Genomic DNA, 127,184 nt, shown 5'->3' with positions numbered 1-127,184 from the left:
AGCTCAAGCCTAGTTACCACATGTCAGGCTCAGTTTATTTTTAAACCAAGATGTAGAGGTGCTAGGTCGTCGGTGTAAATACTGCTGGACGAGGAGAACGCATCTACATTCATAGTGTAAACTGAATTTCAGCAGTGAACCTTCTCAAAAAGCCTAGCCTTATGTCATTGATGGTATTCTTTACTTCATTTTGCTATTAAATTTTTTTTTAAAGATTGACCTTAAAGATTCCTGAAATCTTTTCAGGTCCCTGACTTGCTCCTTCCATGCAGCAGCTACACTAGGCTGGCCACTCCTCTAGCATGTTTTCTGTTCCCTCCCTCCAGGCTGAAAAGTGGGTCTTTTCAGCCAAGAAATTAACATCCAGAGGATTATAAAACAATTAGAATTTTGTCTAAGTTTTTTTAATATCCTTTTGAGCAGCAATTTACATAACCTTATAACTTATTAATTTGAAGGGTATAATTCAATGGTTTTTATTGCAGTTATATAGTTGTACAATCATTATCCTAATCTGATTTTTGAGCATTTCCATCACCTCAGAAAGAGACCACATGTCCACTTGCATCACTTGCCATTCCTGGCTAACCTAAGGTCACTACTCAGCTACTTCCTGCTTCAGTATACTGGCCTCGTCCAGACAATTCTTGTAATTAGTACCTTACAATATGTTTCCTTTGTGTCTTTCTTCTTTCACATAGCTCACTTCTGAATTTATTCACATTGTAGCATGGATCCGTACTTCATTCCTTTTTATTGATGATTGCTGTTCCATGGAGACGTGTAATACTTTATTTATCTATTTACTAGTCAATGGGCATTTGGGTTGCTTCTGCTTTTTGAAACATTCCCATACACAATCTTTGTGTGGACATGTCTCCTGGGAGTAGAACTGCTGGGTTGCCCGATAAGTCCATGCTCATCATTCTTACTGGCTGCTTCTGAGGGTCCCAGCTTCTCCTGTTGGGTAATTGCTGTTCTATTGAGTATGAAATAGTGTTGCATTGTGGTTTTGATTTGCTTTTTCCTAATGATGGTGAAACCTTTTCATGTGCTTATTTGACCATTCATACAACTTCTTTGGTGGAATGTCTACTCAGATTTTTTGTCCCATTTTGAAATTAGCATTTTTTTTTTTTTTTTTTTTTTGTCACTTGTTGAGTGGTAAGTGTCTTCTATCAATTCTGGCTGCAAGTTCTTTACTGGATATGTGATTTGCAGGTGTTTTTTTCCCCTGAAGTAATTACTTGTCTTTTTATTTTCTTAATGGGTTCCTTTTTGAAGCACAGAAATTTTTAATTTTTTTAAAGTTCCATTTACCAATTTGTTCTTTTTTTGGGGGGGGGTGGGAAACAGGTGCAGGAACTTACAGCAATCCATCGCCCTGGTTTCTTTTATTTTTTTATTTATTTTTTATATTGTTGGTCGTTCAAAACATTACATAGTTCTTAATATATCATATTTCACAGTTTGATTCAAGTGGGTTATGAACTCCCAATTTTACCCCGTATACACATTGCTGTATCACATCAGTTACCCTTCCATTGATTTACCAATTTGTTCTTTATTGCTTGTACTCTTGATGTCATATCTAAGAAATCATTGCCTTATCTAAGGTCACAAAGACACCTTTATTTTCTCTAAGAGTTTTATAGTTTTAGCTCTTAATAAAGCCTATTGTCTATTTTTAGTTAATTCATCCTTTGGCATGTGGGTCTTTGCATAACCCAGCGTCATTTGTTGAAGACTGTTCTTTCTCCATTGAATTGATTTTACATCTTGTTGGAAATCAGTTCACCATAGATGTAAAATGTACATCTGGACTCTCAATTCTGTTCTATTGATCTGTATGTCTATCTTAGGTAGATGTCTCCCAGTCTTGATTACTGTAGCTTTGGAGCTAGTTTTTAAAATGGAAACTGTGAGTCCTGAAACTTCTTTCTTCTTTATTCAAAACAATTTTGACTATTCTGAGTTATTTGCATTTTCATATAAATTTTAGGATTAATGTGTCAATTTCTGCAAAGCAAGCAAAAAACCCAGCTGGGATTTTGATAGGAATTCTATCAAACCTATGATACTATTTGAGGAGTACTGTTATCTTAATTTTAAGTCTTCTAATCCACAAACAGCATCTCTCTCCATTTATTTAGGTACTTAATTTCTTTTAGCAATGCTTTGTAATTTTCAGTGTACAACTCTCAAACTTATGTTCATTCCTAAGTGTTGTATTCTTTTTCATGTTATTGTGAATGAAAATATTTCTTAATTTTACATTAAGATGTTTGTTGTTAGTATGTATACGTACAGTTGATTTCTAATACTGATCTTTGACCCTGTGGCTCTGCTGAACTCACTAAGTAGTCCTGCCAGGTGTCCTGTGGACTCCGGAGCATCCTCTGCATCTGAAGTTGTGGTGCTCATAAATAAGGGCAGTCTCACTTCTTCCTTTCACAAGAGGCTTCTCTTTTCAACTCTGCTTGGCGATGCTGGCTGACCTTCCCGTGCACCATGGAGTGACAGTGGTGAGAATGGACATTCTTGTCCTGCTTTTCATCTTAAGTAGAAATTAGTCACTAGGATTTTCACTGATACCCTTCTGCATTTGAGGAAATTTCCTTCTCTTTCTGGTTCATTGAGAACTTTTGTAATGGTCAGATGTTAGACTTTGCCAAATGTTCTTTCTTCATGTATGGAGATTGTCATGTAGATTTGTCCTCAGTTTGGTTGATAAAGTGTATTGACTGATTTGTGGCTTAAGCCCTAGTCGATCCCTGCATGAGCTCCCTCTGTGTGCTGTGCCTGGGTTCGCAGGGTTTGTTGAGGACTTGGCTTCAGTGCTGCAGGAAGAAGGCCTGGCTCTGCAGTTTTCATTTCTTGCGATGCCCTGTCTGGCTCTCATGTTAATGTTGGCTTCTGACAGTGAACTGGGAAGTTTCCTCCTCTTTTTCACGAAGAGATGGTGGGAGATTGATATTGCTCACCAAACTTCTTTACGTATTTGGTAGAATTTGCTAGTGAAACCAGCTGGACATAGATTTCCCTGGGCTGGGGGAGATTTTAAGCTATTAATTCACTCTGTGTACTTCTTAAAGGTCTCTACTTCCTTTCATTGGTATCAGTAATTTCAGTCTTTCTAGGAATATATCCATTTTAGCCAAGTTACCTGATGATTGCCAGTTGTTTGTAGTATCTCCAGTAACATTTTTAATTTCTATAAAGCCAGTAGTGGTGTCTACTTGTAGTTCTGAGTTTAGTAATTTGTTGCTTCTCTCCTTGGCTAAATAAAGGTTTGTTGATCTTTCTAAAGATTTGACTTCTGGTGTCAGTAGTATTCTCAGTCTATTTTTCTGGATTCCATATCTGTTTCTTGTACTGATATTTATGTTTCCCTTCCTTCTGCATGCTTTGGGTTTAGTTTACTGTAGCTTTAGAGCAAGTTTTCAAAATGGGAAGTGTGAGTCCTTAAACTTTGTTTGAGGGTTTTGGCCAGAGTTTGCCAGCCTTTGAACTAGAGCATTAAAGAAAATTAGAAAATAGTATTTCTTTCCTAGCCTAGTGGAGCTTACATAAAAGACCACTGTCATTCAGAAGCAGACCCCTCTGCAAGCCCATGCATAAAGCTGCATTTGTACACTGGAGTAGGAGGTGATGCCAGAGGTGAGGCAGCTACAACAAGATTGTCCTCTCTGTGGGCTCATACCGGCCGCCGAAGGTGGCCCTAAAGTGGGACTTAGACTTGTATAGGGACTCCTGGTGGAAATGAGATTGTTTCCAGGGATGCAACAGCATTAAGGTCTGGAGTTCCTTTGTATTTATAGACTCTGTTTAGGTTTTAAATGCCGGTGCAGAAGTCCGAAACAGGACCAGGAAGCGTTTCAGCTTGACATTTGAGTGCATTTCTGCATATGGGAGTGTGCACCTGTCCTTTCAGGCCTGACCTTGTTTTCTTGTTTAGAGGAGGATCAGTGTACCAAATGGATCCGTTTATTTGTTTACTGACAGTGTGTCGAAGCAGGTGACTCTTCTCAATGTGAGTGTCCAAAGTCACCATCTGGCTGATCCCTCAGTATTCTGGTTTAAACTGCCACGATGTGCTGCTTGGAGTGTTTGCCACTTCGTCCCTCCATGGAGCCTCCTAGCCTTGCCCTGAAGAGGTCCTCTGTCCGTGCGCGTGTAGTCTGTCACTTTGCCAAGCTGTGAGTCACCTCTGGGCCAGCACTGTCCATGCTCAGGGCGCAGTGCTTTTCATGTGTCATTAGGCAATGTGTTCTCAGCCCATTAGAACCACTGCTGTTTCAGAGGGACTTACTGCAACACGTGTGCAACTCAGTGGCCTAATGCCACCTCCCATTTTCACCCGTCCCTACAGGGAGCTGTGTCATACAACGCCAGGAGGCACTGTTGACACACTCTATTTGTTCTTTAGTCATTGTCTTCCTCCGCAGCTCTTTTGCATTTTAGAATTGTTGAGAAATGTTTTTATTTTGAGCTGAAATCAACCTCCTGGCGTTGCTGACGCAGTTTGTGTGCCCAGCTGCTGCTACAGGGTTCCTTTCACTCCAGATCCTTCTTCTCTGCCTCCTCAGTTCCCAATTCCCAGGCTCCCTGCGGTTTGTCATTCTCCTTTCAGAGTCCGAGCTGGCCGCTGTGTGGGCCTTGGGAGCAGGCAGCCTTGCACCCCTGGCTGGCGGGAGACACCAGTGCTGATGCAGCCAGGCAGACCCTGAACGCCCCACCTCTGCCCTTCTCAGCCTCGTGGTTTGGAGGGGAGAAGTGAAGGAAGTTGGGGATGTAATGGAGAGAGTGACTGCACGTGTACTTAGCCAGGACCAGCGGGAAAGAGCAGCGGGGCTGAGGGAGTGGGGAACCTGCAGCAGGCGCAGCATGGCCTGGGAGACAAGGGCGGGGCAGGCCCCCCCCCACTCTCCCTGAATACCACGGAAAGGTCTGCCTCATTCCAAATGGACTCTTATGTTTACTTTATTTAGTCCCTGGGCCTTCTAGCTGTGTACACCACATACTTCATTACCTTTATCTTTGTTTAGCCTATTAGTAAAAAATGTGAAAAGATGGTAGAGAGATTGTAGGCGCCCAGGTTGATATTACCACCCATTTATCAGCTCTTAGCCTTACATTAAAAAGCTGCCACCCACTGGGTCCACACAGCCCCTGAGGACTATTCACTAGTCGGATAACATTTGAGAGTTCCGACAGCATCACTCGCTCTTAGGGCATCTTTGCTATCTCCTAGCATCACTGCTTTCCTTCATGTACTGAAAAGTCCTCCATTTCAGAATTTTATTCCAGAATGCTGCTGCAAAACAGTCTTTTTCTGGGGCAAGGGACCAGGGATTGAACCCTGTGGTGTTCAACCACCGAGCCATGTCCCCATCCCTTTTAAAATTATTTAGAGACAGGGTCTTGCTACATTTCCCAGGGCCTTGCCAAGTTGCTGATGGTGGCTTTGAACTCAGGATCCTCCTGCCTCAGCCTCTGGAACCACTGGGATTACAGGCATGCAGCTTGTTTTGCACCAAACTGCAAAACAGTCTTTTAAATTCTTTCATCTTCCTTCTTTAAATTGTCTCCCTCAGAATCAGATTGCCTCAAAAATCATCCCTATGGTGGTTCATGGCAATCACATGAAATCTGGGTACTGTTGGTACAAAGACATGAGAATTCACTATTCAACAGAGCAGTCATTTGAACCTGAACTGGGTGTATCAGGATCTCCCAGTTTCTAGTTTCCTCCTCATAGGCAAAGCACACAGAATAGGAGCCACTTGACCCTGTGAAACCCAGCTGTGGTGGGAGGTGCCCAGCCAGGGTGTTTTGGTTTCAGGTGTAGAGCAGGAGCCCATTCTCTGCTGCCCTGTTCTCACCAGGCAGAGCACTGCACAGTGTTATGGCCTTATTTTGTATGCACTTTAAAAGTCTGAGATACCCTGGACTATTTCATCCACTTTCCCTCTGTCTGAGATGCCTATGATGTCTTTTCTGAATTTCTAGGGTGTTAGCAGGGATATGGCTAAAACCAGCACTTTAGAAAGTAAGAAGGGAAAGTAACATTTATATAGTTTAATTCATTTTAGAAAGCTAAAGGAGCGATCACACAGTGCTCTCCCTCTGCGCTCATACCACTCACCTCCTTACAGACAAGAACATAGATGCCAGAAACTTTGAAAACTCCTAACTCCTGTGACATAAAACAAGACTATACCTCTGCGTGAAAAACACGATAACAGTCACATGAGTCTTACCCAGTGAAAAACTTTGCTAACACAGTCAGAGAGACATTTCTAGATACCAAAAAGATCCAAGTAGGTGCTTAATAAGTGCCTTTTAATAAATCCACAGCCTTGATATTAAACTGAGACAAGGCTGTAGGGTGAGGAGTACCTGGTCTGTCCCTGTTCACCTTTACTGGAGAATGGCTGGGCTTTTCACTGGCAATTGCACCTACCAAGTGTGGACTTAATACAGTCCTACTTATGGGAGGCTTTTTCCTGGCTTTAGGAAAGGGAGTCCAGAGACAATTGAAATTCGATTGTTCAGGCCTTTGTGAGGCTCTGATGGAGGGATAGGGCCCATCCCTGCCCCCACAGAGGTGAAATCCTACAGCTTTTGGCTATAGGATAGTTTAAAATAGTAGTTGACTATCATGAATATATACTGTGCCAGTTGGTGACAAATGCTATGAATTTCCTGGATTCAGTGAGATAGTGACACCTTTACTCTCCTCTTTGGTGGTATGTTGAGTGCTTTGATGCCATTGTGACAGATCAAGACTCTGAAACCCCCAAATGCTTGGAAATTTGCTTGAAATCTGGAAACACTCAAGCTCACACCTGAAATGCAGGGGCTTGAGGTGGTAAGGGTGTGAATTAGGGCCAGCGTGGCCACACTGTGACATGAGGTGTTGGCGCCCCTCACCTTCCTCACAGGTTTGGATCTGGGGTAAGAGGCACTAGGGCCTGACCCTCCTGTCAGACATGGACAGTAAGGGTGGGATTCATTCGTCCTGACCAGAGAAGGAAAAAGGAGGTTTTCATTTAAACCTCTGAAGGTATTTTTAGGAAGTGACCTCCTGAGTGGCAGTAGACTTCTGACTCATCCTTACAGACACCATATCTTTGTATAGATGTGGAAGGATCCAGAAAGAGGGAGTATAGGCAGCTGGTCTGAATCCACTTTGGTGACTGACTGGCAGAGGCAAAGAAGGATCCAGAGTCTGAAACGTCAGATGCTGATCTGGTGAATGCACCTGTGAAACAAATCGGGGTCACACTGCCCACTTGAAGAGCCAGCTCACCCTACCCCAAGCCGCACCTGCTGGGCGGTCCTGTGTTGCCCCTCCAGGAGCATCACCAGGCTCCGTGGTCCTGATTTGCAGCGTCTGTCGTCAGCTGATCCCTCACTGCAGCTATGACCGGGCCTGAGTTGTTGGAAAGGGAGGCGATGTCAGCCAGTCACGAAGCGTGTTGCATTCATGCCAGCTTCACGCTGTCCTCTGTAAGCCACACTTCAGGACAGCTTCAACTGAGGCCTTGCAGACAGTGCTGCTGATGGAGGCTGAACACGTTCCTAACGGGACACCACAAGTGACCTCTCACGAAGTAAGTGCAGAGTCCCTTTGGCCAGGGCTTCCCGGGGAGCACTGGGGAGAATGCAGCAGCCTCACGGCTTACTACAGACCCAAGCAGGCAGAAGCCATCAGTCACAGGCAGGCTGTGGTGGCACCAAGCACTCCTCCAGCCAGTCCACGGTCCCTTGGGACACCTGCTGACCAACCAGCTGACCAGCACATTGCTCCCTCCATTCATCTCAGCGCACATGTGGGAGGTTTACACAGCAGGAGCGTGCTGGACTCCCTCCAGCCTTGAGCAGGAGCCGGGGGCCTCAGGCTGCAGAGGTCTCACTGGTCGCTGCTTCTGCTTGTGATGGGGCACCTGTGGGTTTTGGGGTAGGGTGGGGGTGTGTTTGGGGGACACAGGTCACAAACTTCATGAATGGAAGGACGGCACATTTTCAGCATCCCCTGGTAAGTCCTGCAGGTTTTTGAGCAGTGGTGATTTGGACGCAGCCTCCCCCACCCTTCAGGTGCCTCTCTGTGCCTGGCAGTGACCCAGGAGGTAGGCGCCACTCCCGCTGTACAAATGGCAGGTGGGCTGTGAGAGGCAGGGAGGCTGGCTGGAGGCTTGCAGTGACCCCAGCAAGGCAAGTCACTGCGAGCTATAACTGGAATATCATGGGCACTGCAAAGGGTCCCTCTGACTGCCTCACTCTGGTCCTCCATGGAGGACCTAAAATCCAGGGGCAGGCCTGCCAGGGCACTCAGACAGGAGTGCACACACCTGAGCGCCTCACGGGTCCCACCCACCTAGGGGGAGCATCCCCGGGGGCTTGCCTGCGGGTCCTTGTGCAGGGGAGCTGCTGTGCTGGGCGCACACAGGGAATCAGCAAGCGTGGGTCTCCCCCAAGTAGGTGGGGATGAGCTCCTTTCTTCATCTGTGCAAGTCACTTGCGTGAATATTCACCAGGCTCCGATATTGTCTCGTAGGCAGAAAGCGCTCTAGACCTCACTTGTAACTCAGCTCCTCTAGGTCAGTGGAAAGTGCTTAGTGACTCCATGAGCAAATATCTCAAGTGTGACTCTGAATAGGCTGAGCCTTTGGTGGGATGTTTGGCCAGCTCTGGTGTGGACCAGTTCATCTCTTCTGCAACCACAGCAAAACAGTGGGTCCTTTACGTGGGAAATACGTCTGTTTCATTCATGCTTCTAAGTGCCTGTCAATTCAATCGCCACTGGCATCTCAGCGTAAAAGGACGTACATGTTTCTGTTGTTCCCCTTCTGAAATGTCACTGCTTCATGTTCCCCTGGCATGTCTGTCCTCTGTTGTCTGATTGGTCTGCAGAAGTCCTCCCCATTGGCCAGCACTCCCAGACCACTCAGTTTGCTGAAGAGCAGAACCTTTTAGTGGTGTAAATTGGTATCCAGTTGGGAGCCAAGATGGAAGACAGAAGCCCAGAATGTTCTGGTCCATGGGAGCTGGTCTGTGGAGCACCAGGCTCTTTGGATGCTAGGAAGGGGTAAGGCATATCTTCGTAATGACCCTGCTCTTTCTTGCTAACAGTGAGGCCATTTCCCGATCACTAAAGAATGCGCAGGCTTTGTTGTTTTTTCATGTTCGATTTCTTTTTTGTGGGGAGCCAGGGGGTACTGGGGACTGGGGATTGAACTCAGGGGCACTCTGCCACTGAGCCACATCCTCATTCCTATTTTGCATTTTATTTAAAGGCAGGGTCTCACTGAGTTGCTTAGCGCCTCCCTGTTGCTGAGGCTGGGTCTGAACTCGCGATTCTCCCTCTGGAACCACTGGGATCACAGGCGAGCCCAGCTCATGTTCAGTTTCAGCTTTTTCTAGGATTGGGCAGCTCCTTAACATTCCACAGTGGACTCCATTCCAGCAAGACCGAAAACCAGAGCTGCCTTCTGGAGGGCCTTTGCTGTTTAGGGATGTGCTCTGCTAGTCCCCACATCCTGCCGTCTCTGTCCTCAGAGAGGCGCTCTGTCACTGTTGGCATAGCCACCTCAGTGATCTGTGTGCCTGCAGGTGCCGCCTCACCCCAAGCTTCCTGGCAGCCCCCTGCTGTGAGCATGACCCCTGCCAGGGCAGAGGCAGAAGTGGGGCAGAGCAGTCAGTGTAAACACACACCACAGGTGACCCAGACAAACACTTTAATTTTTTTTTTTTTTTGGAGGCATACTTTCGTCATCTTACCTAAAGCACTTTTCACTGTCTCTGGCAATCAAAGGTTACAGAAGACTCAGCTCAGCACCAGAGGATGACAGGGGGACTCATCCCTCTGTCCCCAGCCCTGCTCCCCCCTGCAGCCTCCAAGACCCTTTGCATTGTCACAGAGGCAGGCCCACACGCAACTGCACAGCCACTCACTCCCTCCCTGTCTCTCAAAACCACACACACACACACACACACACACACACACACGTGCGCGCGCGCTAGAGAGTGAAAAGAAAACCAAACCCACTAAATCACACGGGGAAAAACGATTTAAGAGCATCATCTTCCCCCTCTGCCTCCGAGACCGAGCTCCATGTCTGGGGAGGCCTTGATGTGTGCTCGTGCCGGCAGGGGCTCACCCAGCCTCCATCATCATGTCCCACCAAGAAGGCTGTGCAGAGGCCACCAGTTCCCCAAGGTTCCCTTTGGAGGTGACACATCCCTGAGTTAGTCACTCTGCTTCTGTTTATTGTCGATGTTGCCATAGGCAGAGCCCTTGTCGATTTCTGTCACACCAATCATCCATCGAACTCCCATGGAAGCTGCAGAGACAGGGCAGGAGCAGAGATTAGCAGGAGGACAGACTGCAGGGAAGTTTGCCTGGCGAGAACCTGGGGGAGACAGGTGGGTGCAAATCCCAAGCATCAGTGAGAGCTGGCAGATTTGAGGTGCCTTTTCATGACCCCAGCTTTAGAGTCAATCTAAAATGTCAGTCTACGTGACATTGAAAGGAACCGAGTAAGGCTGCTCGGTTGGGTTTTCATTCTTGTGTACTGGAAGTAAACAGCTGTTTGTGGGGCCCACAGAATTCTCAGCTTTCCATGCTGATCCCCATGGCAAAGAGGGTTCTTTTGCCAGTGCAGGGTAGGAGCTTATGGGACCTCAGCAAAGGAGCCTGGAAAATGCAGGGCTCCAACATCTGAAGCACCCAAGTTCAGCATGCCTGGGGCAAGTATTGGAGCGGTGAGTGAAGTCCCTGCCCTGGCTGAGAGCCTTCACACCTGTGGGTGTGAACCGTAACAACCTCTGCAGGACCCAGGCCTGAGCCCAGTTAGTCACCAGGAGGCTGGAAAACAGGGCTGCTGCTCAGAAGTGGCCTGTTCCCTCTGGAGAGGGCAGACTTCCATAGGTCTTTGGTACTAGGACCACACCTCGGTCACCTTGATGTGCCCCCCATCACAGGGCCAGGCAAACACTATGTGTGATCATCATTCATGAACCAACAGGGGAGTGGCACCAAGCTCTGTAGACTTCCTCAGTCATGGATGGGGCAGAGGCCACAGCCCTCCTGGGGTGGGACACGTATCCCATAGGTCATTTAGAAGTGAGGAGACTTCTGCTTGAGGCCACCTCTCGAGAAGCTGAGGCTCGAACCTTGGCCTGGTCCTAGAACTCACATAGAATTACTCAATGCTACTGTAAAGTAGAAGAGGGGAGCACAACACGGCCTCTGCTCAGAGGCCTGTGAGGAGGAGAGGAGCAACACTGTGCCACGCAGGGCGTGGCCTGTGGACTGGCAGCCGCTCTGCAATGTGCAGCCTCACAGGCCCCTCAGCCTGGCTCCATCCTCCCACTGCCAGGTGCTGTCACTCCAGCAGAGCAGCACCACTGCCTCCACTTGGAAGCCTCTTGCTCTCCACTTACCCATGCAGAAGACGAGGATGAAGGTGGCCAGTGTCACAGAAGAGCCACTGCTGACCATGCTGACCAGGAACTGGAAAAAAGGGTAAAGCAGCAGCGAGGCCCAGAACAGCCAGTTGAGCAGGGCCCAGGGCCGCCGCGGGGGGACCCGGGGGGTCTCTGGGAAGACACCTGTCCTGTAGTACTCCTCCTGAAAAGCATCCTGGGGACAGAGGAAGGGACCCTCTGATACAGCACTGGACTTGGCTGAACTGGCCTGCCCAGACCCACCCAGGACGCACTCCACACTGACATTCTGGCCTCTCCACACAGGATCTGCAGACTCCACATGCAGTCCACCAGCACCAGCACCCTGTCTGTGCCCTGCAGCTTCCCAGGGGCTGGGACTTCAAGACCACACAGATGACAGAGGGCCTTGAAGCCTGTAGGTGCCACTCACAGGAGGTGATGGAGCACAGGCGGACTTCTTCCGCGAGAGCAAATTAGGAAAATATTAGATGGCCCCTTCTCAGTATGTCTTGGGAAGAAAGAAATAGTGGAAGCTAAGGTCTTGCTCAGAGGAAGGAAGGACAAGTCAGGAGCCCAGCAGCTGATCACAGATGGCAAGGAGGAGGGGCTCCTGCAGGTCTGAACCCAGCCATGGCAAAGCCACCCTCAGGGACTACATCCTGCTCATGCTGGTGATGTTCTGGATTAGGCAGGCAACAAAACTGTTGACCCAGAAGCACTTTAGACTGCATCCATTGCCAAAGATAACTGTAGCATCTTGCAGGAATATTCTGCCCCAGGGCCACAGCCAGGAAACAGCAAGGGCTGTGGGGCCTACTTGGTCTTGGCCACTACACCCATAGACAGCTTTCTTCTCTCTGTGAAGCCCTTAAAGACATTTCACTTGTTCCCCTCACCTTCTCCTGGTAGAGCTTGTGGAGCCAGGCCGAGCACTTGTCCTCGTCTTCGGGGATGTCTTCCATTGGAATCCGCCTGCAAGGGCAGAGAGCAGCCAGTGGTGGGGAGGCCACAGCATACCCGGTGCCAGCAGCACTTTCAGCATAACAATGCCTGCTCTCGGGCTTTCATTTAGGTGGCCTACACAGTGTGGAAGCAAAGAGGAGGACTTCCATGGAAGCCAAAGTGTAGTCATGGTCCAAGCAGGATGGAGCCAGGACCTGATTTGATGACACAAAGATGGTGAGACGCGGGGACACCTGCCCTTTTCTCTTTTCCCTCCTGCCTAACAGAAAGGCTCCCCGAATCTGACACTTGCCTTAGTCTCCAACACGTACAGAATCCACATTTAGGAGATAATACGCCAGCCATTTTTTCAGCCAAGTAACGACTTCATGGCAACGGCAGATACCTCCCATCAAGTGATCTGACCTGGTAGCACCAAGGCAGGCCCCTGCCAGAGTGTCACTACATGAAAGGACCTGGATGGGAGAAACCAGGGCATCTGCCCCTCTGGGCTCAGGGATCCCTGTGTCACTTTGCACCCCAGTGTTTACTCACAGGTTCAAGGGTGGCCCTCGGGCCATTGCTAGCAGGGGCATGAGGATCATTCTGCAGACAGCCCATCAGAAACAAGGGGAGATGCCACTTTGCTCTGACTCCTGTTCCATGTCTGTCTGTCCCTTTCTCTCTCTTGCTTGCTCGCTTTCTCTTCTGAGGCTGCTGGCTCTGGTGACTGCAAGGACTGTGAATTTACACTTGCTTTTGTCCTTGAGAAAGGACAAAAGGCTCGTTTCACTTCTCACTGCTCAGGAATATCTTAGGAAGAAGAGACACTTCAGAAATTCTTTGCCAAGGTGTAGCTGTTCAGAGAATGGATGCTGGGATTTCACCTCATCAGAGATGACGGGAGCCACCACTGTTAGAATAAGGGCTTCCTTCTCGGGCAGAATTCTACAGAGGTAAGCTTTTAACATAATTAAGACTTACCCTGCAAGTTTCTCTGGAAACTTTCCTGTCTTCTCTTCCCCTTTCCTGTCCCTACATCTCTTTCCATGCATATACCATTTCTTTCTTTGCTCTTCTGATCTGCCCTCGTTTGCAGATCAGATCTTTCAGTGTGGTTCATGAGGAGGTTAGAGATGCTGCCTGCCAACTATTTCTTTGCTTGCACCAAGGAGCTCGGATGGTTCTGCTCTTTTCAGTAATGTCCTTGGCACTGTTGCCCTGGATGTTTTCATGCTTCACACTGAGGTGCAGTGTACCTCAGAGCAAGGCCTCAGCCATCCCAACTGGGTCACTACAAGGAGAGAGGTGAATTGAGTAGCAAAAGGAATCTTCCTGGGGGCTGGGGAGATAACTCAGTGGTAGAGTGCCTGCCTTGTATGCAGAGGCTCTGGGTTCGAGTCCCCAGTACATTATAAAATCTCCTGGGAGGCCATGAGTGAACTTGACAACGAGACGGGAGCCAGTTTTGGGGTGTGTGCTCTGATTGCCACATGCTCTGAAGAGTTGCAGTGACCTGAGAAAACGTGGAGCTCCTGCCAAGTGTTGAATGAACTTAAGAGAGAAAAGCGCATTTTGTCCCTGAAGAAGACCCCCTTAGGGAGGGTGGGGATCCCCAGCCTTCTCTGGCAGCAGCTGAGTAAAAGACAGTGGCCACCCCACCATTTGGAAGGTCTCAGAATGCTGCTCTCTACTGCCTCTAAGGATCTGGGCTCGATTGCAGGCAGGGAGTGGCTTTGGACTTCAGCAGTCAGCCCACCAGCAGTCTCCTCGGGAATGTTCAGACATCACGTTGAGCCTAGTGAGTATGGCCAGCCACTGGCGTTTCCTTGAGCCGTGCTGTAGCTGGGCATCAGTAGAGTCTTGAATGGGAAAATACGTACCACTTGCATGTGTCTCTGCTGGTGGGCATTTCAGGGGCTCTTGGTCAGACTTTGGAGGAGATGACCCACAGCACAGGAAACCAGGCCAACCCCACCAGAGTCAGATTGGACTTAATGAGTAAGTCACTGACCTAAGGCCAATCACCCTTGCGTTTTACCATCTGCAGCTTCTCTAAATTCTTCCTGCTCATCTTGGTGACATTCTGGAGATTAGACAGTAAGCCCATTGTGTTAGTCAATGGACAGGTGAAGAGGATTGGCCTAGGGAGGGTTTTCCCTAGTCATGACTAACTGGAGAGTAACCCACGTGAGGTCTTGCAGGAGTGTTCTGCACCTCTACATCTCCTTACCAACACTAGGTGCTGTCACTCGTGTGTATTTGCACAGGGCAGATCCATCTTCCAAGAAAAGGGTCAATAAAACAATTGCTTTACACTCAATATCTAAATGATTGATTATGAAATATGGTCTGCCCTTTCACCAGCCAGGGCTCTGGGATGAAAATGAGTTGGTATAAGAGGTTCAAGAAGTAGCTGGGAGAGAAAGAGGCTTCCCCAGGTTAGATTGTTCCAAATAGTAGAAAGTCACTCGAGTTCATAACATAAATATAGACTATAAATGAGTTTAGGGTAAAACAGACTGAATGCAAGATGATAACCAGATGTCCCTAGAAGAAGGTCTCTCGGTCATTTGTGACTTATTTACTTAGCAACGAGCTTTCTCTTTTCTGAAAAGGAAAGAGGCAGCTTACCTGACATAGCAATCGGCATGATATTTCTTTCCATTTAGGACTCCCAGCAGTGTTGGGTTTTCATTATTTCTGAAATTGAGTGTACAGTCATATACAGCTGGAACTATAAAAATAAGACAAACACAGAGCAGTATATAGCAGGTGGACCCGTTTCTGTTTTGCAGACACACATTCGAAGACATAACATCGCTAACTGGTTGTCTACGAATGGCACAATCAGATTTCCTTGTGCTTTTTCTATGTTGTTCAAATGTTCTACACCAAACATGTAATCAGAAAACCCCCTTATAGTATAGTAATAGAAAACAGAGTAATTGCTGAGGTCAGATCAATTTTAAAATTGCAGCAATACTACAATATTAGATCTAGATGTGTGATAACAATGATTGGCATCTTTCTAATATGCATGACCTGTTGTGCTCACAAATGCCCATATTTACACAAATAGGGACAGAAGACAAGTTAATGGGAAGCATATTAAACATCTAAGCATGTCTGTTTCCTGGGAGCATTTTTTCCCCTGGAACAACAATGAGACAGCCACAAACCTGCCATAAGATACTGACTGGAAGCCCTTCAGGAATTGAATCAGAGTCAGTTGCAACATGGCCAAGAAATTATGCATGATGTTAATGGTCCACTCAGTGGTGAGTGACCCTGTCAGCACATTGGACTTAATGTGAAAAGTTGTGGTTGTAGTCCCCAGACTGCCCCTGCTCAGAAAGCTCTGGTTCTCAGGATGGAAGATGGTGAGAACGAACCAGTAAGTGATAGAAATGCCTGGTGGAAACATGGACTCTTGTGGTGTGTAGGACAGGCATGGACAGTGGAAGGAACAGGGATTTGTGTCAGACTGGACATGAATCCCAGGGCCACCTTTCTCAGTGGGGTGGTGTTTGCTTGGACAGGTGTCTCAGCCCTCCAAGCCTAGTTCTGGAGTATGTAGTCCTTCTGATGCCTTTGTCACTGTGGCTCAAATGACAATCAGGTACTGGCTGCAGGTCCAGCACCTTGTGCTCACCACATTATGAGCCTGGCCCTTCATTGAGAACTCTACATGTACCATTGCTATCAAGAAAAGGAATAGAAAATACTAGGAAGCTTCAAAAGTTCTTCATCTAGTTGGGAAAGTGGGGAACCCAGATTTGAAAATGATAAAATCACTATCATATTTTCTCTACCTGTTGCCTGACCCCCCTGCAGGTGCTGCAGGCCCACCATCTTTGGCAGGGGGAGAGGGTCCCTCCTGCTGGCCTGCAAGAGTGCCTGGGAGCAGGGCCCCCAAAGTGAACCGCACCACAGAAAACAGCTGGTCCAGCCAGGCACTGAATCACCTGCAATCCCAACATCTCATGAGGGTGAGGCAAGAGGACCGTGAGTTCAAAGCCAAGTTCAGCAACTTAGCAAGTCCCTAAGCAACTTAGCAGGACCCTGGTTCTAAATAAAATATAAAAAAGGGCTGGAGATGTGGCTCCGTGGTTAAGCGCCCCTGGGTTCAATCCTTGGCACCAAAAAAAGAAAACAGCTTGTCCTCCATATCCTCAGCATCCAGCTAAATCCTGAGGCTGGCCTATGCAACAGTTCAGGGTCTCTTGCTCTTTGTCTCACGAGGAGGAGAGGAGAGATGAGGACAAGGCCCCGGGAAACCAGCAACACAAGGCCTGAAGCCATGACGTGGCTCTGGTGACAAAGGGCCCAGCCTTGCCCTCCTCTCTCCACAGGATGCACCCCAGCCTTTCCTGGGTATACCTGGCATGTGACACCCAAGGAAGGTCTGCCCAGCCAACGGAGCTGCCCCCGAGACCCAAAGCTGTGTGGTGGCCCATCCGACGAGAGGGCAGTGAGGCCCAGGGACCAGGGATTCGGGAGCCGGGAAGCCACATGAGTTATCAGGGAAGAGTGTTTTAAACTTCAAAGACGACTAGAGGTCAGAAACCTATTGTTGGTTTCCTTGTTTCTTCTACCTAACAATAATTCAAGGCTCGGAACTCGCAGGTCAGCTGCCAGACACAGGTGGTTCATCATCTGCAGGCAGCTGATGCCAACAGATCGTCAGGAAATACCCCAAACCAACAGGGCTCACTTGGGTCTGTGGCCAGGGGCCCCTGCAGGATCCAGCACATTCCACACAGTCACACGGCAGTTCCACTGCTGAGCAGCAGAGGGCAGTGTTTGCTGGGATGCACTAAGGAGAGGTGCCCAGCAGGTTCTGAATCCCTCAGAGACCCTAATTTAGCAGTCACTCCTGCTGCCAGCCACATGCCGGCTCCAAGGCATCACCAGGGAACAGCACTGCAGATCACAGGCTGTGGGCACCCTGTGCTGGCAGGAGTGGTGGTGCTGCAGAGGCCGCCTCCTTACCTACATCCCTCAAGCACCTCACGGTGATGGCGAAGCCCTTGGTGCGTGGCAGCAGGTGGTGTTTGAGGCTGGGCAGCCCCTTGGCTTGGGCCACCTGCATGCTGATCTGGTGTTTCTTCTCTGTGAACCGTGTGCCCTCGCAGTGGATCAGGAACTGGAAGGTAGAGGGGGGACTGTCACACAGGACCCTATGGGTCCACAGTGTTCCAAGGTCACACACAATCCCAGATCACACGAGGTTGTCAAGTCACACGTCCTGAGATCATACACAACCCTGCAGTCACACCGCCTTGTGGTCACACACCACCCCAGGTCGCATGCAATTCTGTGTTCACCCATGGATCCGAAGTGACACAGAGTTGTGGCCACAAAAGGACCCGCAGGGATTGGCAAGACATGCTGCTCCCACGTACAAGATACTTCTCGGGGTAATCCCGGAGGTGCAACAGGCTCCTGGCGACTGTCTCGCGATCTTGCTCCCACTTGCGTGTGCAGAAGATCATTTCCGTGAAGTACCACATCCAGCCAATGATTGGGACGTAAGACAGCTCTTTCTTGGCCAGGACCTTGGAGTTCTGAAACAGGAAGCAGCACAGGGTGTCCATAAAAGAGAAGACTGGGCGGGGGGGGGGGGGATCACCCCTTATGGCTCTTGGAGGTGTTAGTGGGAAAGGAGAGGTGTTCACCCGGGAAGCCGCACGCGTTCCAGAACACCCTGTGGCCAAAGCTGGTGGCCCTGGAGCCCTTCCCACTGTGTCAACGGGAGGTCAAGGCCACTCACTGTTGGGGGGGCAGGGAGGGAGGCTGGGTGCGTGCTGCAGGCCAGGCAAGCCAGAGTCGTTATAGACGAGGAAGTGGAGCCCAGAGGGGTTCTTGGGCACAGGCCCTTGGTGGAGCAGAGTCCATCAGACCAGCAGGTGCTCTGGCACTCTGCCAGCTGCTTTTTCTCATCTCTGAAGCCATGAACGGTGCTGAGTGCCCGCCACAGACCTTCCTGAGGTGGTGCAGGGTGCGGCAGCCTGGCCCACCATTAGGTTGGCATCCCAGCCACCGAGCCCCAAGGGCTACCGGGGGTGGCCCCAACTAGCTGTGCCCAGAACCCACAGGCCCTCTCCAGGCTGGGGAGCACCAGGGTTTCCATGGGTACCAGGGAGGGGACACAGAACAACTGGTCAGGATGCTCCTCCCTCAAGCTGGGGAGGTCCCATGTCCCAGGGGAGTCAGGCTGAGCTGCTCCTGACAGCTGCCTGGTTGAGCCCTAAACCTGAGCCACCCAGGGCCAATGCGAAGACGCCCCCACACGGTCCTTCCCCGCTCCCACTTTCTACCTTGTTTAAAAAGCAAACTTCGCCCTCCCTGTGGGGAAGAGGAGCACGGACACATTTTGATGTGCTTTTCATTTTGGACATGGAAATTCCCTCAAAGAGAATCGAGCCATGCATCCTGAAGCTGGCTGGCCCCAGCCGACTCGGAGGTGAGTGCCGGCAGTGTGGACACTCTCCAGAGGGAGCGACGGCTGCCCTTTGCCCACCCAAGGCCACACACTTTGTGTGAGTTCTATGTGATTCTAAACCCACGGGAATGTCCCGCCCTTTACAAACCAAGGCTCAGAGACGTGAAGTGACTTGCTTAGCACCACACGTCATGTGGCGAACAGCTGGGGAGGCCGAGTGTGTTGGCCAGTCTCCCTCTGAGGCTGACGTCAATGGGGCACAGGAGCAGACATGTGGGCCACCTTCTCAGGAGCCGTGCCCTCCTCCTTTTGCACCCAGACTCCTTTCTGTTCTAAGGACCCTTGGCACAGGGTCTGAGTGACAGGAGCCCGCTCCACCTGTGTGGCTTTGGTCAAGAAACAACTTTTCTGAGCTCCGGGCTTCTCACCTATGCCATAAGGAAATGGATACTAATCAATTTCACAGGGTTCCCACAAAGGTCGAGTAGCCTGTTACCTGTAATTATAATGCACCAATAAAAATGTGGGGGGAAGGGCTGGACAGCATATGGAAACCCAGAGAAGCAGAGTCGGGGATTTCCACAAGTAGTGAAGAGTGTGGCCCTTATCATTGTCCCAGGCCTAGCACAGAGCCAGGGTCTCTTCATTCAGCCCATTTTCTAAACCCAACATTAGCCTAACAATGATAAATAAATCATATTTATCCCAGCATTAACCAATGGGCTCTGTGCTAACAGACTTATGTGACTTAACTAATTTATTACTAACAGACTAGAAGTTATGGTCCCCAGAAACAAATTATAAACATCAGGACGCTCTCAGGCCCATCAGGGTTTCTGTGTGTGGGTGGCAACAGCCTTAAGGAATTTCCAAGAAAACATACACTGACTCCAGATTGAGCTTGAAGGTAGACCTGACAGGCTCTTCTGCTGAGTTAGTTATGTACAGACCCATCCAGATGCAGCATGTCTTGAAAATCTGAATTTCTTAGGTAGTACAGGGTACTCCACAACCTATGGGGCTGAAGTATCCTGCCCTGCCATTTTCTACTGGTATAGGGTCACCATCGTCATCATACATGCTACAGCTAAAAGTTTAAAAAACTCGTGTGTGTATATGAGAGGGTATGTGGGGTGGTGAGGGGTGCAGCTCTCCTTCTCATCCCATGAGGCAGCCAAAGTCAGGACCACTACCACCCAGGGACACAGCCATCCCATGAGCCCAGAAGGCAGTACCTTGGCCAAGGGGCCACCAGTACAGAGACCCGCGGTAGTGGAAAGATCCACTCTGCCTCTCACGGATCCAGTGCCTTCCAGGCCTGAGATTGGATGGCTCCCACCTCACTTCTGCCGTGAAAAATGATCCTAACGTGTCCCTTCTCGTTACCCTTACTTCAGCTTACTCTGTGAGTGCTAGTCAAGGTCTCCCCCAGCACGGCAGCCTGCCATGTGCTAGCATGAAAACCCTCAGTGCCTGTGCTGGATGTTAAGCTTCTTGAAAAGCAGTCAGCACCTTGCCCGGCCACATTCCTGTGATGCCCCACAACCTCTGACCCTCCGTGGGGACCTGCAGAGAGCCTGGTCAGGGGTGAAGACCACTCAGAGAGAGGAAGGCATCGTTAGATAAATCTTTCAAACACAGGACCGTTCCCACAGGTTTATCAGTTTGGCCACCAGTTAGTCATTTGTTTAACCCGGGGTCATTTATTTCTACTACATATATAAACTGAGGCCTCGTAAGTAGAAATTCAAAACCCAGTGAGACTTTTGTAAAAAATAAAAATAAGCTAGTTGGAATGTTCACACTTCAACACTTGGATGTTTTTCTTGACCATGAACTGGAGAAAGCAAACTGAAGTTTGGTGGAGCCCAGGCGAGAGTCTAGTGGGCAAGGAAGAGCAAAGCGGGCAGTTTCTGTTCTGTCTCTTCCACTGACTGCAAGGAAGTTGTTGAGGGAGCCTCTCTTCAGCAAGGCTCATGCCTGCAGAGGACTCGCTGTGGCCAGGACTGTCGTGAAGTCTCAGTCCCTACCAGAGTCATGCACAGGAAAGAGAGCGGAGCTCAAGATGATGCACCGAGAGAGAGAGAGAGAGAGAGAGAGAGAGAGAGAGAGAGAGAGAGAGAGAGAGAGAGAGAGAGTGTGAGTGCGTGTACACGCATACCGAAAGGTGAGAGACTCCATTTGTGCAAACTCAACTGGGGCCCAGTCTTGCTTACGCTCATTCCTTTCTCTGCTTTCTACATTCTTGATGCCTGGAGGAAAATGCCGTGGACTGTACTCTACCAGAGAATTCTCCATAGAGTCAATAAACAAAATGAACTGTGTTCCACAATTAGTCACAGCCCTGGGGGAAATGCGCAAACCACACCTGAAACACAAAATGCTCTCTAAGAATTCATTTCTCGTAGACTAGAAATAAGTACGTGTGGTCCGCCAAAGCCCAGCCCACCGCCTACAGCTCTCGGGCTTCAGACAAACATCTTCACCTGCAGCCCCCAGTCGACATCCCTCCCCTTGCCAAGCCCAGGTGGTGTGTTCACAGCTGGGCAGGTGTGCAGGTGTGCCTGGGGACAGGAGCAGCCTTTGGGGGCCAGTCAGGGAGCGCAGTCCAGCAGGACATTTATCACCACTGACTCTGCTCCAAGGGGTCATGGTGATCAGGACAGAATGGGAGAGAGGAGGCCCCTGCACCTGGCTCTGGACTGTCCTTCCTGAGCACAGGTCCTCATGCCCCCACTCAGTTTGTATTCCAAACAGCTGGCCCAGGGCCTTCCTGGGGTGGCTCTAGGCCTGAGCAGCTAGGAAGACAAGAAGGCATAAAAGGGCAGGAGGCACAACAGGACTCCCAGGGGCAGGTCGTGAGGGCAGTTTGCCCTTTGCGCAGTGCCATCTAAGCAGTAGGCATTCGCCCCACATCGCAGGCGTGTGGGTGGCAGGCGACAGGGCCCTGAGCCAGCACGGGGGGCAGGGCAGACAGTACTGTGAGCACCATCCCAGAGTAGACCATGTGACTGGCACAGTGCATTGTGCCCCAGGGGACCAGGCCACCCGGCCAGCACTGCCGCCAGCCTCCTTTACAACTGGACAGCTCGTTAAGACATTGCCAGAGAATTCCATTCAATGAAAGAGGAGCCTGGCCACGTCTACCGTGGGCAGCCAGAGTAGGCTGGTGTGCCCGGGACCACTCATCAGCTCACGAGCAGGGGCTCTCCTGAGCTGCCACTCTTCTCCTGGCTAGTGACTCACCTGGTCACCTTATTGTCACTATCAGGTTCCTTGTCCGTGCCACACCTGGTCCAGGAGGTGAACCGTGAGGGCAGAAGCAGCAGCCTGCCCACTCCCTCGGTCCCCACGGGGCCTGCCTGGTGCTGCAGACAGGGTGGATGAATCCCAGCCCAGATGTTCCATAAGAACGGGGTTTCATCCGCACAGGGATCTCGCACAGAACATCTGGGTAAATCCCAGGTAGCAAAAAGCTCTGTCCTAAACTTTATCTTGCTTTTCAAAAATAGGGAAATGGCCACAAAGGGACCAGTGGCGTCCCTCCCTGGGCACCTTTGCTGTCTCCCATGAGCTGGTAGACACGAGGCGTTAGACTAGTGCTAACACAGTGACTGTCCCAGACAGCACTGCCCACATGCCAGCCTCCCCTTCCCACCCCTCCTGTGTCCTGCCTTTGCCACAGTGGGCCCAGCTCCTCCCCGGGACTCCGACAGCACCAAGGTTAACACCCACAGCCTCCCGGGGCACTCTTGGGGTGCTCCATGGCATTGCCCTGTAGGGAACAGGTTGAGTACCAGCCTGGCCACCTGCATCCTGCCGCCCCAGGTGAGAATGTCCTGTTGCCCTCAGAACACCTGGCCTCGCAGGACAGCCATGCACACTGTCCCTTCACCTCCCTTCATACAGCACGGGTCCTTGGAGACACTTTATCTTTCAACCCACAGCACCCAGCACAGCGTCTTCAAGGGCTCACACCCACAGTACACAATTCCTTGGACACATACTGTGAAAATATGTGGCTTGCTGCCATCACTAAGAATCTTATTTAAAGGGGCTAGGGTTGTGGCTCAGTGGAAGAGTGCTCACCTGGCATGCATAGGGCCCTGGGTTCGATCCTCAGCACCACATAAAAAAAATAAAATAAAGATATTGTGTCCACCCAAAACTAAAAAATAAATTTAAAAACAAGAAAATTAATTTTAAAACAAAGAATCTTATTTAAAAGGCAGGACCCAGCTTTGTGAGGGACTTGGATGTCCCTTCTACTCAGGAATAGTAATTCTGCACTCCTCTATCTTTTTTACACAAAGAAATTACAACAAAGTTTCAATCTGATTTTGGACTGAACTGCCTCATTCACCCTGGATCCTAGTTACTAAGCAGAATGGAGGTCTGAGATGTGGGGCCAAGTCATTCTCTTCCCAGGGAAGAAGGAGCCAGTGGGCATCTGAGATCCCATGACAAGGCTTTGGGGACCTGGCCAGAACAGGAGCCGAGTCTCTGGGTCAGGCTGGTGGACCCCTGGCCATACTAGTGGGGCCTTAGGATGTTTTCAAAGGTTGGAGGCTTCTGTTCAGGAGAATTCCATTACTCTCCCCTCAGAACAAACCTAATAACCCCTTGCTCAAGAGTTCTGCAGATTTCATTTTAGTTGGATTTAAACTCATTTCCTCACGGACCGTTCCACAGGTGAGGATGAAAAATGCCTGGCGAGGAAAATGCTTTCCTCCTTTTCTAAAAAGCCATCTGCTCAGGCCCCAGAGGGGTCTCTCAGCTCAGGCTCCAGAGGGGTCTCTCAGCTCAGAACCCAGAGGCATTTCCAGAACGATCTTCACAGCTCAGCTCCAAAGGGCTCTCCACAGCTCAAGTTATCAACAAGAGACTGATGAATGAAGGGTTCGTCTTAAAGGTCACCGAAGACAAAAGACTCTGCACACCCATACCAGATGCTGGCCTGTCCAAGGGAGGAGGATTCTGGGAAGAGGCCAGGCCTCTCCTCCAGCACTGCGGGTGGTACCGGGCCACAGCTCCTCTGCCAGGTGGCAAAGCTGCTTTTTAGTACATTTGGAGGAGGGCTCCTGGCACCTTCCACCAGCTCCCCACGAGGTCCCTGGTCCCCATCCTCTCTGCTGGCCTCCGCATCCTCTCTGCCTCCCCCCGCCCCAGGGCCTACTCTCCACCAACACTTGGCCACAGCACATGCCGTTCCTCTGGTGTTTAGAGAAACTGGGATCCACTTCCTCTCGCTCTCCTCCCAATTCTGAAGAAACTCAGGGGCTCTTTAGTGAGAAGCCATGAAACCTGAGCCCCCATGAGCATCCAGTGAGGTAGAGGGTCCTGGGCTTTGAGACCCGCCCCCTCACCTCCAGGTGCGTCTCCCCAAACCCTCTACCTCCTAAATCCAGTCACCTACATCTGGCGACCCTCCACCCCTTTACCCACCCACATTAGCTATGTGGTTTAATAGTGTTTGAGGAGACCCTCCGCTTAAGGAGCGGAGAGTGAGGAAGAGGAGCCCCTGGCACAGGCGGGTGGGCGGGTCCTGCACGGAGGAGGGAGAGCCTCCAGATCTTAGAGAAAGTGCCAACCAGGGTTGAGAGGGAGTCTGCTCTGGGAGTCTGCCGCCCTCTCTGGGCCAGAGTCCCTTCCCAGCCCAGGCCTCCTCTGCCCTGGGTCCCTCTCTGCCCCTGGGTCCCCTCCCCTCTCCTGGATCCCTCCCCTCTCCTGGGTCCCCTCCCCTCTCCTGGGCCCCTCTCTGCCCCTGGGTCCCCTCCCCTCTCCTAGGTCCCTCTCTGCCCCTGGGTCCCCTCCCCTCTCCTGGGTCCCCTCCCCTCTCCTGGATCCCTCCCTGGCCTGGGTCCCCTCCATGGGCCACCTCCCCACATGCACCGTGGGGTTCAACTTGCACTCACTGTGCTGGCCGGGGGCCCTAAGCCATCTGTTTCCTGAGCTCTTAGCTCCCATGGCTCCATGTCCCACCTGGTGAAGGCTTTTTTTTTAAAATATTTTATTTAATTTTTTTTTGAGAGAGAGAGAATTTAATATTTATTTATTTTTTAGTTTTTGGCGACACAACATCTTTGTTGGTATGTGGTGCTGAGGATCGAACCCGGGCCACACGCATGCCAGGCGAGCGCGCTACCGCTTGAGCCACATCCCCAGCCCCTGGTGAGGACTTGATGACTCCCAGCCCTCGGACTGAGCCCTGGTGCACCCCAAGCTAGGGTGGTGCTAGGAGCCTGGTCTGCCTGGTCCCCCGCTGCTGGCCTGTTGTTTAACATCTCTGAAGCAGGTCTCAGGCCCTGGGGCCCGGCTTTCCCTCTACACCTCCTGGGGAGGAGCAGGACTCTGGACGTGGCTCACTAGCTGCTGCCCTTGGGCAAGGTTGGGGCTCTGGGAGTTCATTTATGGAGTGGGACTGATGATGTGCAAGGTTGGCCACGGCACAGATGAAGGGCATGGAGCGCACAAGGAGCCCAGGAGGCCTTCTGCTCTGGCCCAGGCACCCCTGCCGCAGACTGCAGGCGTCTTTACGGTTCTGAGCAGGAATGCCACCAAAGCCACTGGAAAGCCTGGGGTACCACTGCCTGGACGACCTGTGAGCACTGGCGCCAGGGGGTGTTGCACATCAGGAAGCAGGTTCTGAGAGCCATCCCCTTGTGCCCCCTCCCGAACACAGGAAGGGTCCATCTCCGACCAGGTCAGGGACTATGACATGTTCAGGGTGCGCTTGCCTCAGAGAGAATGCAAATCACAGAAAGGTAACCAAGACCCCAGGCCAGGAGCTCTGAGGCAGAAGAGGGTGGGGCAGTGGCTCCCCTTAGCCATGATCCACTTTCTACAGCCTCAGTTACCCAGAGCAACGGTGGAAAGTTCCAGAAATAAACAACTCAGCAATTTCAGATAACTCTTGTTAGAGTATATTATTATAATTATTCAGTTTTATAGTAGCAATTGTTAATTTCTTACTGTGAATAATTTATAAATTAAAGTCTATCCTAGGTTTGTATTTGTAAGAAAAACTGTACACACCGGTGTTCAGAAGAATCTGAACAAAGTAGGGCAACCTCAAAATGGCTTGGAACTTATCCCCCAAAGATAAAGGGAGAAACTGTGCCAGAATTGTTGCTTTTGTTTTGAAAACACACACACACACACACACACACACACACACACACCAAAGAGGCACTGGAGAGTAAATAGGAAAATGAAAGACAAGCTCTCAGCAGGAGGCTCCCTCCCCTTCCCAGAGAACCCAGCCCCACAAACTCCTCCAGTCCCCGTCCTCCGGGGTCTCCATGGGCTGCCAAGAACAAGGGTGACATGCACAGTCCCCGCTGTCTGCAGGGCATGGTTCCCAGGTGCAAAGCCCTGGCCTCCAGGCCGAGGGGCGCAGAGCCCTTCCAGCCCAGGCCCACGGACAGACGCTGCGCTTCCCACTGCGACTCTCCAGTGCCGCTGGAGATTCAGGGATGTGACACCGGCTTAACCATGACCCACCTTCGTGCATTAAAGATGACAAAGTTCAATGGGGGAGACCCAGTTCCAAATGTATGTGAGCTGCATGCAAGAAGAAATCAAACCAAATCGAGAAAAACAGAATTTAATAATATTTTGGAATTGTGCCATTCAAACTTGCTCACTTGGGAGCTCAACGTTCTTAAGCCTGCGATGATGGAAATTCAGAGATGAATTCCATGAGCCACACAGGCAGGCAGGCAGGGTAATTAAGAATGTGGACGGGAGTCAAACTAGACAAGTTCAAATCCAAATCCAATTACAGCTGTGTGACCCTGAGCAGAATATTTAAGCTCTAACTTAAAAAGGGAGGGTGGCACATGTCACCCACTGGCATATCACCTACTCTGCTTCTATAAAGATGGAATGAACTATTAAATGCCTGGCCTACAGCAATGATGAGGATCCCCCCTTATTGCTCATAAGATGTTAATCCTGATCCCAGCAAGAATGAAAAGCAGCTTTTAAAGAACATTTCATCCGGCAAAAACTCTACGGATTCTTTGGCAAACCCTGGAGGAGAGCAAAGAGGCAGGTTATGCTAGTTACGTTAGAGAAACGCACGAGCAGGCAGCCGCGCCCCGCTTACCCCTAAGATCCCGAAGCGCTCCGCCAGGCTCCAGCCGCAGAGGAAGTCGATTTCAAATTTGTGGTTGAGGACGACGATGGCGTTCTCCGTGCCATACTTGGAGAAGGCCCTCGGGTCCGTGTAGATGGTGCACTCTGTGCCCGACCACCACTCCAGCAACATCACCAGCTCTGGAACAAACCACAGTGACAGGACACTTATTTGCCATCCTGTGATCTCTGGTGGGTCCCTCTGGCCAGGGCACTGCCCTCCCCACTGGGAAAGGAAGAACTTTTAGGCGTCAAGTCCCGGATCCTCTCAGCCTAGACCCAGTCCTTAGGAGGGTTTAGAAGGAAGCATGAGGGACCTCCAGCTCCAGGGAACAGGGGAAGCTCTGGGACAGCCAGCGACGTCCGCCCTTACACGCCTTGGGAGAAAATAAAATAAATGACACAGACTGAAGCCACAGCATCAACAGCAAAGGCAGCGTGAGCCGATGCAGGAATTCTGAACCTCCTGGAAAATGACCAAGGAGCACACTTACAGACTCTACCAAAGGACAACAAGTGACCATGTTTCCTCTGCTATGGCGATGTCTGTGGGCACCCGGGATAAGAGGGGGATGTGGACTCAGAAGCAGCTCCAGCCCCGGAAGGCAGGGGTGAATCCCGGTTGTCATCCTCAAGGCTTTGATAAAGCTGATAATGTGCCTTTAATGGAGACTGTGAAAATGTAAGACTTCCTCTTCCAGGTGATAATGACCAGTTTGAGCATACTCTTTAACATGCCTCTAAGTGATGAGTTTCCAAACTGGTAGCCTCAAGGAAAGCCCCTGTGGTGCATGTTGTCCAGAAACACTTCAATGTGCATGGTCACACAGTCCCCCAAATTGTTTTTTTATCACCCATTTGGCAGAGGGCTCCCTCACCACCCCCCCCCCCCATGCACACAAAGGCAAGTGGTGGGACCTGGGCTGCCCTTTCTCCTGGAGGCTGGCCTCTCCCAGGTCTCACAGTCTAGAGGCCAAGGAGGGGCACGGTGGGACTGTGGTCAAGCTAACTTCACAGTGCCACAGTGTCCTAGTCCCAGGAGTGGCAGTCACGTGGCGGGCACACAGAGCACTACAGACAGGAAGCTCCCAAGTCACCATGATCCGTATCCTTAGAAACCAGAGAGAATGCTCACTTCCTTTTGTAGAAGCGGAGGGTAGGCGGCTGCCTCTTTCCAGGAGCAGAGAGCATGCCCTGCTCTGTCCAGCTGTCCCTCTGGCAGCGGCCTCAGTGGATCCCCACGGGGCAAGCCAGGGAATAGTCACGTACAGACCGGCAGGGCCGCCAGCCAGGATCCCACTGTCCCCGCGGCAGGGAAGAGGCTCTGGTGCTGCAGAGATTTCTGAGAACCAGGAGGGGCAGGACCCATCCGCTCCCTGATCAGCACATGGGAATCAGTGGACAGAGCAGAGACGCTGGTGCCACTCACACCTTATGAGTGCCATGGGGCTCACAGGACAATCCTCCTGCCTAAGCCAGCATGCAAGCCCACCAACTGCATGTTCCCCAGGACCCTCCCAGCCCAGCACTTAGGATTACAGCACGAGACCATCTCCCCCATTACGACCACAGGCTCCACAAGGCAAGAACTTTACTGTTGGGTTCTTCCTGACCCGAGTGGAACCCCAGTGCCCACCAAGCACCTAGCACGTGGTATTTTCTACCAGCACCATGTGGTTGCCTAGCACGTGTGAGCACCATGAGAGGGCTGGAGGACCCAGGTCCCCGGATCAGACTCTGCTGCCCTGGGGATCCCTGCCTAGGGACGACAGCTCAGCAACCACAAAGCAGCATGGCAAGGGGACAGAGACGCGCCTGTCAGGGATGGCTGCAGGCTGTCGGCTCAGGGAGTTGGCTTCAAACCTGCCACTGAGGCTCCAAACCTGCAGTGCCACTCACCAGGCATGAGGCTTTGGCTGAACAGGGGTGGCAAATGCTTTTAGAGACGCTGAGTATGAAACGTGACCCTGTGTGCAGGGTGCCCAGAGCATAGTAGGTGATCAATAAACAGCCAGCTTTTCAAGCCATCCTGTGCAGGGTCATTTTATCATCCACAGGTTGTGGGACCACTGAAGGGCGGGGGTGGGATGGAGACAGACAAGACCCAGAGAGAGTACTGCAGATGCTGTCGGACCAGCGTGGTGGTTTATGACTCTGCTGTAAAGACAACAAGAAGCCCCCGGAATATTCTGAAACAGACACACACCCAATTTCTATTTTGAAGCAACAATGTGACGGAACGGGGGACAGACTGGAATTGGGAAGGCAGAAGCAAGCAAGCCAGTGAGGAGGAGATCAGGTGACCCTGCGAGGGGCCAGTGGCCGGTGGGCTCCAGTGAAAGACCCAGTGGACACTCACCTGCACAGGCCACTGACCCCGCAACAGGACGCAGGCCTCACTGCTGGGAGAGTGTCATTTCCCTCCTTCTTTTACCAAGAGGTTTCCATTGTTTTTTCTCTTCACAAGAAATGTAATTATATGTTCCCGTCGGAAGAGACTCCAGACAGCCCCGCTGTCAGCGGAGGAACACGTGAACCTCCTCTTGGAGCTTGGAATGAGGCCACTAGGTGCGCCAGAGTCGCAGCTCCCATTCCCTTTCTTGTCTGTTTCTGGGTTGGGCGCCACAGGGCTGCCTGGGAAGTCCAGGTGGCAGAGGGAAGGACGCAGCTCTGCTCTGTCCCCAGGGGGTGGGGATGAGGCATTAGGAGGACCCTGGTGAGGACAGAGTGGGTGGAGATAGCCAAGCAGGAGGAACTGGAGCAGGTGGCAGGGAAGAGAGACCCACAGGGTGTGCACTGGCCTGGGGGAGTGTGGGGGCAGGTGTGCGGTGCTGGCTGTGGCCCCAGGCCCCCCAGGTCCCTGTGTGGAAGGCACAGACCAGAGAGAAATCCTCCACGCTTTCCCAGCCTGTTCCTCTGGCTGCAGAGAGCAAGGCTGGTCCTCCCACTGCCCCAGCCCCTCCTTCCCTGCCGCCTTCTCACTGGGCCCCTGTCTGGAGGGTGGCCGTCACCTGAGCCCTGGGACCTCCTCCAGGGCCATCTCTGCACTCTCCTTGGCCTTCACACCAAGAGCCAGATGGGGTGAGAGGACTGTTTGCAGCTGGAGAGTCTCCCGGTTTGGCCTCGGTGACCCAGGGCTGCCAAGCAACAGGGTTTAGCAGCACAGTCACGCCCCTGGCTTCGCAGCTGGACTCCTGAAGGCCCGGGTGTAACAGGGACAGGTGTACTGTTCACACTTGCTCAGCTCCTAGGACACGTGCTCTGCGTGTGCATGAGGCCAGCAGAGTAAGAACCAACAAGGGTCCAAGGGTGGCACCAGTGACCTGGGAGAGCCACGGTCTTCCATTTGTCATCTGTAAAACGGGGTGTTGAGGCCTGTGGGGAGCCAGCACCTCATGGCAGAGGCATGTGGCTGGGAAAAACTGCTCACTTCATGTCCAGGAAGCCAACAGGAGGGAGAGTAGGGGCCAGCGTCCCATGGTCCCCTTGGAGGACACTCTCCGTGGCCTCTGGCCCTCCCACAGGCCCAACCTATCAAAGGTTCCAGCGCCACCCAACAGCCCCTCCCTGGAGAGCGCGCGCGCTTTTCCACGTGCCCCTGGGGACATCCCAACTGTGGCCCTGGGTTGCAGTCAGTCAAGGTCTGTTCTTGGCACAGACATCCAGGTGTGCAGGACAGAGGGGTTAGGGTCAGGCGAGATAAACCACTGGGCTTGGTGTTCAGACTCTCCAGCATCATCAAGACCCAGGTTTTGAATCCTTTAAAAATATAATATTAAAAAGGCTAATGATTCGATTCCCACTGTAATAACATACTACTTAAGTGCTGGTCGTGGGCTGTACAAAGTGACAAATGTCTTACGAATATCCCTCTGGGATGAAGCAGGCAGAGTATACTCCACAGGTGAGAAGACCAGGGGAGGACGCAGCTGCAGTACCCGGGCACAAGGCCAGCAGACCTGCAGCCCACACTCAGCCCAGGCCGGTTCCACTCTAACCCCCACTCTCCACCACCATCCAGACTGCAAATCAGGAGGGGGAACTGCGAACAGTTATGGTCGGGTCCTGCGACACTCAGCTGTGTTGAAGCTGACAGTGAACCTGTGTATTGAGTGTTTCCATTTAGTGATTTTTCATGTTTAGAGATTCTTCTGGTGCATTGAAAACCCCTCTAAGTTCTTTTTTTTTTTTTCTTCTTGCTCCTTATGGGCACCACCGGGCCCAGGACCGTGTGGGCGCTGGCTGAGGCTGGTCGTGTGCAGAGCTCCTGGGTGTGGGCGACTCACACTGTATTCAGGAGGCAGGCGGCTCTGAACAGCTTCGGGGACATCTCAGAATTGATGCAAATTCCTTGAGGACCACTGGGCCTGGGGGTGGGTTTATTTTGATTTTTTGATTGAGGTTATAGCCACTCAAGGTTCTAGTTTTTTGGAGGAAGAATCTCCTCTTGGACCGTGGGCAGGCGCTGGGCTGGGATGTCCGCTGCACATGGCGGGAACCGCTGATGCTCCCGGGGCCTGGCTCGTATCTAGGCTCAAAAGCACTTTTGGAGCCCTGACCCCTCTGACTCTGTGGTCCCCTAGACTCACCTGGATGTCCTCATTTTTATGTAGACCTTGAAAACCTATTTTATCCTGGATTTTTAAGTGCTCACAGACACAGGTTGGGCAAAATACCGTCGGCTGCCATGCCATTGGAAATGGACCTCAGTTCCCAACTGTAAAACAGGCTCACTGCTGTGGTCCTGGCTGTGACCTCCCACACGCAGCTGGCTGGGAGCATCTGAAACAAGGCCAGTCCGAATGGAGACACGCCAGAGCATGAAACACCCCTGGGAAGACTCAGCACGAAGAGAAAGCAGAAGACCTCAGTAATGGTTTTTGAATGGCTATAACGCAATTAAAAATACTTTTGATAGAATGTGTTCCTAAGACACATTGTTAGAATTAATCACACCTATTTATTTGCATTTCTTTAATGTGTCTACCCAGAAAGTTAGAAATCGTGTATGTTGTTCTCCGTAGGTTTTGGCAGACAGCACTGACCTAGCAGAGTAGCAGAATCTTGGCAATGTCACAGTGACACCTGATAAGCCATTCCTGCCTCCCCTGTCACACGTTCCCCAAGGTGGCTGCTATGCCTCGTGTGCATGTGTGTGTGCATGTGTGTGTGTGTGTGTGTGTGTGCGCATGTGTGTGTGTGCATGTGTGTGTGGGGTATGTGTGGGTGTGTGAGTGTGGCACTGGGTGTGGGTGTGTGAGTGCAGGTGTGTGTGCATGTGTGTGTGTGTGGGTGAGTGTGTGTATGTGTGTGTGGGTGGGTGTGGGTGTGAGTGTGGGTGTGTGTGAGTGCAGGTGTGTGAGTGCATGTGTGTGTGGGTATGTGTGGGTGGGTGTGGGTGTGAGTGTGGGTGGGTGTGGGTGTGTGCACGAGCAGGCATATGCTCCCTCTGCCAGGCTGTTGCTGGGAGTGGACGCTGACCCTCTCCTCTGGTCAGGAGACTTGGGGCTGGTTCCAGTCGCAGCTCCACACACAGTTGAGAAGCTCGTGGATGCGACAGTCTTTTAGAGAGAGCCACTGTCCCCCTCGGCAGGGGTGTGTCCCTGCACCCTCGCTGACTTGCCCCAGCTGAGGGGGAGTGACCCACAGAGGGGTCAAGGTGGGAGGTTAGATGGGCACTCTGGGCTGGGCTCGGCACTTCGCGAGAGTGGATCCTGCTCCCTGGGACCTGCTCTCCTTGACCTTGCAGAGCTGCCCGGGGCCTGGGCCTGGATGGGCAGATCTCTAAACCCTAAAACACGGGGTTTATCAGTAAGCCTGTTTATTTCTTCAGCACTCACCAAGGCCTTCAAGTGAGCCTCCTACAGCGTAAAGGGAACATTTTTGCCACCATCTTTCTTAATTTCTTTGCTTAACTTCTCAAATTGTTCAGAAAAATAACTGAGAGGGGCACTATTGATTGGGACCCTCTTGGGATCTCAACATTATCTAATGTTCTTTTCTCCAGGAGGACATGATACAATCTAATTTAACTACACCAGAAACACCATTCAGAAGTCGAAAATTTCCACTTAACCCAAGAGTAGCTGAAGGCAAGCAGTTAGCTATGATTTTCGGGGTAAGATTCCAGCCTTCCCTGTTCAATGCAAGTCTTCAGGAGGATAGAGCGGCCAACTGTCCTGGGACACCTTCTAAACCGCGTTCACCGTGCAGCAGGTCCTGCGGTGAAGGCTCAGTCACTCCAAACTTTAAAGCCATCTAGAAACAGTGACGTCACGATCATCAGAAGCAGTGGCTTGAACAACAGCCAGGCGTCTTTAAAAGCTCAGAGCGTTTCCTAGAGTGCACTTAGTGGATCTGTTGACGTGCGCGTGATGCCTGCCCTGAGAGCACACTTAGAACGCATCAAGGGTCAGAGACGCAGAGGGAACAGAGGCCCGGAGCCACTGAGGGCTCCAGCCACGCCTCGCCCCGGCCCTCTCAGCGACGCTCCAGACCAGCGGATTCCAGGAATGACCTCTAGGAAAGCTGTCCTCCTTCTCTCATTTCCAAGCATTTGCTGCGCCCCCAGGGCCCGTCAGCAGGGGCGTTACTCCCGTCTTGCCTGTCGCAGGTCAGCGGCCAGGGGCGCCAGCCTTCCTGCGCTCAGCAGCCAGGCGACAGGGTGAGAGAGCTCGCCACACTCACACCTTGCCCACATCTACTGGGAGAGCTCTCCCTGTCCTCTGCACAGTGACCCGGGCAGCGTGCGCCCACAGGGCTCCGTGACACATACAGCTGCTGCACTTGACATTCAAGAGCCTGACACGGCTTAATGTCACACCACGGAAAGGTGATCCTCGCTCCTTCCTTGTGACTCGCTCCCTAGAGTCAGTCTCTAGGAGGAAAGAAGTGCTGCAGTTGGGGCATCGGGAGGCTCAGAGCGATATCAAGAAAACCGCAGGATCGGGGTAGTTTGGGAGGCCGAGGGGCAGTCAGGAGAAGTCTGTTCTGCAAACTAAGAGAATATTTGAAAAGGAAGGAGAAGGTGATCAGTGCCAAATGACACACACAAGTGACATCAAATAAGACACCGTGACTGGGGTTGGTGTGATCAAGTGAGGGGTCAGGCTGGGGCAGGCAACCTGGGCTCCCCAGGATGAAAACTAGAGTTGGGGCCGTGTTTGATTTAGTGTGTTGAAACCGAGGAGCCAGCAGAGGACAGCGGGAGGACACAGGAGAGCTGATGTCCGGCGGTGACATGGGGACTCCGCGCTGAGCAAACACCAGAGAAGCACTCCTGGGCGCCTGGCCCCGTCCTGGGCACAGGGGGATTCTGCGTGAGCAGGAGACCAGGATTCAGTCCTCTTGGAATTGGAGGGTCTTGGAGGAGCGGGCGATGGACGGGCAGGGGGCAGGGGGTGCGGTACAGGAGCACACCTCAGGTAAGGGGGAGTGGGCAGTTTGCGGGGGGAGTAGGGAGGCCCTGGGAGCTGGTCTCTGAAAACCCACCAAGGAGGGTCTGCTGCATCCCAGGTCCGTGGGAGGTGGAGAGACTGACGGACCAGGGGGTAGAAGGGGTGAAGTCAGAGGCCACAGCTGGTCAGATCACATCTGTCCTTGTAGGCCACCCCTGTCCTGTAGACCACACCTGTCCTTATAGACCTCATCTGTCCTCACAGACCACACCTGTCCTCATAGACCACACCTGTCCTCCTAGACCACACCTGTCCTCCTAGACCACACCTGTCCTCGTAGGCCACACCTGTCCTCGTAGACCACACCTGTCCTTATAGACCTCACCTGTCCTTATAGGCCACAACTGTCCTCAGAGACCACACCTGTCCTCGTAGGCCACACCTGTCCTCCTAGACCACACCTGTCCTCGTAGGCCACACCTGTCCTTGTAGATCACACCTGTCCTTGTAGGCCACACCTGTCCTCAGAGGCCACACCTATCCTTGTAGGCCACACCTGTCCTTGTAGGCCATCCCTGTCCTTGTAGACCATACCTGTCCTTATAGGCCACACCTGTCCTTATAGGCCACACCTGTCCTCGTAGACCACACTTGTCCTGTAGTCCACACCTGTCCTTGTAGTCCACACCTGTCCTTGTAGACTGCACCTGTTCTTGTAGACCACACCTGTCTTCATAGACCACAGCTGTCCTTGTAGACCACAGCTGTCCTCATAGACAGCACCATCCTCGTAGACCACACCTGTCCTCATAGACCACACCTGTCCTTGTATACTGTCCTCATAGGCCACACCTGTCCTCGTAGACCACACCTGTCCTTGTAGATCACACCTGTCCTTGTACACTGTCCTCATAGACCACACCTGACCTCGCAGACCACACCTATCCTTATAGACCACAGCTGTCCTGTAGACCACAGTTGTCCTCATAGACAGCATCATCCTTGTAGACCACACCTGTCCTCATAGACCACGGCCAGGACTTTGGGTTTTCCTAATGGGAGGCCATGGGAGAATCAACCCTGGGATGAAAAGTGTGGTGTGTTTTGAAGATGGCGGGAGGCCGGCAGGTGGACATCTCTGCTCAGCTCCAGACTGGAAAGGGGCAACGTCTGTGCCTGGGCAGGCTCTTTAAGTGATGGACAGGGAACGAGTCGGCACTGGGGAGGGAGCTCGTGAGTGAAGGCAGGATTGTCCTGGCAGTCCAGGGACATCACCAGGCTTAGCTTCACAAGTCACTTCTAGAGAAGGTATTCACAGTCGGTCACGTGTGCAGGAAGCACATTCCCAAACTCTGCTCCATGGAACCCCACTGGTGACACTTCACTAGTGGATGCTGACAAATGGGAGGTGGGTCACTTGGAAAAGTAGGAGCTAACCCCCGTCTTCCCACCAGAGCCCTCAGGAGATGGGGGGTGCTGATGGGCAGCGGGGGTTTTCAGGAGGGATGTGGGCGGCCCCTGACCTTGAGCTGCTAGGCACACTGAAGACTGAGCCCCAGCAAACACGGTGGCTGTGCTGCCCTGGGAGGCTCCGGGTGACTTTGTTTATTAAAGTCCTATTCCACGTGATCTTGGTGAATATTTTCTGTGACAAAGAGTGGGACCTGGTCATGGTGGAGTTCACCTGCCACCTCAGCAACTTGGGAGGCTGAGGCAGGAGGATCCAAACTCCAAGCCAGCCTCGGCAACGTAGCAAGACCCTGCCCCAAGCTGAAAACAAAGAGGGCTGGGGATGTGGCTCAGTGGCCGAGTGCCCCTGGGTTCCACCTCCAGTACCTTGGGGAGAAAAACACAAAAAAGAACTAGAATATGCTTCGCTGATACGCTTATTAAAGGGGTTTATCTTTTAATTCTCATTTTAAAAGTGGAAATTAAACGACTTATATATTTTCTCCAACATATAATGAAAACCCCGGTCATACTGCTCACTTTTAACCTGGTGGGTACACATGACCTTCAAGTAACTTTTCATCCTACGGCGAATGGCGAATGGCTGACAGTGATTTTGTCCCTCAGCCCATCCCCGGGGACAGTTGGCCACATCTGCAGCATTTGGGGTTGTGCAGCTTGGGACGGGGTGGGGGGTGCTGGCGAATCCCCTGCAGGGCTTAGGACAGTCCCCGTAACCATAATCATCCTGTCCCCATGTCAGTAGCGCTGCCATTGAGAAACCTGCTTTGGGCCCTCTGCAGTGGCAAGGACAAACCAAGGTGGTAACCTGACCTGTCGACTGAAGTTAGATAAGTGACCCCTGGGGCCGGGTTTGCATCCTGACTCCGTCATCTGCCAGCTGCGGGCCGTGGGCGAGGTACCTAAGCTCCCTGGGCCTCAGTCTCCTCGTCCGCAGAGGTGGCCATGGCTTAAGGAAGCCGACCAGGCAGACAACGGGAGGCCCAGCACCTTGCTCGCACACATGGCCTCTCCCACTCTCCGTGGCAGTGGATGTGGCGGTCAACAGAAGAACTGGTCTGCTTTTCCCAAGGCTTAACAGATGGCATCGCTCACTGGGGAAAACACCCGGTTTCTCTTATCCAAGATCCCACACCGACCTCTAGAGAGCCCTCGCACCAGCGGACAGGAGACTGCTGCTAACCCTGATTTCTGTTCTGAGGTCCTAAGACCTGTTTTGGAATCCATGATGCAGTAAGGTTCGGGGCAGACTGTTGACATTCATTCTGAGCATCTTCCACTGGCCTACGTAGGACATCTGATGTTAGAGACAGGCTCAACAATGCAGGCTCCAAAAGCATTCTAGTTGTCTAATTAGAGAGAAATGATAAAAACCACTAATTGGCCTCTGAGTCTTTCTGCATAAATGACCTTCAGCCACACTGAGCCAGGAGTGGGGACGGTGACACCTGTCTGCAGCACCGCGAGCGTGTCGAGCAGGCGTGTCTGCGTCCCGTCAGCACTGTCCTGGGTATGCCCTCCCCGCCTGCGGTTCTTTCACTGTTCAAAGCCCAGGCCAAGGAGGCCGAGGTTAAGGGCACAGACCCTCCTGCACGGTCAGCGATGGCCAGTCCTACCTACGCTCTCCTTGGCCAGGCTGCAGTTACTCAGACACTGACTCGGCGCTGCGGTGCAGGGTTGGGTGGTGTGGCGACACACGCAGACACACCGGCACATACACACACACACATTGAACCTCAGGAAAGCTCGAGAATGTACCTGTCCACCGGGGCCCCTTTAGGACGGTGGCAGGCTGAGGCCACACCCACCGTCCCGGCTCAGGGAAGGTCTGGGGTGATGCCCAGCCCCCACCACCAAGGCCGACTCCTGCGTGGAGACTTTCCGCTCTGGCTCCAGGACCTCCAGCTTCCCTGAAGATGACCACAGTGACATGGGGGTGAAGATAAGGACAGGAAGAGGCGCTGGCAGTTCTCCAGGGAGCGAACTTTGTCTCAGGGTGAACTGGGCCTCAGGGAAGGAAGAAGCCAGGGCGAGGCTGACGGGAAGACAAGGACTCCACACTGGCCTTCAGCGAGGCCAAGAAGGCCATGTGAGCCTTCCAGAGCGGACGGGCGGAGAGTGCCAGAAGAGGCCGCGTGGACATGTGAGCACTCGGTCAGGATCATTAATACTCCAGATTAAGATCTGCGCTAAAGCATCTGCAAGCCAGAAAATAACGGAGTGGCTGTCCGGGTTTGGAGTTTTATCTTAAATAATAGGCCACAATCTCCAAACAACCGTGGTGAGATCTGATTATCCACAGGAAGCCCTGCACCCTGAGCCTTTCTTCCTCCTCTGCCCAGTGTCTGACAGGGGAAGCCAGGCGAGTGGGCATATGCCATAGGCCTGCTTTGAAGAGAATCACCAGTGTCTTTTCCTCTTCAATTGTCACTTCATCATTTATTATCAATTGTTACTTTATAATGTGACTTATGTGACCGTAGGTCCCTCCCTTGCCTTAGGTCAAGAATCAGGGACAAGGGCTGGGCTGTAGCACAATGGCAGAGCACCTGCCTGGTATGCTTGAGGCCCTCCCTGGGTTCCATCTCAACACTGCATGCACACGGATGCACGCGCGCGTGCGCACACACACACACACACGCACACACACACATGCACACGCACATACACCCCAATCAATCCAACAAAAACCAGTGACAAATAGGTTGTATATTTGCATCCAGATGAGGATCCAATTGTCCTTGGGGCCACTCAGGCCATTAAGTGCATCAACTGAATGGACACTCTTGAGCCCGAGGAGGTGGGCGGGTGGTGGCTGGGGGCTGCAGGGGTCGCCAGTCCTGCATCAGCGGCACCGGAAGCTCCCTGGCTCCTGCCTGTGCTTCTTTGGCTGAGGAGGTTGTCCTAAGTCGAGCAGCTGGGCCCTAGTTGTCAGCTTGGTTCCTCTGCAGTAGTGATGTCTAGTCCTTGCTGGAGAACATTAGCTGGTAGGGGAGAGGGGACAGAGGCTTTGCAAGGGAGCCTTAATTCTTCACCTAATCAGATGAGGCGAAGGTCAAGAAGCCGTTAATGAAAATGACAATTTTCCTTGGGACGGGATTAATGAGCACTATAATCCCAAGAGAGATGTTAAATTACTTGAAGAAAAGAAAATTGCAGGAACCAATTGACTTTTTTTCCCTAAGTCTTATTTTTATTCAAAGAGCTCTTCAGGTTAAAAATAGAACATGGAAATAAGAAAGTCATTTAAAAAAACGGGAGAGATGGTTTTCTGTTTCTGTTATTAGTCACTTCTGGGTTTCCAGGTTGTCATCTGAATGTCTCCCCCATGAGCTCCACCTGGGAGGTGCCAGGAGCTCTCGGGGGCACAGAGGCTCTGCCCTCTGGGGCAGGGCTTCAGAAGTGACGAGCCCTGGCCGAGCCCTGGCCGCGTCAACTCACCAGGGTGTAGAGTCCTGCGGGGGGACAGGGCCTGAGAGTCTGCGACTTTGACCACCCCAGGGCCATGTCGAGGCTGGTAAAGGGCAGAGGGGCTGGTGGAGGACTGTGCCCCCACAAGAACGGGGACCTGGTCTCCGCTCTGGAACTAGATTAGCTCTACGGGTTCTCTGACCAGTGTCCAGAGGGAAGTCTCTGCTTTGTGGACAACTAACTCGACCCTGGTTCTTTTCCTTTCTCCAGGGTTTTCACTGGGCCCGCCCAACTTCACAGAGCTCGGCCTGCCATGCCCAGTCTAAGCCACCAGAGACTCATCCCATGCTTTTCCTCCTCCAGGACGCCTCCCTGACCTGGCGCTGGGACCAGGGGACTCTGTACACACCCAGTTCACTCTCCCACAGATTGATGTGCCCCTGTCTGCACGGGCTACCTACTGCTCAGTGACAAGTACCCCAAATCGGATGGCTTAGGGTAACTATAGACAGTGGAGCCAGGAATCACGGACATGCCAGGCCTTGGGGTTCTGGCTTGGGGTCCCTGGGAGGTCAAGTCAAGAAGTCCGCTGGACTTGCCTGAGCTCAGCGAGTCGGGCTGGCTATTGGCTGTGGATCTCAATTCTTCCTCACAAGGGCCTCTCTGAAGACCACTGAGACCTTCTCATGCGTGAAGGTCGTAGTGGTTGGCTTCCCCAGGTGGAGAGTGGACAGAGGGACACAGACGGGCAAACACCAGGCAGAACCCAGTCATGCAGCATCATTGGTGCCACTTAATAGAAGTCACTAAGTCCAGCCTACCCCAAGAGTCAGGTTCTATGAATTGCAGGAAAGACGGTCAGAGACGCATTTTAAAATTATGATATCAACAGAGTATACTTTCCAAAGATGGCAGTGACAATATCACATCTCCCCTGGGCTCTTTTAGAATGTGGTCATTCCCCCCTCAAAAGTAGGCCAGAATTCCCCTCCTCTTGCCCTGGGAGGTGCCGATGGTGCTTGTTACCAGGAGAGTGGGGTAGAAGTGATGCATGACTATTAAGGTCAGATCATAAAAGGGCAGAGCTCCTCCAGCCCTCTGATCTGGAACATTCCCATCTGGAGCCCTGAACCACCAGTAGGGAATCCTACCGCCTTGAGGCTGCGATGCCAGGAGGAAGACCAGGCTACAGGGATGAGCTGCTCACCTGACAGCCCTAGGTCAGGCTCCAGCCAGGAGTTGACATCAACTCACTTCCAGACCTGTGGGTCGGCTGTCGGCCACTGTCTCCTGCCCCCAGTGTCCAGTCTTTCCACTGAGAACAAGCCTGCAGGGGTGGACTCCAGCTGTGCCCACTGGTTCCTGGTCAGATTCCAGACCCACAGAATCCACAGGCATAATGCATGGCTGTTTTTAGTCACCGAGTTTCGGGATGATTTGTTACACAGCATGTAGTAACTGGAACACACTCTGCATTATCATTGTTTAGTTATGGTCTCTCTCTCTCTCTCTCTCTCTCCTTGGATTGTTAGGCCATAAATCATCTGGGACATTAGATGTGTCTTTCTTACTCATGCTCATAACGCCAGCACCCAGTACAGTGCTGGGCATGTGATACAAGCTCAGGAACGTTTGTTAAGTGGATAATGAATGAATAGGAGTTTGTGAAATTCCGGGGGAGAATTCTCTTTGCTTGGAACTCAAGATGCCCACTGGTTGGAAGCCCGGTGTACAATGAACTTACTCCTCAGCCAGCGGGGTGCACCCATCTCCTGCCCTGGAGGGTTTGGCTGGTTGTATTTTTCCCTTGCCCTTCCTTTGACCTTCTAAATTGACACTGAAAGCATTTTATAGGTCTGTTTCCACTCCTCCGCAAGGACTTGCATGCCATTAACAAGATCAACAGTGGAAATGATCAGAAATGTGGTGGCGACCTCAAAGCCAGTAACACCTGGCTCACGGCTGATGCCAGGTCATGACAGCTGACTTGACTTCTCAATTCTGCACACATAGTCCGGAAGACGGGTTTAAAAATCCTAAGTTTCTCTCAGTTTTATTCATACAAGTTGAATGCATTTAATCTTCACATTTAAACATACACAAAGGGGTACTGTTCATGAATCATGCTATTTTTTTGTGTAAGCGTAAAGTAGAGGATGGATGTGTGGACTTCGAGGAGGTCATCCGAGTTGCTCTGGATAAAGGTTCATCAGTACATGCTCATTATGCCCTTCAGCTGGTCCTTGGCCTAATGTGTTATTATATTGTGTTTAATAATGACAAGTGCCTCCCGCTAATATCCATGGAACCAATTTCATAACAGCTCCACCTCTGAAGGCAAATCCTCCAGGCCCTGCTGAATCCTCTCACCATATTTATCCTTCAGCAGAAGGCGGTTATCTGTTCTCATTATCTCATTATCATCTCTTGATTTAACTCCCCGAAATTTTACAAATGCTAATTAAATCTTAAAAGGCAAACACAACGTCAATCAAAACTGATCTACAGTGGCTTGTCATCAGCAGCTTCAAAAAAACAATTTCCTCAAATGCAAAGCAAGTGCCCCAGTGCCAAGTGCAGGGGACACACTCTGATGTGGTGGATCACAGAGGCAGGAAGATCTGCCCCAAGTGCACCCACACTCTCAGGGAAGCCGAGCCGCCACGGGGCTTCTTTGGAATTATGAGTGAGTCGGCTCTCGGAATGATTTCCGTTTTCTTCAACAGTCACCCCCAAATAAGAAAGATCATCACATTCAAAACGAGACCCGAGGACCAGGGAGGTGGCTCAGGGATGGAGCCCTTGCCTGGCATGGGCAGAGGCCCAGGTTGGAGCCCCAGCACCACAAACAGAAAAATAAATAAATAAATATATAAACCTGCTACAGACGACTTCGTGCCACTGTTCATTAAAAAGCACCAGAGAGAGAGAGAGAGCAGGGAGGATCTCACTGCTGATAAAACAGAGGAGTCAGCCGTGTGTCAGGGAGAGTCAGATAAAGACCTGAAACTGTGCCTTTCCCTCTGGTTCATGCCCGACCCTCCTGGCTGCCCCGCCATGGACGGTGGGATGCATGTCCCACTGACCACAGGGCCCTGTGTGACTCTCACTCCAGCTTATCAGAAATCAAGCAGTGGAGCCAAGTGGCTAGAACCATCCCCCAGCAGGAGCAGAGGCAGCCACGAGGACTCCTGTGCCTGCATTTCCTGGGGCTGCATCAATGCTGGGCAACAATTCAGCAGCATCAAGAGTGACCAGGAGGGACACTTCAAGGTCAGAAACCTGAAAGAGCAACACCTCCCAGCCAAAGAGGGCAGAGGGGCCTCCAAAGCACAAGTCACGGGTGACTTAAAATGCATCTGCTGTATTTCCACCTATGGCATCGCCAACCACCACGGAAAATCAGCTAGGAAAGTGGCTAGTTTTACAGTAAGAAGCAACAGCACTTTCAAAGGAGAAAGGGTTTCATAAAATGTCCTACTGGCAGGTAACAGAAAAACAATACAAAACAAAACATCAAGTTGAAGGGAAATCGATTCTTGAGAAATGGATTAGAGGAAAAGACCATGGTAAGAGTTGAAATTGTAATAACAGCAAACGTGCGCACAGAAAACCCCTTTCCTTTTGGATCTCATTTTCAGAGTCCTGTCTTCTACAATAGGACCTTAGGGGGCTGGGCTGCCGCTCAGTGGTGACCACTCGCCTAGCGTGCGTGAGCCCCTGGGTCCATCCCCACACTGCGAAATAAACAAATCACCCAAATAAATAAACGGGCAGCAACAAGGTTCTCCTGGACTCCAGGTCCCTGCTGGGGAAGACACACTTCCTTCTGTTCCACTAAACTACGGACGTGGCATAAAAAGTGAAGCTGAGTCCCAGGCAGGCTCAGCCCGCCATGTAGTCATCGTCTTTCCAGCTTTAGTGGTACTTCCTTTTCTTTCCTTGAAGTCCTTTTGTTTTTAACAGCTCAGTGCACACTCATGAGTACGCATGTGCACACACCTCAGAGAGTGTCAACATCTAAAGATTCCATTTTTTTTCATGACATTCACATCATTGAAGACAAAATCCAATAAGGTGTCTCCCCCTCGCTCCCTTAGGTCCCTTAGATTCACTCAAAACAATAACAACAACAAACGCTTGCCATGAACTACTTGGATGGAAGAAATAACCACCATCCATCACTTAAAGTTTTAAGATTCACAGCTGCGAGAAATAAAACTTAGGAAAGAGAACTGGAAGAGGAGTATATATGTTCAAAGCAAAACAATTTGATGCTGACTGATACAAATAAGGAATCCTTCCCGAGCATCTACACGAGGCACATCAAACACTTCAATCCCGTCAGCTCATGAACTGTAGCCACTCAAGCAAAACCAGATGAAATGTGTAGCCTGCCCAACAGGAGGAACTGGGAGTCACCAGCTAGAACAATGCCCCCAGGCCCCTCCGCGGGCAGAGTGTCAAGGGGAGACCCATGCTGGGGGGGTCCCTGGAGCCCTCAGCTTGACCCCCTGGGCATCGCTGGGGAAGATGACTCACAGCCAGCGGCCCTGGGAAGTTAGCCAATGGGGGAAGTCAGGGCACCATGCGTGGGCCCGAAACCCAGTGCTGAAACCCAGTGCTGCGTGGGCTGGTGCTGCCGGGCTGTACGGTGAGACGCCATCCTCACCAAAGTGGGACGGTGGCACACAGTGGTGTCCCTCCAGGACCCTCTGGTGGACAGCTAAGCAGAAAGCCACAAGACTGTGTGAAGGCCTGCTTCCTCCTCTCCTGGGCTTGGACCAAGCTCCAATCAATTTCTCTAACAGCGTGGGAGACCGCGTGGCTCAGGCCTGGCGGAGGCTTGATCACCCCTCCCTCATGAGGAAAGTACTAGACCATCAAATATGGCAATGGGTCTGATAAAGAGGGAAGGGCTTCTGCTTCTTTTGATGCTGACCTTGCTAGTCGGTCCCACAGCCAGGGACACGGGAGACCAGCACAACAGGGGCCTCTGAAAGCTGAGGGCAGGAGGGTCCTGGAAACAGGCAGGACAGACCAGGGGCTGGGGGCCGCTTAGGCCTCCAGGTCAATCCTAATGGGCTCCGGAGGGTCAGAGGCCGAGTCGTGGGTTTTGTCACCGGAATGTAAGCTACAAATACGTCTTCATCTGTCTGCCCAGCTCCTGGCACAGAGGAGGCTTGAGCCATGTTGGTTGAATGAATGAATGAAGTCCACCAAGGCACAACACCAATGGTGGGTCAGAGGCCAGAGGCCATGGCTAGAACCATGGAGGAGGGCAGGAGGCTGGAGAAACGCAAAGGCAAGAACTGAGGGAGTCCTTCGGGCAGCTCAGCCCTGGGCTCTGCTCAGTCCTGTGGAGGAGGACCCAAAACCAGCCTGGCCAGCCTGGACCCTTCAGGTCACTGACCACATGTGCTTTCAGTGGACACAACAGGGGACAGTCACTTCTTTGGTCTCCTGTGTGCTTCCCCATGTAAGCACTGGAAACTGTCCATTGGCACCGTTTCTGGCTACCCAAGCCTCAGAGGAGCTACCGAAGACTGGTTTAATGATCAGCTGGCCTCAGCTCGGAGCATACCCCGGGGACGGCTCTGTGCCTCCAAACCAGTTCTGCCAGCTCCCAGGCGGGCCTGAGACAAAGGCAACAGGCCCGTCGGGGTCCTGAACAATCACCTGCACCACATCCAGCTCCACACCAAGTTCTTCTTTAGTGAGCGACCCACTCTGCTTTTACGTGATATTTCAAATACTGCTTTAAATCCCCCAGAGGGATATCTGGACGCTCCTGGTGTCTACGAAGCACAGTACAGTTTCAATACTCATTATTAAATGAGTCTCCACAATTGGGCAAGACATCCTAATGATCCTGTTTAATTTATGGTCCCACTCCTACATAACCCAGAGCACTGCATTTCTAATCTGTGGCTTGGTTTGTGAATGTCTTCGCAGAATTGGGTTTCCGCCCTCCGTGGGCAGGGAGCGTTCGCGCCCCAGTGGGCGTATTTGTGTTGGGTCTCCAGTTCCCCGAGGCTGTGGCTCACTCCCCGCTCTTGCTCCTGACTTTGTGGAATGCACACTCGTACCAGCAGTGTGCGGCAGGACAGTGACTTGGTGCAGCCTCAGACCCAGTGGTCACATCAAAACATCCTCCTCGTTCGGCCTGAGTGCTCCACAGGTCTATCTCTCTGGCACGTGTGACAGGCAAGACCCATGTTTAAAACTCACAGCGAGATCTCTTTGAATCTCGAACATTCTGGTCTTTATGTCCTGGCATCCAGCACGTTCCTGAAATACTGAGATCCTTCCCTGGCTCAGGACCACCCAGCACCGTGTTCTCCCCCAGCTCAGAAAGAAACGGAAAACAAACCCACGGCTCTTGTTGGGAGCCCACACTCAAACAGACCCAACCCATGGTCACCGTCCATCCTGATCTGTCCTTTCCAGGTGGCTGCACCCCTCCTTGATCCTTCATGCAGCAAGATCACCTCTCAGTCTGCACGCCAAATTGGGCAGAGCTGGCAAAAGCACGTTCATCCCTCTCCTCACCAGCAAAACTCGGCCTGCTCCCTCCTGCGGAGGGCTCCACCCTTCTCTGCCCCCAGAGCCGGAAGCTGTTGGTCCCAGATGCGCCTGCCTCCTCGACTACTGCTCCGTGTCCAGTGGAGAGAGATCAAAGAAAAACAAACAAAAACGCCATTCAACCTCGGCCAGATTCAGGAGGTGCCCAGAGTTCTCGGACTTGACAGGGCTCCTTCACAGTCCAACAAAGACCAACAGTTTGGAGACACAGATACAAGTTGGTGATGTCTCTGCTTCAAAAACAGCTCTGACCCCGCTGGGTGGTGGGGTTGGGAGTGAACAAATTCGAGGCACCCAGGCCAGCCCTTGCGGGAAGCTGTGCTCGGGGAGAGCAGAGCACCCCTGGATCTTCATTTCTCAAGCAGCTGTCAGCACCAGCAGGCCTCCTGGGTCCCGGGGGGCAGAGAAGCACGGCAGCTGCCGAGAGTCTCCCACGTTCAGGCTCAGCCTTATCAGTCCAGGGAGACGTGTGCACCGGTCCTCCCTTCCCTGCGCTCCAGGTGCAAGCTCAGACAACGTCTGGCCCCAGCACTGCTGACGTGGGAGCGATGGCCCTGGGTGATGGGTGCCCGTCCACCTGCCTCCCTGGGCGTCCGGGGCAGGGCCTCCATCCACACCTTGATTTGATCACCGCGCTCCGCTAGTGTGGCACTTGTTCTCTGCCTTTAGACTTCCTTGTCCTTGTCCCAGCTTCCTCTGGCCTGACTTAGCCATGAAAGATGAACACACAGAAAGAGGGGCATGCCAGGGAAGAGACAGTGAGCCAGGTGTGGGGACACAAGGGGTCAGGAGAAGAGGGGGTTCCACTTGGGAGGCCAGGGGTGGAGCTGGGGCCGGAAAATGCAGCCTCAGGACAGAACCAGGCTCCAATCATCTGGCTGCAGCGCCTCAGCCCAAGGCCCAGCTCGTGGTCAGAGCAGGGGCTCAGTAAGTGTCCACTGAAGACCCGGGGGCATTTCATTTTCTGCGTGTGCTTTTAAAAACACTCTTGGGTCTCACATGGAGGCTGCAGGGCGTGGAGGAGGCATCTGCTCAGAGCTTACTACAGTGTCCCAATGGCTTTCTTGGACCCGAGGGTCCATCCACACCCATGTCAGCCCAGGACAGAGGCAGGGCCTCATCCCTGCCTCCTCTCACTATGTCCTGCTCTCCTTGGAGACATGGGAATATAACTTGTTACTTCCAACTGAGAGAACTTAGCTGTTGGCATAGAAATTGATCATGAATAATCACACAGTTTGAGCATCTTAAGGATTCTGGTGGAAAGGCTGACTCGGGGGAGCAATCACCTAATCAACACATTGAGATTTCCAAGGAGAAACGCCAGATGAAGGAGGACCAGAATCCAGCCCAGCCCGTCTGCTCTGCAGCTGCCCACGGGGCGTGGCTGCCACGGTCAGCTCCCTGCCACGCGCCTCACTCCTGCAGAGCCCTGTGCTCACCACTCAGCCATTCCTTGGACAGACGTTATTCCCTCACTAGACCTTGACTGGGCTGAGGGGTGGGGTGCCTTCGTCCCCTCACCTCTTGGTACCAAGCACAGTACTCTGCTGAAGCCTGTAAAGACCACTGTCTGCCCCTCCTTGGCCTCTATAGTGCTCTGCGAAGGCTGATGTCTTGGATCTGCAGTGCCCTTTGCTTCTGATAAGACAACCATATGCCAGAGTGGACATGCACCTGCACAAGACCCTCCTCACAGTGATGGTACGCACAGTGCTGTGCTGGGAAATGGTCAACAACCAGCTCCGGGCGGCGGGGGGTGGGGGAGCTGATTAATAGCTTTGCTGATTTCCATGATGCAAATATCTCCACTTGGTTGATGTCCAGCTGTGGATGTAAAATCACCAAATGAGAAGCTGGGAAGAGATGCACAGCAACTCACTGTGATATGTAATTTCTAGAACTCAGAAACAAGAATGTAAATAACCTAAGGGCAAAGAAAATAGTAAATGTAGTCAACCACCCAGGGAATGATGGGTTTTGAGTATTATCTTTGTTTTGTTGTTGGGGTTTTTCTTGTTTTGTTTTGTTTTAATTTATTTATTAGTAGCAGGGATTGAACCAGGGGCACTTAACCACTGAGCTACATTCCCATCCTTTTATTTATTTTTTATTTTTAATTTTGAGACGGAGTTTTGTTAAGTTGCCAAGGTGGGTTCTGAACGTGGAATCCTCCTGCCTCAGCCTCCCAAGCTGCTGGGATCACAGGTGCGTGCCACCACGCCCGGCTCATCTTTGTTTTATTTCATAACCTACTTCATATTTATGCTCTCTGAGTTTAATCACCGACTTGGAAAACCCCTGACATTTTACCTGCTGGCACTGGTGAATGGCCCAAGCTGTTTCTAGCACACTCCTGGATGCGGAGATGGGCCTGTGACTCAAACTGGGCCAGGCACTGGAGCTGGGGGACCCTTGTCCTCCTTGGAACAGAAAGGAAGGAAGGGGGCAGGGCGCTGGCAGCTGCTGGCAGCCTGACTCCATGGAGAGGCCGCTGCAGAAGCTGAAAATCAGACAGTGCGTCTGCACAGGCAGCCACGTGGCACGGCGCTCGGCACGCTGCTCTCGTGGCCAGGGCCCAGGCTCACCGCCCGCCCGCACTGGCTCTGTGAGCTAGTAAGTCCCTGTCTTCGGCTGGAGCCAGCTGGGCTTTAGGCCCAAGCTGCCAGGGGCCCTAGCCAACCTTCCTTGGCCAGCCGAAGGCCAGCTGGGCACACACCCTTCCCAAAGCCTTCCCTGCCCGGCCAGCCCTGGTCACCTCTCCTGCTCCTCGGAATTCTTCAGAACTGCGCCCCTCCCAGCTCAGTCAGCAATCAGCTCCACCACCCTGTGTTTCCTTTCTCTGTGCTGAACTGGCTTTCACGGCTGACATAGAGGTACCCTTAATGCAGTCTGAGCTCATTAAATCATTATGACCTGAAAGCTCGAAAGACGATGAGCTCCTCCAGGTCTTCCAATCAGCGCCCCCTGCAGGCCAAATGAAAGTACGAGGAAGGACGCTGGGAGGCTCGAGTGGCCCAGGGACTCACACCAGACTCCAAGCGATCTTCTGTCCATTCATTCACCCACTTAGAGAGCCCTTGTCTCCTGCCAGGGCAAGCGTGCTGTCCCCTAAGCAAACATCACTGCCCTCAGAGTTCACACTGGTCAGCCAGGGTAGACACTGCAAGGGCGCCAGCTGGGAAGCCCAGGAAAGGCACGTGCATCTCTCTGGAGCTCGAGGGAAACTAAGAGACAGTGTATAAAGGCAATGCAGTGGGACCTCAGCAGAGCAAGCTACTAGGCCCATTAGTAAGATACCCCCAGACCTGGCATTGCACACCTGCAAGTCTGCCAGGGGCACCACTGTATTCTCTCAGTGTGGCAATACCTGCCTGTAATGCCACGAAAATGACCTTAAGCATCACACGCACACATTACTCTGATGCAAATTACATGAAAGGGATTCTCCACCTTCACGTGCCCACAGGAGATCCCTAATCCAGACAGGCCTCCACCTGCCCGATTATGTGTACAGTTTGAAAATGACCTTCAAACACAATGTGTGGACAGCAATATTAGCCTTCACTTTTTCTCTACTGTTGAATTTTTACGACTTACTTCTTTCCATCAGTAAATAACTGTCGGAAGCAACACACACGAGGGTCAAGTTTATAAAACACAGACGCTCAGCCTCAGTGTTGCTCGGAGCCTGCAGCCAAAGCATCATATCAGAGTCTGTCCAAAGATGCTCCTTGAGAAACGGGCAGTGGTGGACTCCCAGGACAGAGGGCAGGGCAGTAGACACTGAAATCTGGGCGTCTGGGTTACCATAGTATCTGCAGGCCTTGCCTTGAGATCACCCACCAGTCAGAGAATGCACAGAGCTCTCTCTGGTTCTGGAGATGGGTTTGGGCCTAGGGATCTGCACTTGGTGTGAGAAACCTCACCCAGCTTGTCAGAGAGCATCCCAATTTTAGAACAGAAAGTCCCAAGGCTCAGTCTAGGGTCATGGGAAGATTGATTACCTGAGCATCCCCTGGGGAAACAGGACCAGAATGGGGAGAAGGGGTGAATTGGGCTAAATGGTCTTTGCCCATGACCGTGACCATCACCAGCAAAATGGGACCACAGTGGGACCTAGCCACCTGTGTTGCCTAACCATCTGGTCAGTCCAAAACACTATTTTTCTTGCCAAAAGGTTTTAATCCTATATTTTCAACAGAACTTGTTTATGTTCGTCCCTCTGCCCATCCACTCATGCAGAAGGAAAACATTTACGGCTCCATCTGCCCATCTATCTGGCCTTCCTTTTTTCTACTCTACATACCTGAGACAAATCTGGTATTCCTTTGTTAAATGCTCAGGGCCAGCTCCTCAGGATGCCCTCAAAGACTGTTCTCGACAGAGGCAGCCCTCTCTGGCCTATGACGGTTCTCACAGATTCTTAAGGCTGGAAGAAGACTTAAAGGCTGTGGCAAGAACTCCTCCATGCTGATGGGTGGACTGAAGAAATCCCTGGGAATCCTTCTGCAAACTGGTTAGGCCCTATCTGGGCAGAATCCAGAGGAGGAAGCTGCTGTGTTCCGAGCCTCCTGCTGCATTCGGGAAGGTTCCTACACAGAGACCTTGAGCATAGCTCTCTGCAGACGCCCGAGTCCTTCTTCCTAGGGTTGTGAGAATGCTGCAGTCCTGCTCCCAGAGTGTCCTTCAAATGCAGGAGCACAGCTCTGAGACCCCCAGACCCAGCTCCCCACAGCCCTCAGGACCCACCCCACCCATCACCTCCTCTGCGCCCATTCCAGGCGGTCAGGCTGCCGGTCAGACTGCCGGTCAAGCAGGCTCTGGCTCCGCACCGTCTGTCAGTGTGATGTCCCGCTCAGGGCGGGCAGCAGCCATCGAACCTGATGTTTTCATAGCAAGCTAGAATTCATTCCCCCTGTTTTACTAACAAAGCCCAGGTCAGGCGACACGTCACCAGGTGGCTAGGTGAGCACAGAGGAAGCCAGGACGCCAGGCCCCAGGGCGGGTTAGCGGATCTCAGGGCGGCATCCTTCCTCCCAAGGGGGCCATGGGAATGCGGCGGCCAGCAGCTGCCCCCAGCCCTCCCTGAGGTGGAGAGCGTGGGGCAGGTGTGACAAACAGTGCGATGGGACACTGGGACCCCCAAGCATTTCTAGTTTCTTCTTCAAAACCAACTGGGGAGTAACATGCTGAGCAAAATAAGCCAGTCCCAAAGACCAAAGGCGGGTTGTCTTCTCTGACCCGCGGATGCTGATTCACAGTGGGGGGTGGGGCATCCAGGAAGAACCCAGGTCCTGTGGATTAGGCCAGGGAGTGAAGGGAGCCCAGGGGTCTGGGGGCAGGAAGGACAGCAGAATGAATAGGACTTTATTACCCTTATAGGACTACACGACCTGGTGATTCTATATCACGTACAACAGGAAGAGTGAGAAGTTACGTTCCATTTAGTATGATGTGCGAAGTGCACTCTACTGTCACCTGTACCTAAGTAGAACAACAAACAAACAAAATCCACCTGGGAAGCGAGACTACTGTATCTAGAATCCCTGCTCTACCTGGGCCGCAGTGGCATGGACAAGGGAAGGCTCGGGAAGTGTGAAGATGTCCCATCTGCCATCTCGGCCTGAGATAAGGTAAAATAGTGGAAAATAGCAAAAACACCTTTTGCCATTAGTCTTCCCTTTTGTTTTAATGGAATTCATTTCCCCCTTACTTCAAATTAGTGTTATTTAACTTCTATTTCCAACATATTGAGATGAAAAGGCTAACACACTCATCTTCAAATGTTTGATTGCTTGAGAAAACTAAAAATGTACAACTAGCATGCAAATCCTATATTTAAAATTTATGTTTTTTTATAACCTCAAAATGTATTTTAAAACGTTAATCCTATCCAACAAGAAACAAAGAGGAGTCCTGAGGTTTCTTTCTACACCCTGACGCTTGTCTTTCTTAGCTCCTGGGAACTCCCGCCCTGCTCTGAATCATCTGATGAAGTTATAAGACACCAAAGTCAAACTTACAGCTAATTTGAAAACTGTAACTCAAGTCACAAGTGAAACCTAATACTTCCAAAAACAAACGGGCTCCTTGACACAATTAATATATTTATAAACCATCAACAACTAAGGCAACTTGCTTAAACCACGCAACCACCCATACAATTCAGTCCAACATGGTTATTCTTAAATGTGCTGTTTCGTTAGTGGACCTGTTTGAAACCTAGAGCATTAAGTTCCCTAATTAAAATGTGAAGTCATTTATTATACTAAGGGTCTCAGATTCCTAATAGAAGAATAGATAGATAGATAGATAGATAGATAGATAGATAGATAGATAGATATGCATTGCCTACACACACACACACACACACACTTAAGATACAGAAGCAGCGTGTTACTCAAAATAAACAAGGCACGGGACAGCACAGCTGCATCACGCTGTTTAAAGACTTAAAAGCCCAGTGTCCTTTCTTATCACCCTCCTTGGATTGAGTCAGATTCCTGCTGCCAGTCACCAGGGTGTCACCCACACAGCTGTGATATTACTTGACCCACTGAGCTAATAACACACTGATGGACTCATCAGATCTCAGTCCCAATACCTCTTTCTTTCCTCTAATTAAACCAGAAAGTGTTGACAAAAAGCTAATTTTGTAATGAGCATCATGTGGAAAAGTTCCATAAGGTAAAGCCCAGTCCTAAATAATGTCCTTTCCCTGGGAAGGGGCCAGTCACACTGGATCAGGGCCACCCTGATGACTTGAGCATCCACAAGCCCCTACACCTCCACACCAGGCCACATTTGCAGGCCCTGGGCGTTGGGACCTCAGTGTCCTGGGGTGGAGACAACTGAGCCAGAGCACTAGGCACCCAGCTTTGGTGGCCTCTCCGTCCTCCCAGTTCCTTTCCACTGAGTTAGGACAAAGGCTGACTGGGATCCGATCAGGTCCCGTGCAGCCCTGGCCCTGCGGAACCACTGGCCCTGGCCTCTGCCAACCAGCTTGGAAGAAGCCTTCAGTCCACCCATCAACACACCACTCAACAGATGGATGGTTTTGGCAGAATCCCACTCATTTTATATCTGCCTTTCCTACTCGCTTCCTGTTTGGTTCTTTCATGGTGTTGGTTTTGTTTCTTGTTTTGAAGATGTAAAGACAGTTTTTAAAAATCATCCCCTAGTTATAATTCCTAAAAATAGCATGTGGATAAATGAATTTCCAGACTCTATCGAAAGATCTGGTATTAGCTGTGCCCACAGCTTTGCATGGTGCTACTTCGACTTAATATTCTACTTAGGGTATAATGTGGTTCAAGGAAAGAATGACCCAGTGGGGTATCTTTCTCTAAAAGCTTAGGCGTGACCACTTTTTTCAAAAAGCAAATTAACAATTCCTCCAGGTACGTGGTGGACGACGTTGCTCGGGCCATGACAAAAATAAATCTTGAAGTAAACTGACGTCCAAGCAGCTTGGAGTCCCCAGGGAGGGCCTCGTGGAAGCCCATCCAGCGACAGCGTGCCAATGGCTCCCTCTACACCTGGGCATCCCCCGTCCCTGTGCCCGCTCTTCTGCAGGCTTCTCGGGGCTTCTGAGGGCTCCATCATTCCCACGGCTGCCTGGTGACAGAGGGACGCTGCTGTGGTTTATTTAACTGGGTCCCCCAAAGTTCCTGTGTGGGGAACAATCCCCAAATTCATGTTAATGAATGTGGAGCTGGGGCCTCTAGGGGGTAATTAGGTGCTGAGGTCGCGGGGTGGGGCCACTGTGGCCAAGAAGAGAGACCTGGGCTACGCACCTGCTGACAGTGATGCCCGGAGGTGCCATCGATGCAGCAAGAACAGCTCAGCCGATAGAGCCGTGGGACTTCCAGTCTCCGTGACTGTGGACTGTAGAGTCCCCTGGTATCTGGCCATGGCAGAAAATGGCCTGAGTAAGGGACTTGACGCACAAGGCCAAGACAGCATCTGGTGGGTCCACCTCCTCTGAAGTGAGGCTGCCGAACCCGTGAGATGAGCCCGCCCTTCCTGACAGACACCCCTTGCTTGTCTTGCCCACACCTCACAGTCCGCTCGGCCGCCAGCACCCTGCTTGTGGCACCGCTTTGGCTTCCCGCCAGGAGCGCTGGCTGTCCCTTCCCTGCACTCCCCTGGTCCGAGTCTACACTTACCTCACTGTGTTTCCGCGCTTTGGGCCCACGGGTCTCCCCACCAGATGGGCTCTCCTGAGGGCAGTGGCTGCATGCCCTCCGTCTCTGTACTCCAAGTGCCAGCCCAGCAACGGCCTCCCCAGTGATCCCAAGAGCCTGTTTGTTCAAGAACACCTGCTGGGCAGCGGCAGGCGATCCGCAGGGTCACCTGGCTCTGAGACCGCGCTGCATGACTGAGCACACCTTTGCCTAACATTGTCCACAGGTACTAAGGTGAAAGGCCCAGGGCGTACTGCGGGTACCTCAAAGTGTAGCAGAGAAACAAGTCCCCGAGCTCTCTAAACCCCAGTGAATGGATCCACAAACCGGGGCACTTCGGGAGTGATCATGTGACTGAGCAGGCAATGACCTAGGAGGTTCGGCACAGTGTCCAATACATGGTCGACCTTGGCGAGTTACAGCAAGAGAAATGAGCAGAAGGGAAAAGCTACCTGTTCTGGTCCTGTTTCTGTTCTCCTTAGCCCTCCAGAGTGTCCCTTGGAGGTTCTGGGTTTGTGGGCACATCACTTAACCACCATCATTGGGCCACACCCCAGGAGCCTCCTCTGATATGACTTCCTCAATACTATCCGAAGTCTATGTGAGGGGGAAAGGGAGCAGGCCCGTTTGGGCCAACCGTGGGACCAGCAGGACGATTCCAGTCTGTGGATACGACTGGTGCACTGTGTGCCAGGCAGGACTTGGTAAGGACTTGCAAGTGGCCATGACACCCAGGCTGCAGCTGGGTGGGGACAGGGCAGCAGTGGCCCTTGCTCTCCTCAAGGCAAGCACATACTAAGTGTTCCCTAATACCTGTGGGACAAGCCACACCAGAATGACTCGGAGTGAGAGCTTTGCAGCCTCATCTGGTGGATGGAGGTGTCATCATCTGGGGACACACACCCCTTAGGCCTAGAGAACAGGAGGAAGATGGCTAAACTTTGCTGGTACCCAAGAGCACCCAACCACACCACCACCGTGGAAGTCAAGGACCCTCCTGAGGTCAGGCCACTGTAGCACGCAATTCCAGATAAGAGGGCCATGTTGGCTGGCCCACACTGCACAGTGCGGCAGCACACATACTTCAGGGGAAGCAAAATGTCCCAGCCAGTGACAGCACTATTCCAAGAGAGAACTCACCCCCCTGCTCAGTGCAGAAGAAGGGCTTGGGAGCCTCAGGCCGCAGGCAGGGGAGCTGGGGGGCAGTTCTCAGGGGCTCTTGGGGGCATGAACTCCCTTTCCATCTGATTCGACTCACCAATGCCACTGCTGCAGCTACAGTGAAGGGACAGAATGCTGGCCTTGGCTGGCATGGCTCCCAGCTGGAGAGCGGATCAGCCCTTGGGAGCCGTTAGGGACGGATCCCTAGACCTTCAAAGATGGATGCCTTTCGAACAGTGGTCCTACAACAGCGGAAGCTGGTAGATCTTGTCTTCCTCGTTTAGCAGGCTCAGAGGCGGCAGGGGAAGGGACTTGGGAACATTTTAATGAAGACTGTTTCTCGCTGCCCTGAGAGTGACAGTTCAGCTTGGTCTTCTCATACTTCTCAGAGTCAGGAAGGCCGCTGGACTGCCTGAGAGCCAGACCAACCTGGCATGGACTTCCAGGGCACAGAATTCTCACCCGTGAGGTGGGAATAAAAGCACTGGACAGTCCCCCATAGCATCCTCCTGGTCCTGCCTTCTGTCCCACCCAAGGGGCCTAGAGAGAGGTCATGAGACTGCCATCTGCCCTGCCTGGCAGGACTTCCCCAGCAGAGTGAGGTCATTGTGAAAGAAAAAAGCGATTGTCTGCTTTTGCCGTTGATTGCACTTTGGAACTGTAATGCCAAGGGGTACTTGTGAGGGGGCAGGGTTCAAAACCAGGCCTCCTGGGCAGGCCCCGCAGCCATGCCTAGACACAGTTCCAGTACTGTGGAAAGCAGATGGGCCTGCCAGTCTCTGGGACTGCCCTGTGCAGAACCCAGCACCAACCAGAACCAACCCAGAACCACCAGAACTCAGGCCAGCGCAGCTCTCCCGGACACAGAACACAGGCTGCTTCCCTCCACCAGCTTCACCTTGGTAGCTCTGCAGACCTGCCTGGTGACTCCTTGGCTTGACAAATAAGAACAAGAGCAGATTCACACCAGAGAACCTGGGCCTTGTCCAGAGGAGGGCCAAAACCACGCCTTCCACCCAGCCAGGAAGCCTGCTGCTCTCAAACTCACCCGGAGGCTCTGACTGGGCGGAGAATCTGCTCCCCCAGGAACAGAGGGGCTCCCACTCGCTGTGGACTTCAGGTTCAGAGAGGGTGCCAGGGATGCAGGCCTCCAGAAGCTGCAGAGCCCCCGTGCCTCCTGCCTGCACAGTCCGGGCTTCAGCGGGGGCCGACAAGTTAGGGCCCCGTCCTCCCTTCTAGACAGGATCACAGACAGCCTCTGCCAGGGTTGCTGGCTGCTGCTGGAGCCCCTGAAGGACGCCACAGATGTCATTAAGGCAGGACACCCACGGTGCCTACGGATCCACCCCATTGCACATACAACACAAATAACCTTCAAAAGGAGGCGGGGAAAGCGGACGTCAACATCTTCCCGAGAACAAAACCGTCTAAGCCCTTTATGAGACGAATATAGGATCCCTTCCTCGCACCTATGTGGTTGGTTTTTGGAAGTCACCTGCTCAGGTAATCAACCACCACGGAAGGAAACAGACACCCTGCCCACCCTCCTTGCTCTCCCTCCTGCGGAGATCTGCCTCTGACAACCCATGAACTTCCATCCCTGCACACACGCTTCCAGGCGCAGCCTTTCCTGGCCCTTCCTGGGTCCTTGTCCTCCTGGGCCCTGTGACTTGGGAGGGTTCCTGCGGCCTGGGAGTGCGTGGGCGCCATGTTTTATTTTGCATCCTCACTCTCCAAATTCTGCCCCCTCCTGGCCAGCACGTGGCCTTGCCCTTGAAAGGAACTCCGCGGAGCCTGCGTCATGCATGGCCTTTGAACCGAGCGGGCGCAGCAGGACAGCGCGGCAGGCTCCCTCCGCTCCGCAGGTCCCTCCAGGCTCCCTCCGCACCGCGTGCTGCGCTGGATTCGGAAGCGAGGCCGGAGCAGGGGCGGCGGGGCTGTCTCCATCGTGCCTGGTCCCTCCAGTCCTTTTCAGAACACCAGAGTCATCTGTAGCCCTCCTTCCCCACCCCTGCTTTTCTTTTCTTTTTTCCTGTTTTAAGCTCTGACATGAATAGCCTCCTAACCTTTCTGGTTTTGTGTTTTTAAAAATCCATCATGTCAGGAGGAAAGATAATAAATTGCCAGTCCTGGCCACCTTTCCCTGGAGATTAAAAGGCACATCTGCACAGTGCAAAATTCTACCTCCGCGGCTGCTGACCCCTGTCTTACTTGTTGTGACCTTCAGGAAGCGTGTTCCTTCTTACCTTGCTCATTCAGAACACCAAGCAGGCAGCCTTGGCATTTCCTGTCTGCATATCCAGGCAAAAATAGGGCAACCCCTGCCCCTTAAAAACCAGCGTCTAGATTTCAGAACTTGCACGTGGGTACCACTAGGGGGGTTCTTGGGGCTGGACTTGCGCTGTCTGTTGGGGCGTCCTGCCCTTTTCTGTGCTTTGACTCTATCCTTGACATCAGTGTGGCCTTTGGCATGTGGGTTGGCATGTGTTACAGCATCCAGCCCTTAACAAACAGTTAATGTGAGAAGGGAGATGACATAGCGTGTTAGTGAAGCGTGACCAGGGCGAGGGACGCATCCGCATCTTGAGGAAACACTCTATTCTGCCCTTTTCTTAGAAAATCAACTGCGAATGATGAATGCTGCTGATTTTGTAAGCTTTGCGTGATTCATACGCCAGAAGACACAATTAGACCCCGTGAATAGTTTTTATCTGAACTGCAGAGAAGACGGGAGCTAAAGCAAACTGAAGCTGCATAAAGCACATAGCCCTGGCAAGTCCAGGGGCAGAACAGCCCGAGAGCCGCGGCCTGCGGCGTCTGAGCCCGGGAAACCTTCCTAATGCTTTCTTCAGGGCTTTGTGGCCGTGAAACTCTCCAGGTGTGAGTGAATCTGTCAATCACAGCAAGGAAAAAGAAGCAGCAAAAAAGGCCAGCCCCGCACCTAACGCCTGCAGGAACACAGGCCAGGGAGAACCCTGCACAAGGGGCACCATTCTTGATTTGAATGGACTCACTACAGGGAGGTGCCCATGAGCCGTGCCCAACATGGATCCCCTGCCTCTGCCACAGTCTCCCTCCCAGGAGCGAGGACTGCTCCTTTAGACAGAAGTCTTTCCTTCTCCTTTCGGATCACTAGAACATGTCACACAGCACTGTGGGACACACACCTGCATGGAGGTGCCTGCCCTGAAATGCCAGTCATCTTGCAGGATTAACTCTTGAGTTTCATTTGGAATTTGTTCTAAATAATTTAATTTATGATGATAAATATTCCACTTTGCTTTCTGCATTTGTTACTTATTAATCTGTATCAGAAACAAGCAGGCTACAGCACCCTCAGGAAAACATCTACATGATCCTGCCGTTGCCTTAGTGTGTCAGACCCACAGAGAACAAAAGATACTGCCTTCAGGAACTTGGATCCCAGATCTGATTTCTTAACTTCTTAACTCCTAATGAGTAATCCGATCCTTAGCCACCATCTGCTTGAAATTTGGACAGGGATTATGATAGTGCAAATATCTGTGATTTTTAATTTCAAACTGAAAGATTTGGGGATCTCCCAAGGTGCATGCAAATTATATACATGCAGGTTTCCATTGCTGTAGTAAATCTTTAATTAAAAAAAAAAAAAGAAAAGAAAACTGTTGCTAGAGTGTAAAAGGCATTTAAAATTATAAGGTTAATCTCAGGCAACTAGCTCCCCTCTCAATTATGCAAACTCCTATCTTCAAACAGCTATAGCTCCAGACCATCTCCTGCTCTCTCTGCCCTATCCTGACAAGTCTTTCCTTTTTCTTTACTATCCTTGATGGCTAAATACCAGGAGAACAAGATCCAGTAAAACACATGCTAAAGAGAAGTACATTATGAGGAATTGGATTCAATGGGTGTTCATACTTAACAGGCCACAGACAAATGCATTATAGAGATTTTTGGACCATTACATCAGCCTTATGCTGTTATGAACATTTTCAAGACATATTTATGTAAAACACTCTAATATAAGAGATGATAAATATTGTGCTCAAGCCATAATAGAAATAGCATCTGACACATTTGCACATTCTGAGTTGGTAAAAGACATCATGAATAAGGATGTTGCTATCACTTCTTCCCTTACAGGTAGTTTACAAAAATAAGACACAAAAGGTATTGGGACTTCAAGATGGCTGACTAGAGGTGCCTGATGTGTTTTTTCATTTCAAAAAAGGACCCAAGAAAGGGAAATCTTGAGCTACATCACTGGAGGGTTTGGGGTGGGGCACTGGAGTGCAGTAGGGTGTGGCAGAGAGGTATCATGGAGCAGGAGACACGCAACAGCCTTATAAAGAAGGGAGTGAGGCACATAGCATCTACCATCCCTTCTCTGCAGGGGAGATGGTCCCTAAAGCCAGGGCAGCCTAACCTAATGGGAAAGCACTGGCCCCCAGCAGGCAGGAAGCATTTGCTGCTGAGAGGCATGCAACTTTTTGTGGGTTCCAAGTCCTGTTGGGGAGCTGCTGGGTCACTGCACTATAGCACTGCTCTAGAGAGAGCCCAGTAGCATTGTGCCCTGACTGTGCAGGCTCCTGCCATGCAGCCAGGGGCCCTAATCCTCTTCACACCCAGGTCACAGCCTGCAGTGCATTCTGAGTGGCTCAGCCCACAGAGACCCATGGGAAGCAGGCAGGTTGTCTGATTACCCCTATTTCCCCTGTAAAGTAGCTGGGCTGTCTATCCTGAGTGGCTGGGACACAGGGAACCCGGGGAATAGATGGGTGGTCCTGTTCACTCACTTCAGCCCTGAGGAACAGCTGGGGAGCCTGTCATGAGAAGGTCAAGCCATCCATGTCCTGGGATGCAGCAGGCAACCCCACCCCTTGTCCACAGGAAGCAGCCAGGTAGCCGTCCCTAAGCTGCTTGGCTTTCTGAGGTCTCAGAAAGCAAACAGGAAGCTCACCTAGAGCAGGTTGCCACCCTCCACCCCCACCATGGCTCTGCCAAGGCATCTGCATGGCCCTGGCCCACTGACAGATACCCCACCAGGGCCCATCAGTGAAGCAACCCCCTGTGGGCCTCACACAGTACCACGCACCCTACCCCCCACTTCACCAGTCATCCTTCATCTACATGGGCTCACCATTCCCAGAGCTGCGGTGAACTCTCCCTACCTAAGAGAGACACATCCCAGCTGGTGGAGCAACGACCACAAATCCCTATCGTCTGGGCCACAACAACATCCACATCTCCGTCACGGCTGCCTCCCCTTGAGCCAAAACCCATAGAGCCTACACACCTACATCCTAGAACGCAAAGTCGGGAGGGTCTTCAACTATGAAAACCACCCACAAAACTGTCAGAGGCAAGTGATCCACATCAATGTAGAGATGCAAGAAGCAGGAAAGGACACAGTGACGTGGTGCCTCCAAACAACAACAAAATAGCAACGTTTAAGAAACAGACCACGAAGAAAATGGAATCCACGAACTTCCTTCAAAGGAATGCAAAACAACGATGGTAAGGAAATATAAGAGAATACCGAGCAAGAATTCAGGGAGGTTAGGAAAACAATTCATGACCTGAATACATTTGGCAAAGAGAGAGGGGTCATTAACAACTACCAAATAGAAATGTGGAGCTAACAAACTCAAAAAATGAAATAAAAATGCAGGAGCCTCAACAAGAGACAAATCAAGCACAAAAAAAAAGAATTTTTTTAGCTTGAAAAAAGGTCTTTTGAAATAAATCTATCACACAGAAGGAAAAAACCTTAGGGGAATGAAGAGAGTTTACGAGACAGAAGGAACACCAAGAAGCAAACAAATATTTGCATTATAGTTCCTCCGGAAGAAGGGGGGTGGGGGGAAGGCATTAAAAAAAAATCTACAAAGTAAACAGCAAAACTTTCTAAATCTTGGAAAAAATATGGACACCCAGATCCAGGAAACTCAAAGTACCTATAATAGATTCCACTAAAAAAGATGCTTTCCAAGGAACATTATATAAGTGAACTGTCAGAAGTACTAAACAAAAAGGAGAATTCTAAAAATAGCAAGACAATGAGAATTCACACATAAGGGAATCCCCATGTGACTAATAGCAGACTTCTCCGCAGAAAGCTTACAAACCAGGACAAGGGGGTAAAAATATTTTAAAAAAGGGGTGGGGTGGGGGGGAATGATACATTCCAAGTCCTAAAAGAAAAAATTTGCCAACCAAGAATACTATGCCCAGCAAAACTGTCCTTCAGAAATGAAGAAGAAAGTCATTCCAAAATAACCCAACTCTATAGATTTTTTTTTTTGCTTAAAGATGCAAAAAAGATACTATCATCATGAAACATGAAAAAGTACAAAACTCACTAGTACAGCAGATACACAAAAGAGGGAAGAGAATCAAACCTTCTCAATAAATAAAACCATCAAATCATAAATAGGAACATAAATAGGAAGAAAGGAACAAAGGTTTTACAAAACAAGCAGAAAAAATGACAAGAGTAGTATTTATGTATCAACAATAATCTTAAGTGTAAATCCATTTAATTCCTCAATTAAAAGACTTAAACTGACTGAATGGGTTTAAACACACACACACACACACACACACACACAATGATAGGCTGATTTTAAGAAACTCACTTCATTATTAAAGACACACACAGACTGAAAATGAAAGGATAGAAAAGATCTACCATATACAGGGAATCAGAAGTCAGCAGAATTGGCTCCTCCTACATCATGTAAAACAGACGCAAGCTACAAAATGTAAACAGAGACCAGGAAGACCACAATGTAATATAAGGGCAGAAGGATCAATTCAACAATAAGAAATAACAATTGTGATATATATGCACATGTTACTGAGCACTTAATTATATAAAGCAAATGTTACCAAATGTAAAGGTAGAAATAGACTCCAAATGCAAGAATAGCTGGGGACTTTAATTTTCCACTTTCATCTGTGGGTAAGTCATCTAGACCACAAAAAAAAAAAAAAAAACAAAAAAACAAAGAAACATTGGAGTTAAACTACACTGTAGATCAAATGACCTAATAGATGTTTACAGAACATTTCATCCAACAGCTGCAGAAGATCTATTCTACTCATCAGCACGTGCAACATTCTCCAGGACAGAGCCTGTGTCAGCATGCAAAACAAGTCTCAACAGATATTTAAAAATCAGAACCATATCATGTGTCTTCCCTGGTGACAGTGGAATAAAACTAGAAACGACAAGAGAAACTTTAGAAATGGTACAAATATGTGGAAACTGAATGATATGTTCTTAAATGATCCACAATCAATGAAGAAACCAAAAGGACATTTGAAACTTTCTTGAGATGAATGAAAATGGAAACGACGTACCAAAATCTTTGGGATAAAGAAAAAAATTACAAACAGGAAAGTTTATAGAAATAAATGCCTACATCAAAAAAGAAAACAAAAAAAGTTTTTAAATAAAAACCTGATGATACAACTCAAGGAACGAGAAACACAAGAACAAAACAAACCTAGAATTAAAGGAAGAAAAGAATAACAAACATCAGAGCAGAAATAAAATAGAGGCTGTAAAAGAACACCAAAGACAGACGGAAGAGAGAGTCTGCTTTTTAAAAGGAAACAAAGTCAACAAGACTTTAGCTAGACTGAGAAAAAAAGAGAAGCGGTGGAAATGAATAAAATCAGTAATGAAAAAGAAACACTAGAATCCACACCACAGGCAGGAAAAGATGCAAGGATGCCAAGGACCAAACGGCTTCCCTTTTGATCCGACCAAACTTTTAAAGAAGAACTAATATCAATTTCCTCAAAGTATTCCCCCCTCAAAAAGAAAATAAAAGAAATAAGGGGGAGGGGGGGTAACAAAACCTAGCACCATCAAAACGGAAATGGAACAACCCTTCCAAATTCATTCTGTAAGACCAACTAAAACCAGAAAAGGACGTTGAAAACAAATCAAAGGGATAAAGAAAGAAAACCACAAACCAATATCCCTGATGAATACGGATGCGAAAATCTGTGCCAAATGCTGGCGAACTAAATCAACAGCACTAAATCCGAAACATTATACATCATGATCAAGTGGGGCTAGTCCCAGGGGTGCAGGAAGGTTCCTCATGGGGATCAGGAAATGTGGTCCGGCACATGGACAGCGTGGAGGCCCTAGCTAGACCTTCTCATCGCCTTAACAGACGCAACCAAAAATTTCAATGAAATTCAACATACCTTCATGACAAACACCCTCAAATACCAGGAAGGAATGTACCTCAATAAAGGCTGAATAATAAAGATAAACCCACAGCCAACATCCTACTGCAGGGGTGAAGCCATTTCCAGTAGGGTCAGGACTCAGACAAGGATGCCCACTTCCACCACGCTATTCCACCTAGTACTGGAATTCCTAAGCAGAGCCGTAGCATAAGAGGAATAAATAAAGGACATTCGAGTAGGAAAGGAGAACATCAGCTTATCCCTGCTGTCAGATAATTTCATGACTCCACCCCAAACTGCTAAAACAGTCAGGTTGCAGGACACAAGATCAACGGACAAAAGTCAATGGCACTGTTAAACACCAGTAAGGAAACTGCTGAGAAAGAAATGAAAGCAATCCCATTCGCAATAGCTAGGAAGGAAATAAAATGTCTAGAGATCAACTTAACTGAGGAAGCAAGTGGTCTGTTCAATGAAATTCACAAAATGCTAATGAAGGAAGATAAAGAGGACACACGCACCACACCACACCCACCCCACACACACACAAACACACATTCCCTATTGAATCTGACCAAACTTTTAAAGAAGAACTAATATCAATTAAAGTCACTGGGATTACAGGTGATCACTGTGACCAGCAGCACGAACATTTTAACCATTATTCAATCTGTCTGTCTTTTTAACAATTATTCAATCTTTAGACAGATTGAATAATGGTTAAAATGTCTGTGCTGCTGGTCATGGTGTTCACCTGTAATCCCAGTGACTCAGGAGGCTGAGGCAAGAGGATCACAAGTTCATAGCCAGCCTCAGCAACGTAGTGAGATCCTATTTCAAAAAATCAAATGAAAATGCTGGGAGTGTAATTCAGTGGTAGAGCATGCCTGGGTTCAATTCCCAGTACTGCAAAAAAGTTAAAAATAAAAATATAAAATGCCCATGCTACTCAAAATAATCCATAGATTCTGTAATTCCTAACAAATACAAATGACATTCTTCATAAACATGGGGGGGGGGAACCCTCCTAATTTGTATGAAACCACAAAGACAATAGTCCAGTAATCCCAAACAAAAGAGCATAGTGGGGGCATCCTGACACCTGAATGCAAGACTTTCTATGAAGCTACGATTAGAACCAACACAGAGACCACAGAGAACCCAGAAATAAACTCAGATTTTTATAGCTAACTGATGTTTGACAGAGTCGGCAAGGACATACTCTTCAAAGGACAGTCTGCTCAATGATATTCGGAAAACTGGATTCCGCATGCAGAAGAATAAAAGTAGACCCCTAACTCTCTACATTTAAAAAAGAAAAAAATCAACTCCAAATGTGTCAAATTTATGTGTAAGATCTGAAACTTGATAATTGCCATTCTGACTAGAGTGAGATCAAATCTCAGTGTTATTTTGATTTGCATTTCCCTGATATTCTTGATAATTGCCATTTTTCCATATATATTGGTCGTTTGATTTCTTCTTTTAAGAAGTGTCTGTCTAGCTGGGTGCAGTGGTGCACGTCTATAATCCCAGCAGCTCCAGAGGTGGAGGCAAGAGGATTGAGAGTTCAAAGCCAGACTCAGCAACTTAGCAAGGCACCAAGCAACTCAGTGAGGCCATGTCTCTAAATAAAATACAAAAAAAAAGGGCGGGGGGCTGAGGGTGTGGTTCATGGTTAAGTGGCCCTGACTTTATAAATCACTGTTATGGGAAAAAAAAAAAGAAGTATCTGTTTAATTCCTTTGTTCATTTGTTTATTGAGTCATTTATTCTTTTGGTGTTAATTTTTTTTAAAGAGAGAGAGAGAGAGAGAGAGAGAATTTTTTAATATTTATTTTTTAGTTCTCGGTGGACACAACATCTTTGTTGGTATGTGGTGCTGAGGACCGAACCCGGGCCGCACGCATGCCAGGCAAGCGTGCTACCGCTTGAGCCACATCCCCAGCCCCAAATTTTTTTGAATTCTTTGTACTTTCTGGATATTAAGCTCCTATCTGAGGAGCAGATGGCAAAGATCCTTCTCCCTTCTGTAGTGTCTCTCTTTATGCTCTTAATTGTTTCCTTTGCTGTGCAGAAGCTTTATAATTTGATGCCGTCCCATATAGTGATTCCTGATTTTAAATCAGAATGGCAATTATCAAGTATACAAATAACAATAAATGTTAGTAAGGATGTGGGGGAAATGTACATTCACACATTATTGTTGGGACTGCAAATTAGTACAACCAGTCTAGGAAACAATATGGAGCCTCCTCAAAAAATGAGGAAAGGAAACACCACATGACCAGCTAGAGCACTCCTTGGGATACACCCAAGGGATCTAAAATCAGCACCTACTACAGAAATGCAGCCACATCAGTGCTTATGGCAGTGCAATACACAACGGCCAAATTATGGAAACATCTAGGTGCCTGTCAAAAAAACAATAGGAAAAAAAGTGGTCTATCTACACAATGGAGTTTCACTCAACCTTAAAGAAGAAGGAAATTACAGCATTTGCTGGTGAATGGATGAACTAGAGAGCATCGTGTTAAGTGACATAAGCCAGACTCAGGAGGGTTGAATGTTTCTCCCATATGCGGAAGCTAGACCAAAATAAGGGGAAAAGAAAAGAAACAAAGAAAGAAGTTGGAAGCATTCCATGAAAATAGAAGAAAGATCAATAGAGTAGAGAAAGCAGATGGGGGGAGGGAGGAGAGACAGGAAAAGGGAAGAATGGGGGAGCAAAGCTGACCAAACCTGCCTGTGTACGTATATGAACATCTCCTTTATGTATATCTGTAATGCATTAATTTTAAAAACCATAAATAAACAGGAGAAAGATCAGTAAGTAAAGAAAAGGGAACGGGGGGGAGGAAGAAGAGGAGGAAAAAAGGAAGTACGAGGGACTGAATTGGAGCAAATGTTATTTCATGCTTGTGTAATAATCACAATGAACTAGTCATCTGGCAAGGGTTTAATATCCAGGACATTAAGGAGTGCAAGCAATTCAAAATAAAATGATGATGGTGACGATGATGGTGATTGATGGTGACGATGATGGTGATAGTGGTGATGACGATGATGACGGTCAGGTGATGATGGTAGTGATGGTGATGATGACAGTGATTATGGTGATGATGATGGTGATAGTGGTGGAGATGATGGTGATAGTGGTGGAGATGATGGTGATAGTGGTGGTGATGATGATGATGGTCAGGTAGTGATGGTGATGATGACACTGATTATGGTGATGATGATGGTGATAGTGGTGAAGATGATGGTGATAGTGGTGATGATGATGATGATTGATGGTGATGATGGTAGTGATGGTGATGATGACAGTGATTATGGTGATGATGATGGTGATAGTGGTGGTGATGATGATGACAGGTGATGATGGTGGTGATGGTGATGATGACAGTGATTATGGTGATGATAATGACAGGTGATGATGGTGGTGATGGTGATGATGACAGTGATTATAGTGATGATAATGGCGATAGTGGTGGTGATGATGATGACAGGTGATGATGGTGGTGATGGTGATGATGACAGTGATTGATGGTGAAGATGATGGTGATAGTGGTGGTGATGATGATGATGATTGATGGTGATGATGATGGTGATAGTGGTGGTGATGATGGTGATAGTGGTGATGATGATGATGACGGTCAGGTGATGATGGTAGTATGGTGATGATGACAGTGATTATGATGATGATATGATGATAGTGGTGGTGATGATGATGACAGGTGATGATGGTAGTGATGGTGATGATGACAGTGATTATGGTGATGATGATGGTGATAGTGGTGGTAATGATGATGATGGTCAGGTAGTGATGGTGATGATAGTAATGATGGTGATGATGACAGTGACTGATGGTGATGATGATGGTAATGGTGGCAATGATGATGGTGATGATGGTCAGGTGATGATGAGCTGATTTAAAAATGGGCAAATGACCTAAATAGACATTTCTCAAAAAAGATGTATAAATGGCAAACATATGAAAAAATGTTCAACATGACTACTCATCAGAGAAATGCCAATCAAAACCACATTGAGATACCATCTTACCCCACTTAGAATGGCTGTTATCAAAGGGACAAAAAAATAGCAATTGGTGGCCAGGATTCAGGGAAAGCTAGCATTGCTAACCATATAAATTAGCACAGCTATTGTGGAAAGCAGTGTGGAGGTTCCTCAAGAAGCCTGAAACAGAACCGCCACATATCCAGCACTCCCACGACTGCGTAGACATCCAAAGGAAATCAGTATGTCACGAGACATCAGTACTTCACAGTGAGTTACAGCCTCAACATAGCCAAGAGATTGATCAATCAACCCAGTGTCCACTGAAGGGTGGACAGATGGAGAAAATGTGGTCCACACCTGTGTTAGAATATTACTCAGCCACGAAAGTGAATGGCAAAATATCAGTTGCAGCAACATGAACAGAAGCAAAGGATGTTATGCTAGGGGAATCAGTCAGGCGTAGAAAGACAAATCCCACAAGTTCTCATTTACATGGGGAAAGTTGGATGGTGGTTCCCAGAGCCTGGGAAGGCAAGGGGGAGAGGGATGGAGAGAGCTCAGTTACCAGGTGCAGCATTGTGGGGTAGAGGAGGAGTAAATTCTAATGTGCTACAGCACAGTAGGATTATGACAAAAATCAATGGTATATTTCAAAGTGGCTGGTAGAGAGGACTGGAATGTTCCCAAGACAAAGAGCAACGACTGTTTGAGATGCTGGATGTGCCCAGTTATTCTGATCTGATCATTGTGCTTGTATATACATATCAAAGTGTCACACTGTACCTCCAAAATATGCATAATTACTAAGTGTCAATAAAAGTTAAAAATACATTAAAAACATAAAAACAAACTGGATCACTAGTAACTCATTTAGAAAACTGTACATAGCTTTTATTGTTTTGATTCAAATTCTTTTTTTTTTTTTTTAATGTTTCACAAAAATATCGATGATTTTGGACTGGTGACATAATCTAAGGTTACAGATTTTGAAGAGGACTAATTTGAAAGCATTCATATTTTGAAATACGTTTGTACCTGTGCATAATGCTACTGATACAGTGCATGTTCCGCTTTTGAGAAGAGGTATGAGCTTAAAGTCAATCAACAGCAACGATGGAGCACGTCTCTAGATACGAAGTACACTGATTTCCCTTTTAAATGCCAAAACTCAGGCTAGTTAGATTAGTCATGTGTGAAACTAATGACATAAACATTCACACCAACAAATGTGTATAAGAGCTGAGAGAGCCAAGAAGGGTTGGTGGATCGTCTTAATGTCCGTTTCTTGGGATGTTGTAATTCACTGTGCAAGATGTTACCACTGGGGGAAACGGGCTGAAGGGCATTTGGGATTTTACCTTATTGATTCTCAGAGCTGCATGTAAATCTATGATCATCTCAAAATAAAAGATGGGGGAAAGCAAGGAAGAGAACAGTATAGAAAATTGCCATTCATTTAAAAAATATATGCAAATTTGATCCCCAGCATTGCAAAAGAAGTGTATATATAGTGTGTCAATGTACACACGCAGAGAGACTCACACGTACACTCCCGGGCCAGTCGTACCTACTGTTTCTCTAAGGATAACTAAGACCCAGGGACACGGATCGCGTCTGAGGAGCGCGACCTGGGGGTAGAAGCCACCCAGCATTCTTGCCCACTGAATCTCACGTTCCTGGCAGTCCTCATTCAAAGCACGATTTTCAAAGAGTGAGAACGAAAACAGACATTTCCAACAGAAAGCAGACCAAAACAAAACCCAGAACAGCGGAGCAGAGACCGAAAGGCCAGCGAGCCATGTCAAGAGCCACAGTCCCGAGAGACGGGTCCCGGGGAAGCCGGGAGGACAGAAGTGTAAGGAAGGGTCTTACGGCTGGAGACGCAGTAGGACAGTCTGCAGTTGATCTTCCTGAAGAGCTGCTTGTTGATGGGCCAGAGGACGAGCGTGCAGAGCTGCGCGGCGTTGATGATGAGCCCCGAGGCGATGAACACGTAGCAGAAGACCAGGTGGCACAGGAACTGGGACTTCAGCAGTCCAACGAGGTCCATGACGTGAGACGTTCTTGTTCAAAAATAAATAAGTAGCTGCGGTAGAATACGTCCAGACGAAAGGAAGACCCAGGACTCAGGAAAAGCCGCTGAAACACAAACAGATGCCAAACATTAGCCAAAGCGTGATGTGCTTTTGAAGTCAGAAAAGAGGCTCTGAAAAGAAAAATTTATGCTCGAGATTAGACTCTGTGCCTCGGTCGATTTACTTTTATTTCGCAAATATTGCCACGCGCTTAGTTCGTGCAGGTGCAGTCTGGATGCTTTTGGAACAACATCCCCTCTCACTCTCGGGAGCCCTTTGAAGTTGGGACCATTATTGTAGATGGGTCTCCACGCTCCCAGCTGAGTGGTGGCCAGGTGGGCACTGAGCCACGTTCCCACGTGCTGTCCCCGGTCCATGCGCGGCTCCCAGCGAAGGCCCCAGCTCTGGGCCTTCCCTCTGTCCCCCCCACACACCTGTCCCTCTGTGTCTTGTTTGTTCTCTTCCTCCAGGTCTCAATGGCCCCTCCCTTCTGGCAGGACGAGCCTGAACTCCAGCCCTGGGCTTCGTTTTGGGGACACAGTGGGGCTGGACTGGCCCCCCAGTACCCCACCCTAGTGCACATCTGCGGTCACTCTGCTTGCTGGTCCAGGGGCTCGCCTTCCTCCTCTGGGCTGCCAGCTGCTCCAAGACCATCTTGAAGATCATCACCGTCTCCCGGCCCCGGAGACCATCATTAGCACGTGGACAGAACGCAATTATTTTCTAATATTTGCAGAATGATTTAAGGAAGGTAGACAGAGGTTGAACTTTGTAGATGCCAGTAAACACTCCTAACTATGGAGACAAGAAGACTCCCCCACTGCACCCCGTCTCCCCCCACACACCTTAAATGTTCTAAAATCAGACACGCAACACATACAGAGCAACCAGATTCCTGGTCCTGTGACCAGACTCCAGCTCCAAAACGAAAGCATGAAAGGACCTCACAGTTTGACACATGAAGCCTTTGAGGCAAGGCGCGAAGGCAGGGGTCCCTGGGAGGCTCTGATGCAGGCTGGCGGGAGCAGAGTGTACCCCAGGAAGAACACAAGTTCCAGGACGAACTTTAATAGTTGACAGATCCGAGATTTGTCACAATCTTCATCAATAATGCCCCCAAGTGAATGGTCTACGTAATAGCTGCACATCTGTTATCTCCTTCAACACGCCCATGAATCCTACAAGGTAAGTATTATTAACCCATTCCTCAAAAAAAGAAACTGAGGCAACTCCTAAGTTGGGCAACTGACAACCGCTCTTGGGGCTTGGCTGTGACTCTGAGCTCTTTCCTGCACCTCCCCTGGCTGTTGTACTCCTCAGGTCTGAGGAGGGGCTTCTCTTGGCTCAGAACAGCCCAGAAGTTATCCCAAGAGCAAAAGACCAGTGTGGCCTGCGTGGAGGTTCATGGGCCCAAAGGACGCTCAGAGTGGGGAAGCTGGCCTCTCTCCTGGGAGCTCTAGGGTGGCTTGGGGACGACCTCAGCTGTGAGGATGGTCACAGGAGGCACGTACCACTTGCCCAGGTGATCTGGAAGGGGTACTGCACCCTGTGTTACTCCTATGGCTTTCCGAGAGGGACGTGCCACGGAACCTCTGGCCTGCTTTCTCTGCAATCGGCGTGGCAGAGCTGGTCAGAACGGTCACGTTTCAGCCCTTCCTAGACAGCATTTCTGCAGATGTTTCCCGACTGTGAACTCGACGCGGGCACCTCCCTCTCAGGACCAGGCACAGAGCTTGTGCAGCCACATGCACAGGAAGGAGTGATTTTGGATACAGTTGGCAGCAGTCGCCGTTGGATGTTGAATATTCATGCAATTTATTCCTAGTACCTGGATTAGTCACTAATAGCTTCCAGACAGTCTTGCTAGAAGTGTGATTCTTCCCTGGGTTCCTGGGGTCTAGCAAACATAGGTCACATACTTAACAAATCCTTTGCTGATTTGGCACCAAGAAAAGGAAACCAGCCAATATCAGATATGCAGGGGTCCCGGGCCGCCTTCTTCAGCTCCCGATCAGTGGCAGGGTGTTAGGAAAAGGAAGGATTTTCTCCTTGTAAAAGTTCAAGACCACCATATCCTCAGGTAAAACCCTCCCTGGTACTAACACACTGGGGCTCAGCACGACATTGGCAGTGTTCAAGGGGGGACCGGCGGCAGGCAAGCCTTCGGAGGAGTGGGCACACAGCCCTGGTTTCTTTGGGTTCTTAGGTTTTTGACCTCCACCTCTGACCTCTGAGTCCCAGTCTTAGACTGCTGTGGGGGCGGGGAGCAGGTGGAAGCCCTGGGTTGCCTGGGTTTGAAGCTCTGCTCTATGTCCAGTCTGTAAAAAGGGATAATAGATTTTAATCCACCTCCTGAGAAGGGCATCGATTTTGGATTTTGTGAGTGTGGTGACGTTGGGCGTGGGTGGCCTTTCAGAGGTGGGGCCTGGTGGGAGGTGGTTAGGTTACAGGGGGCACTGCCCCTGGAGGGATAATGCTGGTCTAAAGAGTGAGTGCTCATGAGAGCAGATTGTCATAACAAATGAGTCAGTCCCTCCTGGCTCTCCGGTCCTGCCTTGCCATGTGGTCTGTCACTCTCCCATGCTCCCACCCTCATACTATCCATCCACCAGGAGGCTTTCATCAAGGCCACGCAGAAGCAGGTGCTCTGCTCTCAAACCTCCAGAACTATATGCTAAACAAACATCTTTTCTTCATATATTATCCAGCTTCTGGCATTTTGTTATAGCAGTGAAAAAAAGGATTTATAAACTGATTCTCAAATTTATATGTAAAAACAAAATAAGAATAGTCAGGAATTTAACTGAAAAACAAGGTGAAAATGCTGTAAGTTATTAAATAATTTAACTCTTTAGTCTTAGTGCTGATAATTAAGAAAGAAACAAGGTTAAATTATTTAGAGAGGTGGATAAATAAGTGAAGCATGTCTTAAGTTTATTCCAAGTACAAGTTTGGGTTAATCATCTTCATGGTGCTAAATCATGTCTTTCTCTTACAAGGTGGCAATTAGCCAATTTACTATCAGACTGAGAAAAGAGGGTATAAGCAAGCATCTGACCAGGGTGAAAGAGCCAGAGAGAAGACATTTTAAAATGGTTTGCCTCTCCTCTTTCAGCTTTGTTAAGTACCTAGAAGGTAATGGGGACAAACTGCCCAGCAAACCCACTTCAGTGGCATACTACATGAGCAAGGATGTGATTAGAATTTTATGCTAATACCAGAGCAGTAACTTACAGAATTTGTAAATCAACAAAAAACTATGAAGCTGTTTCCACATTTCTTATCATTAAGATATTTCTTGTCATTAAGGGCAACAATGAAGAACTCATGTGCCCAAATACCAAAAACAACCTTATCGTTTGCTCGTTTTGGGCACTTACAAAAGCAACGGCGGTGGTCTGCACAGAAATCTGCACAGGGTCTGCACCGGGTCTGCACGGGGTCTGCACAGGGACTGCACAGGGTCTTCAGTGGTCTTCAGTGGTCTGCACAGGTCTGCAGAGGGTCTGCAGCAGTCTGCACAGGGTCTGCATAGAGTCTGCACAGGGTCTGCAGCGGTCTGCAATGGTCTGCACAGATCTGCACAGGATCTGCAGTGGTCTGCACAGGGTCTGCAGCGGTCTGTGCAGGGTCTGCACAGGGTCTGCAGCGGTCTGCACAGGGTCTGCCCAGAGTCTGCAGGGGTCTGCACAGGGTCTGCCCAGAGTCTGCAGGGGTCTGCACAGAGTCTGCACAGGGTCTGCTCAGGGTCTGCACAGGGTCTCCACAGGGTCTGCCCAGAGTCTGCAGGGGTCTGCACAGGGCGAGCTCTGCAGTGCTTTTAATCCTTTCCAGAACACACCGCAGGACCTTGAGAATGGCCCCTCTGCATGTCAAGCAGGGAGCCCGTCCTGCTGGGCATCCTGGTCCAACAGTCCACACAGTGAACCTTGGCCACGGAGGCCAGCGCAGGCCACCTGGAGGGCAGACAGAGGGGACACAACTGAGGCTTACGGTACAGGTGTCCCCAGAGTGAAAGGCAGAGAGAGGATTCTCACAGGAAGGGGAATCCCAGAGCAGCTGTACCCAGGTGAGCTAATATGGCAAGCGGAAGGGACGGTCGAAACACGACGACTTTGTTCAGAGGCGTCACAGGGAACAGACGCAGTGCCAGAAAGCCCAGTTTGCACATCGCACCTGAACTTCCCAGCAGGAGAGTCCAACCCAAGAGCTTGACACAGATGTCAAAAATCATTGCATCAGTGTTTTAAACAGACAAAAGAAATTGTCACTAGGAATCACAATAGGGTCAAGAAGGGTAACTGACTCCAAATTGTCCTTCTTTCCCAGGCTGCTGATAGATCAGTCGATTTTGAACTAATCATTGGATTAAGTTTCTAGCAGTCGCTGAGGACATGACGGAAAACCCTCAACTATGGGTCAGTTTTGTTAAGTTAGTTCATAGCTATTATGTGGAGGGCTTATGAGAATATTTGGATTCAAACACTTCTCAAGGACATGATCCTGGGTTGTGAAACAACAATGTAAGGTATCTAGGTACCATTCTCACTACCTCTGTGGCTCTATCCATGGGTGTAAGTAGTGGCTACCTTTTGGTTGAAGGACTATGACTTATTTACTTTTCCTCTCTGTGCTTTATTATCCATTCCTATGGGCACAGAATGGGGCGGCCCTGCTTCCCAGCTCCCATGGAGGCCAGAGGACAGGCACCACGCAGGTGGGATGCAGGTGGGGTACTACATGTCTCCAAGGAAAGAGCAGCCAGTCGCCTACTTGCAGAAAGAACCACGGGTGGACTTCTGCTCAAGAGCCGGGGAGGTGACTGTGCAGCCAGTCAGCAACAGAAGAAAGGGCTCTGGAAGGTGAAGGAGCTGCAGCCACTGGGAACCCAGCCCCGTGGGGTGGGTGGGATGAAGCACATGGAGCTCAGGCCGCGCTCCGAGCTGGGCCTTACAGCTCCAAGCTGCTTAGCTGACGCCCTTGGCTTCCCCATCATCACGAGGCGGCCGTGAGGGGTGAGCCAGACACACTGGAAACCCCCACACCTGCCCGATCAGGGCCCTGGGAGAGCAGGGCTCTCTCTGCAAGCAGGCAGGGAGGCAGAGAGGGCAGCTGATGTCTGGCTGCGCCATTTCTGGGGAAGCCACTGAGATGTCAACTGTTTTCCTCCTTAACGCACATGGAGGGGCCGGCCTTTCCTTAATGGATCCTTCAGCAATTAAGACACCTGCCTTACGGTCGTCACTCTGGCCTGCACTTGCCAAGGCCTCATAAGCCTTTACCTTCTTCACTACTTATAAGCTTAGGTGTGCTCCATTGCTATGGGCGCCTCTGGCAGCATTTCTAATTCTACACACATATACACACACACACGCACACGCACGCACACACACGCACACACATGCACGCACACGCACGCACACACACACATACACGCACACACGCAGAGCCTGTGAGCCATGAGACTCCTAAGTGAGTTAGGGTGGTAAAGCAGATGTACCGTGTGCTGCCTGGCCCGTGTTGGTGGAAACAGGCAAATTAAAGAAAGTGCAGAATCCACCCAGGAGAGGGTTTAAGCTGCATGGATTCTCCTCTAAACAGACACAAAGAGCTGTCAGCCAGAAGCATTAAATTAGGCAACAAACAAGAGAACCTCAGTTAAGATTTCCATATTCTGCCTTGTTCCATGTTGCGTGGCTCGTAAATAAGCATGAGCTTCAGTCCTGCTCAGGATGGGCTAAGGCCAAAACTGGGATAACTCTGTCAACAGCTTGTTTTCAGGGTTTGTTTATTTACCACTCACATTATAGTACTCAATCAGGTCAGGACTGTAGAAGAAGCAGAAATTTCTTTCTTCCAAAGAAATCAATCTAAAAATTGCTAAAATAATACTCATGCCAATTTACCAACATCATTAAAATCCAAACAGTTCCTTATTGAGAATCTTTAGATCTCAAAAACCATAGTGGTTCATAAAACATACAAAAAGAGATCAAAGGGATGCAAATTCTTTTATACTACATTTTTTATTCCAAAGGAGGCTTATCTGTTTTAATGATAACTCTCCAGGACTCCTGACCCAGGTGAGAACGAACACACTCCACCTTCCCACTACGCCATTCGATACTCATGAGCAGGACCTTCAACACATGCACACGCCTGATCCCCTGGTCCCCTGATCCCCTGACAGCCTGCCTCAAGGGCAAAAATCAACGCCCAGGAGAGTCTCTCTTGGGCGGACGTTTCACGACTGCTGCTGTGAGCACCACCGAGAAGCACCCCACGCTTCCAGCACGAGGAAACAAAAAGTGCATCATGGGAGACTCACCCAGCAGGAGGAGAAAGTGTCACCACCCTGGGTGGGTAAAAAGGACAAAGTTCCATTACAACATTAAGTGACAAAGCCACAAAGTCATAGAGGAGGATCATATTCTAAAACCAAGCATAGAAACAAACCGAACCCAACCCAACACTAACAGCAGTGTCTTTGTGAACTCGCTCACACACTCACACCCCACGCACCCAACAACACACACCACAGGAACATACCCCTACACACCACACATGTCTACACCCAACACACACACACACACACATGCACACACACGCACCCTATCAGACACACATGAATACACCACTCACACACACACACACACACACACACACACAAGTTAGCAAGTCTGCCCACCTGGAGCCTGGCCCAGTCCAGGCTTTAGATCGTCATCCTTAGGAAGAAACTGGCTGGGTTCATTCCAAGATCCTTTTTCCAAACCAAGCAAATCTGCTCCCTCCCAAGGCAGGCTCTTGGTTTTTATCTGTTCAATGCATTTTTTCCTCCGTGGTTATTAAGGGATCCGGCTCCACCTTGCTTTTCCAACCCCTGCCTACGGAGAAGGTGCTGAGCGCTGGCTGGCCACCGACGACTGAAAGCAACAGAAACTGCAGGCGCTGCCAAGAGAGCAGTAGCCGCCGGGGCAGGGACGGCTGGAGCGTCCAGCGGCTGGACCCCTGCTCTTGGTCTGCTGGACTCGGTGCCTGAGGAGGGGGTGGCTGAGTCTCCGGAGAGACGTGTGCGGTGGCCTCTGGGCACAGAACACGGGATCATGGCTGTGCTAGGTGGAGCGGACTTGGCCACTCCTCACCCCCAGGACAGCCAGGACCTGGGCAGCCCTGGGCGAGTCCCTTAGCCCTCGATCCTGACACACAAGGCCGAGTTTAGTTTTCGGATTCCTTGCAGTTATGTTGGCCTAAGGCCCAAAACAAAACAGGAGAGAAAATATTCTAGACTCAAGTTCACTGTCATAGGGACCATCTCTCACTAAAACACTTCTCAATTAAAAACTCTTCATAGTCTGAGAGTTCAGCAGAAGCCTATGTAAAATTAGCTTATTTTAAAATTTTATAGGACAGTGCTTTGTCCAAGATCCCTGTACAGTACAAGATGTCCATTAAAACAAACTGAACTCTGAAGAAGCTATAAATCATACTCGAGCTTTTCATTATGTCCTCTAACAAATAGTCCTCAGTCTCTTTCCAAATCCTGGCTGTAGCATCATAAAAACTACAGAAAACACATGCTTTCAAGACTCTATTTCATAGTTGGTTCTGAGCAGCTCATAACAGAAAAATAAATTCTAGAGAGCTTTCACAGTCAAGGGATCCAAGACTGAGAGAAAAACGCAGATGGATAACCTAGGTAACTTTTTCTATCACGAGAAAAAGAAAAAAAGATGGAAGGAAATAAAACCAGATATTCTTGTAGGCCTTCTGTAGCTTTCGCTTCTATGAGATAAAACATTCATAGTTCAACACCACAGGATTCTGAATTGCAGTCACTGAGTAGCATGATACATGTCTGACGTGATTACCTCATTGTCACAGAAAGCCACCGTGGGTTTAGCTAGAGCAGCTCAAGTGCAGAGGTTGACAGTGGTTAGATGTGGGCGCCAGGACCGCACCAAGACTAGGCTTTCAACGCGCCCCATCAGGCCAGAAGCCGAGACTGCTGGACGTCAGTCTCCAACATGAGTTCATGGTACCACTTCCAAAGGTTGGGGTAGTGGGTTTTCAGGCTCCTGCCCTCTGTCAGTCCTGTGGCACCCCTGTCCTGCCCTCCTCCCACGCAGAAGGCCAACCATCTCCAGACCCTGATCCAGCTCTCCCCGGGGCCAGCCGGGGCTGCAGGGCTCTCGCCTCTACCAGCTGGTCACTTTCCCAACAACCAAGAACATGTGAGCTATTTTAAAAGATGCTCAGGGAAAAGTACATTTCTAAAGTGTATTCAGGCTGGGCGCGGTGGCTCAAGCCTGTAATCCCAGCCGCTCCAGAGGCGGAGGCAGGAGGATCTCGAGTTCAAAGCCAGCCTCAGCAAAGGAGAGGCCCTAAGCAGCTCAGTGAGACCCTGCCTCTAAATAAAATACAAAATAGGGCTGGGGATGGGGCTCAGTGGTCGAGTGCCCCTGAGTTCAATCCCTGGTACCAAAAAGTAAAAAATAAACTGTATTCAGTTTTTAGAAGTTTCCAGAAATTTTTTTTCTCAAACCCTAATAATAGCATGAAACGAGAAACTGAAATGAAATAAGGAAAATATAACTTCTAGGGCTGGGGATGTGGCTCAAGCAGCAGCGCGCTCGCCTGGCATGCATGCGGCCTGGGTTCGGTCCTCAGCACCACATACCAACAAAGACATTGTGTCCGCCGAAAACTAAAAAATAATAAAAATAATAATAAAATAAACTAATAAAAATAATAAAATAATAAAATATAACTTCTAAATGGGTAAACATTCATTTCTATTTTAAATGAGAATATTCCAATTAATAAGGAAGACTTTTCAAATACAGAAGGAAAGCGGAATGCAGTGGGGTTGAATTGTTGCTGGGACTTCACGTGGCAGTGATCCTTCCTGGTTGTAAACCCTGGGAGCCTGAAAGCACCTCAGCCTGAGGAGCGTGAAGGGTGCTTCCCTTGTGCAGCAGGGCAGCAATGGCCAGAACTCAGCTCTTGGTCACAAAAGCAGGCCCGAGGGAGATGGCATCACCAGCTGGCACTAAAACAAAAAGGAGACTTTATTCCGTCCACACACCATCACCTACTCTACTCCCCCACCACCAAGGTGGCGTGGGCAGGCCTGGCAGCTGGCCGCGGATCCTGCCTACACAGTGCGCACGGAAGCTCGTGGAGAGGCCTGCTGCCCGTGTGCCCTTGGGCGGACAGCTAGGTTCAGGGAGTGCAGTGACTAAGCACAAGGAGGGCCCCAGGTCCTGCAGAAACACCTCCCTGGCCAGGCCCCTACCCTCACTGCCAGGCTGCTCCTGCCTGCGCCCCTCCTCTGCTCCTCCATGGCTCCCACACCACCCACAGGTCGAAAATCCACATCCAAAATGCTTCAGAGCCCAGACGTTTTCAGTACCAATCAAATCATCTTCAGGTCTTGTGTGTGTGTGTGAGGCGTGCCTGAGACATTGTGAATTCCCTATTCGGACTTGGGTCCCATCCCCGACATATCTCATTGTGCACATGCAAATACTTCAAAATCCAAAAACACCTGAAATCCAAACCACGCTGGTCCCAACCATTGCCGACAAGGACGGCCGACCATCTCTGGCCCCTACGCCACCTTTATTAGCTCATCCTCTTGGGGCTCTAATGATGGGTTTGTTTTAACAAGACTTTTTTTTTTCTTCTGACCTCCATGCAACCCTGAGATGGCCCTCAGCTCAGTGACTCACAGGACCTGCCCCTCCACAAGCCCACTCACGAGTTTCATTAAAATGCCGATGCCCTTATTTCCATCCTGAAGGCAAGCAGTTCAAAGCCATTGCTTTTGAGGTAGTAACTGAGCCTAGTTCATTCCCCATACAGACGTCACAGAAGAAATGAGTTGTAGATGCAATATGGGCCACGTATCTACTAGGTGGAAGAGAAATAAAAAACTGGTACGGAAGGACCCAGACCACCATAACTTCAGTGCTTGCTGTGAACACCTGTATTTCCCTGGTCTCAAGAAGCCCTGGGATAAGGCCTCGGGACACATGAAGAAGTAGATGAAGGTGTCTCTGCCTCCCCACGGGGAGCAAGAAGACTTCAGGGCAGCGGTGAGGCCGGCCGGAGCTCCCAGTGCAGACAGACCATCAAATTAAGGCACCCCCCACATTTTTAAAAATAAAATCTGGTCTTCAGTATTTAAAAATAAAACAAAATATTTAAAAGCCTATAAAACTGAGACAACAAAATTCAAAACTTGGCTGGAAATTCCCTTAAACTTCTATTATCATCTAGTATTTTCAGTTATTTTAATCCCCACTGGGGAACAGGCTCAACCACCATCTCTTCAATTCTCTGCAACTTACCCAGGCTCCACATAGCCGGCAACTTCACATTCTGCCAGGAAACGCTCGGGATGATAATCCGGAGCCACTAGAGACAGCCACACCCATGGGAACGCTGATAAGGTTGCACAATCTCTCTTTCAGGAAGCCCAGCCTGCCTAGCCCACCTAGCCTACCAGGGCCAACTGCTCCATCAGGATTGATCACCACCATTTCTCACCAGATAAAACACTAGGGCTGGAAAGATCAGAGATCACGAGATAAACAGGTCCAAACCTGGAAGGCTTCCAGCAGCACAGATAGTGAGATGCATAGCAACCAAAGCTTCCAGCCTGGGTAACAACTAGATGGGTATGAGACAATGCGCAAACCAGCTGATTCTGTGCAAATGCACACTAGGAAGCCTTAGGCTGATCAGGAGCTTACTTTGCACTGGCATGTGCACCTGGGCTTCAACCCCCCTGGGGAACCTCGAATCTGACTCTACAGTGGTGGAATCAGGCAGCGCAGAAGTCCAGAATCGAGAGTCAGGGCATCTGAGTTGACTCTTGACCATCTACGTATCCTTATGGGCTCGGACACAGCCTCTGGAAATCTCGGCTTCCTCCTCTGCCACCAGAAATACTGACAGCGGCACTGATCCCACAGAGTGGTGGGAGGTTTCAGTGTGGCCAGGAATGTGCAGGGGCTCTGCAGGGCAGATGATAGGGCCCCCATTATCAGTTCCAAATCTGTGGCTCAGAAAACGGGAAGATGCCATTTGTCCAAGCCCTCCACCCCAGTGCTGCCGGTTCTTGGGAACACGCAGGCATTCCTACCTGGAGAGGCAGGTCGGCAGGAGCAGAGCCTGGAGGAAGCCCTGGGCCAGCCGTCACAGTGTGACAGCTCATTCAGTGGGGTCAGCTTGGAAGAACTAGGCTTTCGAAGTAAATGAGCAAGTGAATCTTCTTTTCCTCCCTCATCTCAGATGCCAGCATCTGGGCCCTTTTTCTTCTCCCTGGCTGTGAAGGGCCCTTGACCCTGAAGTCCTGCAGGTCCTGGCGCTGCCAGTCTTTATTTTCTGGTAAGGAGTCGGGGTGATAGGAGATCAATACGGCGAGGTCAGGAACCTTTTTTCTTTGATCTCCATACAGGGATGCCAGGCGAACCTCGGCAATTTCCCGGGCCTGATTCGAACATAATGGGCCTGGATAGAGATTTATTAGAAAACAAATGTACCTAAATGCTTTTCGGGCATGAATCATTTATTGAAGACAGAACTGCTGGCTGTGAGTGCCCAAAATAAGTTGACTTACAGTATCCTTGTTTCTAGACAGCTCTGCAATACAGCCACAAGAATATCGACGCACTCAGATGTGAACGATGTTTTGGGGGTCATTGCGGACTGGCTAGTCCTCAAAAACTTTCATTAATGAGAGCAGCGATGATGAGACACAAGCAAGGCCTTCTTTCTCCCTTTAGTTTCTTAATTCGGTCATAGAGCTCAGGAGCCAAAGAGGCTCGGTAAGCCAGCAATGTTTCTCCAATTTCTAAGTGGAATCCAGGATGGGTTCTTTAATTCATGCATACATTTGTCCATTGATGTTTACCCATTCATCGGGTTGCCTGTCTCATTCATTGAGTTAAAAATTCATTGACTCACGTTTAAGTTATAGCTCTATTCATGGTGCTGCGTTAGAGCCTGGGGGTCCTCAGAGAGCGGGGCTCTAGGTTTAAGCCGGTAAGTACCAGCCCAATAAACTAAAGCAGCTATACTACATTAGCCCTGGATGAACCCTCTCTCCCGCCACTTGCCACAGTCTGGACAGGTGCCCAACACGGGTTGATTCAGCCACAACTCGTAAATGATCTACTGTGACTTAATCTCCATCCTGATAACTCTAGAGTCTCAAAAAGAGTGTACACATGACAGCACAAAGTGACAGAGTCCTTACAGTAAACACAGGGCAGATGACCCATCCGCTTAGTATCCTTGCAAAAGCCACCGGAAAACCCACACTTTCCCTCTAAACCGTCCTCTCGCATGAGCAGCACGGAGAGTTTCTCCATCCAACACGACTGCGCAAGGCAATACATCAAACCGACACGGAAATAGCCCAAATGAAAGCAGATCACCTACTGAAGCACGGCGGCAGCAGGGCAGAGTTTGCTTGAGGAACACAGAGCCGACTTTTTGTTGTTGCTGTTTTTTGAACAAAGAATCTTCTATTAAAATACAAACCTGGTAAAAGCAAAGGAAATCTTGCTCACTGGGTAAGTCACTTACCCCAAGTCACAAATTTCTTGAACAGTAACTTCCCCCCATTTTAACATTAATTCGCATTCACTACAAAAAATCTGCGAAGTTCTAAAATGTAGAATTTTAGAAATTTTACACCTAGAACATTGACAACATTTTGGTTTGTTTTCTAGACTTTGGTGACTGTGTACAGGTTTTTAAAATTTTCCTTTGCTAGATAAAACCATGACAGAGGCTTTTTTATTTTTAAATATAGCTGTGATCTTATGTTCAATCAATTTTAAATGCCCTTTTTTAACCTTTAGCGCGAGATCATATTCAATTTCTGTGTCACAATATAAATATCCTTGTAGTAGAAATACTAGGCATATCATAATTATCGCCTAAGTGTTTCATTATTGTATATTTGGGCTTCTTTCTTTTTGTCTTTTCAAGAATAAGTAATGCAGAAAATGTGGACATTAAGACATTAAGCTTCTCTCCTGGAATCTTGAGTTATTTCTTTAGAATAAATTCTCAGAAGCAAAATTTCTGGGTCCCAGGGACAAACATTTAAAGATATCTGGTGAATGTTGCTCAATTGCTTTCTAAAATGTTCTCAACTATTTACATTCTTATCAGCAATATACACAAATACCCATCTTATCACATTCATCAGTAACAAGAATTCTCATTTTAAAACAAATAAAATTTGTTCATAAGTGCATGCCCACCATCCCAGCTGACTTGGGAGGCTGAGGCAGGAGGATTGCAAGTTTGAGGCCAGCCTGGGCAACTTAGCAAGATCCTGTCTCAAAACAAAACAAAAGGGTCCAGAGTGTAGCCCAGTGATAGAGTGCTTGCCTAGCATACATACTGCAAAACTAAACAGAGACAAAACTAAACTCTCTCCATGCCTTAGAAATTGTGTCTCATTATGTTAAATTGCATTATTTGGATGGCTAAAAAGCTGTTCAGTTTTAAAATTTATTAAACTACTGCTTTTTCAACCTGAATTCTCCATATTATCTATTATTTATTTATCTCTTGCATATTGATTTGTATGCGCTCTTTATATATTAGCTAGCATAACATCTTATCTCATTTAAAAATGACCATTTTTTTCAGTTGTTTGCTTTTACTTTTAGGTTATGAGAGGTTTAAATTATTATGAAAGAAGTCCTGTGATTTCTTTCACAATGTTTAAGCTTAGAAAAGTTTTCTTTCTACTCTACTTTTTTGTTCTGCAGAAAACTGGCAAATGTTCAGTTATTTCAACTATATTTATTTTTAGATATAGCTGTGATCTTATGTTCAATCAATTTTAAATGCCCTTTTTTAACCTTTAGTGCAAGATCATATTCAATTTCTGTGTCACAATATAAATATCCTTGTAGTAGAAATACTAGGGATATACTAATTATCGCCCAATTGTTTCATTAGTGTATATTTGGGCTTCTTTCTTTTTGTCTTTTCAAGAATAAATAATGCAGTGATTAACAAATGTGGACATTAAGCTTCTCTCCTGGAATCTTGAGTTATTTCTTTAGAATAAATTCTCAGAACTTATTTACAGTTAATTTTGTTTTCAGCACTTTGACTATCTGCCATTTATTTGGGGGTACAAGGCTCTGTGAGGATCAACCGATTTCCTAATACTTACCCGCTGTACCCAGACGGTCGTTGAAAGAGCCCTGCCTGCCGTGTTAGTTGACACTGCAGGTTCATACATGGGATACCAGCGAGCAGAGATGAAGTAACTGTGGGGATCAATACTGAACTCATTTTGGAGACGAGAAAACCGGCGGTGACAGTGTCAAGTGCCCAGGCCTGTCACCGATGGTTAGGGACAGGGGAGGGCCCTGCTCAGCGCTGGCTCTGCTCTGGGAGATCTCTGATCCCTGGGCCTCATTCTCTTGGCCCTTCTCCCTGATGGCTCTTCTGTCTCCTGGGGTCCAAAATGTCCCCCGCATTAGAGCTCGGCCTTTCCAGGCTCCGTTTGAGGCCCCAGGATCAAGGGGAAGCCGTGCCCTAGTCCTCGGCAGCTCACTCGTGCCCAGTGGGAATGAGATGCCCGGGGCGGCTGCCGTGTCCCCGCTCAGAACAGGAGAGGCGCTCTTGAGCGTCCAAGGCCTGTCCCTCTGCTGGAGGATGGCTTGGGGGGGGGGGGGGGGAAGCAAGGAGCCGGTGGAGCTGTCCAGATGCCTTTGTTTTGTCACCTGTCAGAGCCCAGGCAGTGGATGCCTCAGGCAGGGCGTATGGCTGCCCTCCTACATGGTGGGCCCTGTGGCCCAGGACAGGTCGCAGGCAGGAATAGGGTCCTGCAAATCCTCAGCGGTCCTGGACGCTTCTCTTGGGTGGACCCCTGGCCTGGGACATCAGGAAACATCCTGGAGGTGAAGACAACAGAGACTGGTCCTGCAGGAGGAACCGGAGATCCCCTTCCACTCCAGGCCCTTGTGTGATTCTCCATTTCACGTAATTCCCACCTTGGGGAATTCTCTAAGTGGATTCTGTGTGTGTTTTTTTTTTTTAAATTATTGTTTTCTCTTGGTTACACACGAGATTCCGTGCATCTTGACTAAACCAGATGGCTATTCTGCTTCTACTTTTACATACGTGTTCCTTCGGTGTCACATGTGTGTAACTAAGTTAGTAATTATAAATACTCATAATAAATAACTAGAAAGTAATCATTAAAAATTTCAAAGGATGCCTCAGTAATTTTGCTTTTTTCTAAAAAAATGCTCATCCAAGAACATAATGAAGTTGAAAGAGAAAGATGGGGAAAATGAGGAAGCTTATTCGTGACAGAAAAGATGTTCACAATACACAGTCAACAAAAACCTGTATGCACGAGCCAACTTTATAAGAAAAAAAAACAACACGTCTCTGTTTAGGAAGTGCCCTGAATGGTAAGTCGTCTAACTTTTTTTTTCTTCCCCAAATGCATAAAGTATTTTTAATATGTAAAACATAGTTGGTTTTACCACATTGATGTCTAGTCATGTTTGCTTCTTTAAAAAAAATTTACAGATCCTGACGCTACCCCACAATCTAAGGTTGAAATGAGAGTTTACTGTGTGCGTAAGTTTTCACAAACAAGACCTCATTGATAATGTTGGGATCCTTATGCAATTTCCTCTCTACCCTCAACACTATTTTAAGGTTTCTTCTTGAACATGTTCTACAACTAGTCAGTTTTAAAGGTGATGGAGTACTTCTTTTGTGTGACTCCAACCAAATTATTCTGTTCCCATATCGACAGGCATTTAGTTTATTTCCATCTTTTCTCACTGCTGCGGAGAGTGCAGTGATCAACACTGGGTTGACGTGCACGCCTCCAACTTACTGTCTGTTAACAAACTGCTTTTCCAAATGGATGGTCAATTAACACGCCTCTAGGCTCCCATGGGAGAGACATCTTGGGGACATCCATTTTCTTCTTTCTGCTTCTCAGTACTTTCAATTATTTCACAAAGATTGTTTACCACAGGGCTAATATATTTAAGCTAAAAAAAAAAAAGAGTCCAATAGTAAATACTGTCTTAGTTATTACTGTTATTGTTGCAATTATTAATTGTAATAACTCAAAAGAATTTTGATTTTTAAATTCTGTATAGGTTTTATTTTAGGAAACTTTTATGGGGTTATTAATAAAAGGTTTCCAAGGGGAAAAAAAGGAGCATTTTCTGATTACAAAGGCATATTAACATACACCATTTGATATTAAGTAAGCACTAATTTATTAGGGCTACCTGTTTTATGACTCAGGGAAGTTCTCTGGCTCTGGCCACTCTCCTGTTCTGACCCTACCTTCCCCGAGGCTCAGTCTTCCCTTCTGCCTTTCCTGTTGGCCCATCTTACAAGACTACTGGAGGCATAAAATGAGACAACTGACTGAAAACACTCAAAAAAAGTTTAAAAAAAAAAGTGTTGTATACGTTTACACAACACACACACGATTCATTCAGCTAACATATATGTGGCACCTACTAAGTGCGATCAAACTTGTTCACATCTACCACTCAAGAAAGAACCCCGTTAGAGCCCAGAGCAAAAGCGTGGATTCCTGCAAGACCTCTCTCTAGGGCCACTCCATTCAGTTCTTCTCCTGCAAGAAGCATGACTTAGCAAATCCGCAGCTCTGCTCGGGCCACTTAGGACTTGCTGGGGTAATCCTCAGATCTCCGCTCTCCTCTAAGAGCAGTTAAGGATCTTAGAGATCAGCAAACACGAACCAAAGCAGAGAGCAAAATGGGGATTCAACCCTGGAAGCCAGTGTGTTTGGCCGCGATCGTGCTCTTCACAGGACCTGTTTCTAAGAAAGCAGATGCTGGCAGAGTGGGGAGCTCTGGAACACGGGCTTGGGCTCAAAGATGCCCGAGTCCTGACCTTGTTAAGAGAAAGCTTCCCGCTGCACCCAGCAAACCTCACTTGCTATCATGAAGGTGACGGTGCGGAGCAGGCAGCGAACACCACGCAGCTCTACTGACCCAAAGACGCCGGGTGTGGACAGGCTGGACCCCCGTTACCCACCTGGCCAGCACCATGGGACCACAGGTTGGACCACTGACCTTCTAAAGGGCATCCCATGCTTTTCCTGGGGTATCTCAGGTATCAAGTTTTCCTTTGTTGATGCCACAATTATGTTCTGATATGGGTCTGAATAATAAGGGTCCTGGGTGTGAGAGTCTGAGAGACCTCTGTCCTATATCTTTGCTTCTTTAGCCTCAGAGGTTTGGGGAAGTAAATGAGAGATACCGGGCTTTGGTTCCTCGATGAGTGAGGTGCCGTATGACACCCAAACTCTACTCGGAGGTACCTAGACAAGAGAAACGAAACACACGTGGACACAAAAACTTGTACACCTTTCACATCAGCATGACTCATAGTCGGAACAGCTGGAAATGGCCCGAATGTTCATCAGCTGATGTGCAATATATCCATAAAATGGAATATTACTCAGCCACAAAAAGAAATGGATTACTGATACATACTTCAGCACAAATGAGCCTCAAAAATGTTAAGAGAAGGAAACCTCATAAAAGGCCAGATATTGCATAACTCGATGTATATGAAGTGTTCAGAACAGGCAAATCTACATAGACAGAAAGTAGACAGGTGGTGGCCCAGGCTAGAGGAGGTGAGGGATGCAGAGTGGCTGCTGAGAGGTGCGGGGCTTCTATTTGAGGTCAGGAAAGTGTTTAAATGTGGACATTGGTGGTGCCTACACAACAGTGAAAATACTAAACACCAATGAATTGCACGCTTTAAATGAGCAGGTTGCAGGGGGTGTGCATTATATTGCAATATAGCTGGATTTTCTTTTTAGAAAAGAAAGAACAGAACACAGGTCTTGGGTACTTGTAGAAGATGTAAGACAGTCAACTTCAGTCCACATAGTAAAGTGGCCAGATATGTCGCAGCAGCATCATGTTTAGACAAAGGAAATGAGTAAGCCCTCGGGAAATATCAGCCCGTAAGGAAAACACACTTCACCATCAGCAGGGCACAGAGCAGGCTAGCCCCCTGAGGCCAGGCATGGAGTGGGCCAGCCCCCTGAGGTCTGCTGGTGGACCTCAGTGCCACCGAGCCCTTTAGGAAAGCTGAAGCCCATCCTAAACTGACCTGATCTGTCAGCAAGACCCTAAACAAAAGCCGGACGGCCTCAACTTTGATCCCAACACAGGCCATGAGCAAAGCTCACAGACATTAAGAGCAACCTTCACCCTCAGCTCCCCGAGTCTCTAGGGGCAAGGGAAACCCACCAGAGGCACAGGCACCAACAGCCGCTTCTGTCGCCCCCAGGGGTCTAGGCTGTGCGCAGAGGTTCAGAGAAGACCATCAGTGGGTTGAGTCGTTTTTTTTGTTTTTCTCCACGCAAGGCTGCCTAGAAACAAGCTCTGCTGTGGCTCACCCCCACGGGAGGGCTCAGCCGAGCCTCTTGGCTCTAGAGACTCACTGGGATTAAATCTGGACAAAGTTCCTGGACTCAAACTCTCTGGGAGGAATGACAGGGGCTGAAGGAGCTCACTCTGGCAGCCAGAGCAGAGCAGACCTGTCCTCCCCGGGCCAGCTCCATGGGGCAGGCGTGGCGTCGGGCTCACTCTGTCCCCGGCATCCCACAGAACAGACACCCAGGAAGACACTCGTGAATGAGATTGGGGAGTTGCCAAAAGCTTCATTTAGTTAATGAAATCAGTGGGGAGATAAATAATTAAGAGAAAAGAAATGAGTTCCTAAGGAGGCTGACATTCTAACACAGGCTGCATAGGAGGTGATTCACCCTCAAGCTGGGGGCCAGAGCGCAGTCCCTTGCCAGGCTCAGCGGCACACACCCGTAACAGCCACTCAGGGGGCCGAGGCAGGAGGATCGCCAAGCTCCAGGCCAGTCTCAACAACTTAATGAGGCCCTAAGCAACTTAGTGAGACCCTGACACAAAAACAGACCACACTCATCCAACTGTACCCTTCAGATGGGTGGATTTTATGGTATGTGAATTCTCTATCAATAGAACCACTAAACATTAATGAACAAATGGAAGAAGGGGATCATTGAATACAAGTCAAATTAATTTCTTTATGGAAATGTAGAAGGAATGTGAATAAGAGAATAGGAAAGAGGGTGGAGGACAGAAATGGGAAAGAGAGCCTGCGGCCATCTTGTACCCAGCCATGACTCACCTGACCTCCCAACCCAGTTTCACCATCTCACACACAAGGACGCTCCAGTGAAGTCAAATCTCTACATAAAAATGACACCCTGGCTCTGGCATTTTCTCAAATGACTCACCCAATAATGGCCTCAGTGGCCAAGGGTAACTCAGCATGATTCCAGGGTCTGCTTCCTGCCTCCAGAGATGTTCAGGAGGAACCAGGTCCCGCCTACCACAATAAAAGTTGCAGCATTTACACTTCCCGGGGTTGAAAACAAGGAACTCTACTTGTCTCCCCAGGGGACCTCAAAGATTGAGGACCTGTGGGGCTCATTCTGTTCCTGAGAAAGTGGTTTGTCTTGGCGGGAACAATGGGGATCATTCAAAATGGCAGCAGTTTCACCTTCACCCTCTTCTATCCTTTCCATCTGAAAACAAATTTCCTGCCAACAAGGTTAGCAGATTCGCCCAACATTGAGAGTAATCAAGTACCATTTTGAGAACTCTGCTTTTTTTGTACTTTTTTTCCTTCAAAAATGTTACCTTCTCTGAACATAAACTTGATGCTCTTGGAAAATTTGAAAGGCACATTTTAACTCATGACTTGAACCAGAGAGACAGCCGAAATACAGAGGGGGGAATGATAATTACATTAACACACACACACACACCCACAAAAGTGATTAAGTTCTCATCCTCTTTGGGACAAGAATTCTCTTACTTGGAGTAACTTCAGGCTTGGACTTTGGCACCTCTTTTTATGAATCTTCCTTCCTTTGAGAAGTATCATCCACATAGAGCCATGCTTCAGGCTGGGTTTTGATAAGACTTGGCGGAAAGTTTAATCACGTGCTGGATGTGAAGGACTTGGCAACTGTTTCATCACAGATGTTTAAAGTTACTTTTTAATGGACAAGTTAAAAAGTATGTATGTTTATGGTATACAGCATGACGTTCTGATGCACGTTTACATGGGGAAACGATTTGATCAAGATAGTTCAGATCCAACCTGCTTATCATTTGTGGTGAGAACGTTCAAAACCTGCTCTTTCAGCCCCATTCCAGCATAGAATTCATTATTATTAACTACAGTCATGATGCTGCACAATAGATTTCTGAGCACATCAAGGTCTAAAAGCCACAGGGCACCATTTGGAGACTGAGGTGGCAGTAATGGGACCCGGCGCTATCCACAGTGCCAGCTGCTCACTGCTGGTTACTACCACTGCTGCCCAGCCTTGAGGTCCTGCTTTTGTAAATCTGTCCACTTAGGGGGGCACCGTAGCCACTCCACAGTAACTGGCACACTTGGAAGCTCAATGAACTCTCAACTCAATGCAGGACGCGATGGGTAGTTTCTAGAACCTGGAAAAAATGAGAGTGTGGGTCTCCTTTTCCAAAGACTGTTAAGGACTTCAAGACTGTAAAAGCCAAGCCTCACCCTGAGGGTGGCATCCTAAGTGAGAGCCCTGACTCCATGGTACTCGGACTTTACTGACGGGACAACTCCTCAAATCTGTCCAACTCCGGAAGATATTTTATAACTACCAGAAAGTAAGGACATGTCATTTGAAAAAGTTTGTTTTTTTTTTTTTTAAAGTCAGCAGCTAGCTTAATTGTATACATTTGTGAGCTGCCCTGCCCGCCCCCCAGCACCAGCTCAACAATGAATTGCACCCATTTCTGGAATCTGACCTCAGACCCGAGCAAGAGGTGCCCTGTGAAGGGATTCCCGTTGCCCAGGAATGGTCAACGTTAGGGACTGGTGACTCTATGGTACCAAGCTATAGCCCACTCCAACAACAGACAAGCAACTCAGTCTCTCTCTCTCTCTCTCTCTCTCTCTCTCTCTCTCTCTCTCTCTCTCTCTCTCTCTCTCTCACAAAAGCAGCCTCTGAACCAGCAGCTTGCTGCTCTGATGCCATCTTGGCTGGAGCCAAGCTGCTGGGGTGGTGGAGGGGCAGCCCTCCCCTGGCCTTGGGCTGCCCACTTCTTAGCCCTTCCTCCAGAGCTCTTTCATTCCTTCAACAAATATTTATGGAAGCTCCATCCTGGGGAGCGGGGACACCAACTGTTCCCAAGGAACTCGCTCTCCTGCAGGAAAGAATGGCAAGAATTGAAAAGATAAAGTAGAAGACTGCGGCTACTGCTGCTGCTCCCTGGAATGTGCAGTGTTTTGAAAATAAAAAGTGAAAGTGAGGCCCCTGCCTCCCCAGGGGTGGGGAGAGGCCAGGACAGCCTTCGTGCTGGTGTGGTTTCTGAGCCCCGGAACATGCTGCCCCTCTGTTCCTCTCCCTCTTCCCGGTTGCTGATTTGCCAAATGTGCAGACTCGACCCTGGAGACCCTGGAAACCCGGCTCAGGCCCCGGCATCCACTCGGGGGTCTCCTTCCTGTCTTCTCGTGGTCCCTCGAGGCCAGTTCGCCGTGACTCCCTGTGTGAGTGAGACCAATGGCATGAGAGGTCCTGCACAGGACCAAGGCCCCGTGGTGGAGATGAGTGTCATTCCCTGTGCATACATGTCCCCCTTCCCACGGGGCTGGACTCCTTGGGAGCCATGATGCATCCCATCCTTGTATCCAGTGTCCCACATGGGTCTGGCCCTGGTCGGTGGTGAAGAAATTCTCCTAAACTGAACACACTGAAGGGTCGGCCATGTCCACCACATAGTATTTCATGTAGGGAACTCGGCATCTGATCTACCTTCTGTCCAGATACAGATGTTGATCAGAGAGCCTTCTAGAACTTTCTATCATGCCACTAAAAAAACACCCAACACACGTTAGGAAACCAGCCAACCAGCCAACCGGGGAGAAAGGCACCCCTGCGGCGGGGTGTGTCCTCTTGATGCCTTTTCTCTGTACTTGTGAGTGGACCTCAGCTGCTGGCACTCACAACATGTAGCCCAAACAGGCACACCTGCAGGGGCTGCTCAGGGTGTCGACCAGGACACTGGCACGGGGACTCAGAGCCAAAGGACGGGTGCCTTTGAGGGTAACACAAAGGCCACATGAGCTCCGCATCTTCACCTCTAAGATGGAGACGACGTGCTACCAATGGTGGCTTCCCAGCCTACCTGGGAAGCCAGGCGGTCGGGCTTGGTGAGCCAGGAGTTCTAGTGAAATCAGACGAAGCCTAATGAAGCACAAGGCTGTCAACAGCACCTTTGCTCACTGCATATTCAGATTGGGGCCAGGGGGACACATGGCTGAGTGCTCACGCCCAGACATGGGTGATTCTGGCTCCTGAACGGGTGACATGTGTCAGCAGACTTGTTGGTTTAATCTGAGCTAAACTCCGAGGTCAGGAACGCCTTTCTCCATTTTCAGCAGGCCCTGCCCCACAAGGCCCGCCGTTCCACCCCCAAGAATCCTTCAAAGGGAGTTGCACTGGGCTGGATGCTCCACCTCTTGTGTGCAGTTGCCTCAAATGATTGCTGTGAACTCCTGGATTGTGTAGCACCTCACAGCCACAATTAACAACACGGTTTTACAAAGAGCAAGGCTGCATGCACACACACACACACACACACACACAGATGCACACACACAGAGATGCACACACACAAAGATGCACACACACAGATGCGCATACGCAGAGATGCGCACACAGATGCACACACACAGATGCGCATACACAGAGATGCACACAGATGCACACACATACAGATGTGCACACACAGATGCACACACACAGATGCACATACACAAAGATACACATACACAAAGATGCACACACACGAAGATGCACACACATAGATGCGCAGACATAAAGATGCACACACACAGATGCCCACAGATGCGTACACACAGACGCGCACACACAGACATGTGCACACACAGATGCTCACACATAGAGATGCACGCACACAGATGCCCACATACAGATGCCCACACACACAGATGAGCATACGCAGATGCACACACACAGGTGCACACACACAGAGATGCATGCACACACACACACACACACAGATGCACACACACAGATGCATACACATGCTAATAAAAGAGCTCCACCATCCTTCCTTCTTTTTCTCCGATATATCAAGTAAAACTTGGTTCGCCTGTCCCTGGCTTGCCTGTCTCTGGTGCACCTGTCCCTGGTTTGCCTGTCCATAGTTCTGCTTTTCTCCTCCAACATCTTTCTGTAAAAAGGGGGGAAAGGAACGCCTATTGGTTCCTCTTCCATTTATTACTACAAGTCCCATCCAAGCTTTGGAGGTTTGGGCCCAATTATTCTCCAGCCCCACTGGGGAGCATGAGACCCTCATAGTGATGCTCAGGACAGCTCGTTAAGATGTGAACTGGCAAATTTCACACACGTGTTGTGCTCAGATTTCAAAGACAACCCCAGTGTAAGCACCTGCATGAGAACGTGAGGGTAACGTATACACTGTGGCAACAGGATCAGCAATTGCTTGTCCAAGGTGACTGGGGAGAGGAGAGCACAGAGTAGGCTTTGCGATCATCCAGAGAAGGGGTTTCTTCTAGCAGGAACAAGGGAAGGTACGTAAAGGTGGTGACCATAGACCAGGGGCAAGAGAACCAAGCAGCCCTCCATCAAATATGCCATCAGAATGGGGAACAGGCAGGCATACTCTGGCGGGTGACTCCATCCCACCCAGCCTCACAACTCAGATTCCTCATTGGGAAATGGATGGTAGAAGAGAGAAGCCAGGAGGCCACAATAAGGTCCTTGCTCCCAGAGTTACTCAGAGACCACCCAGGTCAGTTTCATTCTCAAACCATCACAGATGTTCCTTCAGTGTGGGAGGCTGCAGCTAGTCTGAAAAGCCTCTGCAGTGTCTTCAAACTCCATGGGAATTGTGCGTGTCATATCAGGGCCTATGCAACTCTGTTTCAATTTTAATAAATCTCTTCCTTGGAAGTTGGGCATCCTGGTGCACACCTGTGATCCTAGCAACTTGGGAAGGTGAGGCAGGAGGATCTCTAGTTCAAGGACAGCCCGGACAACTTAATGAGACTGTCTCAAAATAAAATTAAAAGGGGCTGTGACTGTAGCTCAGTAGCATAATGCCCCTAGCTTCCAGCCCCAGCATTCCCTCAGGTCTTGCAAAACTGACGCTTGAGAGTGAGATGACTGAGGTGATCGCAGTTCTGCACACTCCCGGGCGACCTCCCTACGCAGTGCCTCCGTTGCCAAGTGCACATTCACCTGGACGCCTCACTGAGCAGGCCAGGAAACAAGGGCCACACTCAAGGGGACCTTGGAGAAGTCAAATCCTAGTGCCAGGGACAAGGCACACCAAGACGCAGCTTCTGGTCTGAGTGAGCTCAAGGTCTCTCCGACAGAAAGTCAAAGGCCATGCTTGAGGCCCAGTCCAGGCTGTTCCTAGTCCTGTTCCCTCTGTCACTCCTCATAGTCCCTAAAAGGCCCCTGTCTACACTGCCCATGGAGAGGGTTCCGTGGAGCAGGCAGGCAACCCCCCAGGGGTCACTGATGAACCATTCCCACCATACTGACGGCATGTTGACTGACAGGTGGCGCTGAGTACCAGGCCAGCTCAGCACCCTCAGGACACAGCTAGACCCAGACCTTACAAAGCGGGCACTTCTCCAACAAGGCTTCACTTGATTCTTGTCGCTTTGAAACTCGCGTTTTTCTCTTTTTAACAACCTTCTCCCTGATCTTCTCCTTCCGGATCTCTCCTCCCTAACCTCATTTTCTCTGAATCACCTCTTAAAAGCCCCCTGTTCCTGCGGGTGGACAGAATCACAGCCTTTGGGACAGGAGTCCCCGGTGCTTCTCTTTTGCTAGCAAAACAATAAACTGTCTTTTTCCTTTTTCTCAAGACGTGTCCTCGCCATTGGATTGGCATCAGGGTCAAGGACCGAGCTGTCAGCAACATTTCCTCTGGGGAGCAAGCCTGACTGGAGCTGCTGCTGATGTGACTGTGGAGAGACAAGCAATCCTTCAGCCATCTGAGAAGACGGCGGGAGTCAGAGGAAGCCCTAACGCAGCGAGACCCGGAACCAACATAAAAAATAATGATAATAAAAAACTGGGCAAACTCTCTACGGTCCCTTCTCCCAGTCACCTGTAAAAGTTCACTCCTTTTAGTCCTCTAGAAATGGGGGCCAAATTGGTGTTTCAGTGATCCCGTGAAACTTTCATCAGACCATTCGGTCTTGGTAACTTCTTAGGTTTTCCTGTGATTTGAGGGATTGAGATGGAAAAAAGTCTCTGCACATTTTGAAGCTAAAGGAAACTTCTTCAGCCTGAAAGAAGATCCAGGGAGACTGGGGAAAGGCAAGAAGGTGCCCAGGAAGAATGTGCAATGGTTCCACCACAGAGCAAAGTCATGGCGACTTTAGTTAACCTTTGTGGTCCTCAGTTTCAAATCAAATTAGAGAAAATGCGGTGTGGATGGAGAAAGGATGAATGAGACACTTTCTGCAAAGTTCATACCTCAGCAGGCTGAATAAAAGGGCTGCTTTTTGAGGTGCATACATGGCAACGTTAAAAACTCAATGCAGTGAGCCAACTTGGAAAGAGTAACAGAAAAGTTGTTGTAGTTTCCTGTACTTACTAGAGTGTGGAAGAGGCCCTCGATACATTACCCAGTTCTGCTGACCTCTCAGACCTACTCCCTCCCTCCATCCCCCTTCCCCAGGTCTGCACAGGGACCCTCTAGCTGCCTCCTGTACAAGGTGAGAACCTAACTGGGCCCTTTACTTCCCGCTGGGACAGCCCACATCATTCCTGGGGTCGCAGTGAAACTCTAGCCTCGCCCATCCTCCAAGTCCCTTCCTTACCAGGCCAGATCCCTCCTTCTCTGGGCCAGATCCCTCCATCTCTGGGCCAGATCCCTCCATCTCTGGGCCAGATCCCTCCATCTCCATCTCTTTCTGATTCCCATTCCAGCCTCCCGGAATCCAAGTGCTGTCTCCCTCACCCCCAATCTTGTACTGCCCAGGTGACCTACAGAAATGCTGCCCAGCACTAATCTCGCTTATCTCCCAGGACAAGGGTGCCTGAGGCCAGAAATTCCTCTAAGATGGCAAGAGTGACCTCAGGCAACCTCAACCTTCAATAGAACCCAAACTGCAGGCCCAAGGACCACCCCTCCCCCCAGGGCCACAACTGCCAGGAGGAGAACCAGAAAGAAAGGAGCAAACAGGAGTGGTGCTCAGCCTCCTGGGAAATCTCCACCCCTTCCCAGAAAAGACAGAAATACCCTCCCCTTCCCACCCCCCCACCCCTTCTGTAGCCCCCAACCCCCTGGAGGGTAAGTGATCTGCAAGTCTCCCTCCCATTTCTCCTATTCTGACCAAGGATGAAAGTCTCCTGAGCTGCTCACTGGGAGCTGGGTCCTGTTAGTGGTTCCACAATCCTGAGGGAAAAGAACTGGTGAAGGGGCAAAAACATTGGTGACATAAGACATTAGGATGAGTGTCCCCCACTCCCAGATGTAACTTAGGGTTCACTCTAGGAAATATTTCTGGAATCCCTGACTTGACGTCTGTGGGTGTGGGGGTGGGGGTGGGTGGTCAGGTAGTCCCCTTTCAGGTGCCCACAATGCTCTGTGTACACACCTGACCTCAGGGTGTTCAAATGACCTATTTAGGTTGCTACCCTGCCCTCCTCCAAGGCATGGCTGGTATCAGATTCATTCTTGCACCCCTAGTGCGAGGTAATTGATAGCCTGAACACAAGAATTTGGCCAAAAATGCTCCAATAGGGTTCTGGATGCTCTAATAGGGTTCTGTGTGAGAAGATAGAATAAAAGACTCATCTCACTCCTGTCAATCTTTAAGGTCCTGGAAGGAAGGGAGATGGGAAGAAAAAAGGACAAGACCCAGGAGTTATGGAACCCAAGTGTCCCCCGAGGAAGGACAACTAAGGCCCTAGCTGAAGGGGACACAGCAGCTGGCCCAGGAAGGCCATCAAGGTGGCCCCTCATAGGGGAAGCAACAGAGAAGGGAGGCTTCAAAGGATGGGGTTGGGTGGTGGGAAGCAAGTTCAGAGCTGGGGATGAGATAGGAACTTGGGGATGCAGAAAGGAAATTTTCTCAAAGGAAAAGTATCCGTAAGCCATTGGAACACAGGCAACACTGTGAACTAATGGAGAACAAAAGAAGCAACTGGTGAGCAATTCAGTCCTCATCCTTGGCCCATGTCTTCGCCTGCAAAAGTGACCCAGTGTGGGGCAATGGGCCAGCACTCAGGGAGACCAGGGTGAACTGTGTGACCCTATCCCGACTCCACCTCCAGCTCGGCCCTAGCTACTGTGGAGCTACCGTCCTCCATAAATATCAACACCCCAAAGCAAGGTTAGCTGCTTCGGGCTCTCAAGATGACCCGCCTTCTCCCTTGCCTGTGTCTCTGCTTTCCTAATCGAGTCTCTGCCTGTGCCTCTGACACATCCTTAATTTCTGCCACAACTTTCCTGGAGAACCCACAGGTCCTGAATGGAGGTACTCCTCCAGGAACTCCCCAACTTCTCCAGCAGGAATGAGACTCCCGGCAAGAAGTGGGAGGAGGACCTCAGTAGATTGGCTGGTAATCATCTGTGAATCAGGGTTAAGCGAATTCTCCCTGAGGGAGAAGGCTGCAGACCAACCCCGCCAGGCAGGGGGAAGGGTCCTGGGTGGAGCCCCGTCAGGCCACCCAGTCACACCTGGCTCCCGGTTCTCACTCGGAAACTCTGATCACAAGAGCATTCTCCATGCAGATTTACCAGAAGCCCCGGCAAATTTCAATACTGCACGGATCCACGTGTGCCTTTCGCTCAGTGTATTATTTTCCAAGTTCTCTTAAAGTATTTGTGAATTTAAATTAAGAAATTGCCATTTTGGTGGGGACACCCCTCCTCCCCCATCTTTGTCAGAAAACGAGTCCTCAGAAGGTTTACGGGGCCGGGGCTGGGGCTCAGTGGTACAGCACTTGCCTAGCACATGTGAGGCACTGGCTTAGACCCCCGCCATGACATAAAAATAAAAACAAATAAAATAAAGGTACTGTGTCCACCTACAACTAAAAAAAAATTTAAAAAAAAAAAAAGAAGAAGAAGAAATCGAGGAGCAGACCAACAAGACTTCTGAAAACAGGAGTTGCATGTGCAAATTCCCTCAGGCAGTGGTTCCCAGTGGTGGGCAATTCTGTCCCTTCAGGCAATAACTGGAAATTTCTGGAACATGTTGTTAGGACTAGGGCTAGGGGGACTATTATGGCATCTAATGGGTATAGGTCACAGATGCTGCTCAGCAGCCTAGCGCTCACGTAGGACAGCCCCTCAACCAAGAATTCTTTGGCCCCAAACCTCAACAGTAATGAGACTGAGAAGTCTTGCCCTGGGAGAGCCTGGCTGAGAGACCACACAGGCCACCTGACCACCCGACTTCTTGCGCCCACCTTTTCTCCAGGCTACAGTGCCATGTGTGTTCAGGGCCAGCTGCTCGTTTTGTGCTAAAAACAGTACAGTTAAGAACTCTGTGCCATCAATAAGAACCACTGCAGTAATTAAGATAAACCTGTCAAGAAATAATTATCATATACTATAGTCCTGCATCTAGAAAGAGTACCTGTTTTTTGAAGGCTGAATAGAGTAGACAGAAAATATCAGAGAAACAGACAGATGGTGGAAGGGTGGCCAGACAAGGTGTGCACATATTCCGGGACGGAAGTGGCTCATCTTGTCTCCTTTCGGCCCACCTTCCCCCACGGTAGAAAAGGGAGGACGGAGAGGGGATGGGCTAGGTGACTTATGAGTAGGATCCAGGGTAAAATTTCAGATGACCGCACTGACTGTATGCTTCTGGCTACAGCATCCCGGGAAGAAGATGTGCTTGGTGCTTTAAAATTTCATCAGCCTTGGTTAACCTCTGCCCACAGAGAATTGACTGCTCAGGAGGAGCCCATGGAGATGGGAGACAGCACATCTCAGTGCTGGATGATCAGTCCATTTCTCCCATTCTCATTTCCAACTCTGTCCAAGAGGAGCCCTGGCAGTATCTTTCAGATCTGCCTTTAAACTTAACAGTGATGAAATTCGACAAAAGGTTGAAAGAAAACCTTGGATTCCATCCAGCCACAGCCTCAGGAACCAGGAAGAGCAGCCCTGGGAGTACCCTTAAGTGCTGCCGCTCAGGGAGCTTCAACCTTGGCTGAGCACTGGGCTGAGCACAGCTTGGATTCTGATGTTTTAACCACAGGGTCCTCCCCTGCTCCCATCTCAGGTCTTTGACTAAAACACAAAAGACCACACTCCCTGGAAACGAGGGCAGCACATCTTATCAGCACTGCTTAGTTTTCCTCCGATTTCTATAATACTTCTCTCCCTTGCAGTATTTCTGCAGCTCTTACAAACTAGGATGGAAGCCTGCAAGGGGAAGGTCTATGTGGTCCGGCTTTGTTCATTATTTAAAGGAAAATCTCCTGCACGTCTGCTCTGTACTGGGTTGAGCACCAGGCACTGGGAATCCTGAAGAATTTGCCACAGCAACACAGGCATACTTGGGGGTTTCAAAGTCAGGCTCTGGAAAGCAAGAAACTGGGTTCAAATCTCAGCTCTGCCTACAATCCTAGGTGAGTCAGTCTTTTTTTTTTTTTTCTTTTTTTTCTTTTTTTACCCGGGATTGAACCCAATGGTACTTACCTATTGAGCTACTTTTTAAAGCTTTTTCAAAATATATATTTATTTAAAGACAGGGTCTCACTGAGTTGCTTTAGGACCTTGCTAAGTTGCTGAGGCTGATTTTGAGCTTGTGATCCTCCTGCCTCAGCCTACTGAGCCGCTGGGATTACAGACATGAGCCACCACGTCTGGAAGTCTTGCTAACCTTTACTTGCTTTCTCTGTAAGGGGAAAGTGATAAAGTTTTGACATGCTAGTGTGTGTATGAGGATACCATGAATTAATAAACATAAAGTCCGTGCTACAGACGACATGCAGGGAGCACTCAATGTGGAGGGCATTTTCACATATCCTATGGGCCGGACACCTCAGTGTCTGCAAATTGCCTGTCATCCCCCATACTGAGGAACCCTCTCCTGCAAGCATTTTAGTGTCAGCTTCAAACTACCATGAAATCCAAAATGCACTCTCCTCTTACAGACTCCACAGGGGAAGGACCCTGAGTAGCTCCTCGGTCTTACCCAAGAGAGCAGACACAAGAAGTGACAGGGATCAGCTTCATGCTGGAGGGACAAGCTGATCTCTCCTGAGACAGAAATCACAAAGAAAGTGCTGCATTCTTTCTCCCCAGACCAGCCAAACACAGGGGCAGGTCTTCCAGATGAACTCTGTCTTGCTGCCCATGTGATTTCCAGACTAAGGTAGAAATGAAGTGGGGCAAACTGTTCTACCAGGAGGAGCTTTGCCACGTGAACAAATAGGAAGGGAAGACCACAGCACAGCTGTCGAAATGGCTCCTCCACCTTGCCTGGGTGACCTGCTATTTCTACATGGCCGACTACAACTGTTAGGGAGCAAAAACCCCTTATTCCTATCGGAACAAGACATGGACTTGGAATGAGTTGTAGGGAGTAAGCTTCACAGAAAATGAGGATTCATGACGTCAGTGGGCATATAATTTTGATGAAAGCATGCTACATTTTATGTCTACCCGGGGGGAGCTTATAGTCCCTGGGATATGTAGGAGCAACTCAAAACAAGAGGAAAGCTCTGGCTGGGGATGTGGCTCAAGCGGTAGCGTGCTCGCCTGGCATGCGTGCGGCCCAGGTTCGATCCTTAGCACCACATACAAAAACTGAAAAATAAATAAATATTGAAATTTATTTCAAAACTGCCAAAAACTGAAAAATAAATATTGAAAAAAAAAAAAAAAACAAGAGGAAAGCTCGAGATGGTGTCGCTTAGCTTGTTCTTTTGGAAAGAGAATACCCAAGCCTTTCATACCAGGGCCGGAAATCCTGCTTCTTCCCATTTTGTTAATTAACAAATGTTTCCCAGCCTTACACTCAACCAACAAGGGGGAAAAAGTAAAATAGACAACAATCAATGACTAATCACACACTCTTCCCTATCTAGCATGATCTATGTATAAAATTGTTCAGTAAAACAATGTTCAGTGTCATTAGCTAACAAACGCCTCTGTGGAACGTAAGGGTCCCCTAGAGTTGCCACGTTGCCTCCCTGCTAGTTCCTAAGCTTCTTAGAGGAGAACTACTTTCCTGCTTATTGCTATGTCACCACATACAGTGCCTGTGCCGTCACACTCAACACTATTTGTTGAATGGATGGATAATGGATGAATGGTCTGCCATTATGGGTGAATGAATGAATGAATGAATGGTGACTGGAAGCTGTGACTTGGGGTCAAAGACAGAGCAAAACAGACTGGAGCAACAAAATGATGATGGACGTAAATTCGGCAGGCCATCTTGGTGGAGTACGTTCTGGAAAAGGCAGGCTAGAAAGATGGCTCCATGATGATGTTCGACAGACACTGCTCTGAGGACGTTTCTTCTAATCCTATCATTAGAAGGAAACAGGAGTCAGCCAGTCACAGGCCGTCCCTTCAACACCCACCGGAGGGGTGAAGGCTCTGGCCTTGAAAGTGCCTGCTCTGCTCACGTGACCCATAGAGATACACAATAGGCACTTGTGCAGAGGGGTCCTCTTCCCTTGGCTTGGCAGTGTTGCTGCCCCTCACAAGCACACACAGGAAGCCAGATTTCTGGGTTCTGATGCCCGCTTTCTAACTCATTCTGACATAGACAGAGGCTGCTGCATTAAAGCTGCCCAGGTTCTGTTAATGTTGCACAAGCGCTGACATGTTTCTCCAACAGGGTATCAAAACCCACTCAGAAACGTGAATGCCACCTGTTTCCATGCCACCACCCTCCTTCCAGAATATGGCAGGTAGGACGAATTGCACTGTCCACCAAACGGCCATCAGAGCACCCACGACTTGAAGCAACAGCAGTGGTAGGAATTATTAGGAGGATGTCTTATTAGGGTACATTTGAGGTTCCCTCTTCTCAATTTTTTTTCTTACATATTTGAATTTTGACTTAAGTCTAACCTTTTAAGTTTTGAGCTCCAGCTAAAACATTAATGGATTACGAAGGATTCTGCACACAAGGTAGTGCTAGCACACGTGGCATCAGGTATGATCCACCCGTAGGCAACTTGGGAGGCCGAGGCAGAAGGATCTCAAGTTCACAGGCAGACTAGACAACTTATTGAAACCCAGACTCAAAATACAAATTAAAAAGGGCTGAAGATGGGCTGGGGATGTGGCTCAAGCGGTAGCGTGCTCGCTTGGCATGCGTGCGGCCCGGGTTCGATCCTCAGCACCACATACAAACAAAGACGCTGTACCCGCCAATAACTAAATAATAAATATTAAAATTCTCTCTCTCTAAAAAAAAAGGGGGGGCTGGGGATGTAGCTCAGTGGTAGAGAGCCCTGGGCTCAAACCCCTGTACTAGGGGAGCAGGGCTGGGATAAGGACTCCATCTTGAAGTCAGTCTTTCTTTTAAGTCCTTCTTGAACTGATTTTTTTTTTTTTAATTCTGTTCCTGAATCTGTATCTGCTTCTATTCTTTCAGCCAGCACAGAGCATACCTGCTTGGTTTCTCCACTGAAGACTGACTTCTGCTTGGACCAGGAAGCTTGCTAGATCCATGATCGATTCTTTAACACCCATCTCTGCTTTCTGGGGCATCCTGGGCAAGAATTCCTCCACCTGGTGAACTTCAAGGACTAGCTGCATCCCACTTCCTCCTCTCCAGCTGGGTGCCCTCCTGCACTGTACCACCCTGTTAAGGTGGATTTTAATCTTGAGAGTAGACCTTCTAGCCTGAAAATGGACCTAGAAGATGCACATTTCCCCTGTGACTGTCCAAGATATACCTTCTACTTGTCTCACTAGCTTCACAACAGCAGAGTCAGATTCTTGCAGATGGTGAAAACCAAGGCAATGACTGCCTTGCTTCAGTTGTTAACTCGGCGTCACCTCCATTCAGCTCTCTCCAGAGAGCCCCGAATTCACACCCACTGCAGCATTACCTTCCCCAGCTCAAGACGGCTAATTATTTTAACCTCTCTCTGAATATCCACAAAGTGGTTTTCATTTTTTTGTTTGGGGCTATGCTTCTATAGGGTTCTTTCTATTCGTTGAATTCCATACCACTAGGCTTTTTGAAATGCCTGATCTGGAAACTCAAGAGAGCTCACAAAGCAGACTTTGACTTACACACTGTCAATTTGCTTTGGAAGGTCATGTGGGAACTCTACATCCTTTAGGTCCATTTTCAGGCTAGAAAAACAGTGACTTGGCATAAATTCCTTCCAGAACAAGCACTGAAAACCTACCATCCCACCGGTCTCTCTATGTGAACTGACATGTGCTTTTCAAAATGAGGGTCGCATTCTTTTGACAATACTTATCTGGGCTGTGTCCTTTAAATCTTCTCTTGTCTTTCCTTTCAGTTCTAGCTTTGTACCTGCTATTTAGCCCCAAGATTCTTGGATGACTTCTGAATCTGAAATGCTCGGGATCTCTCACTGTAGTCACTTTTATAAGACATAGATAATAGCATGTTTAGATGAGCCTTTCTGAAAACAGAGCCTCATTAAAACCGCCCCTTCTTCCTGCTCCCACCTGGCAGGGTTACTCAGGATTCTAAGCAATGTTTTAGGCTTCCGTTGGTGAAGGTGGGGATCCAACTAAGCAAACTTCACAGATCTCATTACAAATAATTTTAGGAATCCAGTATGGAGTTGGTACTGTAATTTTGGTAATTTAGGCTGCCCATCAAAAGCATAGGGTCCATTATTAAATATTTCCTCTCGTGGACTGAAAAAAAGCATCAGTTTAAGCAGCATTTGTTAATAGGTCCATTTGGATTATGTCTTTCTAAGAGATGTGTTATTTGATTCTAATTATATTTAATTTGCTAGAAAAGTAGATAATAATTTTCTTTTTTTTTTTTCTGAAAAATCAGTCTTTCTCCCCAAACAGAACATGAAGACAATTCTGTAGTTTTAACTTGGGACTTGTGATGTTTTGGCCCTATTCTCCTGGCACACCTACACATATACACACACACACACACACACACACACACACACACACACTCACAAACACACACACACACACACACACACACACAAACACTCACAAACTTCCTTCCCTCTCTTAAGAGAATCTTTTTTTTTTTCCCTCAGCTGAAGATGGCTAACTAATAAGCACAGATGGGTCAATCCTACAGTTTTGGAACAGAAAGTCCATCAACCTTCACTTTTAACAAGGGTGAGCAGGCTTGGTAACCCACCTAAGGGCAATGCACAAACAAAACATGGAGAATTCTGCTGGTTGTTACCATTCGTTCCTCCCAGGTCCAAACTGAACTTTGAATTAATGCTACCGTCAATTCACACAAGAGCAAAGACCCATCTTAAAGATACTGAGCTATGTAGGCAAGCCTGGGTAGCTGATAACTATTTATCAGTGCGAGTTGTCAGGCACTCTCTGAAAGTTTATTTCAAGGATCTCACCTCCTTCCTATAAACACTCCTTCTCCTTAGCTTGCAGTCAATATTACATCTTAAGAAATGTTTAGGTTCTCTAAAAAAAAAAAAAAATTTTTAAAAACCCAGACACTAAAGACTTGCATAAACATCAAAGTACTCCGTTTTTAATTCCTAGATATGATGGAGAAATACATAGGCCCCAAAATAAGTAAATAAAGAGGTGATTACAAATGCCTGTTTCCTTGACAACTCCCCTCCCCCAGCCCTCCTGTGATAGGGAAAAACCAAAATGAAAGTGAGGAGGGGTAGCCACCAAGCCATGCTGGATTCCAGCAAGCCCAAGCAACAACGGGCGCAGAAAGGAAATACAAATAAATCAATTTAGGTCGGGTCTGCATTTGGTGTAGTATTTTTGTGGTTGCCATAGAAACGCCAAAGACGGAAGAACATGTTGCACGACACAAAAGAGAGCAATAGGTATCAGGAACATTCTCCCCAGCTTCATCCTTAGCAGAGAAAACGCTTGCATCGGGGGCAGTGGGTGGAGGGGCCAAGAGCCGCGGCTGCAAGTGGAACCCCGCGGGCACGCTCCGCAGCCCCGCACAAAGCCGCGGTCCTGGGGGGGCCGCGCCGCAGGCCCCCTGCCCTCCCCACGGCCGCCCGGCTCCCGCGGCCAGCCTACCCTCCCGAGGTCCGAGGAGACCCAGGCAGGAGAGCACCGCGCGGGAGGGGATCCAGACGTCAGCCACACCCAGAGAAGGCGCCTGGAAAGGGCACCAAGAGCACCTACCTGCTCCCGGGCGGCCCTGGGCACCTGGACTGAGGAGCCAGAAACTGGAAGGCAGCCGGCTGGGGTTCAGAAATTGCCACTACTTTACCGGAGCTGTAAGTCAGCCAACACGGGAAAGAAAAGCCAGACTCCACCCAGGGGTGGACCCTTCGGGAAGAAAAAAAGCCATCCTCAGCTGACGTCTCTCCCCACCCATGTCACTTCCTTTTAAAGCGAGGATTTAGCGGCCCGGGAGGGAAGGTCGCCCTGGTGTAACATGAGTCACCCCTTGCCCCCTCCAGTTAGTGCGGGGAAGCGCCTGGTCGCCTGCAGTTGGAGTCACGTTGGAGGTCTGGCTGCGCAGGGCCGGCATCGCCAACAAAGCGGGCCCAGGGCCTCCTCGCCGCCCCTCCCAAGTCCTGTTGCATCCCCGCGCCGCCGAGAGGGCTCCTCCACCCAGCCTCCCGCCCGCGGCGGCGACTGGAAACCGACCGCAGGAGGCTCCGATTGAATTCGGCACCCAGAGGGTCCACTGGTCCGCGGAAGCCCCTCTCCGCCCCTCGGCTGCTGGAGCGAGTCCCGCGGGAGGAGCCCGAAAGCCCCTTCTGCAAAAGCCCGCCCGACGCCTGGGAGATGAGACGGCGGAACCCGGAGGCGGGTTCTGCAGAACCCGGGGTCTGCCTCTGCTCGCCCGGGCTGGCCAGCACCGCGTGCGCGCTCACGCACGGGCCCCACCGCGGGGTCTTGGAGCCCAGAGTCCCCGCAACTTCAAGAGGGCAGGCTGTGGCAACGGCCAAAATGCCAGGGCTCCGACGATCCTGGAGGATTATTTCAATCTCGAAATAGTGGAGGTGGATGCCCTTCAAATGTTCGCTGTTAGAGCCGTTGTCTCAAATAGTTGAGTCTTTACAGGGGATGCAAAGTAGATGGTGCTTCCCGAGAGCTAGGGCACACTGCATGCCAATGAGCCACAAAAGTGCCCAACGGTGTGTCAAGCCAGCAGAGAGTGAAGAGAGCTCTTTGGGTTGTGAAGGGGCGCGGGGTGGGGGGTGGGGGGCATTCATAACTCAGGACCCAGAATTTGGAAGTGAAAAACCAGCCTCTACCTCAGGCAAAGCCTGTCCAAGGAAGGGACATCACCTTTGTCCTTGGAAAGACCCACAGAGCACTCCTAGGCACATTCCCACCCTGCTAAGGTGTTTATCTACAAATAACAGGAGAGATATGCAGCGCCAGGTGTCCCTGACTCAGTCAGGCTAGGTGGGGACCCATAGCAACCCCCTAGCAGCCACCAATCAGCATGAGACAGGGAAATACCTGGGATGCCAGATGACCCTCCCAGTAGTTTATGGTGGTTGATAACGTATTGGGAAACCATGTAGTGCAACAGGTACACCCCTTTTGGCTTAAACCAATCAGTTCAAAGGAATCCCCCTCTTATAGTAACCAATCACCCCTACCCAACTTGTTCCCGCCAGTGACTGTGCTAATCATGTTTTAGAGTTGTTATTTGATTTTCCCGCGGTGTGTGATGATTTGCTAAGAGATGCTATGATGTATGTGGGGGTCCCTGCCTTCTCCAAAGAATGTATAAAACTGCTGCAAACCCTGGGCTTGGGCCTCTCAGCGTCACCAGTTGCTGTGTGTGTGCGCGGAGCACCGAGCTAGCTTGCAATAAACACCTCTTTGCTGCTTACATCAATCTTGGTCTCTGGTGGTCTTTTAGGGGTCCCGAATTCGAGCATAACAGAAGCTCCTCTAGGGCCAGAGGCATTTGGATCACCTGGGATGGGAGAACAAAGAGCACCAAAGCACAAGGATGGGCATCAAGGACCTTGGAGGCATAAAAGATCAGAACTGAAAACCTGCTAGTGGCAATGGTTTATGTTAGTGTCGCTGTGGAGATACGTTTGGTCATCCAGTAAATGCTTGTCAAGGATAGTGATAAGCTTCTTGCAGCAAAGCAATTTTTAAAAAGTTCTCTCATAACTTTTCAAGTTAACACTTCATGAACTCATTGCAGGAGGAAAACGTGAAAGGGTTTTCTCCAAGTACTTTTCAAATAGAGCTAGTTGAGTTTTGAATGGGAATTTATTTTAAAACCTACAAGTGTGTAAATTTGTGCTGTATTTATAACAAGCACAGTCAAGATTTCAATAGAAACAATAAGAAATTTAAAATTTTGACACCTGCAATTCTTATTCCCTCCTCAATACTTTAATGTCTTATTCCATTATTAACATTAAAATTAGTATGCTTATTTTTGCTAACACTGCCTAGTTAGACAATGTTCCTCACAGTCCCAATTATCTCAGAAATAAGGCTGAGAAACAGGGGCAAAAAATTACTACTTCTAAAAATTTAAAGTGGAATTATAACATGAATGAATTAAATCCTCTGCACTTTATTCAGAGTCCCATTTACAATCAACCTTTATTTTACACGCCCTTATTCAGCTATTTTATCTTAACAGAGAATTGTGATTGTTTCTGAGTCACAATGTAACAATCCAGTTCAACGAATACTTATTGAGTAGCCAATCCACGGAAGCATGAATAAGACAAGGACCTTGCCCCCAAAGGATTCAAAGTCTTTGAAGGGAAAGAGAGGGGTAAACAATTAAGATGCAAATAGAGGCCATGATTAACATCTGTACAAGGTTCAGAGGTGGTCCACGGAATGGGCAAAGGGGAGAGGGAGGGTGGTGTCTAGGTTTCTTAGTTCACACAAAGTCTAAAATGGGTGGGGTGAGCCACATATACATCCATAAGACAGGAAGAAATAAACATTGTAAGAAGTAAATCAGCTTGAGCATCCCTAGTCCAAAATTCTGAAATCTGAAATGCTCCAAAATTCAAAAATTTTTGAGCTCCTGCATACCAGTAGAGAACTGCATACCCACCTCATGTGATAAGTCACAGTAAAAATGCAGGCAGACTAAGAATAGTGAATAAAAATCTCTGCAGGCTGTGTACAAGGAGTATAGGAAACAAAAAGAAATGACATGTTTAGCCTTAGGTCTCATCCCCAAGATATCTCAGTAAGTATAAGCAAATAATGCAAAATCAGGGGGAAAAAAATCACTTCTGATCCCAGGCACTTCACATAAGGGTTACTCAATCAGTCCACTGGAGAGAGAGGAAACAAATTTAGACAGACCCAAGGAACAAACTCAAAGCTCAGAAAAGGATGTGTAAATAATTAACCCACAAAAAAAAAAAGATGCAACCTCACATAAAAATACATTTCTTCAGCTGTCCACTTGTCAAACACTAAACTAAAGAAACTACAGTGTGCAGCAAGACCAGGATGCTATGCGACAGGCCCTCTCCTCTTGCTGAGGTGGGAAATTGATACCATCTCTGGAATTCATTCATAAACAAGCTATTTCACAAGCCTTTCACATGTTCTTAATTCAATAATTAAACTCACTAGAATGTATAGTAAGGAAATCAGCAGAGATAAATCCAAAGATTTAGGCACATACATGCACATTTGTCAAAGACTGGAGCCATGCTGACTGACGGTGCAGGTTGGTTCTTCAAATGATGGGCTAGTCATGTGGTGGACCATTCTACAAAAACTAAAGTCCTGTTTTGAAAGATGGGACACTTTCATGATACATTAAGAGGAAAGACAACTAAGCTATAAAAAATGTAATCACCTTATTACAACTATATGAATATGTATTATATTGTGTGTAGGGGTTGAGTAAGTGACCACCAAATTCATGTCCATCCAGAACCTCAGAATATGACCTCATTAGAAAATAGGGTCTTGCAGATGTGATTAGTAAAGATGAAGTCCTACTGGAGTAGGGCCTGAGAGCCAATGACTTGTGTGCTTTCTAGGAGGAGGAGAGACACAGGGAGATACACACACAGAATGAGACCTTATGATGGTGAAGCAGACTGGCATGATGTGTCTTGGGCAGGGAACAGGACCGTTGGTAAACATCAAAAGCTGGGGGAGATGCACAGGACAGAGTCTCCTTTGGAGCCTGCTGAGGGAAGCAACTGTGCTGACCCTGTCATTTGGGACTCCTGACCCTCTGACTAGTGAGAGAATAAACTTCTATAGTTTTAAAGCACGTGTTTTGTGATCATTTGTTATGGTAACCCTGGGAAATGAACAGTGTGAGTGAAAAGGTCATTGAGCGCTTCACAATAATTGTTTCTGGAGAGTGAGATGGAGGGTGATTTTTTATTTGCTTTCTTCTGTTTTATTGCATTGTATAAAACTTTCTACAGTGCATATGTATTACTTTAAAAAAAACATGATTAAAAAAACAAATGATCCTTTTCTCTTTCTTTTTTTAAGAAAATATAGTGTTATGACCAATACACAATGGTGCTTGAAAAATTGTTGAGTTTTAACCACGTCACTTTGATGTATAGTGTGCCAAGCGTCAGTGTGAAGTGATGACAGCATCATATGTAATCTCCATCAAGACGACTCAGCTCTCTCATTATAGCACCAAAGTAATTACAGACAATACGCAATCAAGTGACTGTGGCTGTGTTCCAATAAAACTTCCTTTGTGGATATGATACTAAAAAAAAAAAAATGAATCAAGGTTTCGCTCTAGGGCGATTTAGCAAAGAAGAATCCATGATGATTATGACATGCTAAATCCCAAAGATGAAAGTGTGCTCACCATCCTCTACAGAGGTAGCATCTGTTTTACATCAGGATTGTCATTCTGAACTAAGTTTGGGGGCTTAAGTGATAAGTATCTGATCTAAATGTTAACTTGCATACTGTATACTTAACTGCTGTACTAGATAGTTGAGGGATTGATTGTATTATTTCAAACTGCCCTTTCTCTTAGTGTATCATTAGCTATATACGGACAATATTTAGGCTTTATTTCCATTTGTCTTGTGTTGTAAACAACAATATAGATTTCCATATAGATGTATATACTCAGTTTCAAAAGTTCCTCAAGTTATAAAATATGAAGATATCATATCTATAATTACAATTAATTTCACTGTACACTAAATTAGGAATTGTGACTGCTTAGAGCAAGTAAAGAAATGTGTAAATAACAACATTGGTTTGATATTTGGAATGCATCTTTTTTTTGGCTCTATTGTGCTTTTTTTTTAAAGAGAGAGAGAGAGAGAGAGAGAGAGAGAGAGAGAGAGAGAGAGAGAATTTATTTATTTATTTATTTTTTGGCGGGCACAACATCTTTGTTTGTATGTAGTGCTGAGGATCGAACCCGGGTCGCACGTGTGCCAGGCGAGCGTGCTACCGCTTGAGCCATATCCCCAACCCCTGGAATACATCATCTTAAATTAACAGTTATATATTTCAAGATCAACCCCATTTGGGTTTTTCTAATATGTCATACCTATTTTATTTTAAAATTTTTTTTGCTTTACATTTTTTAAAAATTTTCATACCTATTTTAAATGACCAACAAGCTCTCAGTGTATTTGTGGACCTCCTGTTGATCAGCTCTCAATGGTGGGGATCAAATTAAATCTAGAGCCTCATGTATGCTAGGTGATTGCTCTACCTACCACTGAGCTAAGTCCTCAACACCTCTCCATACATCTTAACACTGAATGTTGTCTTAAAAACTATCCCTGGTGTTCACTTAGCTCTTTTCTCTTTTAGACATCTTCAGCTCAATTCAGCCTGACTGGGGATGACCCTGAAAAGTGATCGATTCCCCTTTCCTGAATCCCAGCAATGAGCATCTTGAAATCATATAACCCAGGAGCAACTCCTGTCACCATAGAAGGAACCAAATTCAAATTAGCATCCAACAGATTGACAGCAAGTTGGAAAAGACCCTAGTTCCACACTCTGATTTTAAAAAGATGAATACTAAACATCGTGCTGGTCTTCATAATTAAATGATAAAAGAGTACATTAGTTAGATTGCTCTTCAGATGATTTTTCACTGTCTTTGCACCTTACTTTTTTTTTGAGAGAGAGAGAATGAATCGGTTTTTTTTTTCTTTCTTTTTTTTTTTTTTTTTGTAGATGGACAAACACAATGCCTTTATTTTTATGTGGTGCTGAGAATCGAACCCGGGTCCCAACCGTCCTAGGCGAGCGCTCTGCCACTGAGCCACAATTCCAGCCCCATTTGTACTTTACATACTGTGATTTAAAAAAAAAAAATTATAAGCATGTGTTACTTTTATAATGCAGTTTTCATAATTAGAAAAGTAAATCTGCTTTCAAATTCTAAAATCAACATGGATTGTTATCAGCTGTTGACATGTTGCTCTTTATCTGGCTGTCATTGAAGCTTGTGTCATGGTGGCTTTTAGGGGAGAGCTTCCTCAGAGTAGGATTGTGGCCCAGGGCATGTGCATCTCCGGGGGCTTGTTAGAAATGTGGAATCTCAAGCCCCAGCCCAGACCTGCTGAGAAAGAAACTGCATTTGAACAGCCCATCCGGGAGATTCACTTGCACCATGAAATTTGAAGAGCACGGCCGTTTTTCCTTTAGTATTGAGGGTGTTGGTCCAGGATCCCTGTGTACACCAAGATCCTTTGATGCTCCGTTTCCTTAGGTAAGATGGCACAGTATTTTCATATCATCTATGCACATTCTCTTGAACATTTTTTTTCATTGTTTATTAGAGCTTCATTGTTATAAATAATAGTTGGGTTCACCCTGACAAACTCATACCTGCACGGAAACCAATGTCAGTTCGTGATCCTCCTTCTACCTTCTTCTCCTTCCTCTACTCTACTAGACTTCCTTTCGCTCATCTATTAATTTGTATTTGATGATTCTTTATGTAATCCTATCCTTCCCTCCCCTTTCCTTTATTTTACTCTAGCTTCTGCATCTGAGAGTTTCTGAGTTTGGCTAATTTCACTCAGCATGAGAGAGTCTCCATTTCCCTCCATTTGCCAGCAAATGCCACTCATGCTTCTAAATCATCTCTAGGTTACTTAGAAGACCAATCACAATGTAAATGCTCTGCAAACAGATGCTGTACTGTATTGTTTAAGGAATGATGACAAGAAAGAAGTTTTTAGATGCTCAGTACAGACACATAAACAACAGCCACCCTATTTTCAATCTGCAGTTGGTGTGTCCATGGTGCAGGACAGATGCGTGGGCCACCTGTTCTTGTCTTCCAGACCTTCATTTTAGAGAGAATGACAGACAGGGACAGGGAGGCTGGCTCTGCTTGTCCAAGGACACTAACACCAAGTGAGCTGAGAAGCAGCCCTCATGCTTCATGCCTCAGAATTCTTTCCAGTATATCTCTTAGGATTTCAGATTAAAAGGCAAGTCTGGAAAAAAGAAATCTATTGGCAAGAAAGGAAATTTAAAAAAGAGAATTCCTACTTAAATTCATGAGCATCCTCCAAAGTGTCCTTCTTAGAAGCCCGTCTATTCTTTTCCATGTACTTCGAATTTATAGTCAGCCCCCCCACTACACCCCCCAAAAAACTTAATATTGGAATTTGGCAGCCATCAGACCTGAATTCCCACAATCCACGATTACGTCAGCTTCGTCACTTGTGACAGAGTCCTAGCTGTTGTGTGGTCGTTTTGGGGGGACATCTGGAGGAGTCCGGCTCTTTCCTGGAGTTCCCGGAGCCCCACCTTCCTCATTCCCAAAGTCATGGTTGGAGTGACGTCTAGATGTAACAGTGTGTGAAGCACCTGACACAGTGTGGAACTTCAAATGAAACCTTTCCGCTTTCTCCTCCCTCTCCCTGGTGGGCATCGCTCTCTCAAACTGCAGAGACATCCATCCAACGACCGCGGAAGGTCTTTCATTGACATATCCAAAGGCATTGAGGATTGAGCAAGTCCACCAGTAGGTCTCCAGGCCCCAACTGGCCAGTGCTCTGGAGTCCTGTCTCCCAGGTAGTGGGTCTCCTCCTCCGGTGGAGCTGGCGACTTTGAAGTTACCAAGTCCCTTCTGTGACCCTTGCTCCCCTTTCCCCAACCGTCCTGTCAATCCTCTTCTCGTGGACATTAGGAACAGCCTCCAGTTCTCCTTAGTTCACTGGGACAATCCTTCCCTTCTCCTTTCCACTGTGGGTAAAACTCCGACTCCTTAGAGTGACACGCAGGACCCCTGTGGGCGGGCCGCCTCTCTCTGATCTCATCTGTCCGCCCTCCTCAGCAGCTCAGCTCCAGCACCTTGGCGCCTGGCTCGCCATCCACCCCCTCCAGGAAGCCCCAGCCCAGCTGCTTGCAGAGCAGAGAGCCCTGTGCTCACCTCGGTGAGGGCACTTACTGCAGTGCAATTGGCTGACTGTTCCCTCCTGGCCTGTGAGGGCAGGAGCTGTGTTTTCAAAGATTCCAGGACAGGACTAGCTGAAGGAGTGAACGTGGTCCGTCCCTAGCATCTTCTTTTGCAGTGGGCAGGTGGGATGTCTGGTTCTACTCCTGTAACTGGACAAGTCTCATTCCAGGCCTTCTGCTTGTCCTTGGTTTTCTCTTTTCTTTTTGGAACCAGGGATTGAACCCACAAGTTCTTAACCACTGAGCCACGTCCCCAGCCCCTTTTATGTTTGATTTTGAGTCAGGGTCTTACTAAGTTGCTTAGGACCTTGCTAAATGGCTCAGGCTGGCTTGGAACTTGCAATCCTCCTGCCTCAGCCTCCAGAGTTGCTGGGATTACAGGATTGTGCCACTGAGCCCGGCCTGATTTTCATATATCATAAATACATTTTAAAAAATGACTTAACACTCCCTAAAATTGTCTCCTTCGTTGACCTATATGGTGTTCTTTTCCAGTCTTTGCTCCCTGTGTTCGTGGGTTATTTAGCTATAATCCTAGTGGAGGTAGAGCATTTTCATTCTATCTTTACCTGGGACATCCCAAACAGATGTCCTTGTCAGAATTTCCATAATGACCTTCTCAGTGTTTTCCAGACAGCCCACACGCTCAGCGAAAAGTGCCTTTCCTCCTTGTTGTCCCATGCGACAGTGTGAGCTGCTGCCTTCAGCTACTTTTTTGCTCTGCTGACTGAGCCCTGACCACTGTGGACCAGAGTATTTCTTCTTCTACTTTATAAATGAGGAATCTGGAGCTTAGCTGTGCTGCGTCACTTCCTCAGAGTTACACAGCCAGGGCCCACCAGAGGCAGGAGGTCAAGTCAGGTGCATGGAACCCAGAAAACCACTTCTTTCTTTTCTTTTGCAGCGCTGGGGGTGGAACCCGAGCCGACACCTGTGAGCAGGCCTCCACCGCCGAGCCCACCGCACAGAGGAGCACCCTCTTCCCCTTCTTCACTGTGACAACAGCGGTGTCTTCCTCTGGGAGGGTTTTGCGACCCTCTACCTGCTTTATGGGATGTGCTGACACCTTTTCATATCCTTTGTGAATACCTTAACAATGTCTTACAAGTTTCACAATTTTGAAAGCTACCAGCTTTAACTTTTGTACACTACATGAGGTTCAAAATGTTTCAAAGTGGTTTTTCTTATTCTCATCATTTTTATTTACTCTTGTGTGAAACTTATTTTTTAATTTATTTATAGTACCAGGGATCAAATCCACTGGTGCTCTACCTCTTAGCCACATGCCAGCCCTTTTTATTTTATTTTGAGCCAGGTTCTCCAAAGCTGGCCTTGAACTTGGGATCCTCCTGCCTCAGCCTCCCCAGCGGCTGTGATCACAGGTGTGCACGACTTTGCATGATGTGAAACATATTCTTATTCACTGACTTTATACCTGCAGCCTTGAGACCTCTCAATCACATGTAAATTTTATTTTGTCAATCTATTCCTTCGCACTCAACTGCTTCAGTATTCAATATTAGTCTCCTCTTCCTCCTCCTCCTCCTCCTCCTCCTCCTCCTCCTCCTCCTCCTCCTCCTCCTCCTCCTCCTCCTCTTCACAGTACTGGGAATGGAACTCAGGCATGCTGGGCAAGTTCTCTACCACTGATCTACATCTCCAGGCCATTTTCTATTTAAGTTCCTGTTTTGGGCTCATTTTTTTATGTATGGTGTAAGGTTTAAAATGATCACCAAGTTTCCATAAAATACCAAGTGAACTTCCCATTGTCTTGGACCATTCCAAGGTTCTAGGAGACCTTAGGGCTCTCTGTGGAGAGAGACAGAGAGCTGTAGTTGGGGCAGCCTTTTCTCAAGAGGGACCAGAACTCTGGCCGCCTCCTGGCTCAGGAGAGCAGGCAGAGGGCAAGAGTGACGGCTGAGCTCCCCTGGGCCGCGCCACCCTCACCAGGAGCCCAGCTTGGAGCCTTCCTCCCAGTTACAGCCACAGGACAGCAGTGCCAGCCGGACGTCTCCTGAAGACCTGGCAAGCCCAGGGCGATGGGACAGAGCTGGAGCCGCTGGCTGAGCTGGGACCTTCTCCTGAGGACAAAGGCAAGCAGGTGACTGATGACACACCATCATAGCAGAAGAGAAGCAAACCTGCCTCCAGGAAGGGGCAGGAGAGGCTGAGCCCCGGGAGGCCACCTTTGCATTCTGTGGCTGTGGGGCTGGAGGACCATCGTCATCCTGGGTGTGAGTGAGGGCCGAATCCTTTCTCTGGGCTGTGGCAGGGCCACTGGTCACCATGACACAGACGTTGGCAACAGCCACCCCTGAGATGGCTATTACTGCTTCTTCTTAGAAATGACCAGGCTCCCCCTAATGCTTTTCCTGGCCTCTCTCCTGGGAGACAGGCCCCTGAGGAGTTCTCTCTAGCTCCTGTGCTTTGCCTCCGACTTCTGCAAATCCTACTGGAGGGTCACTCTGTTGCCTTAGGGACCCTGGCTCCTGGCCTTCCCACTCTGTCACTGTCCCACGCTGTCTGCGCCTGAGCACCTGCCGGCAAGCGAAGAGCTCCTGGGACCTGTCCCAGTGACGTGGAGTCCCCCCCACATGGGGCGAGCACAGAGTTTGGCCACTGTCCACCCAGAGGACCAGCCTTTGATGGGGAACACTCGGTGAGGCTGGCCTCCACCCTCCCACAGACCCAAGTGTGCCACTTCTCACACACTTGGCCTGTGGCTTGGTCAGCGCATGTCACGAGCTGGTGTTCAGTCACCTTTGTGCACTGCTCCTGGGACTCCAGACTGCAGGTGTCACTACTGGAAGGTGTCTTGAGATGACCGCACCGAGCTGCCCAGTGAGGAGGCTGCTGGGGGATTTCCTCAGGGCTTTTCCACATCAATCTCTACTGATGCAACAAGAGAGATCTGAGTTGTTTGTTTCTCAGATAAGTCTTAGAGGGTTTAAAAAGAAAATCAAGGATTGGCTACATTGTGAAATAAACTTTCCCAAACCAATTCCATAGTTGGGCCTAGAGGAAAGAAAAAATGAATTGAGAATTTCAAAAATTCAATTTAGAAGGAAAATGTGTTGCACCCCATCACAAGGCTCCATCTGCTCCCTTCCTTCCTTTCTTGGTAATCTTTTCCCTTTTTATAGAATATTTTTAAAACAATTGTATCCTGAGAAGAAGGAGGAGAAAACCCCACAGTGTAACAGAATCACTGTGGGAGCATGAAGAGGAAGTTGGCTGAGAAGGGAGTAAAAAGAAGGGATCATTGGGGCATTTTGATAAATAAATTCCAAAGAACCTACAACAGTTCCTTAGGACTAATAAGTGGGCTCAGCAAGGCCCAGGGATAAACCCAAAGGCATTTTCCAAGGCTGCCCGTGGACTCTGCTCTCCCTGCCCTGCCCTCCCTGCCCTGCCCTCTGCATTAGGACTCACGTCCTGTCCACATGGGGTCCTCTCCCCTCCCTGCCCTCTGGGCACTCACGACCCAACTCCAGCTGAACAGTGTGCTGGGAAGGACGCTGCTCCACCAGGAAAGGCCCAACGCCTCCTCCCGGGCAGGGAAGTCCTTGTGTCCTCCAAGGTCATGCTCTGAGCGGTTCTCTCAGAACCCAAGCCCCAGAGGGGTCAGGGTGGGGATTTTGTGGACAGTCCCAGTGGAGTCTGGCCTGTGAGTCAGTCCAGCCCAAGTGCCCAGCATGTGACCAAAGAAACCTTCAGAGGGACACAGCCCCCCTGTGCCAGCCAAGCCAGCGGCTCCTCTTCTCCGCGGAGGCCAGGACGCCCTGGAGCAGAGAGAAGGCCCTCTCTGTGCTTGTCTCGATTGCTGATCTGTCGATGGCAAAGATGGCTGCTGTTCCATGCCAGGTCCGGGGCGGACTGTTCTGCAACTTTGGATGAATAAAGCATGAACCAATAATAAACAATTAGAAAAATGAGATAAAACTATTTACAACAGCACGAAAAATCTTAACTCCAAAGGATGAATCTGATAAAAGATGCATAAGGTCTTTGTGAAGAAAATGGTAGAACTCTGCCAAGAGAAGTTAACGATTCAGACAATGGGAGAATACCCGAGTGTTTTAGTCAGCTTTTTCACTGCTGTGACTGAAGGATCCAATCAGAACAACTAGAGGAGAAAAAGGTTATTTAGGGGCTCACAGTTTCAGAGGTTCTGATCCGTAAGTGGCTGGCTCCATTCCTCAGGCTCACAGTGAGGCTGAAAGAACATCATGGAAGAAGAGGGTGGCAGACGGAAGCAGCTCCCATGATGAGAGAGAGAGAGAGAGAGAGACTCCATTGGCCAAGTATATACGCCCGAGCCCTGCCCCAGTTTCCACCTCCTCCAACCACGCCTACCACTTCAGTTACCAGTTGATCCTCAGGACAGGGTTAATTCACTGATTAAGATTCTTACAACCCCATCATTTCCCCTCTGCACCTTCTTGCTCTGTCTCACATGTGAGCTTTCGGGGACACCGCACATCCAAACCGTAACAACGAGGGACACAAATCCAAATGTTTATGTAAAGACATAATCGTCCCTAGATTGGTCTGTGGTTTTGATCCTTCAAAATCAAAAGCCAAGAGTCAAGCCTGACCAAGAAGGAGGCAGGAGCTCCTCACCTCCAAGAGCCCTGGGCGTGTCTCGCAAAGCTAACCTGATTGAGAGAGTGCAAGAGTAGAAAATAGACCAGGGTACAGAGTGGAAATAGGCCCATGAACTAGGGACACTTGATTAATGACGGAAGTGGCCCTATGGGGCAGTTGAGAAAGAGTCGTCAGTAAAGAAGAAAAAAAAATCAAGTTCTGAGTCAATTGGAGAACTCCGTCCTCACATCGGTGGCTCCTTCCTCACAAATTATTTGCAAGTGGGCTACAGATTTAAATCTAAGGATGAGATAAGAAGGCATCTGAAAGACAAATAGGAACGGACTTTCTTCGTGCCTCTGGGGGAGAGAAAGCATTAATTATAGAGAGAAAAAAACGGAGAAACTGGATTGGCTTAAAATGAAGAAGTTGTGGTCATCCAAAGATCCTATCAAGAGTCAAAAGCAAACTGCAGAGTTGGAGGAATATTGCGATGTGTGTGTCTGACCGACAGAGAGCCCTGGTCTAGAATGTGTTAAGAGATCCTTCGCGCCACAGGGAATGCGGAGAACCTGGCCAGGCATTTCACAAACGAGAATATCTAAATCACCAAAACCCTTTGGAGAGAGGGCCACCCTCCGCTCCCTGGAACACCCCGGTCAGGGTGGCGAGACCCGCCGTCACCAAGAGCGTGGAGCAATTGCCCTCCCCTCTCAGAGGGAGGTACAGCTCTGCAGTCACCTTAGAAAGGCGGGGACCTGTTCTGTGAAGGCTGAAGATCAGGTGCCCTGTGACCCGCGAGTCCTCACGGAGGCTCATACCCGGGGACTTCCTGCCTGGGAGAAAGGAGGCGCGCCTGGTGACTGCCCTGGCCGCAGGAGCTGCAGTAGCCAAGGGCAGCAAGCGACCTCAGGCTCAGCAGCAGCAGCAGAGCTGACAAACTGAAAGGTTGTGCGGCATTTTTGCTGTGGGATACCGTTCAGCAATGGTAATGAATGGAACTCAGCGACACGCAGTGACTAGAAAAAACACCATGAACATTTTGACCCAAGGAAGCTAGGCACCGAGATTCCCTACTCCGCCCCCCTGTTAAGTTGGAAACTGGGGAAGACGTCTGTGTCGCAAAGTCAAGGTGTGTGTGCCGTTATCCACGGAGATGCAGAAGAAGTAGGGGTGGGAAGGGGTAAGCAGACTTTCAGAGCACAGGAATCTTCTACTTCTTGTTTCAGGTAGGCACTCCTTCGGTGTAGGCATTTTGGGGAAATGAACTGATATATATATAAGTATACTTGTGATTTGTGCCCCTTCATGTTGTTGCAATTTAAAATAAAAGCTTAAGAGGGACTCACAGGTGTAGCTCAGTGGTAGAGTGCTTGCCTGGCATGCATTGGTCCCAGAATTGATCCCCAACACTGAAAAAAAGAAAAGAAAAATCTAAAAAGTATTCACTGCAACCTCTCCAAGTTTATCCAAAGGAAAATGTAAGTTCTCCCCTCCAAAACAACAAATTTTAGGCTTTCCCAGATCAATTATAAATTTAAAGTCAATTTCTGTTTATTCAGGGTATACTGAAACGGCATTGACTCTGGCTTTGACTTCTGAAAAGGGCTTCAATATTGTCGGGAAGCGTGGCTGGATGTGATTGGCAGAGAATGTAATAGTTTGCATTTTCGAGCGATTCTTTGGTAGATATTCTGTGCGTGGGTTTCCCACATGGGTCTCACTGACTCCTTTCTTTACAGTATGGCATAGACTATAATTGAGCATTTTTTAAAAAACCAGTGCTGGCCTGCCTGCTACTTAATCCCAACTCTTTGCGGGCTGGCTTGATGGGCATTGGCAAGAACCAATCACAGTGATCCAGCCGACAAGACAGGACCAAACAACTGGCTAGTACATTGAACTGGGGACATGGTAAAAACAGAGGAACAAAGATGAGTCCAAGTGTTTTGGCTGAGCAAATGCGGGAATGAAAAACCTGTCAGCAGAACAAGGATCTGAGCTAAAGATTAGCACTGATTTTGACATCTATAATTAAACCAGTGAGAATGGGTGTAGGCAGCAGGAGTCTGAAATTCAGGAGAGAGAGGTAGGCTGGAGATAAGAGTGTTGGTGGAGTAAGCCTAGAGACGCATGCAAAGTCACCAGACTGGGTGATCTCATCTTTAGGGTTGGCAAGCAAAGCACAGCAGGCCCAATTTCTAGAATTCGGTTAAATAGTGTTAGCACAAGTCTGCTTCAAGCAATATTTGCTTGTTAGCCGGGTCAGTATTGGGGCCAGGCAGTATTTGGGACGTACGGGAGGTGAGAGTGGGGACAGGAGAGGCCTGAAGATGACCACTGGGACCCTACAGCAATAAGAGACCAGAGAGAAGAGAAGGAATAAATGAAGAAGACCTTAAAAGGCAGAAAGCACCTTGGAAGTGTGGTGACCTGAAACCCTGGGTGAAGAAAGGCCACCAGAGGGGAGGGAGTGACCCCGAGGTCCCCAGTGAGACAGGGACTAAAGTCAACCAGCGACTTGGAAAAGCCAGTGGCGACCCCATGGGGCAGGTGCCTCCCAAGAGCAGGAGCGTTTTGTGAAGCTGCTTGTAACTGCTTCCTGCAGTGGAGGACAGGAGCACCACGTCGGCTGGCCTTACTCACGTGATAAAGGTGTGGAAGGTGACTTCCGCTTGGGGTTCACGGTAGAGTCTTCCCACCTTGAGGCTGTAGTTTTCGACATGTTCACAGCTGGCGTCCCCCAGAGCAGGGCCACTCTGAGCACAGAGGTAAGAGGCAGCAGGCGTGATGAGAACAGGGAAGACTGACAGGACAAGACCTGGAGGCTCCCGGCGCACTGAGCCTCGCTGTGGAGACCCTGGGAAGCTCCAAACACGCCCAGCGGGGACCCATGCGTTCAAGGCCAACTTACCCACGGGTATCCACCTGCGATAGCATCCTCTGGGCCACTTCCCAAAGCTCCGATTTCAAATGTGTTTTTCTGGAAGAATAAGGCATCGGTGGTGCCACTCGAATCCTTCAGATCTTGCCAAATGTGGCTGTAGCCATGCAGTCTCTTATTTCAAGAAAAAACATGCAGAGGAGCACAGGCACTGTGTCATGGCAGGTAGGACTGACTTCTCTGAGTTGGCAAAATAAAACAAGCCCACAGAAACAAGAACATCTCGGGCTTCAGTCGAGCATTGTACAGTGGTGGGAGGTAGGTGACTGACACCGTGTCACATCAGCCTGGATTAGGACATTCTCTCACAGCGAGAGCAAGTCAAAGGGACATTCTGCTTCACTTCTGACAACACAGAGCTCATCTGTGTGCCCTGTCCAAATCACATCATGACTGGAAACCTTAGACTTCCGTGCTGAAGAACTGAACATCTGGACACAGCTGCCAGTCACTGGTAGTCATCTACTAACCTTGAAAGAAACAATGATATTCACGCTCACAGCCCTGGGCCTAAGCGTATAATTCAGGCACTTAAATCTAAATTCATTTTGTTTTTACAAACTAGCCTCCTGAATGGCTCAATGGCATGGCTTTGAAAGGTATTTTGCAAAGGTCTCTATAAGCTTATTTCTATGTGACTTTGCTTATGAAAGCTTTTTGTGTATTGCACATTTAATCAAATAGGGATATCTGATAACCATGCTGCTGGTTCTTCAAAGAAATAAAAACACCTAATGGCATGACACTAAATGGAAAACAGTACGTATTTATTAATAATGTGTGAAAACTTACTTACCTGGTACCAAGCTAGTGGGCAGAAGCTCTGTTTTCCAACATCCAGTGACTTTTGAGCGAGTGCTGCTCCCTTTCTGTCATCTCCTGGAGATGCAGTCAATGTCCCACCAACCCAGTCTTCCATCCACCCAAACGGTGCTGCTCAGACTGTAGGAGACACCAGGATCACCTGCAGGGCTTGTCAGAGCACCGAGCTCTGGGGCCAAACCTCAGAGTTTCTGATTCAGTAAATTTGGGTGGGGCCTGAGAATTTGCCTTTCTAGAAGGTTCCCAAGTGGTGTGCTTGGACAATGCCTGTATTAGGGCATAGTCGTAGAAACAAAAATTCACCACCCAGAACCATGGAGAGGCCAGGAGGAGCATCTGACCCTCACACCCCATTCTGCAGACAAAGAAGCCATGAGGCAGAGGAGTAACTTGTCAGTCCACCCAGGCCCAGAGTCCATGTCCTGCCCCCCAGGCTTCCAGGGTGGCTCATGGTCATTCCAGCTACTGCCAAGTCCCTCTTATCTATCCCAGACAGAGGACTAACTCTTCTTTCCCAAGTCCAAAGGGGACTTATTTTTAAATATGTTTAAATTATGCCAAGATCTTTCCACCTTTGGCTAATACTGAGAAAGAAGCTTGAATCAGAACTAGAGAAGTGAAGCAGACCTTGTAAGTTTCCGGAACTTTCACATGTGCACCTTTGTGTCTTTGAACTGTGCTTTTCCATCTGTGTTAGACAAGCCCCACCCCTTGGTGCCCAGAACCCTCTGGATGCTGCCTTCTACAGGCCTCTGCTCAGTGCCCTGAGAGACTCCTGGCTAGAGTCACACGCAGCCACTCGTGCCCTGGTCCATATGGCTCTGTCCTTCTGACCAGGGCCACAGAGGCTCTGGTCACTGAGAGGACACTGGCTGCAATCTGAGCGTTGGCAGGATGGCAGAGGTATGCTACGAGCTGTCCCCAGCCCTTCTGCCTGATCCAAGCTCCCACATCCTGGCAGCTGGGGGACAGACATGTCCCCTATGTTTACCTGCCCACCTGCCTGGGGGTTCTGCTGCCCCCATCAGGGCCCAGCCCAGGTGGCTGGTGCAGGGGCAGTAAGCCCTCTGCTCACTCTCTCCCTGTTTAGAGGGGAAAACAGGCTCTGCCGCCATCCCCTGTACTTTCTTTTTAGGCAGACACAGCCATATTGTGAAGAATCCCGTTACCTCTTTAAAGACCCCCTCCAAGTACAGCACCATCTGGAGGCGCCCGGGTCAGGACTTCAGCATGAACGTTGGGGTGGACGCGATTCTGCCCACACCAAATAAGCCCAAGTTTTCTCTTTGAGGCGATGAAGGTCTGGAAATGAACAACAGTGGTGGAAGCGCTGCACTGAAAAGGTACTGGATTCCTCTCAACCGCACACGCCACCACAGTCCAGTGGTAACTCTTATGTCATATTTTATCAGTGTTTGGAAAGGACCGAAGCCAATGACCCTTGTGTCTTGGTGTCTTGTTCTGTGGCTGTCAGCCTCCTGGGCTGGAGGCACGTTCAAGGGCAAAGGAGGGTTAGGAGGAAGTCCTTTGCTACCTTGCCTGTGCTCATCGCTGACCTGCTGGGCCCCTGAAGGCCCTGGGAGCTCCGTCGGTGCCTCTGCGGGTCCTAGGTGGGAATGGGGTGAGCCTTCTGGTCTGGAAACCGCACTGTCCTTGGCCTGCAGGGTGAATCCAACCCAGACGTGCTCTGGTGAAGTCAGCCCACTGTCCTGTTCTGTGGCCACCACGTTTCATAAGCTCCCTTCTCTGGAAGCTTGTCTTCTCACTGCACAATGGAGGTAGGGTCCCCGATCGGTTCTGGGATTCCCTATTGCTCCAGCATCCTTGTCTACCTAAGTGCAAAAGGTCTCTGACAGGTGTCTACTAAATGTGTGAATGTAAACGTGATTATTGGTGTTTCCTTGAGAGCCAACTGAGAAAGGGTCCCCAGTTCCTGACAGGGGGGAGGAGCTGGATGGCCCTGCGCATCTGCTGTCCTGTCCACAGGATGTCAGGTACTTTCTACCCGTCACCGAGCACCAAAGTGGGCCGAGTGTTGTCAGTAGTTTGCATTGAGACAAGCATCTTGTCCTTGAGGAAAGAAGGCTCACCTGAGGATGCAAAGGAAGGGAGGGAGGGGAGGAGAAGGACCTGGACTAGTCCTGGAAAGGTCCTGGGACCGTGCAGAGAGGGACAACTCCCTGGCACTCTGGAGTCGCCTGTGTTCTGCAGCTGGAGATGGAGGTGGCAGATGCTGCTGGTACCGTGAGGTTGTTCCCTTGAGGATAGAACTTTGGTCTATTCACATATTGAGAAAAAAAGCCAATGTGTCTTCAGCCAAGAGAAAAGGAACAGAGATATAATCTCCAAAGATACAATCTCCTTCCTTTTAATCTTAAAATAATAATAAGACAGAATCTTGGTATTTGGAAACCAGAGCTCTTGGGAAAGACCATGTTAACTGCATGATAAACACCCAACTTGTGTTTTCTTGGATAATCCCATTTCTGAAAGAAAATTGGAATCAGATATGGCACGTCCATTAAAATGCGGTTACACACACTAATGCCATCTGCTCTTTCAGGCCGTGGAGCTCTCTACCTTGAGGCACACAGGACGCAGTCCCTCCGAGGGGAGAGGGCTCCCTCCGCGGAGGCTCCGCTGCTGGGCAGGTACAGCCAGTCCCCGTTCAGCGCCGTGTGGGGTGAGCTCCGCTGAAGTCAGTTTTGGTGATATCTGAACCTTTCATCTTCAAACAACAAAATGGTTTTCAAATTCTCACAACTCTGAAGCATTTGTGCAAGAGAGTACTTGCTGTTTTCTCCACTGAAATATTCAGAACATAATTTAACCTTTTCCCTGTTGACTCACCATGAATCATCAATATGAATCAAAACCATAGTTTGAGTACAGAAGGGGCCTAGAAACCACGGGCTCCGCGTCTGGGCAACCCCAGCGCCACGTGGAGGTGGGCTGGAGGTGGAGGCAGAGCATGCTGCTGCTTAGGAGGTGCTGGCCTGGAGCCCCCACTCTAGCTTTGTCTCAGCTCTGCACCCCCCAGCCTGGCGCCCATCACGTGCTACCTACCCCCAGCCTGGCGCCCATCACGTGCCGTCCACCCCCAGCCTGGCGCCCATCACGCGCTGTCCACACCTGAGACGGGTCGCCCTTTCGCTTGGACTCTGGATGTTTCTTGCACCTTTGCATCTGCTTTGCAAGCTTCTCCTACCTTCTCTCCCTCGTTCCTTGCAGCTGGGGTGTGTAGGGGGAAGGAGCTTGCTCTCCAACTCAACCCTCCTCTCCTCGGACAGGGCTTGTGTCTGCTCTGGGGACCAGGCAGGGGCCTCACGGGGACCTTTCCCCTCTGAACTACCCGTCCATTTTCAGGCCAGCTTCCTCTGGGTCCTGGGGGCTGTTCCACCTCCTGTCCCCCTAGTGTGGCCTCCCTCGGGTCCCTGCCTTTACTCCTCACTCCTACGACTGACCACCAGGTGTGTGTGTCGGAAAACAACAGCAAGTTCCTCCGCACAGGCCCTGGGGTGTGAAGTCCAAGAGCCGGGCGTCAGCTGCCGTGTGTCCTGGCTTGCTGAGGGCCCCCTTCTCCTCTACCTACCAGTGTCCTCCTCTCCTCTTCCTATGGGGACACCAGTCATATTGGATCAGAGCCCAACCCTAGTGACCCCGTCTTGACCTCATCTCCTCTCTAGAGGCCTTTTTCATCCATGGACACCAGAGTTAGGACATCAACTGTGAATCTGTTTTCCCTGGGGACGTGGGGGTCTTCAACCAGCCTATAATGGGTCCTTCCACTTTTAGGGCTATAGTGAGTCACTCTGGGGAAATGCAGAGACACCAGTCCCAGGGCTTCATAAGAGTCTTCTGGTCAAGGTCCTGAATGACCGCTGCTTGCTTATAAGAGGGCAGCTGGAGAGAGGGTGCTGGGCGTGTCCATTCCTGCACCCCACAAGGATTTAGTCCCAGTGGCTCCAGCAAAGGCAGTGATTGGCTCAGCAACCTGAGCCCTGGAACCATCTTCCATGCCCTGCAGGGGCAAGGGGACAGTAAAGGTTAGTCAGCTGTCCCCTGGCTGCAGGGCAGGAACACCCGATGGCAGGGACTTCCAGGCCCGGTGGCGGGGGCCTGTGTTCAAACCCTTGTAGTCCCCATGCCTCTTCCCTCCAGTGCCAGCAGGCCAGTCACCTGAGGGCCAGGAGGAATAAAAGAGCAGGATGTGAGATACAGTCAGCGTCTGACCAGAACAGAAGGTTCCTTTGAGCCTCAGAGGACTCAGATCTTGGCATCTGGTCACCAGCAGACCCCCTGAACGCTCACCCTGGACCCTGTGTCCTCAGCGCTGGGCCTCTGCCTGCCTCTCCACCCCCTAGTCTGGCCTACCCAGGACGGCTGAGGAGGCACAGGCCTGTTCCCAAGGTCCCTGCCCCCCTCAGACCTGAACACACCGGGGCAGGGTCCTCCCCTCACAGCCCCATTTTCTCATTTATCTTTGGATGAATCTCTGGGAAGCCTGGGGACAGAATGAGCTCAGTGTGATAAACCTGCCACACTTCAGAGGATACAGCTGGTGACCGCAGATGTGTCCCCATGACTCTTCCTTCTCTCTGGGTCCCGTACCAGGGAAACATTTTTTTGCTTAAGAAAGATATTACTCAAGCTGGGCACAGTGACCCATGCCTGTCATCCCAGTGCCTCGGGAGGCTGAGGCAGGAGGATCGCGAGTTCAAAGCCAGCCTCGGCAAAAGCGAGGTGCTAAGCAACTCAGTGAGACCCCGTCTCTAAATAAAATACAAAACAGGCTGCGATGGGGCTCAGTGGTGGAGTGCCCCTGAGTTCAATCCCTGGGAAGGAAGGAAGGAAGGAAGGAAGGAAGGAAGGAAGGAAGGGAGGGAGGGAGGGAGGGAGGGAGGGAGGGAGGGAGGGAGGGAGGGAAAGAAAGAAATTAATCAAAAAAACAAAAGGTGGGGGAGGGATATCAATGGAGAGGTTTGTAGAAATCACAGCAGGAAGAGACGCCGACGAAAAACCATTCAGAAGTTTAAACACCCTCTTAGACACATGGACCTGTTGAGATCAGAGTGGGATCACTCCTGATGCTGGCCACAGTGGGCTTTGCCACACGGGGGTGACCTCTGGTCCCCTGGCTATGCTCCTGTGTGGACCCATGAATGTGGATTCACTCGGGCGTTTTCTGGTGCACACCCTGGCCCAGCGCTCACTCCTCTGGGATTCGAAGACAGAAAGTTCCCTGGGGGAACCGGAGGCCTCTGCCCACTTTCCTAAATGTGTTTCGCCCCACCCTGTCCATTTAGGCTGCGCCCAGCCCCCCGCTGCCCATGCTTAGGCTGCCTCTGGCCAGGACCCACAGAAGAAATCCACGGAACACCTCTGAACCTTTGTTGTCACCTCTGTAAGGAGCATGTCCATGACACGCCCCAGTTCTGACCCCATCCTCTCACATAGTCCCTGTGACCCCCAAATCCTCTGGCCCTCCAGGTGCTCCTGGGCTGGTCTCACCCCGTTTTCCTCTACTCCCCACTTTGCGGAGTGGGGGGTTTCTGTGAGTCCAGGGCAGCTTCCTGCTGACCTCACAGTTTTCCTCTCTCCGGGGCCTGGACCCCGCTGCCCAGCCTGCGACCCCAGCCCCCAGGCAGCAGCTGCC

The 127,184-nt window shown here is 49.3% G+C and overlaps 1 protein-coding gene across 5 annotated transcripts; it reads right to left on the bottom strand.

Moving 5' to 3' along the window:
* Positions 1 to 10,061: 10,061 nt before the first annotated feature.
* Positions 10,062 to 105,577, bottom strand: Agpat4 (1-acylglycerol-3-phosphate O-acyltransferase 4). 5 transcript variants are annotated; one of them, XM_040283528.2, is made up of 9 exons: positions 104,956 to 105,557; positions 69,288 to 69,554; positions 26,958 to 27,127; positions 17,808 to 17,969; positions 17,395 to 17,548; positions 15,034 to 15,136; positions 12,354 to 12,429; positions 11,452 to 11,521; positions 10,062 to 10,349 (listed from the first exon to the last, which is right to left on the bottom strand). In XM_040283528.2, exons 2-9 carry the CDS (start codon positions 69,463 to 69,465, stop codon positions 10,255 to 10,257), a joined length of 1,008 nt encoding a protein of 335 aa, XP_040139462.1. In that variant the 5' UTR covers positions 69,466 to 69,554; positions 104,956 to 105,557; the 3' UTR covers positions 10,062 to 10,254. The 5 variants fall into 5 exon arrangements, with proteins under 5 accessions (XP_040139462.1, XP_005321486.1, XP_040139460.1 ...); XM_005321429.5 differs by having other exon boundaries at positions 11,452 to 11,650; positions 104,956 to 105,555; XM_040283526.2 differs by lacking the exon at positions 104,956 to 105,557 and adding an exon at positions 76,179 to 76,416 and having other exon boundaries at positions 11,452 to 11,650.
* Between the last annotated feature and the right edge of the window lie 21,607 nt (positions 105,578 to 127,184).

This window comes from Ictidomys tridecemlineatus, chromosome 8 (assembly GCF_052094955.1).
Source record: "Ictidomys tridecemlineatus isolate mIctTri1 chromosome 8, mIctTri1.hap1, whole genome shotgun sequence".
In the NCBI taxonomy this organism is placed as follows: Eukaryota; Metazoa; Chordata; class Mammalia; order Rodentia; family Sciuridae; genus Ictidomys; species Ictidomys tridecemlineatus.
This window is presented reverse-complemented; position numbering and strand designations above follow the sequence as displayed.

Bases quoted from the DNA above. Each gene is read 5' to 3' on its own strand.
- Agpat4 (XM_005321429.5), bottom strand. From the start codon at position 69,465: ATGGACCTCGTTGGACTGCTGAAGTCCCAGTTCCTGTGCCACCTGGTC. The intron at 27,128-69,287 runs GTAAGACCCTTC...GGTTTGTTCCAG, and splicing joins GTCCTACTGCGTCTCCAGCC to AGCTGGTGATGTTGCTGGAG. The intron at 17,549-17,807 runs GTACGTGGGAGC...TCTACCTTCCAG, and splicing joins ATTACCCCGAGAAGTATCTT to TTCCTGATCCACTGCGAGGG.